Source organism: Octopus sinensis, linkage group LG7 (genome assembly GCF_006345805.1).
Source record: "Octopus sinensis linkage group LG7, ASM634580v1, whole genome shotgun sequence".
Lineage (NCBI taxonomy): Eukaryota > Metazoa > Mollusca > Cephalopoda > Octopoda > Octopodidae > Octopus > Octopus sinensis.
The window spans coordinates 87,288,047-87,393,046 of NC_043003.1; the positions used below are offsets into that span (position 1 = coordinate 87,288,047).

General features: G+C 36.3%; 1 protein-coding gene across 3 annotated transcripts; it reads left to right on the forward strand.

Moving 5' to 3' along the window:
* Nucleotides 1-19,757: 19,757 nt before the first annotated feature.
* Nucleotides 19,758-86,287, forward strand: LOC115213781 (glutamine--fructose-6-phosphate aminotransferase [isomerizing] 2). 3 transcript variants are annotated; one of them, XM_029782622.2, is made up of 21 exons: nt 19,764-19,888; nt 28,250-28,357; nt 36,677-36,772; nt 41,970-42,095; nt 42,200-42,258; nt 42,963-43,097; nt 43,328-43,389; nt 44,719-44,798; nt 46,525-46,551; nt 51,799-51,907; nt 55,900-56,063; nt 58,358-58,551; nt 61,634-61,754; nt 62,808-62,965; nt 64,424-64,538; nt 64,765-64,892; nt 65,026-65,154; nt 67,082-67,120; nt 68,370-68,531; nt 77,681-77,745; nt 85,323-86,287. In XM_029782622.2, exons 1-20 carry the CDS (start codon nt 19,882-19,884, stop codon nt 77,723-77,725), a joined length of 2,064 nt encoding a protein of 687 aa, XP_029638482.1. In that variant the 5' UTR covers nt 19,764-19,881; the 3' UTR covers nt 77,726-77,745; nt 85,323-86,287. The 3 variants fall into 3 exon arrangements, with proteins under 3 accessions (XP_029638483.1, XP_029638484.1, XP_029638482.1); XM_029782623.2 differs by lacking the exon at nt 77,681-77,745 and having other exon boundaries at nt 19,758-19,888; nt 85,323-86,285; XM_029782624.2 differs by lacking the exon at nt 46,525-46,551 and having other exon boundaries at nt 19,761-19,888.
* The last annotated feature ends 18,713 nt before the right edge of the window (nt 86,288-105,000 follow it).

Consider the following 105,000-nt stretch of genomic DNA (forward strand, 5'->3'; position numbering starts at 1 on the left):
TGGCTGTGTGGTAAGTAGCTTGTTTACCAACCACATGGTTCCGGGTTCAGTCCCACTGTGTGGCACCTTGGGCACGTGTCTTCTACTATAGCCTCGGGCCGACCAAAGCCTTGTGAGTGGACTTGGTAGACGGAAACTGAAAGAAGCCCGTCGTATATATGTATATATATATATATATATTATATATATATGCATGTGTGTGTTTGGGTGTCTGTGTTTGTCCCCCTAGCATTGCTTGACAACCGATGCTGGTGAGTTTATGTCCCCGTTACTTAGCGGTTTGGCAAAAGAGACTGATAGAATAAGTACTGGGCTTACAAAAGAATAAGTCCCGGGGTCGAGTTGCTCAATTAAAGACGGTGCTCCAGCATGGCCGCAGTCAAATGACTGAAACAAGTAAAAGAGTAAAAGAGAGTATGCAAAGTATCCACAAGTATGATCTTTTGTAATTTGGGGACCATCAGGAATTTGGACTATATATTTTCTTGCTGCTTTCAATATCATTCTGAGTGCCCTGATAACAATAGGTAATGCTGCTGCCCTGAGATGCTGCATTCTTCTGATTTCTGTCTCCAAGTCTATATATTTGTTTAATTTCTTAAAAATGTACTGAGATGCATCTGGGATCCTAACAATCACCTAAAGTTGCCTTTTCAACATGATTTTTCACAATATCTGTTCAGTTACCCTGTTCAATTGCCACCGCTGTCATCACCACCACAACCCCCTCCCACCCACCACCAAGCACCCACCCACTCACCACACACACACACACACAGATATACAACAACACCAAGCACCCAACCAACACACACATACACACATGCATACATACACACACACACACACCACTGCCACCACTATCACCACCACCACTATCACCACCACCATTATCACCACCACTATTACCACCACTACCACTGGCACTGCCACCACCGCCACAACTACCATCATCACCACCACTACCACTGCCACTGCTACCACTGCCTCAGTCTGAACACTGAATTTATAAAGGATCTAACTTCAGCATTCTACTCAATTTGTGGCAGTTTATGTTCCAACCAATTCTCTTTGTGAGTGAGGTTCTGTTTACACTATGGTGATCCATGCATGTACTGAGCTTCCTTGTCGTGTTGTGCAAATACTCTGTTGGTGCCACTCAGCTTCATTCGGGGATTATGTAGTCAGTTTTTCTCTGGCACTAATATACCCCTCAGTTTCTGACTTCAGGCCAGAGCATGCCAGTCCCTGATGGTTAAGGGTTTGGTCAAGATCTAATCAGGTATTTGACATGCAGTGGTTCTTGTTCCCATTTCTTCTAAGTGTATTGGGGGTTGATTTGTTTGGCTGCATTTTTTATTTGCATTGTTTTTTCAGTTGGGGACTCATTTCCATCAGGTAGTAGTTCATTTAATTGTATTTTCTAAAGGAATATTGTTGCCTTTTTCATCATTAAGTGCAACTTTTTGGTACCTTCATGTTTCAGAACCAGCTTTACCATCCAGTCATTTGTTAGTTGCAGGTAAGCAGAAGGTAAATATGGCAATGAAGATGATTGAGAATGAAACAGTCTAAATGAAATTACTGTAGTTGTCTTCCTGGATTCAGGTTCAACATCCACAAGAATCATTCTTATTATTCATCTCTCCTAAGTCAGATAAATAAATACCTTGAATAAATTGTCGTCAGTTCAATTGATTAGTCCCTTCTCTTTCAAAAAAATGCCCTTGAGCTGATGTAGAAAATCAAAACAAAAAAGAAAAAAGGTAACATTGATAGAAATATTACCAAATTCCTCTTGCTTAGTGTTAACCTTATAATTAACAGTGAAACACCTGCAAAACTGAAAATGCTATTTTGACACAAATTCACATAGCTATTCTCCCTGCATTGATTTTCTTTCAACCATGTATAATTAATTATAAATAGCATAGAACAAATCTGTTTCTTTAGAAGGATTTTTATATATTTTTATATATTTTATGACAATCTCTCTCTCTCTGATTCCTGTTGTGTTATGTCCTATTGAGTATCCAGTAAATTACTGCAACACAAAGATCCCTTTTAACCCCCTTTGTTTCAGTTTATTTCAGAAAATAATGAAGAACTCAGTATAACTTTGTCATTATTAAACTGGTATTAGGGCAGTAAACTGACAGAACCATCAGAACATTGAAAAATACTTTGTGGCATTTCTTGTGGACTAATATGTTATGAGTTCAAATCCTGCCAGGGTCAATTTTACTTTTTATTCCTCCAGAATCAATAAAATAAAATTCCACTCAGTACTATGGTCGATGGTAGCAATGAAACCATAACCCTAAAAACTGCTGCTTTAGTGTCTAAATCAAAAGCCATTATTAGTTCTTTAGCATTTAAACTGACCATATGCACCCCAAATATTCTATCTGTTTAATGATCAAACTGGCAAGATCCAGCTGTTCACTCTTATCCTATATTATCGTTTTAACAATAAACAACTATATCATCCAAATCTCAAAACTACAAGATAATGGCTAATTAATTCAAAGAATATGAGTTAATTAGCATTACATTTAACAAAGTAATTTGTATACTTAAGGGTTAAGCTGGTGTCAGGTTGGTGAACTGGCAGAAACATTAGAGTGTTGGCAAAAATATCTTATAGTATTTCGTTTGGCTCTTTACATTTTGAGTTCAAATCTTGTGAAAGCCAACTTTGCCTTTGAGGCCAATAAAATAATGTACTAGTCAAGTCTTGGAGTCGATGATATTAACTAACTATCACTTCTCAAGGTTGCTGGCCTTGTGCCTTAGTTTGAAACCATTATTAAACTGGTATTTGCAATATAAATTAGCATGGAATTTTAATGCAAGGTTTTAATTCAGACTGCTTTTAAAAAGGTGGGGGCAGTCTCAGGTGGGTTGGTATCAAAAGGAGTAAAGCCTTTGTAGTCAGGAGTTGAATTCATTATTACAGCCCATTGAAACACTTGTCAATTATCACGAAATTGCTGTTTTATTAAGTTTGGTGTAGATGTGGTTGTGTGGTAAGAAACTTGCTTCCCAAACACATGGTTATGGGTTCAGTTCCACAGCATGGCACCTTGGGCAAATATCTTTTACTATAGCCACAGGTCAATCAAAGCCTTGTGAGTATATTTGGTACACAGAAACTGGAAGAAGCCAGTTGTATATATATATATATATATATATATATAATATATATATATATATATATATATATGTGCATGTATATATATGTATGCATACATATATATATATACATACATACATATATATATATGTACATATATATATATATATATATATATATATATATATATATATATATATAAATATATATATAATAGTAACAGGAAAGGAAGAATTTCAATTATTCCCATATGGTGAGTTGTAATATATATAAGAAATTAAAGAAGGAAAATACACACACTTTACACAGTTTTAACATAATTTTTAATATATCGACTGGTTTCATTTTTGCTATCCATGACATTAAGATTTAATTTAATCATTTAAACACGTATTTTCTTAAGAAGAAATTTTTTTGGTCCATGTTGTATGTGATATTTCTGAGTGAATGATACAAACAGCAGAAAAACTCAGGGGAGGTAATTGGTTATCGTTATTATTGTTATCATTGTGGGCAGGGGAGATAACTGTTCAGCCTTTGGTGGGGGGATATATATATACATACACAAAAATTCAAAAACTAGTTTAGTGAGGAGATGTATGTACAGTGATGTAATCATGAATTAAGATATGTAAAGAGATCAAAGTTGGTTATGCGTGTAATATTTAAATGTGTTCTGTATTTTTCAAAGAAAAAAGTTTCTTTAATTGTAGAGAAATTGTATCTTTGCACTGGTAGAAGGAAAAGACTGTGAAATTTGGTTTGATGTTACCTGCACATTTCTCTATGTGTTCACTTAGTGGAATTTGTCTGTTTTGTGTGAACCAGATCTGCTCTTTATGTAGAGTGGTTCTCTGTCTCAAAGTCATACTCGTCTATCCAATATAGTGTTGTCCACAACCCGAGCAGGTTATTACATAAATTAGGTTCTCAGGGGCTCAAGTGAAACTGGTTTTAATTGTGAAGCTCTCTCCTTGTTTGAAAAGGAAATCCGAGCCTTCAAGTAGGTTGGGGCATGTTCCACAGTTTAGGTGTCCAAAGCTTTTAACCGTTGGTTTCATGGTTGTTTTGTAAATCCAAATGAAGAACTCATCAAATAGGAAATAATTGATGATGCAATTATTCTTTTACTTGTTTCAGTCATTTGACTGCAGTCATGCTGGAGCAATGACGTTAGTCGAAGAAATCAACCCCAGGACTTATTTTTGAAAGCCTAGTACTTATCCAATTGGTCACTTTGCCAAACCATTAAGTTTCAGGGACGTAAACACATTAATATCAGTTGTCAAGCAATGGCAGGAGGACAAACACAGACACACAAATACATACATATATGCATATATATATATAGGGAGAATCAACAAAAAAAAAACAAAAGACGAAGACAGGTGGTGTAGAAAGCAAACAGATGTATTAGTATAACGCTCGGGAATTAAAAAAGTCTTTAACGTTTTGAGCCTACGCTCTTCCACAGAAAGAAACAAGGTGAGAAAAAAGATATATATATATACAATGGGCTTCTTTCACTTTCTCTCTGCCAAATCCACTCACAAGGTTTTGGTTGGCCTGACGGTATAGTAGAAGACACTTGCCCAAGGTACCATGCAGCGGAACGGAACCCGGAACCAGGTGATTAGGAAGCAAGTTTCTTACCAGATAAACAAGCCTGCGCCTGATTAAAACAAGTAGCATATTTGGGTCAGATATGGCCTGCTTAAATGCTAAAGGGTTAAAAGTGTAAAAATTATAAAAGATCGAATTATCGAGGAAAAATGAAACCCTTAAGTACATCACTAGAAAATAAAGAAAAATAAATAATGGGGGGGTGGATAAGCAACAGAAGTTGGTAGGGGAGGGGTGATGGGTTGTATACACCTCAAAACAAACGGTGTATTTAACTGTGCCTCATGGACATGATTGTGTGGTCCTGATTGTTTACCAACAGTAAATTTTAATTATTCATATAACCCGTTTATAATTAGACTAACATATTTGAGACAGGAAACACCAAAGCTTCATTGAAACAGCTAACTGTAGTTCATAAAGCTAAAAAGGAACATTATATGCATCATCATCATCAGCAGTGGCAGCAGCATTTAGATTTTTTTGCTTTTATTCTTTCACTTGTTTCAGTCATTAGTCTGTGGCCAAGCTGGGGCACAACCTTAAAGAATTTTTAGCCAAATGAATTGATGCCAGTAACTTTTTTTTTTTTCTCATAGCCTGGTACTTATTTTATTGCTCTCTTTTGCTGAGCTGCTAAGTTATGGGGATGTGAACATACCAATATCAGTTGTCATGCAGTGGTGGGAGACAAACATAGACATAATCACACACACAAACTCACTTATACACACACATGCATATTTATATATACACACACTCACATATATATATATAATATATATATATATATATATTATATATATATAATACATACTACACAGATATATAATAACATATATATATATATATATGGCATTGAAAGGGTTAAGTGGAGCAAATGAGTGACATAACCACTAGGAAAATAGTTACTATAAATATTTATGTGGAATAGATAGCAGAATGTTAGTAATCTTGTTGTGTGGACTTAGTAAAAGGACTTAGTAAAACATTACACATCCATCGGATCATACTGGCTTCATTCCTTGTGAGCTTACGCATGTCCTCAGCATTCACAGCCTATGTTTCACTACCATGTAGCATGGCTGTTCGTACACATGCGTCATACACTCTACCTTTTACTCTGATGAGCAAGGGCCCTTTGTCACTAGCAGGGGTAAGAGCTCTCTGAACTTTAGCAGCTACACTTTCAGAGCCCCTCCCCCGCTACTGACTTGGCCACCTAGGTAACGGAAGCTATCAACAACTTCTAGGTTTTCTTCCTTGAATGTGGCGGAAGTTGTTCTCTGCGCATTGTCAGTGTTTATTGCACCCGAGCATCTGCCACATACAAAAGCTATCTTCCCAGTTAGCCTTCCTTTGATATTGCTGCAACCTCTATGTGTCCATACCTTACACTGGGTACATCTTATAGAGTTTCTACCTTCACTTCTACTACAGATCGAGCAGGGCATCTACCTGAAGGGATTTGTGGTTTGCCATATATATATATATATATATACGTATATATGTTTAATATATATATATATGCTAGCAGTATCGCCCGGCGTTGCTCGGTTTGTAAGGGAAATAACTATATAAGCATTTTTAGAGAGTTACTTTCCCTCATAGATGCCAATTCGGGCTTCTTAGCCATTTCTGTTTGGGTGTCTTCAAGCCATGAAGTCGTTGTTCTAAAAGAACGTTGTCTCCTTGACAACGCATTACGACGTTGATTTCCTTAAACTCCCTTCCCCACAGCTTCACGAGGGAGGGAATAAGGGGGAGAAGCAAACACAGGTGCAGGTGTTTGAGCGTGGACGGCCAACTCCGCCGCCATCGACACGAAAAATTATGCATTAAAATGGAATAAAATGTTAAATTATTTTTAAAATCGTAGACCCTCATCGTAGACGCGCGCTAATAGCCAGACGGGCTCGATATTAATCACGACTATAAGCTACCCGAATTTGGTTAACTGCAAGCACCGCAAAATGTGGGAGGAGTTAGGAATCTAAATCGTAGGAGACAGACACTCACACAACTACAGTAAACGAAGTGATCCCAAGATAAGAAATCTTTGAACTTTAATTCACCCCGTATCTCTATTTATTATTATTTATTATGTATCATTATTCTGAGCCCCCTATTCGCCACTCTGTTTACTATTTCAGCCTCGCCTCGTTTTTGCATATTCTGTATAATTCATTAGTTATCGTTATAGATATTTAAGATCTATCTCCCTTACAGGGCTGATCGAATTGGCCGCCGATTCTTCGAACCCCCCTCTTCAATACGCTATTTCACCATGCATTACCCCTCTCTCGATATCCTACGTTCTACTTGCCTAGAACCTGTCCTCTGAACCACCCCTCCCACTGGTGCTCCCCTATATTTTCTGTCACCCCACCACCACCATTATAGGTGTCTACTCTTTGAACCCCCCTCTTCAATACGCTATTTCACCATGCATTACCCCTCTCTCGATATCCTACGTTCTACTTGCCTAGAACCTGTCCTCTGAACCACCCCTCCCACTGGTGCTCCCCTATATTTGCACCCCCCCCACCACCATTATAGGTGTCTACTCTTTGAACCCCCCTCTTCAATACGCTATTTCACACATGCATTACCCCTCTCTCGATATCCTACGTTCTACTTGCCTAGAACCTGTCCTCTGAACCACCCCTCCCACTGGTGCTCCCCTATATTTCTGCACCCCCCCCACCACCATTATAGTGTCTACTCTTTGAACCCCCCTCTTCAATACGCTATTTCACCATGCATTACCCCTCTCTCGATATCCTACGTTCTACTTGCCTAGAACCTGTCCTCAGAACCACCCCTCCCACTGGTGCTCCCCTATATTTCTGCACCCTCCCCCACCACCATTATAGGTGTCTACTCTTTGAACCCCCCTCTTCAATACGCTATTTCACCATGCATTACCCTTCTCTCGATTTTCTACGTTCTAACTTACCTAGAACCTGTCCTCTGAACCACCCCTCCCACTGGTGTTCCCCTATATTTCTGCACCCCCCCCCCCTAAAAAGCACCATCCGAACGTGGCCGATGCCAGACCCCTCTGGCACCTGTGCAGGTGGCACGTAAAAAACACCCCTACACTCGCGGAGTGGTTGGCGTTAGGAAGGGCATCCAGCTGTAGAAACACTGCCAGACTAGACTGGAGCCTGGGGCAGTCCCGAGCTCCCCAGACCCCGGTCGAAACCGTCCAACCCGTGCTAGCGCGGAAAACGGACGTAAAACGATGATGATGATGATGATGATACATACACATATGTATATATATACATATATATATATACATACACAGATATATATATACATATATATATATATATATATATATATATATATATATATATAATTATATATATATATATATATATATACAACTTATAAACAAGGGCAAAAGAAAATTATTTCTATGCCATATGCTGATAATAGACTTTTAAATCGTCAATTTCCACATATTATTATGTGGAAGTACGTTGTGCTGAAATCGAGGAAAGCTTACCCAACAGAATTTTTTTAAAAGTTCGTTATCTCTATATTGAGATCTCATAATTTATATAGATTTATATATATATATATACATATATATGATGGGTTCTTTCAGTTTCTGTCTACCAAAACCACTCTCATGGGTTTAGTTGGCCTCAGGCTATGATAGAAAACACTTGCCCAATGAGCCAAGTTGTGAGACTGAACCAAGAACCGTGTGGTTAAGAAGCAAGTTGAGGTGGTGCAGATATAAGAGTGTAGGGAAATGATACTCAGTAATCCTTTTGATATCATGATTTTTTTGAAACACACACAAACTTTTTCCTTAATTTTTTACTTGCTTTAGTTATTAGCCTGCAGTCATGCTGGGGCATCACCTTGAAGAATTTTAATTAAATAAATTGATCCCAGTAGTTAATTGTTTTGTAAGCCTTGTACTTATTCTATCAATCTCCCATTCAAAACCACTAAACAACCTAATACCTGTTGTCAAATAGCGTAGGGGATAAACACGGACACACACCTATATCTGTCTATCTATTTATCTATCTATCTATCTATCTATATATATATATATATATATATATTATATATATATATATACACACACACACACACACACACACACAAAGGGTTTCTTTCAGTTTCTGTCAACCAAATCCATTCACAATGCTTTGGTTGGCCTGAGGCTTTAGCAGAAAACACTGCCATGTAGTAGGATTGAACCTGGAACCATGTGGTTGAGAAGCAAGCTTCTTACCATATAGCCATGCCTGAAAATAATGAAGAATTTAGTAAAAATAATTTATCATTAATAAGCTAGTGTCTGGAATATAAACCACCATGAAATTTTGATAAAAGGTTTCCATTTAACCTTTAGCACACTGCATTTTTTTCCAGAATTGTTTCCCCTGCCATAGCCCTGTTACAAGAGGAGAGAAAACTCATACAGTGATATAGTGCACCTACAGTATGCTAAAGATTAAGTCACTTTAAAATAGGAAGTTTTCCTCAGAGGACTTGGGGGTGGTGTCAGAGAGAATGATATCAAGTGTGTTAAATGTCTAGTTCTATGGTGATTCAAATTACAAATAAGTCTTCTTTACCATTTTTTCTTTTTCTTTTTTGCTTCCATGACTCATTCTTCTAGGACTTCCACAATGAATCCTTTCGTTTACCTTTTACTTCTTTCAGGCATTGGACTGCAACTATGCTTGGGCACCACCTTGAAAATTTTCAGTACTTCTTCTTGCTGGGGACTTTTGTCAAATCCTTCCTATTATCCCAAAAAGCACACCAGCTGATGAATTAAATGCTTGCCTTAAAATTCTCAACTTTGGCACTCTGTCCAGTCAAGAATATTAATCATAAACATGCGTTCCATTCTCCACCAACAAGATGATGACAATTCCTTTGCTCCAAAGTTATTGGGTGTCGGGAATGGAAGCTTACCACTCGGCATAAATGGTTTGGCTGACATAAGCACCATTGGTAACTACATCTCCAGCCCTGAGGAGCTATGCAGTTTACCCCAACCTCTCTACCAATTACATAATTCATGAATGGATGTGTGAAAGAGCCATCTTAGCTCCAACAAATTCCACCATTCAAGCCCTAAACACATGTCTGCTTTGTCAACTTCCTGACCAAGAGTGATGCTATGTTTTGGTTGATTCAGTTACTGATCCAACACATGTAATGTTTTTCCCAACAGAGCTTTTAAACTCACAAGAATCATAGGGATTGCCACTGCATAAACTTAGCCTTAAACTTGGTTGTCCCATTATACTCTTGAGGAATTTGGAGCCTCCTCGGCTTTGCAATGGCATATGTTTGACTGTTAAGCAAATATTTGATAATGTTCTCGAAGCCACAATCATCACAGGAAAATGCACTGGCGAGTCTGCTTTTATTCCCTGAGATCTACTTTTGACTGTGTCTTTGCTATGAAAAGAGTCCACTTCCCCATTCAATTAAGCTTTGCTATTGTAGCGTAACTGATATCTCACTGTTTGAGAGACATATTAGAAATAATCATGTGGTAAATAACAACCATCTTTGGCTAGTTTGACCCTGTTGTGTCCACTGCTCTGATTGGTTGGCATTGGTGCAGTTTGTCTGTCGACTAATTTCATGCCAGTGTGTAAGCCAACCAATCATGGCCTTCAGATAAGCTGCTTTATTTGAGCCACCTTAACCCTATAAAAAGGTGGGATCGACAGAATATTATTCGTCTTTGGCTCTAGACCTTCTAAGGTCTAGTCACTAACCACTGAGCACTCAACCATGTTCCAGCAACACTGGTCATAGGGTTCCAGTCCCTTTCAGGACTAACCTCTGACCACCAAGCGACTCAGCCATGTTCCAATTGACCAGTCAGCCAACCATGTTCCTGATCCAGCCATGACAACACTAATATACACCAGCAGCGTAGGACGTCTCCACCATCGTCAACTTCAAATATGTACACTGCACTCGCTCAGGTTTAAACTCCGTGCTATTGTGAATATTTCACCAAGGTAAACAGTTCCAGTCTACCTGAAAGAACCTCCTGTATCAAGAGACTCGGTACAGCATTGAAACCACAACCGCTACATGACATGTATTCAACCAGTCTTCTGCCTTGTGACCCCAAAATCTTGTTACAGAACTATTGCTATTGTGAACCTCACTTACGAACTGGTAAACTAATTCCATCTTAACTCAATATGCTGATCTTATGCTCTGTATTCTGTTTTATACACATACACCTTCTGTTGCACACACAAACACACAGACACAAACACTTGTCGCATGCACACAGACACTCCACTTTGCTAGCACTCACACACTCTCTCTCTATACATATCTGTAAATAAAGTCTTCTTCTCTCAAACAGTAGAACTGTTGTCATCCCTCATTCATTCCTTTTGGCACTGTATTTTATATCATGTATTTGGCTTCTTATTTTGTTAGGGGCGACCCTGTAGCATTTTAAAGGAGCCATTTGTCACCAACTCCTTACGTATGGTCGTATCCCCTACACTATGACCATTAACAAAACTCAAGGTCAGTGGTTGGGCTGGACCTCAATACAACTTGCTTTTCGCATGGACAGCTGTACATGGGGTATTCCAGAGTTGGAAACTCGGCCAATCTCTTCTACAATGCTCCTGAAAGATTGACAAAAAACGTGGTTTACAAGGCAGCCCTCTAATAGATTTTCAGTTGATTTGAAATCCTCTTCAGGTTGGCCTTTATTGTGCTTATTTACTCCTCACAGTAGGTTAAGTTAATCTTCCAACAAATGCCTGTTGCTAAAATCAAGCAGTTTTTCATTTCAATGCACAGCTTCCCAGATGCCTCAGATAATTTCATATTGCAATCAAATATATTTCTTACAGATTGCCTTCATGTCTATAGAAATGTCATGTATGCTTTTTGTAGTGATTCTTCAGCCATCCTGTCAACTAAACAGCATTCCAAATGATAATTTTCCATATTTTCACATTTTGATATCCGATATCTGCAAATACAACATGTTCCTTTTTGAATACCACTTATTTTTAATTTAATGTCTCAACTATGTCAAATAATTCTCAATTTTAAGCATAGACAGAGGTGGAAATTACACTATTTTAGACTCCAGTTCTATCACAAACTTACGCTGTCCAATGAACAGTGGGTGTTTGCTAGTAATTATATATATATATGTGTGTGTGTGTATATATATATATATATATATGTATATATATATTTATATATAGGAAAAATTCAATTGTCACTAAGTGTGACTTAGAATGCCAAAGCACTTACATTGCTAGAAATAGAAATTAAAAATACTCTTAATGCTGTAGGAAGAGCACAAAATGTATGCATGTTAGCATATGTGTATACATTTTGTGCTCTTCCTACATTTTGTGCTCTTCTTATTTCTAGCAATGTAGGTACTTCACCATTCTTAGTCACACTTAGTGATGACTGAATTTTCCTTTATGGTATCACATTGTGCCTAGCAGTTTATATATATATATATTATATTAAATTAGAGACAAAACCACTATTAGGCAAATCAAACAATGAAAAACTTAAGCCAATACATAAGTTTTTCATTGTTTGATTTGCCTAATAGTGGTTTTGTCTCTAATTTAATATAATATAATATTTTACTATAAAATTGGATTCAATCCTAAATCTGATTTTTCCCTGTAAGTTTGGATTTATTCCCTAATATTTATTATTAATATATATATATATATATATAGAATAATTTGTCATTATTAAGCTGGTGTTTGGAATTGAATTTTGCATAAAATTTTGTTGGAAGGTTTTAATTTAGATAACTTTAAACTAGGAAGTAATCTTGGGCAGGTTGGTATCAAAGGGTTAAGACAGAACTGCCACATACAAAGTGGGAAAAAATTGGGAGTTCATGGTTGCAAAATAGACTTCTTAACCCTTTTGTTACCAACCCGGCTGAAACCGGCTCTGACTCTGAGTACAAATGTCTTGTTTTTATAAGTTTCGAATTAAAATGTTCCACCAAACCTTAGTCACAATTTATGTTCCTAACACTAGCTTAACGATAACTAAGTTATTTTATTAAATTCTTTGTTACATTCAAAGTAATTGAAAGAAATACAGAGCATCTCAAAATATATACCGTAATGAAAGGGTTAAGCATGCAGTCATTTGAACTCCTTACGTGGTGGAATTTTACACTTTTTATTATTCAGATTACTCTGTCACATGTAATGCTCATTCATCCACATTGTTTGAATTACTCATGCATTATCTTGTAGCTTCAAGATTTCACTAATGTGATTATCTATACTTGAAAGGTAGGTGTGTGAAGCCGGATCTGTCTGTTGCAACGTAAAACAGGTAGAACATTTGGGTTGGATATTTCCAGTTTAAACGCTATCTGGATTGGTTTATTTTTCTGCTTTATTATAAGCCAGCAGGGTGGGGGGGTTATTGTTTTTTTACTACAGAATATCCTTGTTGCTGCTAACCATTCAACCATGAAGAAGGAGTGTTACATACCTTTTGTCAGTCAGACAAATTAGGTTAGTTATGTTTATTATTAACTCCAGATCAACTTTGACCTAAGATCAAACACTCTCCAGTTTTCTTTTCAGTGTGTCAAAATCCACATAATCCCATGTGCCCTTTGTACTTTGAGACAGTAAGCGGGTGGGTGCCGAAGAAGATTTGGCTGCTATTTTTAGCAGGTCCAGTAACTACATAGCTCAGTCAAGTTTATGTCTCCAGGTGTATAGCAGCACAACAACTGCAGTAGGATTGTCATGTTAACTACAGTAACTCCATTGTTGTAAATTCAAATCTACAAGGACTTCCTTGTATTTGAGAGTAGATCATCACAATTTACTTTACCTCACACCACCTAGATCAGTCACAGGCCGCTCAAGAGACTCTGACTAGCACAGCTAATACAAAATTACCCTTTTTTTTTCTAGTGTAGTACCACCTGCTTCTCAAAAATAGTTGCTTGTACTTGATTTTAAATATTAGGTAACAGGCTTTTAAGAAAAAAAATCCTTACAATTGATGGCATGCTATCCAAGGTTAGATTCATCTTTTATCAACATTACTCCAGAGATCAGTGTTGAGCACCAACCCAACAGATCATTTCTGATTTGACAAAGAAGTCACTAATTACTTTATTTATTAATTTCCCATAATCCATCGCTGTTTTGGGGCATTTCAATCTTTTTTTTTTTTTTTTTTTTGTTAAGGCATTGGACTGGGGCCATTCTGAGGCACTACCTTGAAGGGTTTAATTGAACAAGCTAACCTCGGTACTTATTTTTTTTTAAACTGTTACTTATTCTGTCAGTCTCTTGGGCCGAAACTCTAAGTTACAGGGATGTAAACAAACCAGCACCAACCATCAAGAGTTGTGGAGGGGAACAAATACAAACGCAAAGGCATACACATATGCACATGTGTGTGTGTGTATGTGTGTGTGCGTGCACGTGTGTGTGTGCACATGTGTGTGCGTGTGTGTGTGTGTGTGTGTGGTGTGTGTGTGTGTGTGTGTGTGTGTGTGTGCGTGCGTGTGTCTTTCTTCCTTCCAGAGATTTGAGGTAACACCTCAATTATAAAGTTTGAAGCTAAGTCATTACACCTAAGTGAATATAACATGCTAGCTTGTACCAAACTTTGCTTTCAGTTGCCTTCAGTACCTACGTAAAGGAGTAAGGAGTAAAGATACCCTTTGGTCACAAATAATCATGGGATTGCACCTAAAAAGGTCCCCTCCTAGGCACAAGTCTGGGCAAAGTTGTTTGTGGAAGACCAACAGCCGCCCATGCATATCAGCCTTCCCTCTCTATGCCACCAGTTATCCAAGAGAAATGCAAAGGCTGATACAGCTTGGCACCAGTGACACCACAACTCATTTCTACAGTTGAGTGAACTGGAGCAACATGAAATAAAGTGTCTTGCTCAAGAACACAACACACAGCCTGGTCCGGGAATCGAACTCACAACCTCATAATCATAAGCTCAACACTCTAACCACTGAGCCATGCACTTTCACTCTAACTACTGAGCCATGCAGGCAATTATAGATACTCTCTCAGCGCTCCCACTCTTTAAATGCCATCAAGTCCCAAATCTTTATGAAACAGGCAGAGGTGGGTCACCTTTTGGACTCCTTGCTGTTAGACACATGCACAGGCTTTTTTTCAGATATCCAAACCTAGTAAACAATCATCTTTAGAGATTGGCAATAATAATTAGCTGGAGGAGTCAGTCAGTTAATAGTTAATTAGCATTGATAATTTGTAATGACACAAAGAAAGCATTAACTACACTAAGTTGTTCCAGTTTACCAAACCCAAACCCATATGAGTATAGTGCATAAATACAATACATGAATGTTCTAAATCTGTGGTTCTCAGCCACATTTTGTCTGTGGACCCCTTTGATTCCTGTTTTACATTACTGGATCACCATAGCCATTCAATGTATGTAAAAAATTCCTACTGTATTTGTATTCCAATTTCGTCGCCCTTTTCAAGTCTAGCCAGGCACATGGGCCCGGTTTCCCGGTTTCTGTGGCGTATGTGTTCCCCCCAGCTGGATGGGATGCCAGTCCATCGCAGCGTTACTCAAGAAACAGGAAGACAGAGTGAGAAAAAGTTGTGGCGAAAGAGTACAGCAGGGTTCGCCACCACCCCCTGCCGGGGCCTCGTGGAGCTTTTAGGTGTTTTTGCTCAGTAAACACACACAACACCCAGTCTGGGAATCGAAACTTTGAACATTAGGCCACATACCTTCACATGTACAGACATTACCTTTTTCACTGATATTTTATTCTTAGGCCTCCTAAGAGCCAAGCAAATTGTGCAAATGGCGTTAACAGCAAAATGTAAACATATTACTTTAACCCTGACTACAAAACTTATGAATATTGCAAAAACTAGGAAGTGATACATTGATAAGAACCCAAGATGCAGAACATTATATAATATTCCTCATCATTATCATCGGCAGCAGCAGCAGCAGCAGTAGTTTTTGTTGTTTTGAGTTTGGTGCAAAACACACCTTAAGAATTAATCTGTGAAAGGGACCCTTAAGCCCCTCTTTCTTCTTTCCAGAGACTCAAGGCAGCACCTTGGGCAATAGAGGTTGCCAGTTATAAAACTTAAAGCTAAGCCATTACTCACAAGTGGGTATTGACCCGGTGGCTTGTACCAAACTAGCTGTTTCAGGTGCTAATGTGGCTGCAAACAGACATAGATACTCTGTCAGCCTTCCCACACTTTTCATACTGTCATTGGTTGGACAGTTCAGCAGGATTCAAGAAATTAGGAGACACTGTCAAGCTCCAGTGTCTGCTTTGACATGGCTTCTACAGCCGAATGCCTTTATTAATACCAATCAGCTTTTTTATGGACAACTAGCAGTATTGTCCGGCGTTGCTCGGGTTTGTAAGGGAAATAACTATATAAGCATTTTCAGAGAGTTACTTCCCTTATATAAACCGAGCAAAAAATCATTAAAAATGCGGAAAAATGATGGTAAATTTTTTTAAATCGTAGACTCATCGTAGACGTGCGCTAATACCCAGAAGGGCTCGATATGAATCACGACTATAAGATACCCACTTTTGGTTAAACTGCACTGCAAAATGTGGGAGTAGTTAGGAATCTAAATTGGAGTAGACAGGCACACACACAACTTCATTTTTATATATAAAGATATGCAAATTCAGTCAGTAACAATATCATCAGAGCAATTTAATAGTGTATATTAAGCAAGTCTTCTCTGGAAATGCTTGCCTCATAAAATTTTAGCTACAGGTACTAAACATTTACCATTTCACACCAATTAACAAATGTATTCTATTGGGAACTGACTATACTGCAGGGCTTCAGCAAGAGAATTTTATATTTAAGCTACTAGCAGTGAATCTGTCCATTATAAGAGGAGTTCATATTAAAGTCTAATTATATGAAGCAGTTAACACTATATTATTTTATTATTTGTACCTAAAGTTTTTACTGGTTCAGATAGTCTCTTACTCTTAACTAGTCACCTGCAGGCCAGATTAAAGAGATTCAACTTATACAGAATCTAATATTTACCAGACCTCTTATTCAGCTTTCAGAAATCCAGAAATACTGTGCAATTATCGTACAATACACTGTACCCTGCTTATAAAATTGGTTAATTTGTATGTGGTATGTTACAAGCAGTTTTGTTTTTAAGTGGATTGATAAAGATTAAAGATACTCTGCTTTAGAAGTAATATTAATTTGGGATCTTTTCGGTTTGAACGGCAGTTTTTTCTAGTGGTATCATATGAAATTGTCACCCATAATTATGACCCTAGTATCGATCTATTGCATTTCAATCTCTTTTAGGGTTAGGGTTAGGTGTGGGGGGAAGAGTATCTTTTTTTCTTCACAAATGTAAATAAACCCAATCTGTTTCTTAAACGAGGGACATATTCATACGGCACAGAATGTTTTTTTACCTCAATAGACGTCAGTGATTGGCTGAAATTGCAGAAATTGAAGAAAAAAAACAAATATGTTACAAACTGTAGAATTTTCTCAATAAAGCCAAGAGAAAAAGATGTTTTATAAACACATTCTACCAGCATACGAAGTTTAAAATTTTTTAGTTACCTAGAAATTATGTTAAAAACTGCCGTTCAAACCGAAAAGATCCTTAATTTGTACTGGCATCAGCTAAATACAATCATGTTCTTTATTTTTCTTCATTTAATATTCATCTTATAAACATTACATTGAATACATGGTACAGTATGTTATATTTTAAGAATTTTAAGTGGCTTAACCCTTTAGCATTTAAACCGGCCACATCCAGCCAAAAATATTCTACCTGTTTTATGTTCAAACTGGCCAGATCTGGTCTCTCACACCAACCCTACAATATTGTTTAAAAAATTAACAGCTACCTTATCAAATTCTCATAGTTACAAGATAATGCATGATTAGTTCAAAACAATGTAGATGAGAAGCATTAATTTTGGTAGAATAATGCGAACACTAAAGGGTTAATTAATATCAAACAGATCCTGCTTCAGAAATGTATTAATTTGAATTTGTTAGATGTGATTTAGTTCTTTACTTTTAGTAGTTTATTTTATATTCTAAGTATATATTTAGCTGTGTCCATAAAACTGGAATATCCAGATATCTGGTTGTTTTATGTCCAGTCCCCAGCTTGCCAAATGATTGGTCTGGTACAGTACTTGTAGCAACAGTGTCAGCAGTAGGAATCTTAAGTGAAAGTACATATCTCTATGAACAGTGTACAACTTCCTGAACTAAATTATATTATACCTGCTTGTCAGGTATGAACATGACTTTATTAATGAAATCATTAGATTAAGTAAGTATTTAACAAGGAAGATGACGAAATATGATTCTAAAGTAGTTTGGAAATGGGTAGTTTATTATTAGCTACTCTAAGATGCCTGAAGTACATTCACAAAACGAATAAAGCTCAATTTAGCTACTCATTTAGATTTGTCACGTATTCATGAAACTTAAATTCATCAAAAACTATGAAGAGCACTTCACATCTTTCTAGTTACTCAACACGCATCACATGGACAACTTCACTAAGTAAATAGTAAATTTCGTTAGTATGAAAATAGGTAAACGTTATTTTACTATATTGTGCCTACAGGGTGCCCTCTCTTCAAATTGATCTCATGAGATTTTTCCTACAACTAAATTATCATGCAATTAGCGATTTTTATGAAGACTTTGGATTGTACTTTGGTAACCACGAATTGTATACACACGTCCGCTAGATACCAATTTTTAGAACTTTTCTAACCGTATCAACGTCTGATTAGCTAAAGTAACTAGGAGTTACGACATCCTAATTCTTCCAAATGGCTTTAGCAGAATAAGGAAGGATAATTTGTTATAACTACGAGACGGTATCTATTCGTTATCTTTCGTGAGTTCGAAGACATTTTCTTCCAAGACGTCATCACACGCGCATACACACACAAATTTTGTTTTATTTTTCATAAAGTTCAAAGCCGCCTGGAGATAAATGTTAAATTAAAAGTTTTAACATTTGGCACAGAGCACTGTCTAGCATATTCGTCCCAGCATTTCGATATTTTTTTATTTATTAATGAAAGCTGTTTTCTAATATTTTGTTATATAAAAAAAAGTATACTCGCAATTTTCTTTTTTTAGATTTAAGTTAATACGTTAAGATTAACCAAAATATTTTGGAGATATTTAGATTTCAGCTTTTTGGCGTGAAGCTAACAATTTCTCACTTGGTTTTCCATGAAAGAGTTCTATTTAAATTAAAATTTTATTTTAGGGTATCCTATTACAAAATTTAATAATGAAATTCGATTGATGAAAATAGGTTATTCTTACAAAAGCACGAAAAGCGGTAATTTTTTTTTTAAGTGGGGAATTAGATGTGGGAAGTGGGACAATTATTCGTTTCTTTAAGATATTTTAAATAAAGGCTGAAGCTTTTAGTTTCTTTATCCAATTTACTTTTAACATCGTTGATCGAACATCTAGTAGAGGAAGACAGAAAAAAAGCTGGTTTTAGGGATTAAAACAAAATTATAATGTTAGTTTTTAAAAAAACAACAGGATTAATAAATCGATCGCAACCAGAAAATAAATTGATTCGCAAAGAAATAGCCGGAACGAGCGGAAGGTCGTGAACCGGAAGTAGTTAATACTTTTCTGAACACGCGAATATACAGACTTTTTTTTCCTTTCGACAGTTTATGTACTTGTTCAACACATAGAGAGAGACAGAAAGGGAGAGAGAGAGACAGAAAGCAAGAGAGAGAGAAAGAAGGAAAGAGAGAGAGAAAGAAAGAGAGAGAAAGAGTGTACGTGTGTGTGGTATATAAATATATAAATAAATATATATATATATACACACAGACGTGCATATCACATGCACATATACACATAGCACCTACATACACACCCCCATATATATATATATATAATATATATACATACACACGCACGCACACGCATACACACACACATACATACTCGCGATATATATACGTGGCAGTGGCCTGTCTTGTCAATAATCAGTGTTTTCTTGTACGTGTCGGAAGATAATCTAATATGTGTGGTAAGTAAGCATTTAATTTTTACTTCGTCCTGCTTATTGCTTTTGTGCGTAAAAAACATAATTATTAAGGAACATTTAAATGTCGGAGTAATTTCTTCTTGATTTGGATTATTTTTTTTCATTTATTTATCAGTTGACAATATACATTTGGCATGTATATATTGTAACGTATGTATAATGCTAATTTCATGTAATAAATATATTAGCATTTAATTGCATGGTAAGCTGGGTTTTTTTTTTATCAAGCTGGATTGTCTTTTTGGGGTGTTTTTTTTGTACAAGTGTGCCGAAGAGTATACTCTTCATCAGTTTTATAAATTTAATAAAATTCACTTGGATCCCTAGATTCAATTAAATATTTGATTTATAGATTGCGATAATTATTACAATCACTATTTTTTTGCTTTAACTTCTTTTTTTTTACTTATTATCACAGTTTATTTACTGGATTCATTGTTTTTGATTTAATTAAAAAAAAATCTCCAATTGAAATATTATCAACTTTCTGAAATTTACTATAATTCTAGCTTAAAGTTCTAGTAATAGGATTTCGTTTCTTAAACCATCCGACACCACTTTCATCTCTTGTACCGGTAATATATCAGGTAGTTTGTTCGTTCTGAGATGTTATTTACACAAAGAACCTTGTGTGTATAATAAAACAAAACCTTATCCAGAGTCAGCAACATGCTTATCGCATCGTTACTATGATACGAACATTGGTAGCATCCGATAAAAATCTATAATTCGGATAGATTATAATTAACTGGCATTCGTAATGCATGCCGTTTGAAAGGTATTCATATACAATTTCATTAAAAGATATTTATTTTCCTCAAAGTTATGGGCGAAAAACTCGGATCTTGTGAATTTTCCGAAGTCCTCTACCCACCCTCTCATAAAAGATTTTACCCGTAAATTTCTTTATAATCGTAATCTATGCTGTTTCAAAGGTATATATATATATATATAAAACTTCATTAAAAAAAACCCCATTTTCCTAAAAGTTATGAGGGAAAAACTCAGATCTTGTGAATTTTCCGAAGTCCTCTACCCACCCTCTCGGAAAAGATTTTACCCGTAAATTTCTTTATAATCGAAATCTATGCTGTTTGAAAGGTATATATATATATAAAACTTAATTTTAAAAAACCCCATTTTCCTAAAAGTTATGAGGGAAAAACTCGGATCTTGTGAATTTTCCGAAGTCCTCTACCCACCCTCTCGGAAAAGATTTTACCCGTAAATTTCTTTTTAATCGTAATCTATGCTGTTTGAAAGGTATATATATAAAACTTCATTTTAAAAAAACCCATTTTCCTAAAAGTTATGAGGGAAAAACTAGGATCTGGTGAATTTTCCGAAGTCATCTCCTCTCGTTACTTTCCGCGCATTTTTTGTTTTCATATTTGTTTCCTACACATTTTTTTTTTACACCCGTTGCACTATTTTGTTTTTCTTCGTTACTTTAACTCCCGGTCACCAAAACAAAACAAATGTAATAGGTGTACCCCACAAATTTCTTTGTAATCATAATCTATGCCGCTTGAAAGGTATTTCTATAAAATGTCACTAATATATATTCATTTCCTGAAAGTTATGAGGGGAAAAATCGGATCGTGTGAATTTTCCGAAAGTCTTCTCTCCGCTTCACCCCCGTTCGTTTGCGCAGATTTTAGTTATCATATTCGTCTTCTACACTTTTTTTTTTACACCTATTATACCCTTCTTCTGTTTTGGTTTAGTGACCGGGAGTTAAAGTAAACACTAACCAAATAATGTTTGTATTTCTTCTGTCAAGTATTCAGTATTCTTGTCTATATCATTACCTATCTGTCACTTTGACAGACCACTTAACTATATGCGAAAATCATCACCCGACGAAGGCAAAATTAAGGAGTTTATTCTTTGTAAATAATCACCATTTTTCTAAAAATTACAGACGTGTACATTTCAAAACCCGACCGAACAATATATATTAAAAGTTATGCTCAACTTACTTACATACATTATGACTTCATGCAAAAATAAATAAATAAATAAATAGTTTATATTTTATTTTGTATATTTATTTATTTATTACTTTAGTTGAGTCCAAGTTAACGTCCTGCTTATCTGGCGAATAAGATTAAAACTTGTTTTCTTTTTGCCCCCTTTAATTCTTCGCACTTGTACATTATTTAATCCTATTAATCCGGGCTGACGGGACATATTTTCTTTTCAAATACTTTTGTCAGTTTATATAATTAATTAACAAATTTCTTGGCACACAAGCTTGATGTAAATGGTGATACTGCGCATTTTTGACATAACTCTGAAGAAAAGTTCATTTATATATACGCACACACACATAAACATCGCATGTGTAGTTGTCATTCCAGTAAAGAGGCTGCTGTTATACACATTCACACATGCTTGTTCACCATTTACATCCACATAGATATATATAATAAAAATAAACAGAACAATGTAGGGATCTTTTCCCAATGTAGTACAGTTGCTGAGCTATTGACAACATGGTTATGAGTTCACGTCTTACTACAGATCTTGTGGCCTTCAAACTAAAGACATAAACTTTGCTGCCCTCAATGGTTAGCAGTATCCTGTAGTAAAAATTAAACCATAGCTGCTACATTAAAGATCACCTCACCTCTGCTAGCATTAGAAAATGTAAGGAGAATAATAAATAACAACCAGTGTTTCGCTTACTCGAGTTTCTGCTTTAAGTAAACTGCTACACCCTCTTTAGGGTATAACATTAGCTAAAACTTACTTAGATGATCCGAATTTTTTTCCCTATTGTATGCATTTTATTTATTTTGGTGGGGCCACTGGGTTTTAAGACGATCCGTTTCCATACATCAACGATATTTTTGGTAATGATTATAGTTTTGTATTTAGTCTTTGTACAATGTAATCTTTAACTATGACTAGGTATTGGCTTTCTTGTTTAAAAAAAAAAAAATCTGTTGCCAGTAAACAGAAAATTTGAATACCCTTCTACATCCACTTTGCAAACCTTGCGTAAAGGCAAGCATCTTCAACTCCTTCCACACGCCCCACTTAAATTCCCTGTTGTTGGTTTTGGTAAATAGCTGTTTTTATTTATTTATTTTTGACATAGTTTTCTTTCGTTTGTTACTGTGTGTGCAAGCTGTGGAGGAGATTGCTATTTCCATTTTGAAATGAAAATTGCTTTAAGTCTTTGAATTGAGCTATCTGCGAAAAAAAACCTTTAACGGCATTTGCAGTAACACAGATGTTCATTAACATCAAAGTATATTCTTTTCCACTCTAAGCACAAGGCCCGAAATTTTGGGGGAAGGGGAAGCAGTCGAATAGATCGACTCCAGTACACCAACTAGCACTTAATCTATCAACCCCGAAAGGATAAAAGGCAAAGTCAACCTTGGCGGAATGAACTGTAAATTGCAAATTCTGCATGCCTGGTCTTGTTCAGCGGCCTTGCAAATTTCCCCAACTAAATTCAATTTTAGCCTGGTTACAGAACTTACCTCCCTTTAACCTTCCTATACTTACATCAAGGGCAGAAATAGCCTAGTTTTACGATGGCAATTCTTCAGCTCTCTTTATATTATGAACATTGCAAAGAGCATAGCCCTTCTTGTAGCTTTCAACCATCCTTCTAGAATAGATCAACAGCTTCCACGTATTAACATCAGGTACTCAAGTTTAGTCTTAATACTATCTAGAATTTGGCATTTTTCCTGATTTTATGTGATATCAGTGATATCTACTTGGTTCCTACATAATATCCACAAGCATAATGTATTTGGCAGATTTTTGAATTTTCTACTTACTATATTCTACAATGTTAAGATACACAATTCTATGAAACAGGAAGATATAATTTTAGAAATTTAGGTGAAAAGGCATTTTTTTTATATAGTGCAAACCATTCTTTAAAAATTAGAATTACAGGTGAGGAATTTGGTAATGGGCAGTGAAAAATATGATTAACAGAAATTCTGCTAAATTTGTTATTTCTTTCTCTATAAGTACTCTGATATTTAGAAATGGTCTAAGATTGTCAAAGCCCCAAAGTGGAATGAAATATCTATAGTAGAACCCACAATGTGAACTGGTAGTCTAATACCTATACATTTACAGTACATAAACTGATTATAATAAACTGTATAATTCTTTCCCCCAAAGACTTCTGTACTGGTAGTGGGATAAGAACTTATCCATTCAGGCATGATAAACTCTTAGGAAGTTTGTTAGTCTGTTTGATATAACACAGTGGTTTGCTTAGTCTGCTAGAAATAGTAGCTAAATGTTTCTTTTACTCACTCTCTAACTTCAACAAGGCAAGACATTTTGGACAGTGTTGTCCTAGATTCCTAGATATGCTGTCTGAAATATGACAGGTTGATCACAGCTGGATTATCATTGCTCAGTTTGGACAATAGTATTTAGTTTGTCTTACAGCCTTTCAGTGTTAATTAATTAAGAATTAATGAATTTGTGCAATTCATATAAGTGATTATTCCTTCCTCCAGAATGTTTCTCTTTTTAGAAAGTAATATTTTTCCATCAACTTTTCATAAGGAAATGTTTAGGCAGTAGCTGAGAGGTAGAAGTCTTCTTGAGAATGGTACACAGTATAAACTGTTGTCATCCCTTTCAAACAAATGGGCTTGTAAGAAATATATAAATAATAATTTTAAAAAACTTAATATTTGCCCTACACCAACTTTTCCATTACAGAAACTGCAGTGATTTCTGGGAAATATCACTTTTTGACAGTTTAGCTCTTTAAGACCTAATATAGATATATCTTGTGGAAACTACAAGTATTAAATAAATTTTAAAACTTATTTAGTATTTGCAACTATCATTGATATCTTGGAGTGAAATGGCTTCATTGTTACTATTGGGTCATCCCATAACTAATGTAATTTTTTTTTTAATACTTCTTTTATTTTCAACATTAAGATAAGCAAAGTTCTTTTTAAATCTAAAATATACTTTCCTTCATTTTCTACTACAATGCTCTTCCATCTATCTGGTAGACTTGCAAGGCCTCTCTTCCAAAATTCACTTGTCCATGACGAAAAACACTCCTCCAGTACTATTCTGATCTTGTCTACAGAATTCATATTTTTTCTGTCCAAATGATTTTGAAGACAGTGGGACAAATGATAATTAGATGGAGCAATGTCTAGTGAATATGGTGGGTGAGACATCATTTTCCGTTCAAACTGCTCCAGCCTTTGGAATGTCATCTTCGCTGTATGTGACATTATCTTGATGGCAGAACACCTTTCGTCTTGAAACCAATGACTTAAGCTGCTCACAGTAGATCTCTTTTGTTATTGTTTGGTTTGGGTTTAAAAGTTCAAAGTGCACTGGACCTTTTGTATCCTATCAAACAGATAACAACACCTTACATGGGGGAAGGCCTTCTTTAACCTGGGATGCCAGTGTTTCTCCTTTCCCTACCCACTGTCTTCGCTGCTTGACATTTTTATAGAGAACCCATTTCTCATCACCAGTCACTATTCAGTCAAAAAAAGGTTTGTTCATGAGATGTGACTGCAAAGAAGAGCACACATTCACTCTCTGTGTGCAATTAGACTCAGAAAGTTTGAGGAACCCATTGACCCAATTTGCTGACTTTTCTGATGACATGCAGGTGTCGATGAATGGTTGAATGGCCAAATCCAAGCTTCTCTGCAAATTGCTCAACAGTTATGATGGGATTTTGTTCCACCAGGGTTTGCAGGACATCCTTATCGAGCTCTACAAATTTTCCAGGATGAGGCTTGTCTTCTAGGCTGTAGTTTCTGGCTTGGAATTTCTGGAACCACCGTTAACACTGGCTTACGTTTATTGTCTGATTCCCATATACTGCTTTGATATTCCTCACACTTTCTGTTGCATTGTTGCCTTTATTGAACTAATAAAGCAAAATATGCTCCTTTGTCATTTCCATTATGGCTTTGAAAAAATAACTAATAAAATTGAACTGTACTCTTCAAAACTTGCACTAAGAATAAAGGTAAAATTACTACGTGCTTTTATAACAAGTTGATGCCGGTAGTTTATCCCGTCCCCCTCTGACTTTTAGTTCATGTATTTGAAAAAACTGCATTATTTATGGGATGACCCGATATTTCTTTAACCCTTTTGTTACCATATTTCTGTTGGAATACACTATATTTTTAGAATGAATAATTTTGTCATTATTAAGCTGGTGTTTGGAACAATTTAGGATGAAATTTTGATGGAAGATTAATTATAGATTCCTTTAAAACAAAGTCTCTATCATATAACCAAGGGTGTTCTTGAGCAATTTGGTATCAAAAGAAAGTAATTCATTTCTATGAATTTCTACGAAAACTTTGTCAGTTTAATGTGGAGTTTTGAAATGGAATGTCAAATATGTTTCTTTATCAGTTTGATCCTTTATCATCTCTCTGGGACCCTATCAAGTTGAATAATTTATTGAAACTGAAATAGCTGCTGGAATTAGTTTCTTTTTCTAAGTCAACAAAAATTTCATTATTTTGGCATCCATTTTTCTAGGCTAGTATATATGAAATATAATATCTGTATGTCCTTGTCTTGAATCATGTAATCTCTAAATGGAAAATATTCTCAGATTTGGCTGCCATTACTTCTCAAATTTTACTAAAATGTCTTATTAGCAGATTTCCCAATTTGCTTGATTTTATTGTATTCTTTTATATATGGTTAAATGGCATCAAACTGGCAAAATTGTTTAATACAACGGACAAAATGCTTAGCAACATTTCTTCCTGCTTTACATTCTGAGTTCAAATTCTGCTAAAGCCAACTTTGCATTTTGTCCTTTCAGGGTCAATAAAATCAAGAACCAATTGAACACAGGGGTTAACGGTATCAACTACCCACTCCCCTCAGAATTGCTGGCTTTGTGCCAAAAATTTTAAACCGTCCTATCTGGTTGGATATAGTTTATTTGTAACTGAGTACTTATCATATCACCTTAAATCCAAACATAGCTACTACCACATCATAAAGACTGGCTCTGTTCTTCAGGAGCTGTGTGGTTAAGTTTGCTACCCAACCTTGTGGTTTCAGGTTCAGTCCCACGTGTGGCACTTTGGGCAAGTATTTTTCTCCTATAACCCCAAAACTCTACTTACAAAGACCTGTTGAGGCAAGTGAAATCGAAATCGATCAAAATCAATGGAAATTGTAGTTGTGATACCAGTGCCAGTGGCACGTAAGAGAACCATCTGAACGTGGCTGTTGCCAGCACCGCCCCGACTGGCCTCAGTGCCAGTGGCACATAAAATGCACCATCTGATCATGGCCGTTGCCAGCTTCGTCTGACACCTGTGCCGGTGGCATGTAAAAAGCACCCACTACACTCACGGAGTGGTTGTCGTTAGGAAGGGCATCCAGCCTTTAAAAAAACTGGATGTTAAAATGATGATGCTGAATAAGGTATAATGAAATATTTTGTTACTTGTTTAGTCATTTGGCTGTGGCCATACTGGAGCACTGCCTTAAAGAGATTTTAGTCACAGAAATTGACCCCAGGACTTATTCTTTGCAAGTCTAGTACTTATTCTATCAGTTTCTTTTGGTGAACTGCTAAGTTACAGGGTTGTAAACACACTGACATCAGTTGTCAAGTGATGTTTGAGGGAACAGACACAATGACACACACATATAAATATATACAACAGGCTCCTTTCAGTTTCCATCAACCAAATCCACTCACAAGGGTTCGGTCAGTCCAAGGCTATTGTAGAAGACAGTTTCCCTAGGTGCCATACAGTAGGACTGAACCCAGAGCCATGTGGTTGGGAAGTAAGCTTCTTACCACATAGCTACACCTATTGGTGAATATTTTACAATGGTCTGTTTTCTCTCTACCATACCATTTTATTATTCCTAGAATACATATTAAATTTTATTAGACAATTTGTTCAAAATAACTTTTCAAATATTGGTTTCAAATTTTGGCACAAGGCAAGCAATTTGGAGGGGGGAAGGGGTAAGTTGATTATATTCACCCCAGTGATCAACTGGTACTTATTTTATCAACCTCTGAAAGAACGAAAGGCAAAGTCGACCTTAGTGGAATTTGAATCCAGTGTGTAAAAATGGATGTTTGGGGGACAGGCACAAATGCTTTGCAACATTTCACCAAACATGCTAGTGATTCTGCCTGCTCGCTGCCTTTAACTTTTCAAATATTATTAAAAAAAAAAAAAACATTAAGGGATTTTCATTTTTTTTTTTTTATGTTTTTAAAACTTTGTATGAATGTGTTTTTAAAAAAAATTTTTTATAATTAGTCATATATTTCAGAGATACCTTATTTATTTGTCTTTATTTTAGGTATTTTTGCCTACCTCAACTATTTGACTCCTGTCACTCGTAAACAGATTTTGAATACCCTAATAACAGGTTTGAAGCGTCTTGAATATAGAGGGTATGATTCAGCAGGTAAGATCTACAAATTGTTTTGCTCATTAACTATTATTTTCGTTTGTTATGAGTATAAATTAAGTTGCTAACAGTGTCATTAACTAAATTAGATACTCCCAACTGAAATGATATCTTTGCAAGCGTCTTTTTGTTCTTACTACATAAGTTGTTCTTTTGTAGACATGAATCAGCTTGTCTCTTTGATGAATGAATTAATGGAAGTAACGTGTATTTTTCCTCATTGGTTAAAATTGTATTTATTCTTTCATCTAATCATGCATTTGGCTTATTTTTCAATGTTCTAGAAGTATATTCATATAACAGCTACATGTTGTGATCACTTCTGATTGATTTATCCTATTACTCTTTACTCTTTTACTTGTTTCAGTCATTTGACTGCGGCCATGCTGGAGCACCGCCTTTAGTCGAGCAAATCGACCCGGGACTTATTCTTTGTAAGCCCAGTACTTATTCTATCGGTCTCTTTTGCCGAACCGCTAAGTGACGGGGATGTAAACACACCAGCATCGGTTATCAAGTAATGCTAGAGGGACAAACACAGATACACACACACATATATATATATATATATACACATATATACGACAGGCTTCTTTCAGTTTCCGTCTACCAAATCCACTCAAGGCTTTGGTCGGCCCGAGGCTATAGCAGAAGACACTTGCCCAAGATGCCACGCAGTGGAACTGAACCCGGAACCATGTGGTTGGTTAGCAAGCTACTTACCACACAGCCACTCCTGCGCAGATAGATGAAAAATCTGTAGCATACATAGTGTGTGTGTTACTGATTCCTTGCCTTGACATTGCATGATAGTTGCAAGTGAGAGTCACCATCATGCGAGGTATGTCTGGTTATAAGGAAATACTACCTTTCTTGGAAACAAGTGAAAGTTAGCAACAGGAAGGGCATCCACCTGTAGAAAACCTGCCTCAACAAAAATTCCATCCAACCCATGCAAGCATGGAAAGTGTGTGTTAATACGATGATGATAATACCTCGAGAGCATAAATGAAGTGTAGTAGGTATAGCTGGGATTTGAAACTGGGTCCTGGTCACTAGTCCCTGAAAAATCACTTTTTTAAATTTATAGTGATTTCTACACTATAGTAATTTCATTCTTGTCTCACTCTGATTTACTAACCAATTTCAAACTCCACCTGTCTAACACCTGTGGACATGTTTACAAAGTCAGAAAACAGCACAGCTCCCATGACTTTCAGAAACACTTTTTCACGTTAAGAGTTGCTGAAGCATGGAACAGACTGCCGGCATCAGTTGTTAGTTGTCAGAGCACTGCATCCTTCAAAACTTCCATGCTTCCTGAGATTTGCCAACACTACAGCTGATTTTCCCCCTCCATACACATGCAAGCATGTATCTGACTCATACACTGTTCGCTTTCCAGACATTTGTACATTACTGCATATGCTTTATATGCACTTTCTGACAAGTTGTGGTGCACCTGAGCACTGTATACAATAATTTCATTATTATATTATTATCCAAATAAGCACCCTTGTCTTTTTTTATTATTTTAAAACTTTCCGCATTCAGATTACTTTGTCAAAAGTAATGCTTATTTATTCACATTGTTTTGAATTCATGATGTACTGTTTTGTAGCATCAAGCTTTCAATGATGTGATTGTTTATTTTTCGAATGACATTGTAACATTAGTGTGAAAGGCTGGATCTGGTTTGTTTGAACATAGAACAGCTAGGGTATTTGGGCTGGATACGGCAAGTTTAAATGCTATATGGTTAAACCCAACTTTCCTTTTAGTTAATGCTGCTTTTGACTTGATTTAGATCTTCTGACAACTGCTTACTCAAAGCACCCTGCCTCTGCCCCACTCTACCCATTAGATTGAATATTATTTGATCTGAGTTAGCTAAGTGAGCATTCAGTATCTTCCGTAGTTTACTCCAAAAAATGAGGGGCACTGATAACATTATATATGTAGCATTTGCTCACTTGAATGACATTCATATACCACTCATCCTGCTAACTCCCTCAAATCCCAAACTACTGCCAGACTTTTTGGTCTCTCATTTCATGTAGATCTCTACTAATTTTGCAGAATCTCCCATCTGACTCCTTGAGTAACATGGCTTTGTAAGTTAGACTCCTGTTGTTAGACACCAAATATGCTGTCTGTTTTGCTTCTAACTACATACTGTACACACTCAGCAAATCTTCATTGGTTTTCTACATCACCATCACAAATAAATGAAAGAGTCTGCTTAGAGTTTCTCATTCCGCTAGAAATAACAGCTAAATCCTTTAAATGGACATATCGGACATTGAAATCCTAGATTCATTGTCTGGGGAAAAAGACAGGATGGTCCTGGCTGGACTATTATAGAGCTGCTTGGTCAAAGCACATCAACCCCAAAAAGTTACAGGTCCTGATGGTTTCTATTTCATTTATCCCCAAAACTTCTTTCCAATCACTGGAAACCTTTTTATACTGTCTACCATTCTCAAGAAGACTTCTACTTCTCACATCTACCGGCCAAACATTCCCTATTGTGAAATGGTGATGGAAACTGTTATAAATTGTTATAACTACTGCCTCTGCTAGTTTCAGTCTCATACTTTGCAGTGACAATATGTATAATTTTTGTGGAGCTAAATCCACTGGAAACCATTCTCTTATGTTAAAGACTAATTTTCCCTCATCCTTGAGAATTTTCAGAAAACAATGTCACCGCTCTTTAAACTAGTAAAACTGCTATTGTTTCGTGTAACTTCTTGAACTGCTCACTTATGGGCACTTCTATTTCTTGGAATGGAAGTTTCCTTGTACTGACCTATATTCTATCTACTCTGGTATTCCCTTAACCTTTTAACATTCAGATTATGTTAAATGTAATGCTTGTTTATTCAAATTGTTTTGTATTAATCATGCATTACTTCATAGCTTTGGGATTTCAATGATGTCATAGTTTTATTCTTAGAATGACATTGTAGGGTAGGTGTGAGGGGTTGGATCTGATCAATTTGAACATAAAAGCAAGTCAAATAATTTGGCCAGTTTAAATGCTAATGAGCTATGTCTTTCAATTTTCATTTGATACATTAACAGACTGTTCGCTATTTCTTCTAACTATTCACTTCCATGTAGGTTTCATTCATTTGCAATTTAGATATTTTGTGCAAAGCATGTGCTTTTTATTATGAGGACCCCTCGTACATTACATACTCAAAACTAAATCCCAAAAATTTAGGCCTCCTTTTAAGAACCAGAAAATATTAATACTATCAGTTTATGACCCTGTACATCACATTTCGTAGAACTGCTTTCATATTTGAAATGGTAGTGAACCAAGATAGCTGGCACATTGCTTTACTCGAAAAGACCTGTCTGCCTCAGCAGAATTGACCGATGCTGGTACCACATAAAAAGCACTCATGCCGGTGCCACCTGGTACACTCTGTGGAGTGGTTGGTGTTAGGAAGAGCATCCAGCTATAGAAACGATGCCCAAACAGACAATGTAGCCTGGTGTGGCTCCTGGCTTTGTCAGCTCTTGTCAAACTGTCCAATCCAGATCAGCCTGGAGAATACATGTTAAATGATAATAATGATAGTGATGAAAGGTACTGTGCATAGATACCCTTGACCATACTCAAAATGCCATCTGGTTGATTGAACTAGCAAGCTTGTTACCACTCAGCTCCAACCTTCCTGGTGCTCTTAACCTGTCTTTATCTTGGCATCCTTGCCTTATGCCCAATATTTTGCACAAACATTCCTCTTTGGTGTTGCAGTTCTTTGAAATTTATCTCTGTGCCTACATTTTCCCCTTCAGGTGTCTTCCATGAATATCTTCTTCAGTGACAGTAGATCTTGCCAGAAAATGGAATGTAAGAATAAGATAAAAATAAAAAATAAAACAGTAAAATAGCTTATAATTGTCACAAAGACATTGTCTTCACAGCATAATTGTTTTCGGTTCATGCTTTTTTGAGTATTTTTCTTTTTTTTTATTATTATTAGTATGGGAAATTACTACCACATTTTAAATGTATTAACTCTTTTACAAATACTGTATTGGATTGCTTCCCCTTGAAGATTTGTTGTTAATCCTATTATGTTTAATCTACCTTTGGAATTCTTTTTCCTTCCACATTTCTCCCGTTTCATTGACTGTAGAAGTTCAAACTAAACATCAACCACATATATAACCACTGTTACAATACTCAAGACTGCCTCTGGATTCACTTCTCTCACATATATTTTTAGTTGATAATGAGTTCTATAATTTATTGAGTTGTAAGACCTGCTACTATCATCATGTAGAACATCTGGATCAATGCAGTTTGAAAGAACCCATCTTTCACCAATAGTTCCATTCAGTATAAAAACTGAAGAGCTACTCTTTAGTTTTACAGTGCACTGGCTGAGTGTCAGTGTTACTGTTGTATTTGTACTGATGACCCTTCAGTTTGTACTTCTTCACTTGACCATTGGCTAGTGTTATAGGTAATAACATCTGTGGCTTCTCCTTAGGTTTTCATTTGTTTGGCTATTTTAAGCACGACCTTCGAATATTAGGGATCACCGAGGAAATGACTAGTGACCGAGACCTTTGAAAGTATGCTGTGCGTGAGAAGACCCGGCAGGACAAGTGAGACCATAACCCGTGGCCTCTCCTTCTTGGGACACAAAACTCTACTTGTGAAGATCTGTTGAGGCAAGTGAAAATCAAAATCGAAATCGATCAACATCAATGAAAATTGTAGTTGTGATACCAGTGCCGGTGGCACGTAAGAGATCCATCCGAACGTGGCCCAACATCAATGGAAATTGTAGTTGTGATACCAGTGCTGGTGGCACGTAAGAAAACCATCTGAACATGGCTGTTGCCAGCGCTGCCCCGACTGGCCTCTGTGCCGGTGGCACGTAAAGAGTACCATCCGATCGTGGCCATTGCCAGCCTCGTCTGGCACATAAAAAGCACCCACTACACTCACGGAGTGGTTGACGTTAGGAAGGGCATCCAGCTGTAGAAACACTGCCAGATCAGACTGGGCCTGGTGCAGCCTTTTGGCTTCCCAGACCCCAGTTGAACTGTCCAACCCATGCTAGCATGGAAAGCAGACGTTAAATGATGATGATGATGATGATTTTACATTGCTTAAAAATAGGTATAGAGGTGGCTGTATAGTTAAGATACACTTCCCAATTATATGTTGTCCGGTAAGTGTCTTCTATTATAGCTTGGGCTGACCAGAACCTTGTGAATGAATTTTAGTAGATGGAAACTGAAAGAAGCTTATCAAATACATAGATACGTATGTATGTACATATGTGTGTGTGTAGAGAGAGAAAAAATTGGTAGGTAGGTAGGTTGATTGTGTTTGTGTCTCCTTGTCTTGAGATTGCATGATAGTTATAAATGAGTGTCACTGTTATACATGCAGTGTCCATTATTTCCAATATTCTGTGGAAACTTGTCTACCCATGGGGAAAAATATCACCTTGCTTTGAAATAGGTGGTGGTTGGTAACAGAGAAGGTATCTGGCTGTAGAAAATTTGCTTTAACAAATTCTGTTTGATCCATGCAATCATAAAAAAAAAGTAATTTAAAACAATGATAATAATAATGAAATTATTGTATACAGTGCTCAGGTGCACCACAATTTGTCAAAAAGTGCATATAAAGTATATGCAGTAATGTACAAATGTCTGGAAAGCGAACAGTGTATGAGTCAGATACATGCTTGTGTGTGTATGGAGGGGGGAAAATCAGGTGTAGTGTTGGCGAATCTCAGGAAGCATGGAAGTTTTGAAGGATGCAATGCTCCGACAACTAACAACTGATGCTGGCAGTCTGTTCCATGCTTCAGCAACTCTTAGCGTGAAAAACAGCCTGAAAGACTTCAACTGAATATTGCGAAATCTGATGTTTTTTTTTTCTTTTTTTTACATCCCCTGAAATAGTATCAACTATACTGTATTCTACCTGTGCCAGTATACAGCAGTAATGAAATCATTTCATTACAAGGTGTGGTGACGGTGGTGGTGGTGTTGTATTTCAAAACATTATTTCCCACAATTTCTAGACTAAACTTTTCTGCATTATCAAAATCAGGAAGGACAATGTTTTTGTTATGTAATGCAACTCAGAAGGCATCCATAGAAATTGATTCACTTACCTTTACCTATCAACTTAATTCACTTTCTAACACTTTAGTGCTTACAAATATGATACAGCAGTTATGTATCCAAAAATTGCATGACTGTGGGTAGTATCATCTTAAACCAAAAAAATGTAGGTGGGTTGGGTTTATTGCTTGAGCTAAATAGACCTGTGCTAAAAATAAACCTGTTCACTGTCAATATTATCTCTAGTTTTGTCAAAAAAGTAATCACATAGCTACAAGTGTGGCTGTGTGGTAAGTTTACTTCTCAACTACAGGGTTCCAGGTTCAGTCCTACTGCATGGCTTATTGGACAAGTGCTTTCTATTATAACCCCAGGCTTACCAAAGCCTTGTAAGTAGGTTTGACAGACAGAAATTGAAAGAAGCCCATCATATTTGTCTGTCTGTCATTCTTTATGACTCTCTGTCCATCTATATTGATTTATATTGTGCAGTGTGGTCCAAAAGTCATGCACAAAATAAGTTCAATAAGCTCGGGGATAGTCAAAGACATGTTTCAGTTTTTATAGAATTGAATAAAATTAATAAAATAATGATAAATACACATGTACTCGTACGTGATGAACAAAATTAATAATAATCCTTTCAACTAAAAGGCACAAGGCCTGAAATTTTGGAGGAGAGGACTAGTTGAGTACATCAACCCCAATATTTCACTGGTACTTAATTTATCAACCCTGAAAGGATGAAAAGCAAAGTTGACCTCACCAGAATAACAAAATGAATAACAACAACAACTACAACAGTATAAATAAAATATCAAATGTTTTGATGCATAACTTTTAATCCACTGTACAATGGGGACGATGAAAAATTCCTGGCTTTTAGGGTATTGAGAAAGGCCTGGTTGGAGACCAAATCTTCCAAGTTCTGTTACAGGGCTTAGAAAAACTGAAGGACCACTACAAGAAGTGTGTGAATCTAAGAAGGGAATTTGTTGAATGAGATCATTAATTGATCCTCCTGTATTTTCTTTTACCCAAAGCCAGAAACTTTTCAGCCCCTCCTCATATAGTACATTGTTTTTTGTATATTCAATTACTTGGCCCCTTCTCCCACCTTTTTTTTTTTTTTTTTTTTTTTTTTTTTAATGCTTCAGAGGGAACAAAAGAGCAGTGCCTGTAAATCATTTTTTTTTTCAGGGCCATAGAGACTGTTGGGAGGAGACACCTTGCCTGAATGCTTGCACAGATAGAATAGAACTCTGCTAAATGTATCCATGGGTCAGGTGTTGATGTTAAACTAAGCAATTGATTTAGTCCACCATGCAAGAATTCAGAATACAAAGAGCCAGAACAAATTTATCGTGGCACCATGTCTGATGCTCTAACAATGCCACCATTCTACTGTCTGAATTGGAACTTATTTTATTGACCCTGTGAAAGGATGAAAGACAAAGTTAATGCCAGTGAAATTTAAACTCAGAGCTCAGAGTCAAAACAAATGCCACAAGGCATTTTTCCCAACACTCTAACAACTCTGCAAGTCAGAATGAGGTGGAATTAGTGAACCTACCATTGCACTAGTGTCTTTAACATTTAAACCAGTGGTTCCCAAACTCTTTTGTGCTGAGCTGCCCCCCCCCCCACTCACCACCATAAATGTAGACCACTTTCTGCAGCAAATTCAAAACAACAGTATTTCACAAATAAAACTTAACCTAGTTCTGCCTTTTTTCTTTTTTTTTTTTTATATATATATATACATCCATCACACCCTCTTAGCCACCCCATTATCACTCTACTTTCCTTCAACACCACCCCTGAATCTCTCCACTCCATCATGCACCCCCGGGGTGGGGACAGTACTACCCACTTTGGGAACCAGTGATTTAGACTAACCACATCCAGCTCAAAATATTCTACCTGGTCAGACTTGGCCTCTCGCACCTACCTACCTATGTCATTCTAAACAAGAAGCAATCGCATAAAAATCTCAAAGCTACAAGATAATACATGATTGTCAAATTTAATGCTTGTTTATTCATATTGTTTTGAATCAGTGTAACCTGAATGCTGAGGAGTTGACACACTGATTAAACATCATCTGGATGTTATAATTGTTGTTTAATGCAGTTTTAGTGTGTTTTGTTTTCCTTCTTGATTATTAGTCTCAATTTTTCTTCTTTGCACTTTATTTACCAGGTATTGCTTATGAAGTTGAAGGAACTGAATCAGAAAAGCGGGCTATTCATATCATTAAGAAACCTGGAAAAGTTGCAGCTCTTGAGGAGGAGATAAGTAAGTTTTTATCACAATTCTCAGTTGATTGTGTCTATGCTGAAGCATTGTCTGCATAGATTATAATCAGAACTTTATCTGGCACTGATTTCATCAATCTTCTAATGATTGAAACTTGGACATCAATAATTACAAGAAAGTAATTTTGTTCACCCACCTTTGCTTATAAATAGAGCAGTGGCTGTGTGGTAAGTAGCTTGCTTACGAACTACTTGGTTCCGGGTTCAGTCCCACTGCGTGGCACCTTGGGCAAGTGTCTTCTACTATAGCCTTGTGAGTGGATTTGGTTGACGGAAACTGAAAGAAGCCCGTCTATATATATATATATATATATATATATATATATATATATATACACATATGTTTGTGTGTCTGTGTTTGTCCCCCCAACATCACTTGACAACCAATGCTGGTGTGCTTACGTCCTCATAACTTAGCGGTTCGGCAAAACAGACCAATAGAATAAGTCCTGGGGTCGATTTGCTCGACTAAAGGTGGTGCTCCAGCATGGCCACAGTCAAATGACTGAAACAAGTAAAAGAATATATATAAAGTTCTTAACATATGGTCAGTTTTATATATTTATATAAATTGCCCTGTCATCATATATTCACATATATTTTTATGGGTATATTGGCACATATCAGCTCACACACACACACACACACACACACACACATATATATATATACACTCCTTCATTTTATTAAACATTGTAAGTCTTATGAGTTTAAAAATGTTGAGCAATCTTCAGCCATTCATAGAAGTCTTCCATCAAACGGACAACACATATACTTATTTCCAGTTCATTTGGAAACGAAAAGGGAATAAGTATATGTATATGTATTGTCCATTTGATGGAAGACTTCTATAAATGGCTGAAGATTGCTCAACATTTTAAAACTGATATAATACTTACAATGTTTAATAAAATGAAGTAGCATGAAACGATCGTACCAAATTACCGAAGGTATACTTGTTGCTTATTTTGATTATAATCACCCCATGGATTTATATGGATAATATCATACAAAATTCTGGTGCCTCTGACTTAAGTACCATATTCATTTGAATCTAAATTTTGCTGAACTTATATATATATATATATATATATAGATATATATATATATGTGTGTGGAGGCGCAATGGCCCAGTGGTTAGGGCAGTGGAATCGCGGTTGTAGGATCATGGTTTCGATACCCAGACCGGGCGTTGTTTAGTGAGTGAAAACACCTAAAGCTCCACAAGGCTCCGGCAGGGTGGGGTGGTGATCCCTGCTGTACTCTTTCGCCACAACTTTCTCTCACTCTTTCTTCTGTTGGTCTGCACGCTTAGCCAGCGGGGTGGCATCATTTGAAGGCTAAAACAATGCGAAGCGCATTGTGACCAGTGATGTGTAGCAACATCTGATAACCTGGTCGGTTACGGTGATATATATATATATATATATATATATATATATACACACACACGCATATTCCAGACACGTGTTCATATATATTTACATATGTATAGGTGTATGTGGACGAATACAGATATAGATATATATGTGTGAGCAAGTGTCTTCCACTATAGCCCCAGTCCAACCAAAGCCTTGTAAATGGATTTGGTAGATGGAAACTGAAAGAAGCCTGTCATGTTTGTGTGTATGTATGTATGTGTCTGTGTGAGTTACTATCTTGTCTTGACATTGCATGAGAGTTGTTAGCACGTATCACTGTCATACAAGCTGTGTCCTTTGTTTTCAAAATATAAAAAGTTTTTTTTAAAAAAAAACAAATTAACACACACCTGGTAAGAAGGAAGTTTTTATGTAAATGCTTTTTGCTGTTTTCAGTTTTCCAAATACAAATATTATAAGGTAATCCATATAGAAGTAATTGGTTTTAATAGCATTCCACTAATTATAGTTTCGGATTGAGATGCCTCATAAGGTATTCTTATTTTGCCTTTCATCATTGATCATTTCGTGCTTTATTTTGAAAAAAGGAAATATTTTGAATTTTCCTTTTACACAAATGTCTGGATGTTCACTCAATAGAATCTTTCTTATTTCTTTATTGCCCACAAGGGGCTAAACATAGAGGGGACAAACAAGGACAGACAGAGGGATTAAGTCGATTACATCGACCCCAGTGTGTAAATGGTACTTATTTAATCGACCCCGAAAGGATGAAAGGCAAAGTCAACCTTGGCGGAATTTGAACTCAGAACGTAACAGCAGATGAAATACCGCTAAGCATTTCGCCCGGTGTGCTAACGTTTCTGCCAGCTCACCGCCTTAATGCCGTTTCTAACAATGGGATCTTTGATTTGTTATTTTATGCACCCTGACCCAAGCAATAAATTTTGTTCCTATTTAGCTTATATAATTCTCATTGCATTGTGGATTTGTGATGCAGAATTTTTTTTTTTTTTTTTCGTTTTACAATTCACTTTTAGTTTTACCTTATTCAGTCAACTCATGTCTCAAAACAGAGTGCTTCACATTTTGTTACCAGCATTATTTCTTCCAATGTGAATTTTACTTTGTAGTCTTCTAAGATTTAGCCATTCAGCTGTTAATAATTTGTGATTATTTTTCTTAGATTTGATGATTCATATAGAATTGGAAGGGGGCGAGCTGGCAGAAACGTTAACACGCCGGGCGAAATGTGTAGCCATATTTCGGCTGCCGTTACATTGTGAGTTCAAATTCCACTGAGGTCGACTTTGCCTTTCATCCTTTCGGGGTCGATAAATTAAGTACCAGTTACGCACTGGGGTCGTTGTAATCGACTTAATACTTATGTCTGTCCTTGTTTGTCCCCTCTGTGTTTAGCTCCTTGTGGGTAATAAAGAAATAGGTATCATTTGACCAAATATGTGTTTGGGGAATTATGGGTGACTATAGAAACAATGTTTTTTTTTTTCTGTCTTTCCTTTCCTTGTGAGAGTTAATCCATAAACAAAACATATTGTCAACTCATCAGCTAGATTTAATAACCAAGGATATAATTACAATTCATGAATGAAAAGACCCACAGTTATAAATACTAGTTATTTGTCACATAGTTTAAAGTTGAAATTGCACTAGATGAGTGTGTGTGAGTGATACACATATACATGCACATAGATCAATAGATATGTGTGTGTGTCTGTGTGTTTCTGTTTCTCAATCTTTGTATTGTAAGCTATCCCTGCTACTCATCAGTTCTGTATCATTCACCCCACTCACTCACCCCCTATCACTTGTCTAACTACTGTAATTATGTACAGATTTACTCTTTTACTTGTTTCAGTCATTTGACTGCGGCCATGCTGGAGCACCGCCTTTAATCGAGCAACTCGACCCCGGGACTTATTCTTTTGTAAACCCAGTACTTATTCTATCGGTCTCTTTTGCCGAACCGCTAAGTAACGGGGACATAAACACACCAGCATCGGTTGTCAAGCGATGTTTGGGGACAAACCCAGACACACAAACACACACACACGCATACATACATATACATATATACGACGGGCATCTTTCAGTTTCTGTCTACCAAATCCACTCACAAGGCTTTGGTCGGCCCAAGGCTACTTTAGAAGACACTTGCCCAAGGTGCCATGCAGTGGGACTGAACCCGGAACAATGTGGTTGGCAAACAAGCTACTTACCACACAGCCACTCCTGCACCATATTTTATCATATTTTATTCTCTGATACCACTTATCCTTCTCAGTACCTGGGTCCATTTCAGTTGATAACCATCCTTCATTCTTAATACTGTCCCCCTTCTTCATCCACATTTTACATTGACCACCCCTCCATACCACCACATCTCACTTTCTCCATCCCATGCACCTCTTACACATCTCCTGCACTACAGCTGCTTCTTCTTTCACACTCTTTGCAACTTATCCAACCAGGTCATCTCGTTCTTTTATCCTTTCCCTGTTTACTGTATCATTATTACTATTCTGCTGCTCTCCACCACTTTCTGAACTGTCAGTCATCTTTGCTGCCCTCATTGATCACACCCATTCCTTGTCCACCATTCACTACATCCACCCCTCCACTATACCCAACCTCTAGTCATTACGTAATATTCTCTACCTTCTCTATAATATAGATCAGTGGTTTTCAACAAGGGTTCCGCCAGTACAGTCCAGGGATTCTGCAAGAAGTTACAAAACTGCTAAAATCGGCAGTAATTTTTAATTCTCCTGTGCAGATATGTGTGCATAAGACTATTAAATTATTGCACAGGGGTTCCTCGAGCCAGTGGAATGTTTCCTTGGGGTTCCACTCCAGCAAAAAGTTTGAAAAGCACTGATATAGATTGATCACTCTCTCAGCTTTTGTTCTTCATTCTTTATATTCACTGCTTCACCCATTCTCATTTCTCTAACTTTATATCACTCGTCCTTTACATTCCTGCAACTTTTACCATATTCCCTGTTCTACTGTCCCTACTCACTTCTTACCTTGTACTTTGAGGATCCACTTTAACACTTCATCATCACTATTTTATCTCCAGGCATAGGCATAAGTGTGGAAGAGAAGTTCACTTACCAGCCACATAGTTTCAGGTTTCAGGTTCAGTCCCACTGTGTGGTACCTTGGGTAAGTGTGTTCTACTAAAGCCCCAGGCGAAATAAATCCTTGAGTGTATTTGGTAGACAGAAACTGGAAGAAACCTGTTTGTGTGTGTGTATTAGTGTCTTCTTGTATTGATGTCATATGATAGTTGTAAATGAGTGTCACTGTCGTACAAATAGTGTCCTTTGTATTCAATCTTCCATAAAAACATGTCTGACCATGGAGAAATATTATTTTCCTTGGGAACAAGTAAAAGTTCTTCACGGGAAGAGCATCTGGCTGTAGAAAAATCTGCATCTGTCTGACACTTCCAGTCATGGAAAAGTGGACATTAAAATGATCATCACATATATGTATGTATGTCTGTGTATATATATATATATATATATATATATATGTATGTGTATATATATGTATGTGTATATATATATGTATGTGTATATATATGTATGTGTATATATATGTATGTATGTGTATATATGTATGTATGTGTATATATATGTATGTGTATATATATGTATGTGTATATATATGTATGTATGTGTATATATGTATGTATGTGTATATATATGTATGTGTATATATATCTGTGTGGATGATGATGATGATATATAAAATTTTTTTTTTCAGATTCCACACCTGTAGATTTTGATGTAGTGTCTACCTGTCATATTGGTATTTCTCATACACGTTGGGCAACACATGGCGAGCCAAATTCCACAAACAGCCATCCTCAGAGATCTGGGCTGAATAATGGTAAGTTACTAAATTTTCTAAAACTACTTTTGTTTCTGCTTTTGAGAGATCTAAACTCTTGTTTAATTTGCTAACTTCATTTATTCTCATTTTGTTTTTCCTAGAATTCATTTGTGTCCATAATGGAATTATCACAAACTACAAAGATTTAAAATCCTTTTTGGTAAGTTTCTATATTTCTATTTAGTTTTTATAATCCACTGTGGTACATATGTGCTTTAACATTTACTGAAATTCTATCAAGCACGACTGACCAATTCAGTTGTTGGTTATTGGTTTGGTTTTTGAATAAAGAACTTTTACCATTTCAGCCCACTTAACTGCATCAACACTAGAAGCACTATCTACTGAGCCTTCATTATCTCTCTATATATATAAACGGCAAAATGTTTGTGTGTGTGTCCTTTATACAAATCTACAATTGTTCAGTTACAAGGCTCACACTTTCTATGGTCATTCAAAACCGTCCAAGGGTGGTCGTGCACATCTTTACATTTCCCCAGTCACCCCGCAAAGCCATTAAAAATTCAATAGAAGTGACTTTTTGTGAATTTTCTATCCAAAACCCAATCAAAATGCCCAAAACTTGATATGCCAATTGAATGCCAGTTAGCTGTATGTGATTGGTCGGAGATTTGGACAGTACTTGCGTGTATGTGTGCATGCATGCACTAGCACTATGACCCGGCAACGCCGGGTCATAATGCTAGTTTTCAAAATAAATTGAAATAATTGCTTTATTTTAGCAAAAGCTATGGTAGTGAAATGATTAAATCTTAAACCCTAGAATAAAGATAGTATGATCAGATGAGAATTGTGTTATTTACATTCATACTTTCCATTTTTTTCCCCTGCTTTTTTCCATAGGAAACTAAAGGTTTTCATTTTGAATCTGAAACTGATACTGAAACCATTGCTAAGCTTGTCAAACATCTCTATGACAAACACAAGGAAGACAAGCTTACATTTAGGGAATTGATTGAAATGACTTGTCAACAACTCGTGAGTTTACAGAGCTATTTTTTTCTTTTAATTTAATTTTTTTTTAATTTCATCATTAATTTAAAAACAAAAATAATTTTTTGTATTTTCAAACTTTGTTCATTAAAATAATAATTTAACATAGCCATAGAAAATCTGCCCCCAACAAATTCCACCCGACCCATGCAAGCATGGAAAAGTGGAAAGTAAATGATGATGATAATAATAAAATAAATTTATTTTTTCTGCAGGAAGGAGCATATGCTTTGGCTTTTATGAGTACAAACTATCCAGGAGAATGTGTCGTAACACGGTAAGTTCTTGTTTTCAGATGTTTACATACAAAAGAAGTTATTGAGCATATTAATTACTCTTTACTCTTTTACTTGTTTCAGTCATTTGACTGCGGCCATGCTGGAGCACCGCCTTTAGTCAAGCAAATCGACCCCGGGACTTATTCTTTGTAAGCCCAGTACTTATTCTATCGGTCTCTTTTGCCGAACTGCTAAGTGACGGGGACGTAAACACACCAGCATCGGTTGTCAAGCAATGCTAGGGGGACAAACACAGACACACAAACATATACACACACACTTATATATATATACATATATACGACAGGCTTCTTTCAGTTTCCACTCACAAGGCATTGGTCGGCCCGGGGCTATAGCAGAAGACACTTGCCCAAGATGCCACGCAGTGGGACTGAACCCGGAACCATGTGGTTGGTTAGCAAGCTACTTACCACACAGCCACTCCTGCCAGACGTCGGAGTTTCAATGTGTCCATGCCCAGGGAAGTAAGGCGTTCAGAATATGGCAAATGCCTGATGGAGGGTATTCTTTTGGTTGTGTGAATAGTGTAAGTACATACTACTAGCAGAAAGAGTTGGTAGTTCCTTTCTCTTTGGAAACACTACATTATTCCTAGGAATAAACTGTTTACTATCTCTATGATCCAGGCTATCTATAACTTAGATAACTTAAGTTACAGCCAGTATAGGCCCAGGCCATGTCTAACTTAATAGCACCGCCTGGTAAAAGTGCGCATTGTTGCTATACAGTGTAAGCATTATAATTGCTATACTGAGTTGAAAATATACTTTGAGTTTAAATATAATAATAATAATAATGAAATTATTGTATACAGTACTCAAGTGCACCACAACTTGTCAGAAAGTGCATATAAAGTACATGCAGTAATGTACAAATGTCTGGAAAGCGAACAATGTATGAGTCAGATACATGCTTGTGTGTGTATGGAGGGGAGAAAATCAGGTGTAGTGTTGGCGAATCTCAGAAAGCATGGAAGTTTTGAAGGATGCAGTGCTCCGACAACTAACAACTGATGCCGGCAGTTTGTTCCATGCTTCAGCAACTCTCAGCGTGAAAAAATGTTTCCTAAAGTCATGGGAGCTGTGCTGCTTTCTGACTTTGTAAATATGTCCACGGGTGTTAGACGGGTGGAGTTTGAAAAGGTGCTCAGAGTTTTCCACATTTACATTCGTAATCAATCAAGCAATTAAAAAGGACAATTATTTTCCTTTGTGATCTAAATATTTGTTCATATTAATTGTTCATATGTTGGTTTGACTTATCAAACACAAATACTATCTTCTGTTATTTTGTCACATTATTTGCAGACGTGGAAGTCCTTTGCTGATAGGAATCAAAAGTAACTCTAAGTTAACAACAGACAATATTCCTGTTTTGTATAGCAAAGGTTAGTTACATCAGCTAAATAAGAACTTTGTTTGATGTTTTGTTTATTTCCATTTTTAAAAATTTTCAAAGCATGTTTTAGCATGTAGATCTTTTCGGTTAAGTGTTGCATTTCAGAACGTGTGATGTTGTATGTATGATTTCTTTTCCCTTTTTGCTGTGTAACATTTTTATTTAATACAAGGGCTTATAAGCTCACAATTTATTTTTTACCACTTATCAGGATTACATAACATTTTCTTTTTTAACCTTCTTTGTAAATAATACTTTAGAGAGAGTGGGCTTTGAATTGTACATGATACAGGATATCAGTGATAAAACAAACAGCCTATTATGGATTAAAGGAGATTTTCCATTCATAAAAGAAACAGTCCTTTAACAAGGAATGAAGTAGATTCAAAATTTCCTTTGATAGTTAAGATAGCAGTCATTTTTATTTGATTTCAATACATTCCCCTATCCATTTTCTTAAAATAGTATCTTTGTCATAGTCATGATGCTCCGCTTTAGTTAGAATTAAAAGACCTTGTTCAGTGAAATGAATTATTATTGAATTAAATTTGACACAAAATCACTGGATCTTAGACTCAATTTTTGTTTCTATCTACATTAATAAAATATGATAGTTTTCAAAAAAAAAAAAAATCCTGCATAAGTAAATGTTTTGCAAAACTATATTTACCAAAACTAAAATTTTGATTTCTTTTTATCCTTCTTTTACCTTATACAACTCATCAATGTTTAGTGAGCACCCTTCAAAATAAATGCACCAGTTACTGTCTTCAAAGAAAAATATTTTAAAGACCATAGTTAGGGTAACCCATTAGGTCAATTAGAATATTTTACTATTTGCGAAATTTCTGAAATACTAAATCTGTGTGGTACAATTACTGTGAGGTTATGGTGTTGTGCTACTTGCCATATGATCATAAACCCAACTCTCTGAGAGCAATTTCAATGTGATATCCTCATCTCTTCAGCAAAGTATATAATTTAAATGGAGATTATGGAGTGGCTCATTATTTCTAACTGCAGTAGTAAGCTCTACCGGTCAAATTTTAATAATCCTCTTCATTTGGCCTATTACACACTTTTGTTACCACTATATCACTAATTCCATATCATCATCTAAGTATATTGGGTGTGAATCTTCCAGCTTTGATAAATACTAAATTGTCATGTTTAATGCACCTTTGCAGTTTAATATAGTACTTATTACTTGTATTTTAAAAAATTATTAAAGCATGAAGTCCTTTCTCTTTTTTTCTCTCTTCCTTAAAGCTGCACTTTCATGTCCATACTTAATGGTATTGATGACAATATAGCATGAACCTGCTTTTTTGTGTGTATGTGTGTCTCTCTCTTTCTCTCCCTCTCTTTCTCTCTCTCCCTCTCTCTCTCAAGTTATACTGTATCTAGACAATCTATGAGAAGATATCTAAAATAGATATAACCACTAGAGTTCAATGAGACTAATGGTTGTCCACTTCAATTAGAAACAATTTGGTGAAAAGCAAAACAGTGCAAAGTATACTGGTGCACCCCCTTCCACAACGCATCAATATACCTCACAAAGTTTTGCTTTTGTATTAACCAAAAGTTTTGATCCTACTTGGGAAGAAAAACTTTATTCAAAATAAGTTGCATAGCTCCTGCTCCTCACACTATGCCTACTTTAGAAATATAAGCAAATAATTTATCTACACTTTGTTTTTACCTTGTTTTAGGAAGTGCTAAAGACTCAGATTCTCCAGGTACACCATGTTTTGTTGTTTTTTTTTTTTCTTTTGTTTTCCACTTACTCTTGTGTTCAGCTGCTTTCCACACTGCATGACCTTTTTGCAGGCTTCATTCCTTAGCAGCAGTCACCCCACGTTTTGGAGGGAAAGGAAATGTGGGTGGGTAAGGAAGAGCCATCTCATTAATAAATTTTTAACAATTATGGCTTTTTCTTTGCAAAACCTGTTCATCTCTCCCTTTTTTCCCCCTGCCTAATTATAGCATCTCAGTTGATTTTTTTTTTTTTTTTTTTTTTTTTTTAAGTTTACTTTTTTCATAACTTGACCATACAATACACATCAGATGAGTTAATACTGCTTGTTGCCTCATGTTCGAAATTCAAATAACATCAATATTCTTTTGTCTTAAGAAACTGGAAGTCATGGCAACTCACTCTACAACTTGTCCCTTTTTTTTTTTTTTTTTACCAAAAATAACACAAAAAAAAAAATTTTTTTAATTGCCTTGGGTCTATGTCCCCACCAAAAGTGACTTAATTTTCAGGAATCTTGATTTTATATTCCAAATAAATTTTAAATTGGATGAAGATGCTCTTGAGTCGATGCAAGACTGCAACCTTTGCAATTTTGCATTCCTTTCTCTGCAACTATTAAAATTTTTTTTTTTTTTTTCTGCTTTCATTAAAATTGGCTTGAGTCGATAAAAAAAAAATGTTTTCCCTTTTTGCCCTAACCAACTGAATAAACATTTTTCCTTTATTTATTTATTTATTTTTTTTATATAATCATGAATTCAAAACATTGCAGTGTTTAAACGTCTTACCTGATAATCAAATGGTTTTTCTTTTTAATTGATATTTTGAAACCAAATACTAATTGTGTTTTTCCAAAATACTAATAAACCTTCCCTCCCTGGGTATTAGTTTGCTTAAGAATCCTGTATATAATTGTACTACATCAGTAAGCAAAATTACTTGGAATTGTTTCAAATGGCATGAAGAGGGTAATATCATGGTAATTTTGGCATTATTCTTATTTCTGGCTCTTAGTGTTCTTGATTTTGTAATCCTCCCATGGTCAATATTGCTTTTCTCCCTTTGTGGTCAATGAAGTACCAAACGAGTGCTACTGGTGGTGGGAGGGGGGATTTAAATTAACTATTCTCATCTCAAAAATACTGGCCTTGTGCCTAAATTAGAAATGATTTGACAGAATTGTTAGGTGCAGGCGTGGCTGTGTGGTAAGAAGCTTGCCTCCCAACCACATGGTTCCAAGTTCAGTCCCACTGTGTGGTATCTTGAGCAAGTCTTCTATAGCCTCAGGCTGACCAAAACCTTGAATGCTTTTAGTTGACAGAAACTGAAAGAAGCCCGTTGTATGTGTGTGTGTGTGTATATATATATATATACATATATATATATATATATATATACATATATATATATATATATATATACATACATACATACATACATATAGATGATGATATATATATATATATGTGTGCGTGTGTGTCTTTGTGTCTGTGTTTGTCTCCCCCACCACCGCTTAATAGAATAAGTACCAGGATTTAAAAAAAAATATGTTCTGATGTGGATTTGTTTGATTAAAACCCTTCAAAGCAGTGCCCCAGCATGGCTACAGTCAAATGACAGAAACAAGTAAAAGATAAAGGATAAAATGATGCTGGATGAAATACTTAGTGATATTTCATCTCTCGCTATGTTCAAATTCTGCTGCTGTCAACTTTGCCTCCCATTCTCTCAGGGTTGATGAAATAATTACCAGTCAAGTGCTGGGTTCAGTGTAATTGACTAGTCCTCCCCTCCAATATCAGGTCTTGTGCCTATAGTAGAAAGGATTATTATTATTATTAAATAGCAATGGTGAAGATGGATTATTGTATCCAGTTTTGCCCTGTAGTGTCTGAATTAACAATTTGCTATTGATGACTTACTTTTCCTATCTTTAAAATCAATAAAATGGTAATAATATATTAACCTTCAGCCTGTTAACTGTAACTCCTGTTTCAACAAACAATGTTTTGCTTAAGGAAGTAGTGCCATTGAAAGAATTAAGTTTGTGACATTTAAGTACCAAATCAAATACTTTCTAGCCATAGTTTTGCACCCTTCAAATTACTCCAGGAATGAGTAAAATGGATATAACTAATGTACTGATATTAAAACAACCTATGGTGTCCTTTTAAAAGGTGGACTTTGTGCTTATGTAAAATATTAAAATTAGCAAATTAAACAAATAATGATATAATAATAAAGATTTTCTATTCTTAGTAGTAAGCAAATACATGATATTAATTTCTCTTCTAATCAACTTTGCCTTTTATATTTAAATATATTAATAGGTGTGTATATGTATGTGTGTATTATTATTATTATATGTAAATATTGATATCATAAGAATTTAGAAACTTTGAGAAAGTGTGAAATATTTTTTTTAAAATCTTTTTGAAACGATGGAATTTGAAATAGTAAAGCTTTAGATGATAATGTACAGATATTGAGTTTCACAGTTTATAAAAGTCATCACTTCATCAAGAAGGCTTTTATTTGTTCTTTCCTTGTCTTGCAAAATTACTTGGCAACCTTACTCTTGCTGATATCACAAACGATACTCCCACTACACACTGTAAAGTAATCTGCATTAAAACCCAAAGAATCCATGCCAGAGCCAACACTGGAGCTCAATGCAGCCCGCTAGCTTGCTGGATCCTATCAAACCATCCAACCCATCAAGGCATGGAAGATAGACTGTTGGATGGTTGGTGTTAGGAAGGGCATCCAGCTGTAAACACCATGCCAGAACACACTGAAGCCTGGTGCAGTCTTCTTCCTAGCCAGCTCCTGTCAAATCGTCCAACCCATATCAGCATGGAAAGCAGATGTCATGATGATATATATATATATATCATCATCATTGACTGCACATATTCTATATGTGTTTTGCTGGTGTGGTGTGGATGACTCTCTCGAAGTGTTGGATGGGTGTTAAAACACCTAAAATCGTAGACAGACAAGACAATTCATCTTTTGACTATATTTCCCATCATTTTAGTGTTTTTGAACAACATTTATTAAAATAGAAGTATTCAGAACACAGAATAACAAAAAAAATTCGCAAACATATTTATATTCCCATATAACAGTTGAGAACATCATTACTGTACTACACATACGCAGAAGTGTTTGTTTGACTAGGTGCTGCTGGCTTAATTACGCATGACTCAAGTTAGAGAAGGAGTGCGTATTATACACAAGGTTTAGGTTTTTCAGAGGCACAGCCCCCTAAAAATCCCCTGCGGACTATACGTGAAGATTTACGGTACTATTGAGTAATGAAGCTTATTGGGCAACTCTGAGCTTTGTTAGCCTTGCAGATCTGAATTTACTGTCATGTGAATGCAATTGTAAAGAGAGGTTTCTGATTTAGCTGATTTGACATCTAACAATAACTTGAGCCTTTTGTGGTTCTCCTGTATTCCAAATGATTATGAATTTGTATCACCAATATAAGTGACCCGAGTATAATATCCAAGCCAATGAAAGAGCCTCTATGTCAGGCATGGGCAACATTTTTCAAGAAGTGGGCCACATGAGACATAGTTCATCATCAGGTGGAGCTGCACTCCTAAAAAGATTTGAAGGTAATTTTTCATTAAGCATGCCATTCAGAAAGTACTACAGGCCACAGTTTGCTCGTGTTTGTCCTCTGGTTGTTCAATCTGCTAGAAAATAGCAGCTAAATTCCTTCACATCACACCACTACTTTCTTAAGGATGGAAGGGACACATTTCTTGATAGTGCTCTAGATATCTCTTACAAAGCTGGGTTGGTCACTGCTGGAATTGGTTATGTCTGCTCAATCACTGCTGACCTGAGGCTAAGCAGCAACGATTCCTGTATCATAATATTGATTGTTCATATTGAGGGATGCATGGCAACGTCAATTTTACTGGGATTTATGACTTCTTTTGAGGGCTTTCAGATATTTCTGCACTTCATGGTTTCAGTAAATATGTCTAAAATGGGTGAAGCAACCAGTCTTGCTAATATTACTTGAATTTCTGTTCTATATTCTTTCTTATAAGCAGATTTTATATCAGCATCGGTTTATTTCATTTTCAAATGTTATTCTATCTGGCTTTAAACTTTCTTTGCTTATTTTTCAATTCTTTTTTGTTTTTTTTTAATTTATTCTCTCATGTTTTCAGTGTAAACTGATTTACCATATTTAATGACAAAATACCGATAATAATCTTCAGTTTTTGTGATGATATATTCCCTTCCTCAAATACTTTAAATGTAACTTTATACGAGTTGTCATTCCTGGCCTTAAGGAGTAGCAAATTTTCACCACATACTTTAAAAATTCATGCACATTTATAATTATTATCACTATCATAGTTAATAATACAAATCATTTTTTCATTGTCTAGTTATTCTTGTATCAGGAAACAAGAAAATATTACTTTAGCAAAAAAAAATTGCTTCTTTGTTTATATTTTGAATCAATAAAAAAATGTTTGAGATTTTTCTGCCTCTCATTGGAATGGGGCTTCAGCTTTAACACTAATGCTTTTTTGTTGAACTAACAAGTTATGTATACAATATTTACAAACTATAAAAAAAAATTTATTTGTTTTAAGAAAAAGGATTCCATCCCTTTTTAAGTGGGCGGGGCTTATACTAACCCTTTTTCCATTTTTTTTTTAAATAAAAAAACAAGTGCAGATGTAACTATGTGGTTGTGAGGAGTTTGCTTCTCAGCCATATGGTCTAGTGGTCAGTCTCACTGTGCGACACCTTGGGCAGGTGTCTTCTCTTAAAGCTCCAGGTCAACCAAAGCCTTATGAGTAGATTTGGTAAGCAGAAACTGAAAGAAGCCCATAGTGTTCGTGTACATGTGTGTGTGTCTCTGTGTGTGTGTGAATGTACATACCCATGTCTTGATATTGTGCTGGTTGTAAACAAGCACTACTGTCATACAAGTGATGTTGTTCGTTTCCAGTCTTCCATGAAAAACATGTCTGGCCATGGGAAAATATTACCTTGCATATAAACAGGTAAGGGTTGGCAACAGGAGGAGCATCCAGTCATAGAAAATCTGCCTTTACAGATTCCATCTGACCCATGCAAGCATGGAAAAGTGGACGTTAAATGATGACGAAACAAAAGAAAATATTAAAAAAGAGAAATTGTTCTAATATTCTGTATTTTTTCTTTTTCATTTGCCAATTTTCAGACCACAGAGGTTATGTACAACCAGTCCAAAGACCTACTGATGGTACGACTGAATTTCACCCTTCTGGACCAAATACTGAAGTTGAATATTTTTTTGCTTCTGATGCCAGGTAAATATGTTTTTGAAATAATATAAAATATCTCCTGCCTACACTTTTGCAACCCCCACCACCTTCTACTACTCCTCCTACCTGAGGTGCCTCCTGGACATCTCATCACCACTGTCTATCTCCTTAGGGATACCACCAATTCATTCTTATTCTCTCTCCTAAATGTGAGCAAACATGTAGCTCCTCTACATGACGAACCTGCTTTATCCCAACCTCATACCTTAACTCCTATTTAATATTAAAACACAACACCTTCACCCTCTTTGTGTTTGTAGGTTTGTGAGCTATATGGTGACCTCAATAGTGCCAGTGACATCCCTCCCTCTCTTTCGGAGAGGCACAAGCACCTACACGCACATATACACACACGGCAGTAACTTCCGCCTGCTGAATTCAGTCACAAAGCTTCGGTCAGCTCGGGGCTATAGCAGAAGACACCTACCCAAAGTGCCACGCAGTGGGACTGAACCCGAAACCATGTAGCTAGGAAGCAAGCTCCCTAACCACACAGCCATGCCGAAAGCAAATAGTATGCACTGTAAAGTGGTTGGTGTTAGGAAGAGCATCTATCTGTAGAATCGATGCCAAAGCAGACACTGGAGCATTGCTGTCTCCAAACTTTTGTTACTGTATGTACGTAGATGGATGTGTGTTGAATGATGGTAAGAGCATTTGCAGGACATTTGTGGAGGGTGGGTATCATGGATAGTGTCTTCATGGAAAGACTATGATCTTTCTTATTGCTATATTTTATTGGTATTTTTATTTTATAACTGTCTATACCTTTCATTCTTATCTCTTGTATGCCATAAGAATAAAGAATTCATCCATAGACACACTTATTCTCACACACATGCCCACACACATAAATGATATCCATATACTTGTATGCACATAAATACTTACATACATGACTGACTGTATAATTGTATACACACATACACACCCTTATATGGAGATATATATATATATATATATATATATATAGGCGCAGGAGTTGCTAACTAACCACATAGTTCCGGGTTCAGTCCCACTGCGTGGCATCTTGGGCAAGTGTCTTCTGCTATAGCCCCGGGCCGACCAATGCCTTGTGAGTGGATTTGGTAGACGGAAACTGAAAGAAGCCTGTCGTATATATGTATATATATATGTGTGTGTGTGTCTGTGTTTGTCCCCCTAGCATTGCTTGACAACCGATGCTGGTGTGTTTACGTCCCCGTCACTTAGCGGTTTGGCAAAAGAGACCGATAGAATAAGTACTGGGCTTACAAAGAATAAGTCCCGGGGTCGATTTGCTCGACTAAAGGCGGTGCTCCAGCATGGCTGCAGTCAAATGACTGAAACAAGTAAAAGAGTAAAGAGAGAGTAAAAGAGATATGAGGGGATTCTGAAAAGTTCCTGGCTTTGGGTAAAAGAAAATCTGGGAGGATTAGTTAATTATGATTTTATTCAACATATTCTTCTCTCAAATTCGCACACTTATAGCAGCAGTCCTTCAGTTTTTGTAATCTTTTTAAAAGGATATTGTTAAAGACTTCCAACCAGACCTTTAGCAATATCCTTAAAGCCAGAAACATTGCAGCACCACTTTATATATGTAAAGGGTAAAGAGCTCCTCTGGTCATGAATGACCATGGGATTGCAGCTTGAAAATTACCCTTTGAAGTACAAGTCTGGGTAAGGTTGTTTATTGAAGACTAGAATTCACCCATGCATACTAGCCTCCCCTTTCCATGCTACTGATGTTATCCAAGAGAAAGGCAAAGGCTGTTACAGCTTGGCACCAGTGATGTCACAACTCATTTCTACTGATAAGTGAACTGGAGCAACATGGAATAAAGTATTCTGCTCAAAAACACAACACACAGCCCAGACTAGAAATCATACTTACCACAGCCTGATGCTCTAGCCAATGATCTATGTGCCTTCACTTGTATACATATAGTATATATGTATATTTACATGCACTCACACTCTAGTCTACCTACCCATATAATGATTCCAGTGTATACAAGTTCAGGGTTTGTAGTGGAGTTATTGGTATATCTTCAATATTATTTTTATGTTTACCAATACATACTTTCTATCCTATAAGTCTGTAAGAGTCATTCCAAAATAGACACAGAGCTAAAACCAGGTGAAGTAGGAAACAGTTAACCACATCAACCATGGTACCTAATTGGAACCTTTTCTAATGAATTCATACCTGGCTACATATACACACTGGCAGAAGGATTGATGCCTGTGTGTTAGTAGCAAAAGGAGTGGTGTCGTTCTTATTTCTTACATATTGGTGTTCTGTTACATGTATGGTTTCATATATCTCTCACAAGGTTGCGTCATGTGGATGATGCAACATTAGGAATAAGTGAACAGGAATCACACTCCAGTTCTCTTGTCAGACACACACACACACACACGCGCACACGCACACACATGCTCAGTTGGCAAAAATGAGTAGTATCTGTATTTCAAAAGGGCAAGCCTTGTTACACTCTGTGCCATGCTGAATCGCTCTGAGAACTATATTAAAGATACACGTGTCTGTGGAGTGCTCAGCCACTTGCACATTAATTTCACAAGCTGGCTGTTCTGTTGATTGGATTAAATGGAACCCTTGCCGTAATTGACGGAGTGTCAGTGTGTATGTATGTATGCATGCGTGCGTGTGTGTGTGTGTGTGTGTGTATATATATGTATAAATTAGAGATAAAACCATCATTAGGCAAATCAAACAGTGACAGACATAAACCAAAACATAAAAAACAAAAAAAAAAATGATATACAATATATATATATATATATATATATATATATATATACATACACACACACACACACACACACACACACAGCCTTGTGAGTGGATTTGGTGGATGGAAACTGAAAGGAACCTGTCGTGTGTGTGTGTGTGTATATATATATTGTATATTATATTTATTTTTTGTTTTTTATGTTTTGGTTTATGTCTATCACTGTTTGAGTTGCCTAATAGTGGTTTTATCTCTAATTTATTTATATATTTATACTGTCAAATTTGATTTACTCCTAAATCTAATTTTTCCCTGTACGTTTGGATATACTTCCTAATATTATTATTATATATATATATATATATATACACACACACACATGCATGACAGGTTTCTTTCAATTTCCATCCACCAAATCCACTCACAAGGCTTTGGTCAACCCAAGACTATAGTAGAAAACATTTTCCCATGGTACCATGTAGTGGGTTTGAATCCTGTGTGTGTGAATGTCTCTTTGTCTTGACATGATGTAATAGTTGTAAATGATTGTCACCATCATGCAAACGGTGTCCTTCATTTCTCAGCCTTCTGTGAAAACATGACTATTCATGGAAAAATATTACCTTCCTTAGAAATGTCTTGGAGTTGGCAACAGAAAACCCGCTACAACAAATTCTATCTGATCTATGCGAGCATGGAAAAAGTTGCTGTTAAAACAACAATGATGTTTTAACAGCGCAGGAGTGGCTGTGTGGTAAGTAGCTTGCTAACCAACCACATGGTTCCGGGTTCAGTCCCACTGCGTGGCATCTTGGACAAGTGTCTTCTGCTATAGCCCCGGACCGACCAATACCTTGTGAGTGGATTTGGTAGACGGAAACTGAAAGAAGCCTGTCGTATATATATATATATATATATATAATATATATATATATATATATATATATATGTATGTATGTATGTATGTATGTGTGTGTGTGTGTGTGTGTGTGTGTTTATGTATCTGTGTTTGTCCCCCTAGCATTGCTTGACAACCGATGCTGGTGTGTTTACGTCCCCGTCACTTAGCGGTTCGGCAAAAGAGACCGATAGAATAAGTACTGGGCTTACAAAGAATAAGTCCTGGGGTCGATTTGCTTGACTAAAGGCAGTGCTCCAGCATGGCTGCAGTCAAATGACTGAAACAAGTAAAAGAGAGAGTAAAGAGATGACATTTTTTCTTTGTTTTTTTGTCTACAGTGCCATAATTGAACACACCAACAAAGTGATCTTCCTTGAGGATGATGATGTAGCTGCAGTTGCTAATGGTTGTTTAAGTATTCATCGTATCAAGCGCAACTTGGATGACAACAAGGTCCGGGAAGTGATAACTTTGAAGATGGAAATTCAAGAAATCATGAAAGGTTTGTAAAATTAACAATTGCATCCACACAACTTAAAAATGGTATCTTTGGTGTCTTCGTTTCTTTCCTTGATTCTCTATGTCTATAAGATATGTAAAGTAACCGCATCACTATTGTGGTCATAGATACATACAACTTAAATGGTGTTTTTGTTGCTTTCTTTCTCTGTACATCTATCTTGTCTCTCTGTGTTTGTATGTTCATATAATATAATAATGATAATAATGAAATTATTGTATACAGTGCTCAGGTCCACCAAAACTTGTCAAAAGTGTGTATAAAGCATATGCAGTAATGTACAAATGTCTGGAAAGCGAACAGTGTATGAGTCAAATACATGCTTGCGTGTGTATGGAGGGGAGAAAATCAGCTGTAGTTTTGGCGAATCTCAGGAAGCATGGAAGTTTTGAAGGATGCAGTGCTCAGACAACTAACAACTGATGCCGGCAGTTTGTTCCATAAATACCTTTCTTTTCTTTTATCCTCTATTTTCTTCTAGTAGAAGATTGTTTTATAGAAAAATAAACTATAAATCAGCAGATGTCTTGATCAGACCCCAGTCCACAAGACAAATCTGTACATACCATCTTACAAACAATAACTCTGAGCACCTTTTCAAACTCCACCTGTCTAACCCCCGTGGACATGTTTACAAAATTCTAAAACAGCACAGCTCCCATGACTTTAGGAAACATTTTTTCAAGCTGAGAGTTGCTGAAGCATGGAACAGACTGCCGGCATCAGTTGTTAGTTGTTGGAGCACTGCATCCTTTAAAACTTCCATGCTTCCTGAGATTCGCCAACACTACACCTGATTTTCTCCCCTCCATACACATGCAAGCATGTATCTGACTCATACACTGTTCGCTGTTTGACAAGTTGTGGTGCACCTGAGCACTGTATACAATAATTTCATTATTATTATTATTGAGTGAGCGAGCAGAGCATGCCATCAAAGTGACACTGGGGTAAAATATACGAAGCCCAGTATACCCATCATGACTACCCGTCTGATAAGGGTACACCAGGCACATGCATCACAACCATATGTGCGCGACATGGTGATCTCATATCAAGATAAACAGCACATGACCTTGCAGGTGGAGCCCAGTTAGAATTTTCTTCAGATCGAGTAACCCATCCCGCTCAAAAGGTCCCTGAATAAGGGTTGTTTAAGGACGTTGAACGAAACACCCATGTTTCCAGAGGTGAATTATTCAAACCCCAAAGAATCCTTCTCAACACATGGCTATGATGCTCCCCCACTACTTCTGCTCGTGATCGGAGATGCACATATCGTCAGCCACTAAGGGACATGCTCAACTGGTTAAGGTCAAACAACTGACAAGCAAATCTGTGGTATTGAGCAGAATATTTGCTGTAGCCCATCTTTTATACCAAGACAAAACAATGTACATGATAACACTTCCAATCAGTTAAGATCAGAAGCCATGAGAGCCACTGCCTGGTACTGCATCAGGGCATTTATTATTATTATTATTATTATTATTTATTATTATTATTATTATCCAACAGATAATTGGATGCAAATGGTGAAGTCTTCTTAAATCCTTATCAATGTGGCCGGTTTGACTTTGTTTTAAAGCAAATAAGATATTTGTTGCAATCAAAAACAATAATCAAAGGTTCTTCCTGGGCCATAAGCTTATGAGGCTAGTTTCCCAAATTCTGTGACCTATTCAACCAGTGGACATAATGTCAATCTGTCACAGGATTTTAATCAATAATCTTACTACCAGGGGCACAACACTCTAACCACTAAGCCATGCACCCCCACACTTGTGACAATAGTCATCATTTTTATGCCCACTTTTCCATGCTTGGATGAATTAGATGAAATTAGTCGGGATAGATTTTCTATGGCTACCACCAACCCTCACTGGTTTCCAAGCAAGGTAATATTTCCCCATGATTGGACATATTTCCGTGAAAGATGGGAAACAAAGAACACTGCTTGTATGATGGTGACACTTGTTTTACAACTACTGTGCATTGTCAAGACAAAGAGATATAACCCCTCCATACACACACACACACACACACACATCTGATGGGTTTCTTTTATTTTCTGTTGATCAGATCCATTCACAAAGCTTTGGTCAGCCCAGTGTTATAGTAGAAGACACTTGATCATAATATCATGCTGTGGGATTGAACCTGAAATTGTGTGTTGGAAAGCAAACTTCTTAATTACACAGCTATAGCTATGCCTATATTGGTGACAATAGAATATGGTTATTTTATTTTATTTTTTTTGTCTTTTTTTTTTCCAGGTAATTTCTCCTCTTTCATGCAAAAGGAAATCTTTGAACAACCAGAATCTGTAGTCAACACAATGAGAGGAAGACTTAATTTTGAAACCAATCAAGTAATACTTGGCGGTATCCAAGATTTCATGACAGAGATACGACGTTGCCGCCGTCTCCTATTCATTGCATGTGGAACAAGTTACCATAGTGCCTTAGCAGTAAGTAACTTGTTTATGTTTTAACATTTCCACTGCTAGAGTTTCATTTGACTGAATTAAATGGCCAAATAAATAAAACCCCTTTTTTTACTCAATAGGCTGTTGTTACTGTTTCTGCCTCTCTGTTTCTTTGTCACCCTCTAACGTTTCATCCTCTGACATGAGTTCCCCTCCTCAAATCCCTCTGCCCCTCTCATAATTCCTTGTTTTGCGAGTTACTTGATGACCCTGCCAATGCTGGTGCCATGTAAAACGCATCCAGTCCACACTGTAAAGTGGTTGGCATTTGGAGGGACATCCAGCTGTAAAAATAATCCCAAAACTAACCTTGCCTGTGCTAGTGCCACGTAAAAAGCACTGAGTCCACTCTCCAGAGTGGTTGGTGTTAGGAAGGGCATCCAACCATAAAAACCCTGCCAAAACAATAGCATAGGGTAGTTTTTTTTTTACCTGGCCACATAAAAAGCACCTGTGTTGTGTAAAAGCACCCAGTACATCCTGCTGTTAGGAAGGGCTTCCAGCTGTAGAAACCATGCCAAAACAAGACATGGAGCTGGGGCAGCTCTCCAACTCACCAATTCCTATCAATCTGGTCCAACCTATACCAGCATGGAAAACAGACCTTAAATGATGATGATGATGTCGGTTAAAAACTTATTTCGATTTGTCAATAGGCCACTTATTATTGTTGGAGATGTGCACAATTGCACCATCCAATCTAGGAATTGAAATCATGAATGCAACATCCTAATCAAAACACTTTATTTCACATTAATCCATTAATACAATAACTTGATGATGAGATTTACAGCAGTAAAGTTTATAACAGAGTGGCAACGGCTAGAAGTAAGTGTTGCAGCTGGATGCACGGTATCAGTCATCTTATTTGTGCTAGTCGTGGAGATGTTACTAAGATCAACAAACTGTAAGAAATCTGATGCAAAGACACTTTTAAGGGCTTTTATGGACGACATTACTATATTATCAGAAAGTAGAGAAGCGGCAGATGGAACGTTAGAATGGTTGGACGAACGAATAGGATGGGTGAGAATGAAATTCAAAGCCAAAAAAAATCTTAAAGCATGGCTTTCGGGAAAGTCTTAAAAACAAGTGAAGTTCAGGATAGGAGGTGAAGATATACCAATGGTGAAAAACAACCAGTAAAGAATCTCAGCAGGTGATACAGAGATTAAATGATAAGAAGCAAAGCAAAGAAACACATGTTTTAGTGGCACAGAGACTAAAAGCAACTGACAGAACATTACCACAGAAATTCAAATGCTGGATTCTGCAATTTGGATTGTACCCAAGGATGATGTGGCCATTGCAAATGTACGAAATAGTCTCGAGTAGAGTAGAAAGGATAGAACAAAGATGCAGTGTGTTTATCAGAAAGTGGCTTGGTCTTCCAAAACCACTGAATACAACTGCACTATATAAAAAAAACCCCATGCTGTAAATACCAGTAACATCAATCACTGAAGAATATAAGGCAGGAAAAACAAGGACAGTAATGATACTAAGGTATTTGAAAGATCAGAAACTTTTCATGGTTGCTTTACCTGCTAGAAATAGCAACCCAAATACTTTTAAATCAGATTCCCAATGTTGGATGTTCAAGAACCAAATGAAGGGCAGATTTTCAATCCCGAGATCTTCCCAATTCCAAAAGAGATACAGGGGTCCCAGACGAACGGAGAGAATTTCACATTTATTAATATAGATTAATTGAAAAAGGACAGTGTATTTCAACAGAAATATTGTAACCAAACGGTTAAAAGAAGAAAAAAAAACGACTATTCGTTTGATTTTTTTTTTTTAATGAAATACATTTAGTGGCTTACTTACATCACACCCACATATATGTATTCTTAAATTATCATCTAATTTTTTTTGCGTTCAGAAATATATTAGGGTATAACATTAAAAAAGAAGCTTGTGCATTTATAAGATGCTGGTCATCTGAATGATAATGGCTTACACATATCTAATTGTCTAAAGTGAATTATTAATAAAATTAGAATTTTTGGATCTTTTCGGTTTTTTCTAGCGGTGTCATATGAAATTGTCACCCATAATTATGACCTTAGAATCGATCTATTGCATTTCAATCTCTTTTAGGGTTAGTGGTGGGAGAAGGGTATCTTTTTTTCTTCAGAAATGTAAATAAACCAAATCTGTTTCTTAAACGAGGGACATATTCATATGGCACAGAATGTTGTTTACCTCAATGGACGTCATTGATTGGTTGAAATTGCAGAAATTGAAGAAAAAAAGACAACAAATATCTTACAAACTATAGAATGTTCTCAATAAAACCAAGAGAAAAAGATATTTTATAAACACATTCTACCAGTATACGAAGTTTAAAATTTTTTAGTTACCTAGAAATTATGTTAAAAACTGCCGTTTAAACCGAAAAGATCCGAATTTTTCAGATGTTTTACCTCACATTTTTTTTCAGTATTTACATCTATACACATTTCAGTTTGTTTGAACTTTGTCTGGTGTCAGTTGGATCAGAACATTTTAAACCTTATTTTAGAAATAAAGGCTCCTTGTTCAAACCTAGTTGCTGTTAATATATGCATAAATAAAATGTTCTGACGATCTGCAATAAAACTTGTTGAAACACATGTTGACACTGAAAAGTCATTTCACTTTTAAAAGCTTTCAAATTCTATCTTAAGTGTATTCTGTCATAAGTCCTTTATATTGATTATTGACTTGGCTCCCTTTTTTTAATTTTGTTATTGATTCATCATAGTCGTCGTCGTCATTTAACGTCCGTTTTCCATGCTAGCATGGGTTGGATGGTTCAACCGGGATCTGGGAAGCCAGAAGGCTGCACCAGGCTCCAGTCTGATCTGGCAGTGTTTCTACAGCTGGATGCCCTTCCTAACGCCAACCACTGCGTGAGTGTAGTGGGTGCCTTTTACATGCCACTGGCACAGGTGCCAGGCGAGGCTGGCAACGGCCATGATTGGATTGGTGCTTTTTATGTGCCACCAGCACAGGGATCACAACTGCAATTTCCATTGATTTTTGATGTTGATTATTATTTATTTATTTATTTTTACAGACACGTCAGCTTTTGGAAGAACTTACTGAACAACCAGTTATGGTAGAATTAGCCAGTGATTTTCTAGACAGAAGCACACCGATCTTCAGAGATGATGTCTGTTTTTTCATTAGCCAATCAGGTAGATATACATTTGTATGAATAATTTACGAAGATATTTATATGTATATTGATTAAGTGAAATATTTATTTCGCCCACCCACTTCTGCCAATTTATAACTATGGATTACTCCTCTAAAATTTACAAACCTAAACTTTGCTACAGCCAATTTATCAAAGGAAAAGGGCATAACTTCATACTGCTATTTATCAGAGTTCTAAAAAAAAAAGAAAAAAAAAAGCATTGAAACAATATTCTTTCAAGGTTCTTCTTGCCTGAAACATCACCACCAAAAATATTATTGTCGTTTTAAAGTCTACTTTTCCAGACATCCACTGAAAGAAGCCCGTCATATATATGTATATATATATATGTATGTGCGTGTTTGTGTGTCTGTGTTTGTCCCCCCAACATCGCTTGACAACCGATGCTGGTGTGTTTACGTCCCCATAACTTAGCAGTTCGGCAAAAAAGAGACCAATAAAATAAGTACTAGGCTTACAAAGAATAAGTCCTGGGGTCGATTTGATCGACTAAAGGCGGTGCTCCAGCATGGCCACAGTCACATGACTGAAACAAGTAAAAGAGAAAGAGACACACCCAAATTGTGGTGTTATTTTCAGTCCTCCATAGAAACTTGTCCAAGTGGGGACATATTAACTTGCTTAGAAATAAGTGGGGGTTGATGACATGATGATGATGGTGGTGGTGCTGATGGCAACTATAATTTGTATGATATATGTAAACTGGCTAATAAATCTGTCATTTTTAATGCACCACACAATAAAATGCACTTGGTTCTCTCTGTCTGGAGTTTGATAAAATAAAAAAAATTGAAACAACATAGAGCAGAGAAGACTCTAGTCTTTTCTGAAAACAAAGGATATCAAATCATAAAATCCACACGAAAAATATCATGGAGTGAAATTTGATCCCTAGTCCCCTCTAAGAAAAGAAGATAGTAACTCCAAATAAAAACCAACCATGACAACCCATCCAACTTATGACAACATCCAAGAACAGTCATAAAATGATGATGATGATTCTATAATGAATTTCATTTTACTTGTTTAGGTGAAACTGCTGATACACTAATGGCTCTACGTTACTGCAAAAAGAGAGGTTCCTTAATTGTCGGTATCACTAACACTGTTGGAAGTAGTATTTGCAGAGAATCTAATTGTGGTGTTCACATAAATGCTGGCCCTGAAATTGGTGTAGCAAGTACTAAGGTAACAATCTTCGCTGACTTCGGTAAAATATTTGGATCTTTTCGGTTTGAACGGCAGTTTTTTTCTAGCGGTGTCATATGAAATTGTCACCCATAATTATGACCCTAGAATCGATCTATTGCATTTCAATCTTTTTTAGGGTTAGGGGTGGGGGGAAGGGTATCTTTTTTTTCTTCACAAATGTAAATAAACCCAATCTGTTTCTTAAACGAGGGACATATTCATACAGCACAGAATGCTTTTTAACTCAATAGACGTCACTGATTGGTTGAAATTGCAGAAATTGAAGAAAAAAAACAACAAATATCTTACAAACTATAGAATTTTCTCAATAAAGCCAAGAGAAAAAGATATTTTATAAACACATTCTACCAGTATACGAAGTTTAAAATGTTTTAGTTACCTAGAAATTATGTTAAGAACTGCCGTTCAAACCGAAAAGATCCAAATATTTAATGCAAAATATGGGTTTATTTCATTTATAACTGAAACTATAGATCTGCTTCCTAATGTTACACCAATAAACTAGGTTTATCTATGGTGGTCTGTACATGCATCAGGTCTATTTGCAGTGGCTTCATCTGCATGTAATGCTGACGAAAATGCATTGCTTCCTTTTAGATACCAAATTGCATTTTTACCTTTTGCAAAGAAAAGAGGTTTTACTTCTAGCATAACTTGATATTTTTATTGTTTTTTACTGTTAAAGAGATAAAATTGAGCTACAGATCTGCCTACATCAATTGTGTAATATTATCTCAATTAGTGACTTGACTTAAATTTTTTTTTTCAAATAAATTATAATACTTGAACAATAGTATAGTTTAATTTATGTAATGTAAAAAAGAGATGTTTGTTGATCTGTGTTGTTTAAAAGATGTGCTTCTAATCTAGTGCAGTTTAGTTTGTAGTGACGCTACTGTGGAAGTTTCAGCCCGCATGCGCAGAATTGGATTACTTCCGGTAGGCCGCCGGAAGTTCCCTCATGCGCAGGAACTGCAATCTGAAAGCATACCCACTAAATTAGTCTTTTTGGAAGAGCAGCCCTAACGAGCGGACGTGGCTAAAACTTCTCTCAGGGAAAACCCTACGCACAGAGAAGCTCTCTTTTCAAAGCAGGAATGAACACCGTATCTTCTTGGCTTACCCGAGTGAACATTTGTGTACAGTCCTGTGGATTTGGCTGCTGGTTCGCCCTTAAGAAATATATATGCATATATTTTACCTGTGAACCCGAAGAATAAAGTGTTATTTATTGTTATTGAAGACAGCCAGATTTTTGGTTCCTTTTCTTCAACTATTGTATGTGACAAGATAAGACCAGACACCCCTCAAGTGTTCCTGAAACTCTCATCTTGTTACAAGTTGTACCTACTATAAAAGCAATGATGTTTGCTGATCTCAATGATATTCAAAGGTTTTAACTGTCATTTCAATTTCTTGATTATTGTTTTCCAGGCTTACACCAGCCAATTTATTGCATTAGTTATGTTTGGTTTGATGATGTGTGAAGACCGGATTTCAATGCAAGAACGAAGAAAAGAAATTATTCAAGGACTCAAACAACTTCCTGGTATGTAAAAGAATACCTTATAAATGAAAGTATTGAATAAAGATTCAGGTTAATTTAGTTTTATTTATGCTCTGCTAGGTGTTTCTAACCATTATAGTTCTATCTCATGAAAAATTATGCAGAAGTGTCAATTAGATTGACATCTGTTTAATCAATATTTATTGAACTGTAAATCAATCAGTCATGTGCAATTAATCATTCCCCAGCTTTTTTTTCTCTCTTCCAGCGGATATAAAAGCAGTACTTAAATTAAATGATGAAATCCATTCATTAGCCCAAGAACTCTACCAGCAGAAATCTCTTCTTGTCATGGGACGCGGTTACAATTTCTCTACTTGTTTGGAAGGAGCTTTGGTAAGAGAAATTTTGTTAGCCATTATTGTACAGAATAACTATGAAAATATAATTTTATTATTAAATGTAATTAACTCAAATTACTTTTAAGCTGTTTTTCATTTTCATCATTTTTTTTTTTTTTTCTGTTTAGAAAATTAAAGAATTGACTTATATGCATTCTGAAGGTATAATGGCTGGTGAACTGAAACATGGTCCTTTGGCACTTGTTGATAAAGCAATGCCTGTCATGATGATTGTAACTAGAGATAAAGTCTATTCCGTAAGTATACATAATGATGTTTTGACTTTGAACCTAGATCAACTAACTAGTTGTTGAACATCATGGAAAAACTTATTCTTTACATAGTGATAAAAAAGACTGTGACACTCTGGAGTGGTTTGTTGTTGTCTTCATCGAACATCATAGGATTTCGATTCGGCTGTACGCATTAATAAGGCATTCGGTTGTATTGTACTCCCTTTTGTTAAGGGTAATAAGCACTACTTTTCCGTGGTATATATTTACTGTTATGTTGTGGGTTAAGATAATTAGTTAAATGGCTTAATCAGTGACATACTACAACAGTGGTTTTAGAATCAAGCATGGATTCTTCAGCTGGTGTTTTTGAACTTGCCAGGCCCAAAAGTTCTCAGATATTATTAAAGTATGTACACCCTGTAGATACTAAAAACGTTGCCATTGATTTTATCATGTTAATGTAGCTTAAGCTCTTCCTAGGCTTAGTTTTATAAAGGTGTTTGAACATGTTTGATATCAACTGTTTTGTTTCATTGTCAGTAATTTAGCTATGTAATTAGTATGAAGTAGAGTTAGCCGGGAGAGAAAACAGTATTGAATTCTATAATTTGTATTGAGCAGAGATACTTGGGAGAGGAAACAGCTGAAATGAAAGATTAGTATATCTTATGGAGTTCAGTGGGAACTGTGTCTTCTATTAAAGAGAATAAAGACTGGCTTCCGTGCCGGTGGCACATCAAAAGCACCATCCGATCGTGGCCGTTTGCCAGCCTTGTCTGGCCTCCATACCGGTGGCAAGTAAAAAGCACCATCCAATCGTGGCCGTTTGCCAGCCTCGTCTGGCACCTGTACCGGTGGCACGTAAAAAGCACCCACTACACTCATGGAGTGGTTGACGTTAGGAAGGGCATCCAGCCGTAGAAACATTGCCAGATCAGACTGGGCCTGGTGCAGCCTTCTGGCTTCCCAGACCCCTGTTGAACCGTCCAACCCATGCTAGCATGGAAAGCGGATGCTAAATGATGATAATGATGATGATAGCTTAAGCTCCTCTTAGGCTTAGTTTTATAAAGGTGCTTGAACATGTTTAATATCAACTGTTTTGTTTCATTGTCAGTAATTAAGCTATGTAATTAGTATGAAGTAGAGTTAGCTGGAAGAGAAAACAGTATTGAATTCTATAATTTATATGGAGCAGAGATACTTTGGAGAGGAAACAGCTGAAATGAAAGATCAGTATATCTTATGGAGTTCAGTGGGAACTGTGTCTTCTATTAAAGAAAATAAAGACTGGCTTCCATGCCGGTGGCACGTAAAAAAGCACCATCCGATCGTGGCCGTTTGCCAGCCTCGTCTGGCACCTGTGCAGGTGGCACGTAAAAAGCACCCACTACACTCACGGAGTGGTTGGCGTTAGGAAGGGCATCCAGCCGTAGAAACACTGCCAGATCAGACTGGGCCTGGCACAGCCTTCTGGCTTCCCAGACCCCAGTTGAACTGTCCAACCCATGCTTGCATGGAAAGTGGACATTAAACGATGATGATGATGATGAACTTAACTTAGTTAACATTCACCACCATTACTAATTTATGGTCTTATGCTAATCATTGTGTTGTTGTCGTTGTTGTTTAGTCCCATGTACATACTGATGCAACAGGTCTGTGATCAAAGATATTCCATTTGCAGCACTTCCAAGATCACATTGTCCAATGTGTCTTCCTCCCTTTTAAGAGAGCCGGGTGTGATTTGATGGAGGTTTAGCTGCTACTTATAGCAGGTTGAGCAATCATGCAGAGCTATCTCATTGCCAATCATTAATTACTTGACTGGTATAATTATTTTGCTCCTCCTTCCAACTCACTCTGCTTCTCTTGTTGGTGCTCCAGTCTACAAATGATAATTTTGTTTTTTAAATTTTATTTTTGTACTTTTTTTTATTTATTTCAGAAATGCATGAACGCTCTACAGCAAGTAAAGGCACGACATGTAAGTAGTATGTCACCTCCTGGGTAGCATGTGTATCTTTGTATATTTTGTTTTCAGTTACAGTTATAGAATAAGTGTCCTTGGTTGTTTCTGGTGAGCCAGTCACTGGATCACTATATTTCTGATGGCCAAAGTGACAGGGAGTATCTGTAATTCACTGTTAAACAAATATTTGAAGGGATTTCTCTTGATGGGCATGTTCTATGTGGTTTTTGTACCAATGAACATCAATGAAAGATTACATACAATATATACATGTATGTGTTTCTCTAATGTCCTGCAGTATTTGTTCTAGTTTTTTGCATTCTGAGTTCAAATCCTACTGAAGTCAAGTACTAGGGTGATTTAATCAACTAAACCTCTCACCCCAAAATTCCAGGAAGAAGGTGGCAAGCTGGAAAAATCGTTAGCGTGCCGGATGAAATGCTTAGCAATATTTTGCCTGTCACTACATTCTGAGTTTAAATTCCACTGAGGTTGACTTTACCTTTTATCTTTTCAGGGTCGATAAAACTGGTAACTGTAATCAACTCATTCCTTCCCCCAAAATTGCTGTCCTTGTGGCAAATTTGAAACCATTGTTATTATTATTATGAAGTCAAATTCCACTGAGGTCGACTTTGCCTTTCATCCTTTCGGGGTCGATAAATTAAGTACCAGTGAAACACTGGGGTCAATGTAATCGACTAGTCCCATCCCCCAAAATTTCAGGCCTTCTGCCTATAGCAGAAAGGTTTATTATTAAGGTGGCCAGCTGACAGAATTGTTAACATGCTTGGCGAAATGCTTAGCGGTATTTTGTCTGTCTTCATGTTCTGAGTTCAAATTTTGCTGAAGTCAACTTAGCTTTCATCCTTTTAGGGTCAATAAATTAAGTACCAGTAGAACACTGGGGTTGATGTAATTGACTAGTCCCCTCCCCCAAAATTTCAGGTCTGTGTCTTTAGTAGAAAGGATTATTATTATGAAGGTAATGAGCTAGTAGAATTGTTAATATGCTGGACAAAATGCTTGACAACATTCGTCTGTCTTCATGTTCTGAGTCTGTGCCAGGGCCTTCGCAGATTTTCCTATACTAAAGTCAGATAGAGATAGACAACTGACAGTAATATATTTTCTTCACTGCTTTGCTGTAACATTTTCTGTAAGCTTTTGTTTTGTTTTTTTTTCTTTGTTTTAATTTATTTTATATTATGTAAAATGTAAATGTTATTTCATTTTCTAAATTTTTTTATTTTGCATTTTCTAGGGTGATTTGATTGTTATTTGCAACAGTGGTGACACAGAAACCCAAAGTCATGTGAAGAGGTTCATTGCTGTACCACATACAATCGACTGCTTACAAGGAATTCTTACTATAATTCCTTTACAGCTTCTTTCCTTACATATCGCTGAAAAACGTAACTGTGATGTAAGCCAACAATATTTTCTTTTTAGATTCTGTTATTTTTTTTATTCAGCACGAACTGTGATATAATCTAATAATATTTTAATGTTTCTAATTTTTTTTAGCTTGCTCCATATAATTTAATATATCTAACACCTCTATAGCCAAGCTGTTAATAATTCAGTTTTGGTGTACGGAAATGCAAACAAAAATTTATGAAATTTGAATTATAAGTCTTATCAGTGAGTCTTCCTGAGAAATGTCATTTGATCATTCATATACATTGGTTGTGATTCCTAGATCTTGCCTTCTACCATTTTTATTTGGGGCTACTAAAACAGGTTAACAATTCTCACTTGCAATGTCTTTATATTCTTGACAAAATAGATCCTCAAAACTTCAAAATGTTGTGTAAAGAAAGCTGAAAGACATTAACCTGCGTTATTGTCAGGAATGTGCTGCACGCAAAACTGAAAACCCAGCTTTTATTTTATTTAAACTGGTAATATCCAGCCTAAGTATCTACCTGTTTTTGTGTTCAAACCAGTCATATTTGGCCACCCTCACCTACCTTATGATGTAATTTTAAAAATAGACAATCACGTCATCAAAATCTCAAAGCTACAAAATAATACATGATTAATTGAAAGCATAAAGGATTATACTTTAAAGTTCTACTGGCAGTCTTTGACTTTTTCTAGGCAAAGGAATTTTTAACCCAATACTTACAGGCTATTATTGATAGTTTATCTGGCTCAAGATTCAACACTCCCAAAAAAACAAAAGAATGAGGACTCTGAAATAGATTTGTTCATGTGTGTGTGTGTGTGTAGTATTAGGTACAATTCATCATACAATTTACATGTTATTATTCAGTGTTAATGCATTATTGTATTAATGATGCATTAATCAACAAAAACATATAGAGTTTAGCTATACAAATTGTATGAAACTAGTATGAATATGTTCTTATATATCATGATGCAGTTTGTTGGCTTTTCACTGATTAAATGTACACTTTCTTTGAAAGTTATAGGCATTTCTGCTGCTATCAGAGCATAAATTGTGATTTTATTCCAAGATGGTTTAGTACTATTGTCAAATTTGGAGTGTTCATTAATGCAGGTGGAGATTTCTTTGGAGTAAATTGAGATATAGACAACTCAAGTTTTGTGAAGCAGTTTGAATTCTGAAGAGTTACCTATTGCAAGAATGGACCAAGCCATGGTTGGGCATGGGTATTTGTATGCTGTTGATTTGGTATGGCTGATGGAGCATTTAGCCTGTTTCGGTGACAGTACTTTTTGGCACTGGTGGGAAACACACACACACACACTCTCATGCTATGCAGAAATATACACATACAGATCAAGAGGAAGAGAAAGAGAGATTACAATTTATTAATTGAACACAACTGACCAAAGCATTTTCCGTTACCTCATACACATAAAGACAAGTATGCTCGCACATATAAACAGAGAGAGAGAGTGTCAGGGGAGAGAAAAGGAGGGACATTAAAATATGAGATGTCCAAGAAGTCAACTTTGAATCAGTAATAATTGGCAGCACCAACATCTCAAATCCATTATCAGAGCAGTTAAGGAAACACCAGATTGCAATCTTTGTTGCTTTATAGGCTGTCTTACCTGAACTACAATGAACTAACTACATGGCCAAAGGACAAACTAAATTCAGCTGCCTGTTTGCTTACAGTCACTAAACCAAAGTTATCAAAGAACATATCAAAAATAGATTGATGTTTTTTCCAGCTGTATAAAACATAGCATTAGATCAGTGGCTATTCTGATGTTTATGTATGAGTCTATCCTTCCTCTGCATTGGCACATTGTTGTTCATAGACTTCCAGATAAGCAGTTTGACTGCAAATAAACTGTCCACACAGTCCCTAATGTAAAAATAGGCACACAAGATGGTGATATGGAGACTAAAGGTGGTGCTCCAGCATGGCCGCAGTTAAATGACTGAAACAAATAAAAGAATAATAGTTGCTACTGGAAGATGTGGCTTATACTTTATACCTACAGGTTCTATCTAACACCTCTATAACCAAGCTGTTAACATTTCAGTTTTGGTGAACGGAAAGTTTTGGTGAAGTAACAGTTTATCTCAAAATTCTTCTGGGGAATTTGCCATATTTCCATGCAATGAAAAGCCATAACTAGTTGAAGAATGGTGACACTCACGTACACTGGGCAAAAATACTGTCAAACTGTGGCTTCAGCAGGAACAAGTTCAAGCTCGTTTTAGGCAAGAGCCTAGAAAATGCTCAAATTAAAAAAAATTGTATAGTTTATCAATTGCTTATCAGTAAAGCACAGCTATTGAAAGAATATGATTGATAGTTTTAAAGATCATGCATGATCTAAGGACTTTACTTGCATAAATGAAACTGTTTTCACAGAATACTGGAAATGAATGATACTGTTTGTATGATAGTGACACTCATCTACGACTGTCATGTAATGTCAAGACAAGGAGACATGCATGCACACACTGAGCTTCTTTCGGGTTTGTGTGTACCAATCCACTCACAAGGTTTGGGTCAGTCCAGGGGCTTCAGCAGGTGACACTTGCCTAAGTGAGACTGAACCTGGAACAATGTGGCTGGGAAACCAACTTGTTAACTACACAGCTACACCTGTACCTTGTTAGGATTTGAAATAACAAGCTTTCTAATGTTGCTCAGATTCTTTCTAATAGGTTAGCAATGTGATATGAATTTCTAGCCATTATTGGTTTGACAGCAAATTATTTGTAGTGAATATAAAACATTAATACTTAGAGTTTGTCATGTATAAGTAGCACTTCAACATATAACCAAATGAAAATTTCTGAGGGGATTTGCTTGTGAGATATTTAGGTCTTTAACCCTTTCGTTACCAACCCGGCCAAAACCGGCTCTGGCTCTGTAGTACAAATGCCTTGTTTTCATAAGTTTTGCATTGAAATCTTCCACCAAACCTTAGTCGCAATTTATATACCTAACACTAGTTGAATGATAACTGAGTTATTTTACTAAATTCTTTGTTATATTTAAAATAATTGAAAGAAACACAGAGCATCTCAAAATAAATACAGTAACGAAAGGGTTAATCTCAAACTCTGAGGTCAACTTTGCCTTTCGTATTTTCGGGGTCGATAAAATAAGTATCAGTTGAACACTGGAGTCGATGTAACCATAAATGATTCTTCAAATTTGATGGAAATCCAAACTAAAATATTTGAAAACAGCACTTCTTCCTTTGTAAACATTTCAGTTGACTTAAAAATATAAAAAGGCTATGATTAATATGACAAAAATGTCTTGGACAATATTTCATTATTGATATAACCCTCTCGACATATTTCCTCTTATTAGCTAACAAATATCATTTAAGACCATCCTCGTAAAGACATTCATCTCATTAAACTTTCTTGTTTGTGAATTGATGTTGCTATTGTATCTTAGTTAAGACAAAGAGAAATTAATTATAATATCGATTTCTTCAGGCTGTGTAGCTTTAATAATTTATTAGTACCGTGACAGATAGAGAGTTCATGTCATTCTTTTTACAAAGCAATAATAATGCAAATCGAATACAGTGTTTTCAGCTTATATCAACACTATTTCATGGACTCTAAGTACTTCTTAGTTTATGCTGCTTATCAGAGGACTATCAAAATACAGTAGATGCAAACCTGATTATATATGGTATTCCTCCAGCTTAATTAAGAACACCAATAGTAATTAGAGTATTGAACAACAATGCATAAATCTCAAATGAATTTGTGCTCAGATGATTGTATTATCCTTTTGTCTTTAATTTTGTAGTCTAAGAGTTAAAATATCGTTTTTATACTTATTTAAAGTGAAAATTAAGTATGAAATTTTGCCTGTAAGAAAAAACTTTTTTTTTTTGTTCGTTTGGCATACATTCATGCAACCTTGGTGTTTAACAGTTAAATAAGTGTCATATCAATTTGTTCAAAACAAGAAAAAAAACTATCAAATCTATCTTGAATAATAAAAAAAAATTTTGGAATTAAAATTTTAATCTATAACCAAAATTCCATAAACTGTTGGAATTTAATTTCACCTCACATCAGTTTATAAAATCTCCAGTTTTATTGATTTTAGTCTTAGACACCATTTTTCCCCCCTGTTTTTTTAATGCAATATTTTAAGCTAAATATATAGTCAAGAGTGAAGGCATATGGGTTAATGGTTAGGGTATTCAGCTCACAATTGTAAGGCCGCGAGTTTGATTCCTGACAGCACATTGTGTCCTTGAGCAAGACATTTTATTTCATGTTGCTCCAGTTCACTCAGCTGGCAAAAATGAGTAGTACCCATATTTCAAAGGGCCAGCCTTATCATACTCTGTGTCCAGCTGAGTCTTCCTGTGAACTACATTAAGGGTGCACTGTCTGGAATGCTCAGTTACTTGCACATTAATTTCATGAGCAGGCTGTTCTGTTGAAAACTGGTCAAGAAATTGCTTGTCAAACTGATACAACTCACCTATTTTTATTTTGAATTTTCTTTGTATGTATGTCCACCTCTGCCTTACTCTTCTTCCTAACACAACCCTATCACTCTTTTGACTACGGTACTTTTCATACCATAGTCAGAAAAACTATTGTAATTATATGACTGCAAAACTAAATACATTTCATCACCAACCTTTTTGTGCTCCTTACAGCTACTTTATTTCTCCTATTCTGCTTCATCCTTTACCATCATATTTTCTTATGCATACCTCTTTTACTTCTAGCCTTACCCTTTACACCCTTTCATTCTGCCATTTGGGATCCCTCTACTCATACTCACCATTCATACTCATCACTCACTTCATTCACCTCTATCCCCATCTCTATCCATTTGCCATTCTCTTTTCACACACTTATCCACCCATTCACCCTGTCTAATCTTCTGGGCCACTTCACTTATGTTCATCTTCCTGTAACTTCCCTATCTTTTCTCCTTTTTCAACTGTGTATTTCCACTACTGCAAAACACCAGTTTCTGTCCCTCTATCATACTTTAAGCCCTTTTCACACTTTCAGTTGAGGTGCCTTTTCTTACAAGTCACTTGGTGACCTCACTAGTCCTGTGTACCATATAAAAAGCACCTGGCACCACTCTCTGAAATGTTTGGCATTAGAAAGAACATCCAATCATAGAAGCAATGCCAAAGCTGACACTGGAGCTTGATGCAGTGTCCTTTGGCATGTCAGCTTCTGTCAAAACGTCCAATCCATGTTAGCCTGGAAAACAAATGTCAAACAACAACAATAATGATGATGATGAATATTATTTTTAGTGTTATTTGTTACAATTTTTATAGTCCAACCCGTGCTAGCGCGGAAAACGGACGTTAAACGATGATGATGATGATGATTTTCACTTAATGTAATTTTCTTTACATGCCCTTGAAATATTACTGTTGCTTTTGATCACTTTTAACTGCTTTGCTTTTAACAGCTGTGCTTATGTAGAATATAAATTTCTTCTTTACTACTGATATATTTGTAAATTTAATTCACCGTTTTTTGTTTTTTTTTAAGTCTGTTCCAGACAATATTACAGTTACCACACCTATTTAGAAATGATGATATATTAAAATTATGCAACCTTTATTTCTTTTTCCAAATAACATTATCAATGCAATTGAAATCATATCAAGGACCCATAATTTGTAAAAAAAACTTCTTAGTCTATGGAGAAACCCACTGAGTATATTAAAAGAAAGATATTACAGATAAGCATAACAATGATCTCTAACTTTGGCACAAGGTCTTTATTTCAGTAGGAAGAATTTAGTTACTTTAAACCCTTCTTTACTCCTGAATTTACCAGACACATTTGATGATCCAGAGAAGTGGTTTTCAACCAGGGTTCCGCGGAACCTTAGGGTTCCGCCAGTACAGTCCAGGGGTTCCGCAAGAAATTACAAAACTGCTAAAATCGGAAGTAATTTTTAATTCTCCTGTGCAGATATGTGTGCATAAGACTATTAAATTATTGCACAGGGGTTCCTCGAGCCAGTGGAATGTTTCCTTGGGGTTCCGCTCCAGCAAAAAGTTTGAAAAGCACTGACCCAGAGGAATAAAAGACAATCTATTCTTGTAGGTTTTAAACCTTAGACCTGATTAAATAAATACAAGGTACTCAACAGTTTCAGAGAATCTACCACTGTTAATTATATTAACCCTTTAGCATTTAAACCAGTTACATCTGGTCAAAATATTCTACCTATTCTATGCTTAAACTGGTCAGGTGTGACCTTGCACATATCAACCCTACAATATCATTCTAAAAATCAAGTTAACTCCTTAAGATTACAAAGGTACAAGATAATGCATGATTAATTCAAAACAATGTTAATAAATAAGCATATCTTTTGACAGAGTAATGTGGAATGCTAAAGGGTTATTAATGAAAACAACCAACCAGCTTGTGGGTTAGCAGTATTCAGATAGTGCTAAGATTTGATTTTGCTAATCATCCCTTAAGTATTTAAATGATGAAAATACAGTAATTCTTCCATCTTTGAAGGAAATGCTTTATGGGTGGTTTATGTATAAATTTAATTTTAAAAAATAGCATCATTTTGATGTTATTTGATTTGTTGCTTTCAAGCAATGTAGTATCCAAGACACTATTTCAATAACTGGATACCTCTTAAATTTGTTTACATCCAGTTGAATTTTAACAGATACTCGACTCTTTGGCAGTGAAACTTACTAATGTTTCTATTCTGAATCAAAACCACTTTTCAAGACACAAAAAGAAATTTTTTAAAAAAGGTTCAGTTTAAATATTCTGTAAAAGAAAAATAATCCCTTAATCTTTGTAGGCATGAAAATGTGCATGTTCATATGTCTCATTACATAAGAGTTATAAAATATATTTAAAACAATTGCAGCGTGGAAGGTGTTTATAAGCCATTTAAGAAACACACAAAAACCGTTAGATTCACTTCAACATTCAAATTTAATTTGTCAAAATATTTTTGACGCTTTGAGACTGCAACCTGTTCACTGACAAAACTTCCTGCAGCACGAGGTTTTGTCAGTGAACAGGTCACGGTCTCAAAACATCAAAAATATTTTGACAAATTAAATTTGAATGTTGAAGTGAATCTAACGGTTTTTGTGTGTTTCTTAAATGGCTTATAAACACCTTCCATGCTGCAATTGTTTTTGTTCCAGCATACGATCTCAGATCAAGTCACTCGCTATGCAAGTACATCTCCCCAATATATTTAAAATGTATTTTACATAGTGCAGACATCTGATATAGAACCCAAAACTTTAGGTAGGTTAGAAGGATAGACATGTTGACTATATCAACTCGGTGTTTCACCCGAGGCTGGACTATTCTCACCTGTGAAATTTACAATTTGTAGAAAGGGTATGTTACCTTATCTACTTCAACCATCCATATAATAATCTTTTCTACTATAGGAACAGGGCCTAAAATTTTAGAGGAGAGGACTAGTTGATTACATTATTCCCAGTGCTCAACTGATACTTAATTTATCGGCCACAAATGGATGAAAGGCAAAGTGGAACTTGAACTCAGAACGTAAAGACAAATGAAATGGTACTAAGCATTCTGTCTGGCATGCCAACGATTCTGCCAACTCACCACCTTAACACACACAATGGTGTGTGTATGTGTGCAGCTTCCTGCACCAGTTCCGCATAGCCCCAGCCCATTCAAAGTACCTTGGATTTCAGAACAACCTGCTGTGCTTGAGGAGACCTATTGAGTCAAGTACATGAACATCAAAATAAATATCAAATGGAAATAGTAGTTGTGATACCTGTGCTGGTGGCACGTAAAAAGCACCATCCGAACGTGGCCGATGCCAGCGCCGCCTTAACTGGCACCTGTGCCAGTGGTACGTAAAAAGCACCCACTACACTCACGGAGTGGTTAGCGTTAGGAAGGGCATCCAGCTATAGAAACACTGCCAGATCAGACTGGAGCCTGGTGCAGCCTCCTGGCTTCCCAGACCCCGGTCGAACCGTCCAACCCGTGCTAGCACGGAAAACGGACGTTGAACGATGATGATGATGATATATGTATGTATGTGTGTATATCTGATCTTCATGTATAGACATGAACTTTGTAGTATAAAAAATATTGGGGGGTTATGCCAGCAGCCCAACCCATACCAGCATAGACAATGGACATTAAATGAGGATGTTGATGACGATGATACATTGGCCCAGCCATTTTTTTATGGGTTAATACAAAAGTATTTGTTCCTCTCCAGAGGCAAGCACCCACTACACTCTCGGAGTGGTTGGCATTAGGAAGGGCATCCAGCTGTAGAAACTTTGCCAGGTCAGATTGGAGTCTGGTTTGCCAGACCTCAATCAAATCGTCCAACCCATGCTAGCATGGAAAGCTGACGTTAAATGATGATGATGATGATATTTATTGACTATCCTTCCGAACCCTACTGCATTTCACATGGAATAGTCGGTCCTCCAAAATCGTCTTGGTGTATAAGTCGACCTATTGATTTTTACCTGTAAACTTTGACCTAAAGAATTTCACTTGTATGCAGGAAAATGCAGTACTAAATGATGTAAGTGCTAAAGCTATGGAAGACAATAGTGGCCGAAATGATAATGCTGTGTTAATTATCTTTATAATATTTAGTTTTCTTATTCCATATTCTAAGTTTTAATCTCATAGAAATCAATTAAATAAGCACCAACATAGTACAAGTTATTCCAACCACATTATCCATCTTTGTACTCCATTGAAAATGTTTGGAGTTACTAAATAAGTAGAAATGTGGAAAATATGTCAAAGTAGTGAGTTTTGTTTCTTAATGTTTTAAAATATAAACTGGCAAAGTCAAAACTGGTGTGACTTTAGTTTAGTTTATAAGAACCTCTAAGATATAATACTATTTTACTGTATCCTTCTTCTTTAGATATAATAATCCTTGTGCTAATGAGAGAAATTATTAACACCATTACTTATATTTTTTATTTTTTAAAAATATCAAATCAGAAGTTAATAAATAACACGTGTAAGCACAATTTGCTTTCTCTTGAGAAATTGGACATCTTATATTTCACAGAAGTTTTGAACTCGACTCTAACTACTTAGTTCAAGGGAGATAACTACTAACTTTCTCTTCTAGGTTGACTGCCCCCGGAACCTAGCAAAGAGTGTTACAGTGGAGTAAATGATGCCTCAGAGACCAATGTAAGCAGTGTAAAATCTCTCAGAATAAAACTAATATATTTTAGTAATTTATTAGTCTTACATATTTATAGTATTTCTTTTAGTTCATGTTTAGTGCATCTTGGTTGCAGTTTTAAATCTTGCTTTTGCTTGTTTTCTCTTTTTTTTTTTTTAACTTCAATATAAGCATTTCAAAAAGTAACTTATATTTAATAAACATCATTTATACTTATCTCATGTAAAAAAAAAAAATTTTTTTAATTCTGAAAATTTCTCAGCAATTTATCTTTGTTCAAGACCCATTCTTTATGCCTTCCTTTTAAGAAGCCTTTGTTCTAAAACTTAAATTTCAAAGTCATAGAAAGTTTAGTTTGGGTTTTTTTCTTTATTTTCAGCTTTGTTCCTCTACTTATCTTTTACCTTGTTGTATGTAAATCTTTAATATCCCTCTATTTGTTTCACATCATCAAAGATGTGTGAAATAACGGTTAGCTACAGGAAGGGTATCAAGCTGTAGAAAAATGCCTCAAGGATATAAACGTCTAACTCCTGCTAGCATGGAAAAACAGACATAAAACAAATGATTGATTTTTTCAGTCATTTATGCCATTTCCATACTGCCTTGTTATTCCCCACTCAGATTTCTCTGCATTTCTGTAATATCTCAGTGTTTTCCAGGATATATATATCTTCTTAACTTGTTCCCTGTATCTTTTTAGAAATATTGATTTGTTGATGATTACCACTTTAGCATTTAAACTGGCCATTTCTGACCCAAATAATCTGTTTTAGTTGAAACTAGCCAGATCTAGCACCTCACTCCTACCCTTCATTCTACAAATAAGCAATTATATCATCAAAATTTTGAAGCTATGAGATAATGTATGATAAACTCAATACAATATGAATAAATAAGCATTACATTTGACAGGCAAATCTGATTGCTAATGGGTTAAACCTGTCCTTTCGAAGTAGTTTGAATTTGATGTTCACATTTTATGCCTCTCCTGTTGGAGATTTTTCATAGAATAAGTATCACTTATAAGCTAGTACTTACTGTAGACTTAGTGAACTTATCACGTATCTTCTAACAAGCATTCACTATAGGGTAAAGCACTTATGCAAACATGTTTAAGTGCATATGTAAATATATGTGCATAACTATCCAGATATATTCCTTTTCCCTTCTAGATAATAGTTGTTTGTTTAATCCTGGATCAGGCCTGATTGAACTGATCTAAGTTCAAAAACAAATGCAACCTTAACCTTTTGCTAAACATCTTACCTCAGATGCTCCCGCCATAGATTGAAAATTATTTTCATTTATAGAAACTTGTTATCTCAACTACTGTTGTTAGTAATTTATTAAGCAAGAAATAGTTCATCTTATTTCAGTACAGGAAAAAAAATACAGAATTAGTTTTTCTCCTTTTTCTCTTCTCTTATGTACCACTGAAAAAAAAGATTGTTTACATCTAATTTGATTGACTTCATGCTCTTACTTGATGGAGCTAGGGTCATTCAAAGTTAGTGGTCCCAGAGACATCATCATGCATAGAGCTGACCAGATCCACCAGCTCTCTCCATTGCCAGCCCCTCTGCATCTTCCAAGGTGACATCGATCCTCTGGAGATCTTCCCCAATCATGTTCAGCCATCTGGTGCAGGGCTTGTCACAGGGCCTCTTCCACCCTGCTGCTGCTGCTGCATCAAATGACGTATACAAATCTTGTAACTACCATACATATCTGGATCAACAAATTGATGAACTAGTTGCTATAGTAATTGAACTGTGATCTGAGAAAAGTAATACTGAATTTGATTCTGATTGCATTCTAATTACACATTTGCTCAGTTCTTACTTTTGCTTTCTAATCTTAAATCTCTGGCTTAAACCTATTCCTCTTCTGTAACAATATCCATAAGTTGCAATTTAACTTGAGATCTATTAGTTTTAGCCCTGCCTTTGACAGCACTTTTGCTGTTCATTTTTTCTTTCAAGCGTATATTATACTCTCTGCTGCTGTATTGCATTCTTCTACATGACATTCTCTCCTATGACACCTAAACCGTCTTTTAAAATTCGTTTTGAATTGAAGAGAGAAATTCTCCCTCTCTCTTGAATAGTTTTTTTAAGAATTGTTTCTAGGAGTGGCTGTGTAGGTGTGGTAAGTAGCTTGCGTACGAACAACATGGTTCCGGGTTCAGTCCCACTGTGTGGCACCTTGGGCAAGTGTCTTCTACTATAGCCTTGGGCCGACCAAAGCCTTGTGAGTGGATTTGGTAGACGGAAACTGAAAGAAGCCCGTCGTATATATATATATATATATATATATATATATATATATGTTTGTGAGTCTGTGTTTGTCCCCCTAACATCGCTTGACAACCAATGCCGGCAAAAGAGACTGATAGAATAAGTACTAGGCTTACAAACAATAAGTCCTGGGGTTGATTTGCTCAACTAAAGGTGGTGCTCCAGCATGGCCACGGTTAAATGACTGAAACAAGTAAAGAGAGTAAATCCCTGAAGACTAGATGTATTTTAAAAATAAAAACACATGAATAGGATTGTCTCTTTACCAAAACCATTATATCATTTAAATTGTGGTTCTATTACTGAGTCATCTGAATAGAGAGGTTTTTCTTTTATCTATTAATTCAGAGGTGCACTCTATTCGATTCTTTTGTTTCACAAAAATCTTAGTAAAAACCACAAAGACCTACTGAAACTACATTTTATATTTTCCAATAAATCGTCTATTTTATTTGGATAGCTTGTTTCATCGCTATCGTTTATTTGCGTATATTCGTCCACCTATTCACGTTCTGAGTTCAAATCCTGCTATGGTCGACTTTCCTTTTTATCCTTCTGAGAGTAAAATATACAATCAAATGTTCCCCTCTCTCCAAATTCCTGCTCTTATACCAATAACTATTATTCCATCACAGCAAATACAGCATTATTATTTACTTTTATTATTGACTGTCAACTTCATTTTGGTGTTTAGTTCTTTGCATGCTTTCATTTCATTGACATCAACTTTCATCTCTTTAGAATCACTAAAGTAAGAACTAGTATTATATTTAAGGGTTAATTACATCAATTACCCCATTTTCCAGCACACAAGACACTGTAGTACATAGTATAAATATGTAGTGTAACCATTCAAATCTCAACACTATCTTTCCAAATCCTGATGCATTTCAAATGGAATTTTTGGGCCTCCAAAGTCATCTTGGTGCTTAAGTCAACCTATGCTTTTTGGATGTAAATTTTGGTCTAAAAAATTTGACTATTCTGCTAGAAAATATAGTGTCCATCAATAAAAGTTGGCCTTGTGCCTCTTCACTATGTTTTACATGTTGGAGATACTCCTTAACCCTTTAGTGTTTAAATATCCTGACCCAAATATTCTACCCGTTTTATGTTCAAACTGGCAAGATCTAGCTTCTAAAACATAAACAATCACATCATTTAAGATGTTGAAGTTGTGAGATAATCCATGATTAATTCCAAATGATGTGAATAGATAAACATTAGATTTGACAGGGTAATCTAAGTGCTAAAAGGTTAAGATTTGTGGCAAAAATGTGAATGACATACTTAAACGTGCACAGGTATAAGTTAAAAGCATGTTTGTTTTGTATATGCATGTACTTTAATCTGGCCATCACACATAGGCAAAAATAGCTTGCTAACATGTACCATGCTTTCACTAACTGTTTTTGATGCCTATTCAAACCAAAATCAAATTTCAATGACTGGCATCCGTGCTAGTGGGGTGCAAAGAGCACCGTACGAGGGTGATCGTTGACAGAGCGGCTAACTGGCTCCGTGCTGGTGGCACGTAAAAGGGCACCATTCGAGCGTGATCGTTACCAACGTCGCCTTACTGGCACCTGTGCTGGTGGCATGTGTAAAAAGATTCAAGCGAGGTCATTGCCAGTACCGCCTGACTGGCCCCATGTCGGTGGCACGTAAAAAGCATCCACTACACTCTCGGAATAGTTGGCGTTAGGAAGGGCATCCATCTGTAGAAACTCTGCCAGATCAAGATTGGAGCCTGGTGCAGCCATCTGGTTCACCAGCCCTCAGTCAAAATCGTCCAACCCATGCTAGCATGGAAGGCAGACGTTAAACGATGATGATGATGATGATGATTCAGGCATGAGCAGATATAGATACCCTCTTGACACATCCATCCTTTGACCCAGCAGTACATTCAGAATCTGACAGCTGGAGTTGGTGAGAGCTTTAACAAACCTAACACTTGGGAAATGTGTGCGTGATTATGTTATTGTTTCTATTGCTTTCTAACACACATGGATATATTATTGCTTCTACTTATGTATATGTCTATGTGTGTGCACATTATGTAGGAGTTTCTGTGTATGTGGACTTTTCGCCATTAACGCCTTATCTTTTCGATAATCCCTTTGTGTATAGAGGTTGTTGGTAGTTTCCCCGAGTCTGAGAAAGATGTTTGTGCAATTTCTTGCTAAACAACATCCGCACATGATTTGCTTATCATCACATGTTTTATGCTCAATCTCGCCATCAAATCGACATTACTTATACAGGCGCACTGTGTGTCAAACATCAGATGTCAGAGTGATCGCAAAGCAACATGAACTGAAGTGTTTTGCTCAAGAATACAACGCACCACGCAGTTCAGTAATCAAAATCACTATTTCACAATCATGATCTCAACACTTGGCACACCTTAGTGTGACTACATGTGTGTGTGTATTAGGAAGTTAAAAGTTATGGCAGGTCATAGAGTGACCACTGGTTTCGCACCTACAAAACGCTTAGCAGTGTAGGTGACTCGTGAGATTCAAATTACAGAAGGCGCCTAACTTCTCTAGAACTAGAGGTAGAAATAAGTAACGGCCGGTCGGTTTTGTTAAACCAAAAAATAATTGGCCATACTGTGAGACGGAGTTATCTCCCTTACATCGGCTTCCGCTATAGTGATATTCGAAGGAGCTGTGATGGGACTTATTCAACGAATGGCGAATTCCATTCGTTGAACAGTCCCATGTCGATGTAAGGGGTATAACCGGATCTTTTCGGTTTGAACGGCAGTTTTTCCTAGCGGTGTCATGAAATTGTCACCTATAATTATGACCCTAGAATCGATCTATTGCATTTCAGTCTTTTTTTCTTCACAAAGGTAAATAAACCCAATCTGTTTCTTAAACGAGGGACATATTCATACGGCACAGAATATTTTCACCTCAATAGACGTCATTGATTGGTTGAAATTGCAGAAAGAGAACAACACATTCTACCAGTATACGAAGTTTAAAAATGAATGGGCCCATCACAGCAAATACAGCATTATTATTTACTTTTATTATTGACTGTTAACTTCGTTTTGGTGTTTAGTTCTTTGCATGCTTTCATTTCATTGACATCAACTTTCATCTCTTTAGAATCACTAAAGTAAGAACTAGTATTATATTTAAGGGTTAATTACATCAATTACCCCATTTTCCAGCACACAAGACACTGTAGTACATAGTATAAATATGTAGTGTAACCATTCAATGGTTACGTGGAAATTATTTTTTAAAAACTGCCATTCAAACCGAAAAGATCTATATAACCCCGTCCCGCAGCATGGACAATTATTTTTTAGTTTACAGCACCAACTCACCATTTGCATATCTCTTCTTCCAGTTCTAGAGAGATTATGCACCTTCTGCCATTTAAGTCTGACGAATCGCTTATACCGCTAAGCGCTAATAGATGCAAAACAAATGGTCTCTCTGTGACCCACCTATACTGCTTTATAGGTGCGAAACCAATGGTCACTCAATGACCGGCCATAACTTTTAATTTCCTATTTTCCTACTGTGTGGCTGTGTGGTAAGAAGCTTGATCCCCAACCACATGGTTCCAGGTTCAATCCCACTGTGTGGCACCTTGGGTAAGTGTAATCTATGATAGCCCAAGGCCGACCAAAGCGTTGCGAGTAAATTTGGTAGATGGAAACTGAAAGAAGCCTATCATGTGTCGTATGTGTGTGTGTGTATATATATATATATATATATATATATATATATGGAAAAAAAAGTCAAGGTAGAAAATGCTAAAATAATTTTATAAAAAACATTTTAGAACTGGTTTCGGTCATTGAGACTTTTTCAACTGTAAGTATGGAAAACAATTAAGTTTTGGAAAAATTAAATGAAAAGTATTTTAAAAGAATATTTGTATTTGAATAGTATGTAATTATTCTTTTAAAATAATTTTCATTTAATTTTTCCAAAATATGTTTTCCATATTTACAGTTCAAAAAGTCTCAATGACCGAAACCGGTACTGAAATGTTTTTTATAAAATTATTTTAGCATTTTCTACCTTGACTTTTTCTCTCTCCTCTCTTTCTCTTTCTCTCTGTCCCCCTACCATTGCTTGACAGCCGATGTTGGTGTGTTTATGTCCCTGTAACTTAGCTGTTCAGCAAAAGAGGCCGATAGAATAAGTTTGTCTTATTGTTTTTTAGAATATTTTTTTTTCTGTTCCTCTAATATTTACATGTATGCATCAAATTTTTTCCACATTAAATTCATCTTTCCTTATTTATACTGTGCTTATTATTATTATCATTCATCAGACAGCAAACTGTTAGAAACAGCAGCATATTGGCAAAATGCTTAGTAGTATACCTCCAGTTCTTTATGTTCTGAATTCAAATTCTGCCATGGCCAACTTTAGTACTGGTTGGGGTCAATATAATCGACTAATCCCTTCCACGAAATTTCAGGCTTTGTACTTGTAGTAGACAAAATGCTTAGCAATATTTTCTCCATCTCTACATTCGGAGTTCAAATTCCACCAAGGTCAACCTTGCTTTTTATCCTTTCAGGATTGATGAAATAAGTACCGGTTGCATACTGAGGTGGGGGGGGGCAGTCAATGTAATCAACTAATATTTGTGTTCTATTTGGAGTGGTTGTGTGGTAAGTAGCTTGCTTACCAACCACATGGTTCCGGGTTCAGTCCCACTGCATGGCACCTTGGGCAAGTGTCTTCTACTATAGCCTCGGGCTGACCAAAGCCTTGTGAGTGGATTTGGTAGACGGAAACAGAAAGAAGCCTGTCGTGTGTGTGTGTGTGTGTGTATGGTTGTGTCTGTGTTTGTCTCCCCAACATCGCTTGACAGCCGATGCTGGTGTGTTTACGTCTCTGTAACTTAGCGGTTCAGCAAAAGAGATTGATAGAATAAGTACTAGGCTTACAAACAATAAGTCCTGGGGTCGATTTCTTCAACTAAAGGCAGTGCTCCAGCATGGCCACAGTCAAAAGACTGAAACAAATAAAGGAGTAAGAGTACCCACATGACAATGGATGTTAGTTTGTTTACATCCCCTTAACCTAGCAGTTTGACAAAAGAGACCAATGGATTAAGTATCTTTCAAGGCAGTAGTCCAATGACTGAAAGATTGATAAAAACTATCTCTTATACTATAAGCTATTGTGAATGCTAACAATAATTTTGTTCAATAAATATTGAAATGCATTTTTTTTATTTGTTATTTGGTTTTATAATGTTTCTCTCTTTTTTTCTCTTTTTCCTTCCAACAGACTGACCAACCACGACACTTACTGAAGAGCTACACACACTAAAGGCTTTAACAGAAATAAGCTTTTTTCTTTTTTTATCTTGTTAAAGGAACTCCTCCAACCTAACGTCTAGTAATTCTTGTTTGGCTTACTGCCCCATATATATATATATATGTATTTCAGATATGGACATATTATTTTTTGCTATGAGTTTACATCTAACCAGTTCTCAAATTTGGTAATTCATTAAACCTTGGAATTTATATTGTTTTTTTTTTTTTCTGTCGTTTAGAAGAAAAGGGAAGGATAGGAATTTATTATCATCAGTGTAGCTTTTGGATACAGAGCTTGATTTCTTTGGCTGTTATGTGGCTCACCGTTCTGTTGTGCAGATGTTTTCATACAATAGTAAAGTGGGAAAATTCTTTAACACTTTACTTGATTTCAGATGTCAAATGAATAAACTCGTTTTTCTGTTTCCAAACTTATGAAAATTCACTTGGAGATTGGACGTTAAACGCTGATGAGAAGCTCTTATAACGTTGGTCTTTATTTTTTTACCAGGTGAGAGTGTACATGGTTGCTTGATAGCAGCCAAATCTCTGTTGTGTCACCAATGCAATGACGTGAAACACATTTTGACAGATAAACATGAGACATGTAACCTTGTGTGTGGTCGCTTGACTTGCTAGAAATAGCAGTTAAATCTCCTTCAAATCCCACTACTGTCTTAAAGAAAGGACACATTAGATAATGTAGTCCTACATGCTCTGTTTCAATAAAACATAGGTCACAACTAGAATGCCTTTTACCCACTGGCCTCCTTGACAAAGGTTGACTTGGGATGACTAAACAACTGTCAAAGTCAAAATATATGGAAATGGTACATACTGTTGCTCATGGTATCCTATCATGGGTTTTGTATTTTTTTTTTATTCATTCCTTTATTACTTACCCACAAGCATAAAAATTGACTAAATTAAAAGGAAAAAAAAAAACTTTTTTTTTTCCTCCCCTCAAAGTCTGATTTGGTTTCTACTTTTATGGTTTCTACTCATATCTGAGTATGGTTTCCATATTCACATACATCTTATAAAATATGGTTCTGTAACTACAAATTTTTTTCCCTCATAGCTAATGGTGACCTCTTACTTTTCAAACGTGCGTTAACTTTAAACTTATACACATCAATGTTTTCAGTACCTTTTAAATGTTTTTGTACCAAGAAATATAAATATATATAATGTGATTTAATTTAGGGGACCAAAGTGAATACATTAAATTACTAAGGCTTACCTTAGTTATTATACTGAATATATATACATATATATATACCTTAAATTACTGTATTCTATTTAATTTATTATTTTGGATGCAAAGTGGAGTTTGAATTAGTTACATACAATACATACAATCACATGTCTACATTGTCAACTGTTAAATATTTTTGTGTGTGGATAATTAATTTCTTTTGACTTATACTAAACTGTTGATAACTGCTTTCTGTTAACACTGTTTTATGGTTTATGTGTGTTTCTTTGTAACAGTTGGTTTTATTTAATTGTCTATATTTGTTTTCTGTTGAAATTTTTATTTTTTATCGTGAATGTTGCTCCTTAACCTTCACAAACTTCAATCAAGTAAATTATTTACTCACACATATTTCCACATGGGTCATATGACATATCTGCTAAAAATTCGGCTTCAATTTGATTTTGTTTTTTGTTTTTTTTTTATGTATCCCTCTGCCCATTTTATCAATCTATCATAGTTTCATTTCATGTAATTTGACTAAATTTGGAACCATACTTTTGTAAATAATTTCCTATATGAATTTGTGATGGTATAAAAAGCATACATTTACTATTGAGGATTTTTCTTTTATTTACAAAAAGAAAAGACAATTTCTATACGATTCCATCCTGAAGTACCGCAATGATCTATATATAACGAATAAAATTTATTGATTGAAAATACTTTCGTTGTCTTTAACACTGTTTGAAGTATTCATCATGAAATGTTTAATCTTATCTTATGTTTGTCATACTGGGGCAACATCTTGAAGGGTAAGTCAAACAAATCAATGCCAATACTTATTTCATTCTGAGCTTGGTATTTGTTCTATCAATCTGTTTATAGATTATAGGGGTGTAAACAAACCAACACCTGTTAAGCAGTGGTGGGGGAAAGGGGCAAAACAAAGATACACACACACACACACACACATACGCATATGACAGGCTTCTTCCACTCACAAGGGACAGGCATGGTAGGAAATTTGCTTCCCAACCATATGGTTCCAGGTTCAGTCTCACTGTGTGACACCTTGAACAAAATGTCTTGTGAGTGGATTTGGTAGACATTATTATTATTATTCAAAATAATTATTATTATTCAAAACAGTTTGATTCGAATTCCATGCTACTTCAAGTTTTAAAGTCCCTAATGGATTTTTTATCATCATCATCATCATCATTTAACATCTGTTTTCCGCACTAGCACGGGTTGAACGGTTCGACAGGGGTCTGCGAAGCCAGGAGGCTGCACCAGGCTCCAGTCTGATCTAGCAGTATTTCTACAGCTGGATGCCCTTCCTAATGCCAACCACTCCGTGAGTGTAGTGGGTGCTATTTTACATGCCACTGGCACAGGTGCCAGGGGAGTCTGGCAGCGGCCACGATCGGTTGGTGCTTTTAACGTGCCACCGGCACGGAAGCCAGTCAAGGCGGCGCTGGCATCGGCCACCTGGCAATAATCTGAATGACTGGAGAGGTTAAAGATGGTTACTGGTAGGTGGGCTGTAATTGGTCAAGGAAGGTCACATGATGTCATGGTTGATAATATTGCTAAAGAAGTGACAGCAGTTACATGGGTGAAAAGAGTTTCTTTGGCCGCTTGGTTAGATAGGAAATTAGAAAAAATGACTTTATCATTTATTAAATTGGGGCTTGGAACAGAAATTAACATGAAATTTTGGTGTAAGGTTTTAATTTAGATCACATTGACCCTTTAGCATTTAAACCAGCTGCCATATCTGGCTCAAATATTCTACCAGCTTTGTTCAAACCAGCTAGATCCTACCTCTCCCACCTACTCTACAATATCATTCTAAAAATAAACAATCACATCATTGAAATCTCAAAGAGACAAGACAGTGCATGATTAATTCAATATAATATGAATAAATAAGCATTTAAAGTTGACAGTAATAAGAACACTAATGGGTTAACAGATGGAGAGGAAATCACTGCCAGTTTAACAGAGATGGGCTTTCTGCAAGGGTGACTTTAGAGGCACTGTATAGACAAAATCATTCATGGTTGCCCTACTAAGCAAGAGTTAAGGGAACTCACCACTGCTTAACCATAAACTCCCAAAATAGATTGTATTTTGGTCACATATTTCTCTTACAGCAAATCAAGTCAAGAAGTGGTACTGGTGTCTGCTTCCTACTACAGGAAATCATTATTTTTTGCCATATTCAAAAGAGAAATGTCATATCATTTGACAAATTGAGATATGCTATGCAATATGTAATAGGAAAACCCCAAATTGTAATATTTCAGCAGTTAAGCTTTAATTAAAATGTTTCTTTGAGCCAAAGTGGGCTTGAGAAAGCAGTGTTTTGATCAAACTCTACTAGTATTAAGGAGGTGAGGGTAAATATATAAGCATTACATTTGACAGAGAAATTTGAATGCTAAAGGGTTAAAACAGGAAGTTTATATCATAGAACAATGGACTATTTCAGATGGGTTAGTATCAAAAGAGTTAATGTCAAATTTTGCTAATACTGAAATGACCCGTTACTCTTTTACTTGTTTCAGTCATTTGACTGCGGCCATGCTGGAGCACCGCCTTTAGTCGAGCAAATCGACTCCGGGACTTAATCTTTGTAAGCCCAGTACTTATTCTATCGGTCTCTTTTGCCGAACCGCTAAGTGACGGCGACGTAAACACACCAGCATCGGTTGTCAAGCAATGCTAGGGGGACAAACATACACACATACATACATATATACGATGGGCTTCTTTCAGTTTCCATCTACCAAATCCACTCACAAGGCTTTGGTCGGCCCGAGGCTATAGTAGAAAACACTTGCCCAACATGCCACGCAGTGGGACTGAACCCGGAACCATGTGGTTGGTAAGCAAGCTACTTACCACACAGCCACTCCTGCGCCGTTTTTTTTTTCTTGTGACCCAGGTACTGGATATATAGTTTTTCAGCCAACACTTCTGCAACAGGTAATGATCTAAAGAGTATTCAGCTGAGTTGTTAGTGTTCTGACCTATTAACTGATGGATCAACAATGTACACCTTGTTACAGACACACCACACCAACAGCAAACACACTGAACTTTCAATAGCTCACTTAATTTGAGTGTATGTTAAAGAACACTAGCATCACTGAAGACTACTTGTTAAATTTAGTGTTGCAGTCTCCACTTGTCAAGAACTTACGTTTTGCATTACAGGGTTGAAAAACCTCGTTGTTATTATTAGAGAAATAAGCTGACTATGATCTGTTGTATATACAATATTTAATCAACAGGGAAAGAGGAGGAACAAATGCTGTGTATTGTACATAGGTTTGATATGAAGCAAGAAAAGAGCATATCAAATGCTTATAGCATTGTAATTCTTACGTAGGAGACACAGAAGAAATTTGACATCAGAATATTACTTTTATCTTTTGTTTCACTCATTGAAGGAAGGTCTCATTGGTGACCAAAGGGCGAATATATCAGGCCGTCGTTCGTACAGTACTTCTCTATGGCTGTGAAACGTGGCCTATGCGGATGGTCGTTCAACGAGGGCTGGAAGTCTTCGACAATGACTGCCTCCAGTGCATTCTTCATTGCTGTTGAGTGGATCGTGTTTCCACCGCCAATCTCCGACTTCGCCTATCCCTGCAGTCCCTTCCATCTGTCCTTCTGCAATGGCACTTGCGGTTGTTTGGCCATGCATGTAGGCGTCTGGTGGGTGAACTGAGCCATGATGTCCTCCCAACTGGCGGAAACGCGTGGGCGGGCAGCTGAACACCTGGACTACAATGATCAAGGAGGACCTCTCCGTGCTTACGGGTCCGCAGGTGGTTGGCCTGCGCCGATGGAACCGTGACTGGCTTGCTATTTCCAGTGAACTGGCGCAGGACCGTCGTGCGTGGGCTGCCATGGTTCGAGATGCCTTGAGGGTGCTGGAAGAAGCTGACTCAACCCGCCCGGGGTGAATGTCGCCACAAGAACAAGTATTGAACAGCAGCCATGCTGGACCACTTGATAGGGTTTAGTCAAGCAAGTACCCCAGTACTTAATTCTTTAAGCTTGGTATCTATTCAACTAGTCTTTACTATCAAACCACTAAATCACAAGGAAGCAAACGAACCAATCTCAGTTGTCAAGCATTGATGGGAAGGAGACTTTTTGTTTTTTTTTTATATATTTTACTTGCTTCAGTCATTAGACTACACCCATGCTGGGGTACCACCTTGAAGAATGAATCAACCCCCAGTATTTATGTCTTAAGCCTGGTACTTATTCTGTTGGTCTCTTTTGCTGAACTGCTAAGTTACGCAAACATAAACACACCAAAGCTGGTTGTCAAGAAGTGATAGGGACATACACAGACATAAAGACACACACACACTCGTATATGTATATGATGGGCTTCTTTTCAGTTTCCATCTACCAAATCCACTCACAAGGTTTTGGTCAGCCCAAGGTTATAGTAGAAGACATTTATCCAAGGTGCCACACAGTGGGACTGAACCCAGAACCATGTGGTTGGGAAGCAAACTTCTTACCACACAACCATGCCTGGAAAGTTTGAATCATAGAATGGCGATATCAGGCAGATTGGCATCAAAAGATCTAATCTTCAAATTTTTTTAGTCATTTAATCATTGGCCCTGTAAAAGTAATTGAAAGAGGTGATACCTCTCACTTGCAATTTCTTCTTAAAATATTATAGGGTGCAAAAATTAGGCTCTATTGCCAGCACGACTATCTGGAAAATAAGGAATTATTTCAACTTTAGGTACAAGACTACAAACTTCAAAGAGTAGTGTACAACTGATAGAATTGATCCTGTATATATTACTAGTATTTATTTTATTGATTCCCAGAACGCCTTACTTTCTAGGGCATGGACACTTTGAAACTCCGTCTGGCAGCTGACTTAGCAGACACCCATAAAATTATCAACCATCTTACAAACAATAACTCTGAGCACCTTTTCGAACTCCACCCGTCTAACACCCGTGGACATATTTACAAAGTCAGAAAACAGCACAGTTCCCATGACTTTAGGAAACATTTTTTCATGCTGAGAGTTGCTGAAGCATGGAACAAACTGCCGGCATCAGTTGTTAGTTGTCGGAGCACTACATCCTTCAAAACTTCCATGCTTTCTGAGATTCGCCAACACTACACCTGATTTTCTCCCCTCCATACACACACAAGCATGTATCTGACTCATACGTTGTTCGCTTTCCAGACATTTCTACATTACTGCATATACTTTATACACACTTTCTGACAAGTTGTGGTGCACCTGAGCACTGTATACAATAATTTCATTATTATTATTATTATTATTATTATTATTAAAGAATGAAAAGCCAAGCTAGCCTTAGCAAGATATGAACTGAGAATGTAAAGGGACATAACTAGATAGTATGAAGTATTTGGTTTGGTCCTTTACTAAAAGAGAGAGTAAGTGAGAGAAATTGTAAGATGAAATAATGTCGCTTGGTTAGAAATAAAATATTCATTATAAAATGAATAAAAATTATGACTTCTTTCAGAATTGATATATATTTGTTAATGAGATACATTAAAATAGAAAAAAAGCAAATCTGGATACAGGGAGTTAATATTTGACTTCAAAATATATAAAGTAGGGGAAAAATGATAAAGCTATTATAAACTATCAGCCTAGTGTAATTAATAAAGAAAAAGTTTAATGAATTAGTAGAAACTGTACATTGACAAATTGAATGTTTCGTATTTAGTTTCATATTTTATCAGTGTCACCTCTGCTTTTAGTTCTTCTGGCACTAATAAAATGAAATATCAGCCAAATATTTGCAGATTAAATTGGCTACCTACCTCAAGAAATTTGATCAAGTGCTCATGTTAGAAAACATTGATTTTATATATATATATATATATATACTTGCCATTGATATGGAAGTGCTATTATAAGAGGCTATTGAATGAGTAAAGTGCATGAGATGAAGAGAGTTGCCTTGTGCTGACCCTACAAAAGGACCAGTTATTCAAATTGACAGCAGCATAGCAGAAAAGATGATCAAAGACTTAAAGAAAAGGAAAGTTGCAAGTGTCCATCAAGGATAGTTGCAGAGATGTTTAAAATATCTGGTAATACAGCAAATACAGGATTATCACCTTTCTCCATCCTATTCTTATTCTAGCAATTACACTATCTGTACATCCGCCTCTACTGCTAATTAGGTCACCTAGGTAGCAGAAATTATCTAAAACTTCCAGAGAGCTGCCTAGACATTTGAGGAAATCAGTGTCTGTGGTCTTTATGGCTCCTGTACATTTGTCACACACAAAGACTACTTTCTCAGATAACCTTCCTACTATCCCACTGCATTTCTTGTGTGTCCATAGCTTGCACTGGCTACAACAAATAGTATTTCAACCTACACACTTCCTACATATTGAGCAGGGCCATTTACCAGAAGGGTGAAGGGTTCTGAATGATTTCTTGCTTACTAATACCTTGGTCTTTGCTAAGTTTACTTTAAAACACTTTGATTCTTGGCTGGAGTTTATTTTCTGTGGCACGTAAAAAGCACCATCCAAACGTGGCGATGCCAGCACTGCCTTGACTGGCTTCTGTGCCGGTGGCACGTAAAAAGCACCAACCGATCGTGGCCGCTGCCAGCCTCGCCTGGCACGTAAAAAGCACCCACTACACTCACGGAGTGGTTGGCGTTAGGAATGGCATCCAGCTGTAGAAACACTGCCAGATCAGACTGGAGCCTGGTGTAGCCTCCTGGCTTCCCAGACCCCTGTCGAACCGTCCAACCCATGCTAGCACGGAAAACGGACGTTAAATGATGATGATGATGATGATGATGAATTCTGTTATAGATTCTGCTATGAGGGTAGATCATCAAGATTTCCAGTCTTAAATTCCTCTATTATGGCCTGGAGGACGAAGATGAATAGTGATGGGGAGCTGAGGACTGACACTTGCTGGACACCTACTAGTACACTAAATTCATTGTGCCTATGGCCAACTCTTATCTTAGTAACATCACCCCTGTACATGGCTTGTACTGCTTTCACAAGACATAAGATATAGATAAACCAGTTTACTTAGCTGTTTTAGTTTCTATATGCTGTGTAAACCTCCAGAAGTGATGCTGAAAGCCATGTTACAATTTTCTATATTAAATCCTAAAACCAATGAGAAATGTATAAGTATTCGCAAGAATGTTGGGAGAAACTATGCACCATTTTGCTACCAACATCACCAAGGATATGCAAGAGAGATGGAGAAACTAATTAATCGCACATTATCAACATCATCATAGACCAGATTGTTCAGCTAGTACATCTACAGAATACACACACACACACAGACATATTCATTCAGATGACACGAATAGACAGTCCTCTAGGAAAATCTTGTTCCATATATATAGCGGCGTACGTACACTTTGCTCACCTTAGATATATATATATACATACGATGTGTGTATATATATAATATATATATATGTATGTATGTAAGCCATGGTTACATACAGTGGGACTGAACCAAAAACCATGTAGTTGGGAAACAAATTTTTTACTGCACAGCCACACCTGCACCTATATATTTATTTTTCTTTTCAAAAATGTATACCAAAATAATTTCCAGTGTTTTATACTCCATGTCATTTTAGTACAACATGGTTAAAAGGAATGTCATTTCCTCAAAAAAAAATATATAAATAATAATAACAAACCTTGAATATGGTGAAGCATCTTATCAGCCAACAAATACTGGAAGTGTTTACAAATGTTTTATACATTTCAGTTCATACACACATCACATCATATACTATGTAAACATGCCAGCTTTGCTGTAGCAACAGTCTTAGTTTAATTTAATCCAAGGTAATAAGAGCACAGTCACAAGGAGTAGATTACCACCCAAGAGGTTCTTCGTTAGACTGTTCGAAAAGTAATACATCCTTGTAGTGTGCTTTCCAACTTAGTTACAAACATATAAAAAAACATGTTTATTTAGAAATGCATATCTATGTTTAGATCTTTAATCTTTAATCTTTTAATCTTTTACTTGTTTCAGTCATTTGATTGCGGCCATGCTGGAGCACCGCCTTTAATCGAGCAATTCGACCCCGGGACTTATTCTTTTGTAAGCCCAGTACTTATTCTATCGGTCTCTTTTGCCGAACCGCTAAGTAACGGGGACATAAACACACCGGCATCGGTTGTCAAGCAATGCTAGGGGGACAAACACAGACACACAAACACACACACGCATATATATATATATATATATATATATATATATATATATATATAATATATATATATATATATATATATACACATATATACGACAGGCTTCTTTCAGTTTCCGTCTACCAAATCCACTGACAAGGCTTTGGTTGGCCCGAGGCTATAGTAGAAGACACTTGCCCAAAGTGCCATGCAGTGGGACTGAACCCGGAACCATGTGGTTGGTAAACAAGCTACTTACCACACAGCCACACTCCATATAGATAGATATTCATATACATTTATATGAACAAATGGAGGAAAATTAAAAGTATTCACTAATTCACTTCATCCCATAGTTTATTTCTTAATTCAAAGTTGAAATTTCACTCCATCACTGCTCTCAGCTTCTCTGCTTTTATTATCTTCCTCTAAATGACTCTTAATAGACATGATGCAGGAATTTGTACTACTGACAGGCTGAATCAGCCTTTCAAAATAAATTACACAGCATTGTTAACTCTTTAGCATTTAGCCCAGCCATATCCAGCCCAAATTTTCTACCTGTTTTATGTTCAAACTTGCCAGATCCAACCTCTTACACCTACCCTACGATGTCATTATTAAAAATAAACAATCACATAGCATTGAAATCTCAATGTTATGAGATAATGCATGATTATTTCAAAACAATATGAATAAATAAGCATCACATTTGAAAGAGTAGTCTGAACGCTAAAGGGTTAAGGACCATAATTTTGGTTTTGGTGGGGTTGAATTATGGCATAGAACTTGCATTCATTTAATGTGGTTTGGGAAATTGATAGTTGCTGTGGATCCCTGTCATTTAAAGACAAAGGGAGTTCAGTTTTTTGATCAACTGAATTACCTGCTCTTGAATTAATCTGTAAACATCATCATCATTTAATGCCTGTTTTCCATGCTGTTTGGCAAGAATTGATAAGGCCAGAAGTCACACCAGCTTCCATTGTCTGTTCTGGCATGGTTTCTATGGCTGGATGCCCTTCCTAACACCAACCACTTCACAGAGTGTACTGGATGCATTTTATGTGGCACCAGCACCAGTGCTCTTTGTGTGACAGAAGTACCAGTATCAATTCTGCTGTGGGAAGACAAGTTTTCTTGAGATCAACCTTTAATATTTTGTCCCATGTCTCCCTCTTCCATAATTTCATCTTCTTGTAATCAGCACTTCTATATGCAACTGTCTACATCAGGGGTTTCTCAATCATTTTTTTTTTATCTATAACCCCTTTGATTGCTATTTTATTCTGGTGGACCTCCAGAGCTATTCAATATCTAAAAAATAGTTTTATAGAAAGTTCTTTCTAAATTCCCATTTTGTTTTTCACATATTCTCTTGTGTAGGTTGAACCATGTAAAATGTGAGAGAAAAAAACTTAGCTGTTTCTTGAAATACATACCAATACATACATCTAAAGTGAAATTTTTTCAGGGGTCATTAAAATACTATTGTGGATTCCCTACTTATTATTTTGTGATGTGGACCCTAATTGAGAACAACTGGTCTACATCCATTCTACAGACGTGCATTTTTAACATAATTTTCTGGCAGAAGGCTGTACCATTTGAACTACGGATACACCATAAATCCTCGAGTATAGTCTGCCCTTGAGAATAATACGCAGGGGATTTTTAGGGGGTTGTACATCTGAAAAACCTAAACCTTGTGTATAATACGCACCCCTTCTCTAACTTGAGTCGTGCATAATTAAGACTGTAGCACCTAGTCTAATAAACACTTCCATGCATGTGTAATACAATAATGGTGATGTTCTTAACTGTTATATGGGAATGTAAATATGTTTGTAAATTGTTTCTGTTACATGTTATTCTGTGTTCTGAATACTTTTATTTTAATAAATGTTGCTTACTGCAAGTTATAGATGATTCTTCATTGCTTTCAGGCTCATCACAAAATGCATCTGAATTTATTGCCGGACAGTAAATAGAGACTTGGACATTGCTTAGAAAATAATTTTCATTTTTAACCTTTGACCTTTAAATTTTTGGGGAAAAAATGCAGATTATACTTGAAGATTTACAGTAATTCATCTGACAAGCTTCTATACAGTTTCCATCGATCCAAGCTCACCCATAAGGTATGGGTCAACTTGAGGCTATAGAACATGACATTTGCCAAAGACACCATGTAGTGGGATCAAATCTGAGATCTTGTGGTTGTGAAGCAAACTACTTAACCACTTGGCCATATTGCATCTACAAACCTTGATAGTGTAAGACAATCAATACTTAAAGAATTGAGGACCAGTAATTGGTATAGAGGTCAGCTGTTAGACAAATTAACACTTTTGACATAGATACCATTTTTTTTTTACACCTGTACTCAGCTAGGGTCAAGTGTAATTTGAAAATGTTTAATTTCTTCTTAAAATGTAAACTACAGATGATTATTACTAATGGTAATGGTGGTGGTGGTAGGTATCTGCTGTCAAATGATGAAGATTCAGTTGTTTAATCAACTGAAATACATGCTCCTGAATAACATATATATATATGTATATACGACAGGCTTCTTTCAGTTTCCGTCTACCAAATCCACTCACAAGACTTTGGTCGGCCTGAGGCTATAGTAGAAGACACTTGCCCAAGATGCCACGCAGTGGGACTGAACCTGGAACCATGTAGTTGGTAAGCAAGCTACTTACCACATAGCCACTCCTATATATATATATATATATAGATATATATATATATATATATATATATATATATATATATATATATGTTAAAGAAATTTGTTGTGCAAGGCTGGAATAATGCAAGCAGGAAAAGAAAACAAAACAAAGTTGCAGTTTTACCTTGTGTTTCAATATTTTGATGTTATGACCCCTTCTTCAGGATATTTGGGAAAAGCAGTGGTTGGAAAAATCATTGCTCAGGTGTGTAAGGAAAGATGACATTTGCAGACTGGTGTTGCTCTGCACATCACCTTCCTCCTTCCACCCTATGTGAGAAAATGTTCTAGAAGAGGCTACAACCCCAAAATGTAGAAATACAAGGTAAAACTGCAACTTTATTTTGTTTTTTCCTTTTCCAGTTTATTCTGTTTCTTCTTGCACTGTTCTGGCCTTACACAACAAATCTCTTTAAAGAATGCTTCACCAAAACTACTTCATATATATATATATATATATATATATATATATATACTATATAGGAGAAAGCTGCTTATTAATTAGGTATGTACTAAAAGAAAGCAATTATTAATGGTTTGACCATCTGGTAATATTTTTATAAATTCATGTTCTAAGGAATTTTCTATAATTTTGATTTCTCAAGTTTGAATTTTTTTTATCTCCAATTTCTTGCAAATTTAAATATTCATTGCATTCACTGCATCCAATTCTTCACAAATTTAAATATTCATTACATTCATTGAGGAGTATTCCATTTTCATTTGCAAAGTCTCTCACTTTCTCTTTTAATGCTTTTTATTTCAAGTTTTAATTCACTATTTGGAAAACTGACAATTTATTCTATTAATGTATACTTAATATAATAACATTATTTACTGTATGAAAATTTTTTTAAATACCTGTATAATTTTTGTAAATAAAATTTTAAAGTGATTTTGTTGTTATGGCTGTTTGGAATGCTATAAGCCTTACAATAACTATCTGGACCAATTTTAGCCATTTTCATGTTTAACTTAAAAACCACGGGGGAAGCCTTTTCAGTAAAAAACAACAAAAACAAGACAAATTGTTTGAAAGGTGAAAGGTGAGCAATTCAAGGGAGGTTTCGCTGTTGTTACTAGCACAACCCAAACCACCCTCCCTTTTCACTCTCAGATGTATTGATGTTTTTTTAATATTTTACTCCCATTAAACACATTTTATGGAATGGTGATGCTGAAGTAACACACACGTGGTCCATTGGCTGAAGAAAAACAAAAAAATAAATTGTAATCTAAATTTTTACCTCCACCTGAATCATGTGAAGCCATGTGTGTGTACTTACTTTTTACTTGTTTCAGTCATTTGACTGTGGCCATGCTGGAGCACCGCCTTTAGTCAAACAAATTGCCCCTAGGACTTATTCTTTGTAAGCCTAGTATTTATTCTATTGGTTTCTTTTGCGAACCGCTAAGTGACGGGGACGTAAACACACCAGCATCAGTTGTCAAGCGATGTTGGGGGACAAACATATACACATACATACATGCATGCATATAAACAACGGGCTTCTTTCAGTTTCCGTCTACCAAATCCACTCACAAGGCTTTGGTCGGCCCGAGGCTATAGTAGAAGACACTTGCCCAAGGTGCCACGCAGTGGGACTGAACCCGGAACCATGTGGTTGGTAAGCAAGCTACTTACCACACAGCCATTTCTGCGCCTGTGTGTGTGTGTGTAAGAAAAAACATTTTCTAATCAAAAAGCATGCTATTAAAATGAATTATTTTGTTGTGTTAGGGGAGAGTCATTTTCTTTTTGAGCCTTATTATGTGACACACTCACTGGTAAAATTTCCACTTTTTTCTTATTTCTATTGTCCTAAAATTTTCGTTGCGTCTTGCAACCTTTTCAATAGTTTTCAAGAGTCAAAACTATTGAAAAGGTTGCAAGACGCAACGAAAATTTTAGGACAATAAAAATAAGAAAAAAGTGGAAATTTTACCGGTGAGTGTGTCACATAATAAGGCTCAAAAAGAAAATGACTGTCCCCTGACACAACAGAATATGCTTCAACACATGAACTCATATAAAGAATCTTGCAAACCAAATCCAAAAACAAAATAAAATGAATTATCTTTTACATAACTCTTTTTAAAATCAACAACAATTGCAGTGTGGAAGATGTTTGCAAGCCATTCAAGAACACACAACAGTTAGTTTCACTTCACCATTTAAATTTCATCTGGGTCGAACAATTTTCATCACTTTGAAACTGTGACCTGTCCACTGACAAAACTTCACAAAAATGATGCAGCACAAAGTTTTGTCAGTGAACAGGTTGTGGTTTGAAAGTGACAAAAATATTTTGACACAAATGAAATTTAAATGTTGAAGTGAAACTGTTTTTGTGTGTTCTTGAATGGCTTACAAACACCTTCCATGTTGCAATTGTTTTTGTTTTAGCACACAATCTCAGATCAAATCACTTGCTATGCAAGTATATCTCCATAATTTTTTTAAATCACTGTGGATAAATGCCAGCAATGGCCTTCTCAGGCTCTGCAATATTTTAATTTCTAAACAAAAACAATTGGGGTTTTTATTTATATGATATTTCATTTCATGTTTATTTCATTCATTGTTTACAATGTCCTCTCTCTCTCTCTCCAGGTTTGATTTCGTTATTACACTAACATCACATTAGAATTTTGCAATTCAACATGAGGTATCCAAAAACATATGTGGCTAAAAAAGAACATTTAACAGCAAAGGCACAATGGCAGAGAGAAAGATGGGCAACTGAATCAGATAAATCCAGGCAAAGCGACTGAAACAAAAGTCTGAATATGCATGTAGATGTAGAGATGTTTCTGTTTCTGCAATTCATGACCAACTGGTTAGGGCATCTCGAGAGGAGAATATTCTACCTCAAAATAAGACGCTGAGTCAGCTTTTACCATCTATGACAGTTCAGCCCCCCTATTGATAATCAGTATCAAATGAGAAACCTTCCAAACTTCAGTGAGATACAAATAGAAACACCAGTGCCAACAAACAGGGTGCTGAGAGATGAAACTGAATATTTACAGCAGGAGTTCAGATGAAAAAATTTTCCAACTAGGAAGAATTCTGTTAAAAGATTAGCAAAGAAAATTTCAATAATTTTCAAGAACAGTCTGTCCTGTCTATTGTACAGCCACACAATACAAGAAGTCTCTTTGACAATGTTTGTTTATACTGCAAAGCTTACAGATGGGCTGCTGAATTGAAACCTGTATTTTGCTTTCAGGGAAAGGTAAAACTTGATGAACTGCTCCTTCCTCCATAGTTGGACTACCTTGATGTTTGTTTAAAAAAGAGAGATTATGACTGTGATAAAATAATGAAAGCAATATTTACTAAGTGTGCACTATTAAACAAAGAAATAATTAGATATAAAATATAAAAATATTAGAATTGGGAATCAAATTTTAAAATATCAAGTGGCTAGCAGAAAACTGTCCAGAAGGCAGTCTTTCTGCTAGTATATATAATGTTCTTTACTCTCAAGCTGACTTGTTTTTTTTAAATATGTTTTTTATAGCAAAGACAGAGAAAAAGTCAATACCTATGAACCATTTTTGAGAATCTTCGAGGTGAGGGAAAAGAGAAGAATTTAACCTTAAATGAAAATTCTGATTGGAACACTTGCAACTTTAGTTCACTCCATGGAAGATAACCAAAAGGTAGGTGATAATGTTAAACTAGGAAACATTGTCTACCAACTAAATATCAATATTATCAACATATATAATTATTGTCGCGTTGCTTTACTGCATGATCGTTACCGCATCGCCTTACTAGCACTTGTGCTGGTGGCATGTGAAATATTCAAGCGAGGTCGTCGCCAGTGCCGCTGGACTGGCTCCTGTGTAGGTGGCACATAAAAAGCACCATTTGGGTGTGGCCGTTGCCAGTTCCACCGTACTGGCCCTTGTGCCGGTGGCACGTAAAAGCACCCATTACACTCTCAGAGTGGTTGGCGTTAGGAAAGGCATCCAGCTGTAGAAACTCTGCCAGATCAGATTGGAGTTTGGTTCACCAGACCTCAGTCAAATCGTCCAACCCATGCTAGCATGGAAAGCGGACGTTAAATGATGATGATGATGTTATAAGTGAAACTTGTAATATAAAACAATTTTTATTTCTTTTAGCATTCTGATTACTCTGTTCAGTGTAATGCTTATTTATTTTTATTGTTCTGCATTAATCATAAACTATCTCACAGCTTTGAGATTTTATTGATGTAACTGTTTCATGCTGTACATAACAGTTTCTCTCTCTTTCTCTCCAGAAGAAACCAGTTGCATTCAGACCTGAAGAGGAATGGGTTCCACTAGGTCTCACCTTTTAACATTCGGATTTCTCTAATGCATATATATTCCCAATGTTTTGGATTAATTATGCATTATCTTGTAGCTTTGAGATTCTGATGATAATGTGATTGTTTATTTTTAGAATGACAATGTAGGGTAGGTATGAGAGGCTGGATCTGGCTGGTTTGAACATAAAATAGGCAAAATATTTTGACAGGATGTAACCAGTTTAAAGGGTTAAGATATAGTGATCTCAATTCTAATTAAATTCAACCATTGCAACATATGTTGGTATATCATAACCATAAAAAAATAAATCAGTTTGGCAATATAATTCTGCATTAAGGGAAGGTCTTGGTTTCATTGAATGCCTGAATCAAGCCAACAGTGTTGGAATATCAACCAGAGCAAATGGATCAACTCATCACCTGCATTGTACTGTATCAATAGTAAAAACACTTTTAATACCATTTTCATAATCCTAAAAAGAGATATCAATGGTTTTGTTTTGGATTGGCTTCAGAACCTGTTGTCAAATAAGGGCAGTTTGAATAGGTCATGTGTTTGAAGGAATTTCAAGGAGTTGTTGCACTTTGGACTTATCCCTGATGGTCGTGTGAATGCTAACCTTTATGCTCAAGAACTGCAGTGAGAATATAATGCTTTGAAAGCCCACTACCAGGCAGTGGTCAATTGAAGACACATTCTCCTACAACATGACAATGCCCCAGCATAAATTTAAAGGGCTGGATGTGCTGTCACACTCCGCCTACAGTCCAAACCTTGCACAATCTGATTACCACCTTTTCTGAGTCATGGCTCATTTCCAGCACAGATGGAGGTTCAACAATCTGGATGAGATTGAAAACAGTTTTTTTTACCTCTAAACTAGCCAAGTGGTATAAGCATGAAATTGAGCTTCTAACACAATGATGGCAACAATGGAATATGATGGGATATATTTTGATGAATAAAAGCTTTTCATGGCACGTAAAAAGCACCATCTGAACGTGGCCCATGCCAGCGCCGCCTTGACTGGCTTCCATGCCAGTGGCACATCGAAAGCACCATCCGAATCGTGGCTGATGCTAGCGCCGCCTTGACTGGCTTCCGTGCCGGTGGCACGTAAAATGCACCAATCCGATCATGGCCGGTAAAATAAAAGTATAAATTTATAATACCTTATGAATGAGGGAACAGTACGTATTCTGAAGTGTACACCACTATATATTTCCACAGCAAATGATATATAATCTATTTCTTACCCATGAAACTGGAGCCTTTTTTTTTCCCCTTATAAAAATATTCTTGATGCCATGTAAAATGCACCTATGCTGGCACCGTGTAAAGAAGACATCCAGCACACTCTGTAAAATGGTTGGCATTAGGAAAGACATAAAACCGTAGAAGCTGTGCCAAAATGGACAACTGGAGCTTGGTACAACTCTCTGGCTTGCTAGCTCTTTTCAAACTGCCCAACCTATGCCAGCATGGAAAACAGACAGTAAATGATGACGAGGCTGTTAATTAGCTTTTCATGTTTTATTTATTTACTTATTTATGTTTCCCCATGCTGTAACGTGCAAGGTGGTTCTTCCTTCTCACCTTTTTTTTTTTTGCACATTATTAGATCAAAATGTTTTCACAGCTGTTGGTGCTTACTATTGCTAACATAAACGAAGAAGTAAAATCTGTTCTGTTAAGGAAACCGAAACAAGCAGAGCTATGTAGCTTCCATAAAGGTATAAAGCAAAGAATAAAACAGTAAACATGACTAAGATGCCAGTGCATGTATGAGAAATAAATGAAATAAGGATTTAACCACCTACATATCTGAGAGGGTTATTAATAAAATTTTTTTTTTTTTTTTTGCACCCTTTTCAAGCCTAGCCAGGCTCATGGCCCGGTTTACCGGTTTCTGTAGCGTATGTGTTCCCTGTTGCTGTTAAGCGAACGGTCTTCGTCCCAGAGCTCACCAGATGGGAGAAGTCCAAAACATGGTTCTTTGCTAGTCGTAAGACCCGCAGAAGAGAAAGCAGGTCAACCCCCGACACCGAGAGCATCGACAGATGGATGAATGCGTATCCAGGCTCAGCGGTTGCGTAGTAAGTCGGGAACAAGAAACAGGAAAAAAGAGTAAGAGAAAATTGGGGTGAAAGAGTACAACAGGGGTCACCATCACCCCCTGCCGGAGGATCGTGGAGCTTTAGGTGTTTTCGCTCAATAAACACACACAACACCCGGTCTGGGTATCTAAACTGCGATCCTCCGCCCGCGAGTCCACTGCCCTAACCACTGGGCCATTGCGCCTCCACTATGTGTTCCCCCCAGCTGGATGGGATGCCAGTCCATCGCAGCACTACCCAAGAAACAAGAAGAAAGAGTGAAAGTTGGGACGACAGAGCACAACAGTGGTTGCCACCACCCCCTGCCGGAGCCTCATGGAGCTTTAGGTGTTTGCACTCAATAAACACACACAACGCCCGGTCTGGGAATCAAAACCGCAATCCTCCGACTGCGAGTCCGCTGCCCTAACCACTGGGCCATTGCCCCTCCATTATTAATGAAATTACATTTTTTAAACAATTAAACTCATCTTTACAATGTCATATATAAATGCTGAATATCTTTCCTTTCTAAAGACAAAGTTAATAATCTAAAAGATTATAAATGTTTACAATTACACTGTGTATTTTCCTCTCCTGCATTTCATAAACTTTAAAAAAAAAAAAAAATAATAATGAAATTATTGTATACAGTGCTCAGGTGCACCACAACTTGTCAGAAAGTGCATATAAAGTACATGCAGTAATGTAGAAATGTCTGGAAAGTGAACATGCTTGTGTGTGTATGGGGGGGGAGAAAATCAAGTGTAGTGTTGGCGAATCTCAGGAAGCATGGAAGTCTTGAAGGATGCAGTGCTCCGACAACTAACAACCGATGCTGGCAGTTTGTTCCACGCTTCAGCAACTCTCAGCGTGAAAAAATGTTTCCTGAAGTCATGGGAGCTGTGCTGTTTTCTTACTTTGTAAATATGTCCACGGGTGTTAGATGGGTGGAGTTTAAAGAGGTGCTCAGTGTTATTGTTTGTGCGATGGTTGATAATTTTATGGGTGTCTGCCAGGTCAGCTGCCAGACGTCGGAGTTTCAATGTGTCCGCGTTTTAAA

Excerpts from the sequence above, each read along its gene's own strand:
- LOC115213781 (XM_029782622.2), top strand. Across the intron at positions 28,358-36,676 it reads TAGAGGGTATGATTCAGCAG|GTATTGCTTATGAAGTTGAA; the intron begins GTAAGATCTACA and ends TTTATTTACCAG. Across the intron at positions 65,155-67,081 it reads CTAGAGATAAAGTCTATTCC|AAATGCATGAACGCTCTACA; the intron begins GTAAGTATACAT and ends TATTTATTTCAG.